At 45.1% G+C, this 137714-nt stretch overlaps 8 protein-coding genes across 43 annotated transcripts in view; 4 read left to right on the top strand and 4 right to left on the bottom strand.

The window, feature by feature from the left end:
• Positions 1–12264, top strand: part of cdk5rap2 (CDK5 regulatory subunit associated protein 2) — a 41678-nt gene extending 29414 nt beyond the window's left edge. For 5 of the 12 annotated variants that reach the window (XM_061699307.1, XM_061699310.1, XM_061699314.1 and 2 more), the window contains 16 exons: positions 1–351; positions 874–1106; positions 1212–1263; positions 3036–3190; positions 4125–4388; positions 4672–4797; positions 4962–5075; positions 5141–5330; positions 5699–5817; positions 6811–7020; positions 7849–8150; positions 9079–9225; positions 9297–9432; positions 9535–9581; positions 9688–9736; positions 11119–12264. The exon at positions 1–351 is cut by the window's left edge and continues 11 nt beyond it. In XM_061699307.1, the coding sequence (XP_061555291.1) occupies positions 1–351; positions 874–1106; positions 1212–1263; positions 3036–3190; positions 4125–4388; positions 4672–4797; positions 4962–5075; positions 5141–5330; positions 5699–5817; positions 6811–7020; positions 7849–8150; positions 9079–9225; positions 9297–9432; positions 9535–9581; positions 9688–9736; positions 11119–11177 (2554 nt within the window). In that variant the 3' untranslated portion in view covers positions 11178–12264. The remainder of the gene's footprint in view (positions 352–873; positions 1107–1211; positions 1264–3035; positions 3191–4124; positions 4389–4671; positions 4798–4961; positions 5076–5140; positions 5331–5698; positions 5818–6810; positions 7021–7848; positions 8151–9078; positions 9226–9296; positions 9433–9534; positions 9582–9687; positions 9737–11118) is intronic. The other 7 variants (XM_061699318.1, XM_061699317.1, XM_061699309.1 and 4 more) reach the window with 5 other exon arrangements.
• Positions 11425–29942, bottom strand: nup188 (nucleoporin 188). The gene is made up of 43 exons (XM_061699320.1): positions 29898–29942; positions 29121–29175; positions 28621–28694; positions 28457–28541; positions 28298–28378; positions 28173–28217; positions 28014–28106; positions 27803–27922; positions 27498–27709; positions 26318–26432; positions 26048–26248; positions 25883–25963; positions 24275–24367; positions 24074–24193; positions 23340–23466; positions 23105–23263; positions 22908–23034; positions 21873–21960; positions 21723–21799; positions 21483–21597; positions 21288–21408; positions 21144–21210; positions 20492–20617; positions 20168–20408; positions 19826–20032; positions 19153–19322; positions 18992–19061; positions 18849–18916; positions 18376–18574; positions 17884–17961; positions 17719–17804; positions 17259–17404; positions 16883–17061; positions 16616–16816; positions 15773–15865; positions 15546–15698; positions 15332–15469; positions 14667–14741; positions 13778–13996; positions 13479–13610; positions 13274–13347; positions 12408–12537; positions 11425–11831 (listed from the first exon to the last, which is right to left on the bottom strand). Exons 1-43 carry the CDS (start codon positions 29921–29923, stop codon positions 11640–11642), a joined length of 5259 nt encoding a protein of 1752 aa, XP_061555304.1. The 5' UTR covers positions 29924–29942; the 3' UTR covers positions 11425–11639.
• A 657-nt stretch (positions 29943–30599) lies between these two features.
• dolk (dolichol kinase) lies at positions 30600–33002 on the top strand. Of its 2 annotated transcripts, none has more exons than XM_061698368.1 (2): positions 30600–30691; positions 31257–33002. In XM_061698368.1, exon 2 carries the CDS (start codon positions 31325–31327, stop codon positions 32903–32905), a length of 1581 nt encoding a protein of 526 aa, XP_061554352.1. In that variant the 5' UTR covers positions 30600–30691; positions 31257–31324; the 3' UTR covers positions 32906–33002. The 2 variants fall into 2 exon arrangements, with proteins under 2 accessions (XP_061554352.1, XP_061554353.1); XM_061698369.1 differs by lacking the exon at positions 30600–30691 and adding an exon at positions 30701–30990.
• Positions 33003–34279: 1277 nt separating this feature from the next.
• phyhd1 (phytanoyl-CoA dioxygenase domain containing 1) lies at positions 34280–40108 on the bottom strand. 8 transcript variants are annotated; one of them, XM_061698374.1, is made up of 10 exons: positions 40042–40108; positions 39024–39182; positions 37886–37961; positions 37704–37807; positions 37276–37384; positions 36649–36670; positions 36401–36529; positions 36224–36324; positions 35408–35583; positions 34280–34458 (listed from the first exon to the last, which is right to left on the bottom strand). In XM_061698374.1, the coding sequence occupies exons 1-10, from the start codon at positions 40072–40074 to the stop codon at positions 34342–34344; spliced, it is 1026 nt and encodes a 341-aa protein (XP_061554358.1). In that variant the 5' UTR covers positions 40075–40108; the 3' UTR covers positions 34280–34341. The 8 variants fall into 8 exon arrangements, with proteins under 8 accessions (XP_061554358.1, XP_061554360.1, XP_061554359.1 ...); XM_061698376.1 differs by having other exon boundaries at positions 34322–34458; positions 35457–35583; positions 36208–36324; positions 37322–37384; XM_061698375.1 differs by having other exon boundaries at positions 34322–34458; positions 35457–35583.
• Positions 40109–41424: 1316 nt separating this feature from the next.
• lrrc8aa (leucine rich repeat containing 8 VRAC subunit Aa) lies at positions 41425–50151 on the bottom strand. The gene is made up of 3 exons (XM_061698367.1): positions 49952–50151; positions 46018–48154; positions 41425–44835 (listed from the first exon to the last, which is right to left on the bottom strand). Exons 2-3 carry the CDS (start codon positions 48142–48144, stop codon positions 44560–44562), a joined length of 2403 nt encoding a protein of 800 aa, XP_061554351.1. The 5' UTR covers positions 48145–48154; positions 49952–50151; the 3' UTR covers positions 41425–44559.
• A 137-nt stretch (positions 50152–50288) lies between these two features.
• Positions 50289–52853, top strand: dnlz (DNL-type zinc finger). Its single transcript, XM_061698381.1, has 3 exons — positions 50289–50858; positions 51591–51730; positions 52284–52853. Exons 1-3 carry the CDS (start codon positions 50541–50543, stop codon positions 52441–52443), a joined length of 618 nt encoding a protein of 205 aa, XP_061554365.1. The 5' UTR covers positions 50289–50540; the 3' UTR covers positions 52444–52853.
• Positions 52854–52986: 133 nt separating this feature from the next.
• uck1 (uridine-cytidine kinase 1) lies at positions 52987–56971 on the top strand. 2 transcript variants are annotated; one of them, XM_061698379.1, is made up of 7 exons: positions 52987–53133; positions 54272–54431; positions 54816–54912; positions 55306–55448; positions 55514–55608; positions 55676–55724; positions 56051–56971. In XM_061698379.1, the coding sequence occupies exons 1-7, from the start codon at positions 53041–53043 to the stop codon at positions 56239–56241; spliced, it is 828 nt and encodes a 275-aa protein (XP_061554363.1). In that variant the 5' UTR covers positions 52987–53040; the 3' UTR covers positions 56242–56971. The 2 variants fall into 2 exon arrangements, with proteins under 2 accessions (XP_061554363.1, XP_061554364.1); XM_061698380.1 differs by lacking the exon at positions 52987–53133 and adding an exon at positions 53140–53389.
• Positions 56972–57253: 282 nt separating this feature from the next.
• Positions 57254–110248, bottom strand: rapgef1b (Rap guanine nucleotide exchange factor (GEF) 1b). Of its 16 annotated transcripts, XM_061698365.1 has the most exons (27): positions 109893–110248; positions 86434–86579; positions 85490–85668; positions 83575–83731; positions 83419–83507; positions 82461–82619; positions 81646–81696; positions 80563–80677; positions 79553–79739; positions 78723–79229; positions 76939–77141; positions 74902–75063; positions 69079–69231; positions 67732–67824; positions 65388–65470; positions 64674–64779; positions 64106–64181; positions 63950–64037; positions 63512–63601; positions 61988–62173; positions 61827–61911; positions 61634–61728; positions 61461–61539; positions 61290–61391; positions 60096–60193; positions 59892–60020; positions 57254–59272 (listed from the first exon to the last, which is right to left on the bottom strand). In XM_061698365.1, exons 1-27 carry the CDS (start codon positions 109918–109920, stop codon positions 59122–59124), a joined length of 3597 nt encoding a protein of 1198 aa, XP_061554349.1. In that variant the 5' UTR covers positions 109921–110248; the 3' UTR covers positions 57254–59121. The 16 variants fall into 16 exon arrangements, with proteins under 16 accessions (XP_061554349.1, XP_061554335.1, XP_061554336.1 ...); XM_061698351.1 differs by lacking the exon at positions 74902–75063 and having other exon boundaries at positions 109893–110246; XM_061698352.1 differs by lacking the exon at positions 74902–75063 and having other exon boundaries at positions 79553–79736; positions 82461–82622; positions 109893–110246.
• Positions 110249–137714: the final 27466 nt, after the last annotated feature.

Consider the following 137714-nt stretch of genomic DNA (forward strand, 5'->3'; position numbering starts at 1 on the left):
AAGCCTGCAGACCTACGAGGAATACGGTCTCTCCGAGGACCCGCTGCAGCTTCAGGCGCAGGTACGAGAGTTGAAGATTCAGTTGGAAAGCCAGACCAAACTCGTCAGCCAGATGCAAAGTCTTGTGCGGAGAAACTCCATCAACCTAGTGGCAGGCCACCGCTCTGACCAATCCACTAATCGGGATGGAACACAGGGCCGTCACCCGAGGCCCAGTAGGGAGCAGATGCGGGAGAACGAGGGTGATGGAAAGGACCAGTCCATTAGGAGTGAAGCCAGCGAGGCGGCAGGAAAGAAGGGCATGAAGGAGCAGCTGCAGCACTCTCGCAGCCGTTCTACATCCCCTGCCAGGTTGGAATACAATGCAAGCACCTATTGATTCATTATCAAAAATGCTGAAGTAATGCTAAATTGTTTTTTTGTCTATAGTGTGACAGTTAAAACCATATAGCAATTAACCCCCGTTTATCACGTTGGATACGTTACAGATCCACTCGCAATAGGTGGAAAGCTGCAATAAATAGAGAGACCATATGGAAAGAATAATTTCATAGTATTTTTCCTCCTACGTGCTTTAAAGACCGTAGACGGTCTAACGGAAATTAGCATAGATGTTACCATAATTAGAAGCATTCAAACAACTGCTGTTTTAGCACACACGGAGCAGCAACACATTCAAAGAGAGCCTACAGCAGTCCTCACAGGCGTACTCTATAACCTCTGGTTTGTGGGAAGGAACGACAACTATTATCTGACTATCATCTCCTCCAGTAGAGCTCAGTGCTGCGAACAACAATTGTGTAACAATCTGCGGTATAGCGTGGGTACAAAAGATAGTCACCGTAGCCTAATGTCAATCTGTCCCTTCCACAGCTTGGACTCTCTGGTGCAGTCGCAGGCCAGGGAGCTGTCGCAGCTCAGGCAGCAGATCAAGGAGAGCCGGCGGCTGGGCAGCCTACAGCGTCGTCAGATGGGGGAACTGAGCAGGGCCTTTCAGGAGCTGCTCCAGTCCAGCCAGGTGGACTGCTACATGGGCGAGGTGGTCAAGGGGCAGCTGGACAAGACCCTGAGCATTCTTGATCGGCTGGAGGGACGCCTGGACAAAGGCAGCTGCGGTCTTTCTAAACACATCAATAATACAGTGGCGGTTGACTTAAAATTTCAACGAGAGTTAAGTTTATATTTACTTTTTTTTTTGCCGTGTCCATCAGGAGAGACTCATCAGGATAATGAAGACGTGGCGTCTCTGGACCGTTCTCGCAGGTACATCTCCACCTTCCGCACCGCTGCTCGACATTTAGCACCCCTGTCTGCTGAAGGAGCTCTATTTGTCGGAGGCTGACACCAGCTCACGACCTACAATTAACACAAAGGAGGAGCTTTCATGCATCGTTACATATTAACGATGAGAAACATCTATCAGCCATGATCGAAATTTGGTCAGCTGTCAGTAATTTTGTATTTATAGTCAGTCATCTGCCACGTTGAACACCACCAGAATTCACTCAGTGAGCAATTTTTACAGTCCGTGTGTGGCGAGCACATTTTCAGGACAAACAGCACCCGCGACTGATGGGAGATTTTTAGGGTTAGCGACAGTTTCTATTATGTGATGTTTGACCCCTTTAAAAGCAAACCTCCCCCCTCTAATTTCCTTGTGACCCCGTCTGGTCTGCCCGGCCGCTGACCTATTTTCATCTGTGTCAGCAAAACAATTGATGATACAACTGGGTCAGCGGTATGATACGCATCAGAACATCAGCGGACATACAGCAGAACACTCACTGAGGCTTTAAAAGTGACATATTGTGCATTTTTTCCACAATTTAAATGAGTACCCAGGTGTCTTTATAAATGGTCTCTATCATTTTTGTATTTCGACAACAGAATGTCAAGGAATTACTGTACACACTGGTTGAATCATACCATTTTTGTGGGGCGCTTTTGTTACCATGACAAGCAGGGGCATGTAACAAAGCGAGCCTACGCAGTGCAGCACAACTTAGGACGTATATTTAGCGACTTTACCGACTTCTTTTTTTAGATGAAAGCCCGGAAAACGAAATGAAGAAGACTCTCTTGCTCACATATTTCTCCAAATAAGAGGCAATGTGTTTGTCACTTCCAGTTGAACTTGACTGTGAAACTGACACATAAATCATAAGAGAATTAGACTTTTGTATATTTAAACACTGAACTGTTCAACCAAAACAGATAATCTAGCACGCACGTGGCGCATTTTTTGTGTCACTAAACCCTAAACCACAGGATTTATTTGTAGTGAATGCGTGCAAATGGACAATCCCACCGCCCCAATCCAGCAGGAGCTAGAAAAGCTGCGTCTGGAGCTAGAGGGCGACAGAGAGCAGCTGCGGCATCATTTTGGTTGCCTGGTCCGGGAAAATATTGCTGTGGCCGACCGCGCCAACAAGCGCTTGGATGCGTAAGTGAGGTCCCGAAGGCATGCTGTTTGCTGTGAGGACTTCAGTTTGTTTTGTTTTTTTTCCTTGTGTGCCTAAAACCGCGTGGTTAGAAATATTTGTGGTTTTGCTCTCCACCCGGTCGAGCATGCTATGACAAGTAGGGTGGAAATATTTCTGGCGTTTTCAAAGCTGGAAACCTTCCACGGGAATTCATGGGAATAAGCCAGGAACTTAAAAAATCGGAGGTTAGCTCTTAATAGGAAACTTAAAATATAGTTGGGGGAAATATATTTTCGTATAATCCTGATTTAAACAACCAGACGTCATAAGTCACAAGTACAGTGGTACCTTGACGTATGACTTTCGCTTCGTCAATAATTTTTTTAATGTTTTTTGCTTTGTGTTGTGAGCCAAAATTTGCCGTTGGAGTGAAGTGAGAAGAAAATGGATTTCCAATTCCCATAAATTCCGATGCAATGTTGGAATATTTCCCCAGTTTTGTAACTTCCCATGGAAATTTGCCACACACTTTACGAACCTTTTCCACGACTTTACAACGTGAGTGCCGGGCGCTTGTGCTAACACGCCTGGTCATCTTCGTCCTCCCCTCAGGTTGGCCAAAGAACTTCAGGAGAAGAACCGCCTCATCCAGAGCCTGCAGAGTCAGGTCCGAGGTCAGAGTCCCAGCAGCCCCCACAGCTCCCACTCAGATGGACACCCCTCGGACGGGGCCGCATCCTCCTGCTACGGTAGCCCGCCCGTGCAAGGTATTCCACATTAGCGAGCTTGTTACTGAAAATGCTGTGATATCTGTTGTTTTTTTTCATGACAAAAGTGCTCCGTCTGACCAAGTCACAGATGTAGTGTTTGCGCTTATAACACCCGTACATACACGTGTCTATATTACACTATGGAAAGCCGTCTCAGCATTTATTCGATATCCTTGAGATCCGTATCCTTGATATGTCACTCAGCGGGCCTGGCGCCACCTTTTAAAGCCGCACACAGTCGGCCGAGATTCACTCCGTCATCTTTATCTTTTACTCAAAAGCTGTGCCGATCTCAAATCCAAAGCGATGCAATGCTGCCATCTGCAGAGATTTTTTCATCATTACAGTGCTTTACGAACCTGAGTTTCACAGACAAGCTGGGCGAGATCCTCTCCCACGCCTACCCCTTGAAAACCTCCTCGACGAATATAAATGTCCATGGCAGTAAACAGTTGGATTCCAGTTGCCGAACATACATGTGCATGGCGGTGAATGAGTTAATGATGCAAAATCAACTTTGATCCGATTACTTAAATAATGGATGGGATAATCGGTAGAGTAATTGATTCTCAAAAGTGGTACATTTTTCAGTACTTTTTACACAGGAGCTGAATGACAGTCGTCAGTCAGTCATGTGCCTTGCCTTAGTAAAGTTGGTAAACACTGCACGACATGATTGTAGTGTAGAAGTCTCCTCACGTTCCATCCTGTGTCGGTGGTGGTATGTCTCACACACACACACCTGTCACAGCACTTCTTTTCCACTCACGCTCATTGTGGTGCACCGAGGCGGCCCATGAGTACTGAGGATACCGCAGGTGTCGGCTTTCCACCTCCCCCAGACCACTTTAAAGTTGCATTATTCAGTTGCACCTATCCGGTTCTGGTTGGAAAAAAACGGAACAGCAATTGTCGCTGTGTTCGTGTACAGGGGGAGGAACGGAGGCGGCGGGCGTGTCCGGCGACCAGGAAGCGGGCGGCCGACTGCTGGGCTTGCAGAGGGAGAACGGACTCCTTCACGAGCGGCTGAGGAGCAGCGAGCACCTCAACGGCAGCTTGCGTAGCGAGCTGGAGCTGCACCTGTCCGTCATGGCGCATCAGCAGGACCGCGATTCTCTGACGCAAGCGACAAAGCGCGCTGAGGGGGGGGGCTCGGCGGCAATCGCCTCTGCGGAAGCGCGGGCCGTCGATTCAGGTAGCAAGCTGATTACACTGTAAACCCAAACGGTGCAGCGACACGTACACAGGCAATATAACAATACTCAGACGTATGTTCTTTATCCTCTGCAAAAAACGACTATTACTACTACAGCTTACTGAGCAGTTGTGACCGTCTTCTTTGCGTAAACGCGCACACTATGTATGTTATACCGTGAAATCATGATGCATTTAATTCCTCGTATTCTGTTGCCGTTTTCTGACTGTATGTTGTTAACATGACCTCGACCTCGTGTGGTTCTCGTCCGTTGCCCGTTCAGACCTGCTGGCCGAGCACCTCGAGGAGATCCGAGCTCTGAGGCGGCGCCTGGAAGAGAGCATCTCCACCAACGACCGCCTCAGGGAGCAGCTGGAGAGGAGGCTCGCCGAGGTGGAGAAAGACACAGGTGATCGCTCTCTCTATTGCTCTATCTATCTATCCATCCATCCATCTATCTATCTATCTATCTATCTATCTGTGTTCTGTGTATATGTATTTTTTTCGTGTCTGGGGTTTTCTGTGTGCATTTGTGTGCGTGCGTCCCTGCCTGCCCGCACGTTGTCCCAGCAGCCACCAACATCTTCATCCACGGCAACGAGGATCAAGCGCAGCTGGTCAACGAGGTCCGCTTCCTGTGGGGTCAGAACCAAGACCTGAAGGAGCAGCTCCAACAGGAGTCCAAAGGTACAAACAAAGCACACGCTTTGCGATCCGAACCTCACGTCACGCCACGCCGTTCCCTCCTCCAGACAAACAGCGGGAGCGCGAGCGGCTGCGGGACAACCTGGCGAGGCGCACGGCCAAGCTGGAGCAGAGCAGGCAGGAGAGCGACGTCCTGAGGCAGGAGAACGCCAGGCTGCGGGACAAGCTGGATCTCGGCGGCCGAGAGAACGCCAGGCTGCTCCGATCGCTGCGCGCCAGCGAGGACCGGCTGCGCAGGTACGTACGCGTTCAGATTTCAGGAAAGTCCGGTCGACGTCGTGCCGAGACGCCGTTGTGTCGCCGTGACGCCACGCTCTCAGTGCAGCTGGTTTAAACGGTCATCCGCACACAGCGTGACGGCGCTGTTGCCTACTGACACTGAAAGCCGAAACCCGGATCCAGTTTAGCGTTTCGCTGCTCTCCCTTTCCCTTGCTCATTGTTCTCCAGCCATTGTGCTGAAAATTCAACTGTCGAGTCTGCTTGTATATATTATACAATATATTTCCCCCAACTAAGAGCTTGTTTGTTTTCAACGAGAAATGAGATCTACGTCCCCTTGTCTTCTTAACTCGTTTGTGTGGTTCTTTTTCTTTTTTGCGTTCAGTTTGCAGTGCGAGGCGAAGCTCCTGCGGCAGCAGGTGACCGACTCGCAGCGCCTCCTGCAGTCGCTGCGCGTGGAGCTGCAAGTTCACGAGAAGATGGAGACGGCGACGCAGGGTCAAAGTTGGTTTCTTATCTGTACTTCACGTCGGAGAATATTGAGTTACTGAGTGACGCTAACTTTGGCTGATTGACTTGATGTGCAAATCACATTCATACAGTCAAGCTCCAAAATTGCACACATGATGTTGTTAACTATTATTATTATTTATATATAGTAAAGAACACTCTGTAAATCGTCATATTATTAGTTTGCTAGTTTGTTTACGTTACACGATGTAACAAGGACAAGTAGAAGCAGGGAAAAGCCATCAATTAGATTTTCTTAAGGTAGTTATTGTCCCAAAGAAAATATATTATTTGTCCTGAAAATATATACATAATGTTTAAATATGTTTAGTCAGTATTCCATTTGGGAGGGCTATACATGAGGCTAATTTAGGTAGTTTGCATTCATAAATATTAAGAAAAATAAAAATGTAAATCTTATATAATTATATTCATATATATTTATATAAAAATATTTGCATTTACTAGTACTATTTGATATGTATATATATTAAATTCATGTTTTATACATGTAATTATCATTAATTATTATATTTTTAATTTAAAAAATAAATTTCAATAACTACAGTGTGGAGGCCTGAAAAGGGATCTTTAAAAAGTCTAAAAGTCTTGCATTTAATTTGTATTCTTTAAAAAAAAAAAATTAACTATTATGATTTCTTTGTTTACTGTGTGTGTGTGTGTGTGTGTGTATGTGTATATATATATATATATATATATATATACTCATATATACATACATATACACATACATACATATACATACATATATATATATATAAATATATGTGTGTGTGTGTATATATTTTCCTGAAAACTCCCCAATCTTACAGTTTTTGTTTTTAGATTCTAAAAAAAAAAAAATAATAATTTTCATATGATAATAATAATTTTCATATATACAAAAGTGACCTTTTCCCCCAAATTGAAACTTTTTCTTGTACTTTTTTTAAGTATACAAACGTAACGGTGCCTCTGTCTTGTAAGAAGCCGGCAGCACGACGCAGGATCCGGCCCGCCCTCCCTCCGGCACGCCGGACCTGTCCGAGCTGCTGTCGGAGATCCGCCGCCTGCGGCTGCAGCTGGAGAGGAGCATCCGCGCCAACACCACGCTGCGCCAGAGGCTGGAGGAGCAGCTGTGGCGAGGAGCCGGCCACTCCGAAACCATCAACGTCAACTACCTGCTCTCCTCTGCAGGTGACCGGGGTCTTCCGTGGCTCAAATTGAGACAGAGAGGCGACCGCTACATTTATTGTTTTTCTACATTTTCTTTTTCTGAAATCATGCACCCCTGTTTATCGCAGGGGTTACAGTAGATGCCAGACCCACCCGCTCTTGTTATATACATGTGTATATATAGTTTGACCCCTCCTCATGCTTTAAATACATTCAAACTTATGGAACCACAATTAAACAAATCAAACACACTTTTTAAACTGTCGAGAAGTGGGAGACTTTTGTACAACTTAACTTTGAGGAAACAAAACTGAAGACTCGCTCGCACAGTTCCCCAAATAAGAAGCCAAGTGTGCTTGCTTCAAGCTGTTTGTCACTCCTGGTTGAGGTTTACAGTAAAACTGACACATAACAAAAATATGTTTAAACATTGTATATTTAAACACCAAATTGTTCAACCAAACCATATCATTTCGTCTTAACTAAGACTGCTAGCTTAATGCTAACATGTAGTGTGAAACACCATAGATGAGCTAACGGAAATTAGCATAGATCTTACGGTAGTTATGAACCTTCAAACAACGGCTACTGGACCACATAAAACAATACTGAAAGGCATATCTTATCTCTGCTCTGTGGGAGCAACAACTACTACTGGCGCTTAGGAGAAAGAGGACTTTCTCCGCCGCTTCTTGCTTCTTGCTCTTGATTACGCTGCGTTTCTCAGCTCAGTGCTTCCCGGCATGTTGTGGCACCACGTGGTATTACACCGAGGATGGATGATGAACCGTGATAGAGCTCGTGAATATAGCTGTGACTGATGTTTCCTCCTCCTCCGCCTACGTGTAGATGAAGGAAGCGGGCCGCCCGGTCGTGAAGGCGCCGACGTTCTCGTCCACGGTGACGGCGCAAATGGTAATCGGGCGCGCTGCGAGGTGGGCGGCGACGGCGGCGGTAGCAGCAGTTCCGGCGAGAGCGTGACCGCCGCCCCCTACCGCCTGGTGCCGGGCCACCGCCTGTGGGCCAACCGCAACGGGCGCCACATCCTGGCGCTGGTGGAGGACTACAGCGCCCTCCGCAGGCACATCTCGGAAGGATGCAAGCTCTCGCGCGGCATGGATGTGCGACTCCATCAGTGTTTCAACAGCAAGGTTTTTTTTTCTTCGTTTCATTTTGGATTTAATTTTCTGGTAAAAAAAAAAAAATAAAAAAAATCTTAAAATGACAACTTTTTTTTTCCTGAAAAAGAGATTTGACTTAATTATGTACACCGGTTCCGTGTGTACCCCGCCTCCCGCCCGAAGATAGCTGGGATAGGCTCCAGCATGCCCGCGACCCACATGAGGATAAGCGATAAAGAAAATGGATGAGATTATTTGCCGTTCTCACAACATGACTCTTTTTGCCAAAAACTTTACAACTTTTTTCCTTGAAAAAAGATGACTTTTTTGTGATAAATACGTTTTTAAATTACAAAAAAATAATTAATTACACATTCAAGCATAAGATTACAACTTTTTGGGCGGAAAATAGAAATTGCTCTCGTAATTACAACTTTTCTTTTTCCCCATGCGAAAACGAAACTTTTTCTCCTAAAAATTTTGTTTTTTCTGCAAAGAAATTCTCACACACTGCTTTGGGCGGAAAATATAAATTTTTCTTGAAAATTGCACACTATTTCCTCATAACAACACTTTTTTGAAAAATTCACTTTTTTTTCCTGAAATCCATGTGCTTTTTTTCCCCATGGCATTATTACTTTTTTCATGAAAAAAGATTAGAATCTCATAAGATTAAAATTTGTATTAGTGGAAAAATACAAACCTTTCATATAAAATGTTAACTTTTTCCTCTAAGATTATGCCTTTTAATTAAAAAAAAAAAAAGAATTTACGTTATTCTCATGAAATGTAGATAGAAAAAAAGAGGAAAGTATTTTTTTTTTTAATGAACAAATGACTTTTTTTCTCATGGGAAAAAAAATCTTGACATTCTTATAAAAAATGTAATTCTCGTGTATTTTTTAAATGATAAAAATATTTTTTTTTTTATTTGAGGTTGATATGTTTTTGTGTTGAGGTGATGGACGAGGAGAGCGTGAAGCTGTTATCCGGCGACGTGAGCACCGTCCAGCAGGTTCTGGACGAGGCCGCCCGCCTGCTCAAGCTGGTGTGGAGGGTCTCTCTGCCAGCAGGGGGCGCCGGGGCTGGGGGCAACAACCAGCAGGTGCACAACACGCACTTTTCATGCAATAAAATACAAGTTTGCTGACGTCGTTCAACGCCCTTCGCCGGCAGGACGATCTGAAGAAGGAGATCTCCCGTTTGAAGAGCAGACTGTCTCAGCAGGAGAGAATGCTGAGCGGAGCCGTCAAACGCCTGCGAACCACCAACCAGCTCAAGGAGGGCATGGAGCGGGTCATCGTCGACCAGCGTACGCTCACGCACGACACTCGCAAAATGCCCATGACGCTGCAAGCTTGGTGTCTGGTGTTGACGTGTTGTTGTTTTTTTTTTTCTTTGCGTGCCCCTGCAGTGTCTCTCACCCACGGCGTGTTAAAGAAAGCCCGCGGCAATTTAGAGGTGAGTTACCGAAACACGAAGCAGACACGCACAACTGTAGACACTTATTCAGTCACCTGTATTTTGTTGTTTTTGTTTTTTTCATCACGCTCTCCTGTAATGTTAGAAAAATCACTGTTACCTCTTTGGCCCACAAGGCCCGACTGGAGGACAAGGTAAAACGTGTGCGTGGCGCATGAAGCTTTATTTTGCATGAATCCGATGTATGACATCATGCATCGTTATGGCAACAGCACGTGTGTGAATAATATGTTGCATTATTCACCTGCGCTTGATTAGCTGGCTTGAAGTTAAATGGGGGGCGGGTGTATGCCAAGATTACGAAGACAAAAAAAAGAATATTTCTGCTTTATTCTTGTCTGTTGCCTTTTTTTTTTTCTTAAAAAAAAAAGGTAACCATTGTATGGAAAAATATTCATGTTTTGAAGACTGTTACGACAGCTGTTTTCTAAAAACCAAAAATGTTGAACATCTAAAAAATGTGCAGATGGATCCTTGTTTTTTAAGGCACTTGGAAGCGCAACTCAAATGTTTGTGTGGTATTGTTTGTTGTGTTATACCATGGTCTTCATGGTCTTGGTGAATACTTGATTCCAACCAAGACCGGCGCAGTACAGAGTTGGCAGGCTGACAGTTTGGATCAACTGTCACACAGAAATAATGTACACAATATATGTGGAACTTACAAGGGTTGGGTTTCAAAACGGGAATAGGGTTTGAAAGTAAGGTTTTAAAATGGTTAGGGTTTGAAAGTAGGGTTTCAAAACATGGTTAGGGTTTGAAAGTAGGGTTTCAAAACAGGATTTTGGTTTTAAAACAGGGTTAGAGTTTGAAAGTAGAGTTTCTAACCAGGTCTATGGTTTCAAAGTAGACATCCATCCATCCACTTTCTGCACCACTTCTCCTCACTAGGGTCGTGGGCGTGCCGCAGCCTATCCCAGCTATGTTCGGGTGAGAGGCGGGGTACACCCTGAACCGGTCGCCAGCCAATCACAGGGCACATATAAACAAACCCATTGGCACTCACATTCACACCTATGGGCAATTTAGAGTCTTCAAGCAACCTACCATGCCTGTTTTTGGGATGTGGGGGGAAACCGGAGTGCCCAGAGAAAACCCACGCGGGCACGGGGAGAACATGCCAACTCCACACAGGTGAGGCCGGATTTGAACCCCGGTCCTCGGAACTGTGAGGCGGAAGTGCTGTGCCGCCCTCAAAGCATTGACACTTAACTAACTGCGGACTTAGAGTGAACTTGTCTGACGTGTCCAACATGTTGAATGTCCCAAATTATTTGATGTATTTACCGAACGTATGGAAATTAGGGTCTGGAAACAGTGTGGAGTTTTGAAATCTCAAATGGTTAGGAACAGTCTTCTCAAAAAAAAAAAAAAATGCAGCTGCTGACATTTAAAGGCATGTTTTATTTCTCAACATTTGTACCCATCTTCTAAATGTGTGTAGTCGCACTGCATGTTTATTCTTTTCATTTGTATTTTGTTTACTTGTTGGTAAGTTTCCTTTTCCTTCTTTCAGGAGGTGCCTGTAAATGGCCAATAGGGGGCGTCGACGTGTACACCTCAGACGAGCAGTGACCACACTTCCCGTTTCTGTTCCTGCTGCGTCATGTTTTTCTTGTTCATTTAACTGTTCAGCCTTTTTTTTCCCCTACTTCATTTGCACAGAAGTGGCTTTTAAGAGTTTTAGGTACTGGTGCTGTATGTTTTATTTCAAATGTGTACATAGTCAATTGATCTGCTTTATATGATGCTTATATAAGAAGATGGACATGTATATTTTGTTGAATGCAGTAAAAAAAAAAAAAAAAGTTTGAACTATGCATCCAGACAATCTTTTATTAGCATTTGAGTACAAAAACAATGTAATTTTTATTTGGAGTAACAATAACTGAAAGCAGTAAAACATCCTAAGTGGCACTTGGAGGTTGTCAAATGTAGCGACCTATAAAACTAGGCCTTCCAGAAACAAAAAGTCGCCCTTTTGGCACCTTTTAAAGTTAACATTTTTTTGAGGTGGCGGGATTTTCGTGTTTTCTTTCATCTCTGCACCAATCGTACAAAGGCTTGCACCAGCTGGATGATTGGCTCCTGGCCCTCGTGGGCGCCCTTGGAGCCCGGCGTGGGCGGCTTGGCCTGGGGCGGGCACGGGAGGACCACCATGCCGCCGCTCGCCGGGGACGATGGCGACCCGCGGCGGAAGTGGCGTGACAGGCTGGACAGGAGAGTGCTCTTTGGACAAAAAAACCCCAAAACAAAACCATTTAAAATCCTTATACAGTGGACCCTCGCATACCAGCGGTTCACCAGTATTTGAGAATGTGGTCCTTAGGGAGTATTTCATTAATCGTTTCAGCTGTAGTCGGCTATATAGTCCACTAAATAAAAACCTCTGTACAATGATTATGGCGTATTCGATTGTGTCAGCCCTAGAATTACCTACACAGTCCACTAAATAAAAAATATCGATATAGTACTGAGGGAATATTCGATTAGTTTAAGCCCCAGGGTCACCTATAATATAGTCCACTAAATAAAAAAAATACCCAAGTAATTAGGGAGTATTCAATTAATCTTTTAAGCCCCAGAGCTAACTAGAAATCCAGTAAATAAAAATCCTTGTATAGTAATTAGGGAGTATTCGATTAATCGTTTAGTCAACTATTTAGCCCACTATATAAAAATCCTGACCGATACAGTGATTCGGGATTAGGGAATGATCTGAATGATTCCAAAGGTTGAGAATCATTCAGGGAATGAGCTGGGGAAAAAAAAAAAATATATATATATATATATATATGGCCTCACCAGCTCCGAGCAGAGTTCCTGCTTGAGCCGCTGCTTGTCTCGCGGCAAGATGGCGGCGTCTTTGAGGCAGCGCAACGCCTGAGAGACCAACACATAGAAGCAGTTCTCCATGATGAACATCAGCAAGGACCTGAAAACAAAAAAACAAACAAGACAACACGTTTGGTTGCCACTTATCCAACCATTCGGGGTCGCAGTTACTGATCCCCCAGAGAACTGTGGAAACAAGATAGAGAACCTGGAGAAAACCTTAAACATGTATTCATTGTTCTAGTGAAAGGAGCTACAAGATGGTGACTGAGAATACACCATGGATTGACTACAGTAGAAGAACATGCAAGAAAAAAAGAAACTCATAAGATTATGCCATTCCTTGCTTGACGAAATTTTCTTTTTTTTTTTTTTTACTTTATTCTGGTATGATTACAACTTCTTTGAAAAACATTTGAGGGTACTTTCCATCCATATTTCGTACCGCTTATCCTCACGCGGGTCACAGGCGTGCTGGCGCCAGCCAATCGTAGGGCACAGAAAAACTAACAACCATTCGCACTCACATTCTTTTAAAAGGCTACATCAGTTTTAAAACTACAAGTATAACTTTAAAAAATACACTTTTTGGCTTTTGTCTTGGGGACATTTTTCGTGGTTACAACCATTTTTTATTCTTGGAAAAAAATGACTTTCCTTTTGCGAGGTTGACCATTTTTCTTGAAATAAGTGACTTTTTAATTTAACATTTTCTCCAAAAATGCTTTGGTCAGACCTCTTGACTCTGAGGCTGGCATTCTAACCACAAAAACACCAGACTGCACTACTTGATCCATTCATCCAATTTGTATGTTACGTGTGTGAAAAGTTCTCACTTGAGAGCTTGGATCTCCTCCGAGGAGGCGAGAGAGACGATGCTAAGCGAGGCCGCCTCCTTCTTCTTTTCCATCTAACAAACAAAATGACAAGAAAGGCATGCGCGGGCTTATTTTGACACTTGTAACACCTGTCCAGTAAACAGAAGGTCCTTTCCGGTGGGGACGGCTCATTTCCGGACGTGTTCGCGTGCCGCGGCGTTACCTCAGCGAGCATGCTCAGCGCCACGTTGACGGCGGCCAGGAGGGTCCCGAAGGACGGAGACACGTCGGGGTCGAAGGCCGGCGCCGTGAAACTCAGAGCGAACAACGTCCGGTACGACGACAGGTCCATGCACTACGTGTGCAGACAACACAAAAAAAAAGAAAGACACATCGGTTGAGACAACAATAACAAACATACAGGCACGTACAAAAACATATGCACATACACACGTGAACATACATAAGACACACCGGTAAACACACGCACACACAAGAGGTCTGCGTGCGTGTCCGGCATACCTGGTCCAGTAAGATCTGGCAGCAGTCGGGCGTGAAATGTTGCAGGCTGGCGAGCGTCTTGCTGAGGATCTTGAGCAGAGCGCACTGCACGGCCAGCACGGCCTTCCGCTCCGCGTCGTCGCGCTCGCCTCCGCCCGCCGGCACGTCCTTGGAGGGAGTCTGCGGGGGGCGCTGCGCCCTCGGGAGGGGACCGGGTGGCAGCGGCTCGCCATTTTTAACCTGGAGGAGGAAAAGCGATTAGCACAGTTCCATATTAGCCTGCGAATATTGTCGTATGTTCTGTTTGTGTGTTGCTGCACCATGTGTGTAAAGCAGAAGTTGTTTCAAGGATTGTCATTACTAAAACGTCAACAATTATTTTTGTAAGCCTGTCTATGGCATTTTGCATTATATGGCAGCATTACAGGGGCTCTAATCAGACATCCACGTTTTGCTTCAAAATACATTAAATATGTTTGAAGTGCTGAAAAACATAGGAGTTATAATATATATTTTTAAATATCGCTTAAGCATCATTTTTACCCTTTGAAGTTTCCTGATTTTGTGGGCGGGGCTAAAACACAGCCCCGTGATGCGTATACTTTCTAGCGCGAGTTCCCTCCCCCACTATACAAGTACAGTGACGTCATTTCGTTTGGCTAATCAGTTGTGAGTTAGCTGTGCTTAGCGTCCATTTACCACTCCAGTGTGCAGTTAGCAAGCTAACGACGGCTCCGTCATGGCCGGCTGCCTCAATTTACAGAACAGCTCGGTGACGTTTTTTTGAAGCTCCCAAAGAAAATAAAAAGATGGATCGACTTTTTAAAGACGCGAGCTGAACATCGACACCACGAGTCGACTCTGCAGTGCGCATTTTACGACGGCTAGTTTTGTGGTGCGGCGCGCTCACCTGTAGGTAGTGGTGCAGCATCTTCTTGCTGTGCAGCAGGTACGTGCACGTCTGGCACAGGTAGCACAGATTCACCTGAAAGCACGTTCACTTGCTTTAGTAATGTCGAGGGACGATGCGGACTGCTGCGCTGGCGTCTCGCGCTCGCTGCCGCATGCTTGTCACTCGTTAGCAAAAGGTCGGCTTGGCTTATGTAGGCCTGACGCTTGTAGCCCATAGACTCAATTATTCGAATAACCAGGTAAAAATGCATTTTGCATTGAAAATGATTGCAATGCCATTTTTGAAATAAGAGTAAAATGTTTGTTCAACTAAAAAAAAAAAAAAAATATTCAGTTTATCTTGGAAAAGGGGATTGAAAACAAGAAATGCTCGCAATATCTCAGCGCTATTAAAAGTGAAGACAATTAGCAATTTTGGTATTTTAGCAAGAAAGACGAAGCAGGCCAGTGCCGGCCCCTGGCATCAGTGCTCCAAACAATTTATCGATTATTAACTCAGTAGCCAATTATGTTGATGGTGGATTAGTTGTCGATGAGTCGACAGATCGCGTTTCACGCGTGTGCCTTCTTTTTACGAGACTGGTTGATTTCACGTCGAAAATCTTTCGACGATACTTTCCCGATTTCCAGTCGAGCGTCTGAATGAAATTCTGCCGGACTCGCCTGCACGTCGTGGAGCAGCTTGGGCAGGTGAAACTGCCACTCGGCGGAGAAGCTGGAGAGCTGCAGCAGGAAGCCGACGGTGTGGTCGGCCTCGTCCAGACACGCCAGACTCTGCACGCTGCGAACGGCGTTCAGGCACTGAGCGAGACCAGGTGGTGGCAGGTTAGGGCGGTCGTTATGTTTAAAAAATATAAATAGATCGACGCCGACCAACCTGCAGGATGCGCTCCTGGTGCACGCCCACAAAGTCGAGCGCCTCGTTGATGAAGTTGTAGCGCAGCGTCTTGAGCAGACTCTCCATCAGGGACATGCACAGGCGGTACACGCCGGGCCAGCACGCGCAGTCCTGAGACTTGCGGCTGAAGCTCTGGCCAGGAGAGGGCGCCGTTTCACGTCACGGGCCAAACTGAGATCGGTTACGAAGAAAATGCAAACTCCTACCTGTGACGCTCCGTTGCCGGAGACTTCGTAGACGCTGAGGAGGGGAAGACATATCGTTTGGATGACTCCTGCGCCAGCCACAGCCGCCGCCCCCTGGAGGAGGAGCAAAGAAGCGCTCGTCGTTACGTGCCGACACGTTTCCCCGATTTGCAACAGCAAGTTTGACGCCGGAGTAGATTGCATTTTCCTGTCATTTCAATTTAAAAAGATCACTTCAAATATGAGTGCTTTAAGTAACGCGCATGGCCACGGAACAAATTAAACTTGTATCTCAAGGTGCCACTGTATAGTCACGCCAGCTTCCTCCTGCACGCCCAAAAAACATGTATTTGAAGGTTTGTTGAAATTAAATTAATTTCTCCTTTTCTAAAAAAATTATATATACTTTTTTTTCCCCAAGACAAAAGTTTGGAATACAACGAATTTGTTGTATTTTTTGTGAGTCGCATTTTGCAAGAAAAACAAAACCCGTCAAAAGTCAGTCTTCGGAGAAAAAAAATATAAATGAAAAGAATTCTGCAAAAATATGGCTGTTATTTTTGTGGAGAGCAAAACTCCTAATCTCTTACAAGAATAATAATAAAAAAAAAAAAAAAAAAAAGAATGTATTAAAATAAAATGTTTCCCCCTAAAAAAATTGTTTTAGTGTAGTTTATTTTTTTTGTGCCCTACGATTGGGCACGATCACTGACAACCAGGGTGTACCTCAAAAAATTTAAAAAAAAATAAAAAATTAAAATCAGACTGCGGGTGACTCGCGACCACAACGAGGCAACAGAAAACGGACGGCAGGACAGCGTACGACACGTGAGGCGCTTCCAATTTTGCCGCGTGCGCGCCGACCTGCGGCGTGCGCGCCAACGTGAGCAGCAGGTGGAGCGCCGCCTCGGCGAAGTAGAGGTTCTGCTTGGAGCGCAGGCTGAGCTCCGCGGCGCCGAGCACGGACGGCAGCACCGGGACCTTCCTCATCACGGCCACCCAGTGCTCGCCGCCCTCGTCGCTGCGACACAGCTCCTTGGCCAGGTGCAGCGCCAGCACGCACACCTGAGGGGAGAACACGTTTAAAAAAGCGGGAAGGGGAGGAAAATGCGGCGTCTGAAGTGGACTCACGCCGTCCCTCTGGTCCTTCTGGGGTCCGCGGGGGAAGTCGGTCTCCATGCTGTCGTCGTCCTCGGGAGGCTCGGCGGCGCGGCGCGCGTGACGAGCGGCGTCCATCAGCAGCAACGCTTCGTCTTTGACCGTCTCGCACACGGACGACAGCAGCTGGGGCAGCTGGGAAACCTCGCCGCCTGTGCCGCGCACAAGTGGAGCGTGTTTCCACATTCGTAAAAAGTGTCTTTTACTCTTAAATGTCTTTCACACTCTGTTGACACATTTTACACCCTCTCAAAACACAAATGTAAAAATCCTCAACATATTTTTTTTCTTTGCAAATCACTTCCCTTCACTTCGGGGGCGGACAAGCGAGCGTTTGCGCCTCTCCTACCGTCGAGTCCTTGGATCTGCAGCACGGAGATGAGCGCCGACAAGATTTTGGCTTTGGTCCTCTCCATCATCTGCTGGTCGGCTTGCAGGACGCACTCCAGCATGAGCGACAGCGGCGACAAGATGTCGGGAGCCGTCGCCACCAAGCTGCACGGGGGGAACGACACAAGCGAGCACGTGAGCGCCGCGACGGGCAGAAGCTTCAAAAATGCCGAAGGCGGGTTACGGGAAATGCGCTTTCGAACGGCTGGCGCGTCTCTCGCTTGCCTGCCAACCGTCGAGTGTGGACTTAAGCAACCGAGGAAATGTTTAGTGATCTGCCACTCAAGTAGAATGTTACAAGACATCGCTTTTTTTTTTGTCACCGACGCCATCGAGCTGAACTTGAGACCGTTAAGATTTGCGTTATTTGCGGCAGGTTTTGGATCCTAACCCCCGTGAGTATCCCCCCCCTTTGGTACCTCCTCCACTGCTTGAGGAGGACGAGGAGCAGCGTGGCCGTCATGGAGCCGAGGCGGAGACACGGCACGGAAGTGGGTCTGGTCAGCTGAGGGACAAAAGAAGGCGGGGCTTTAGCCCGCGAGGGCAGACGGACGACGAGGAGGGCCGCGGCGCTCGGGACTCACGGCGGCTTTGGTGGCGTCCAGCGCGTCCATGAAAAGCTTCAACTTGGTCTGGTTGTCCGTCAGCTGCATCACGTCCGACTGGAGCGCAACAAGAGGACAAAAGACGACTTTTGGTGAAACACGTCGCCGTGGCTTACAAAGAAGGTTCCCGGGTGAATTCGTACCTTCAATAAACTTTCCCCCTTTAAATAAATGGAAATTAATTCACTTGTTCCAGCCTCCCAAAAAAAAAAAAAAAAAAAAATGCGATCCGTCTTTTTTGATTAATGGATGAACCAGAATAAAAAACATTTCTTAATTTAAATATTTTCATTCAAAAACAGGACATTATTTCAAATTGAAAGTACACAAAAAAAAATGCATAAACATATTGATTATAATTCTATTACTGCTTTGGCCCGTAAAATGTCGGCAAAAATGGGCATCGTTGTTTTCCAAGGTAAAAGCGTTCATTCCCGTTGAAAGTTTCCCGGAACCGTCGGGCGTACGCACGTGGCTGGTGGCGAGGATGAGCAGCATCCGCCAGGCCAGGATCAGCACGTGCGTCTGCTCGGGGAAGTAGCACACGCCCTCGTCCTCCATGGCGGCCACGTGGGCCACCAGCGACTTGACGTACTGGGACCAGTACTCGTAACGCCGCGCATTGGCAAACTTCTGCAGGCCGTCTTTCAGGGACTGCTCCAGGGAGCCGCTGTGGCGCACGTTCGCACAAGCTCAAGTTTATTTACTACACATGACGTATCTTTGCACAGCTGTCTATGCCAGTGACATATAGCGACAATTAGATGGCAGAAGGTCCAATTAAGCTGTGTATCCACACAATACACACGCACCACACTAAAAAACTGATAACGACATTATTCTACAAACGCACTCAATTATGTTTTCTGATAAGACGACGACAACAAAACCATTTCCAAAGCAGTCTCTTTCGCTGTGAAGAAATGTTTGTTGGTTGGACTTACCTGTGGACATAGAAGATCTCCAGGCCGACGATTTTCATGACAAAGGCGCACGTTTCCAGAACGCAAGGCTGCAGGGAATAACTGCTTTAGCTTCTAAATTTACATCCATGTTTATTGATTGATTGAAAGTACAATGGCCATACCTCAGTGGTGTCTGAAGGGGGCGCCAGCATTCCAAAGAGGGGCGTGGTTAAATTCTCCCAAAACCTCTCTCTGTTTTTGTTTTTTAAAAAAGCAATGAAATAGTCAAGTGACTCTACAATTCATCACCAACACGGAGCTGCGTGAGGAGGCGTGCTTTTACTTGGCGCGCAGAACGGAGATGGCGCTGTCCCGGCGGTCCTGCCACAGCGCCAGCAGGAAGGCCAGGGCGGCGCGGTGCAGCAGCGGAGGGCACCAGTACTTGCCCTGCTGCTTGGAGTCGATCAGCTCCAGCACCACGTGCAAGCAGCTCCACTCGCCCAGTAGGAACTCCTACACGTACACGAAAATAGCCAAATATTCAGCTTTGGGTACCAACGTAGAAGGTTTCGGGCTAAAAATGAACTCATTTTCACCTCGAAAGAGACAATATTCCTGTGAGTATTATTCTATGCTTTGTTTGTATGTGTTGTAGATCCGTGTGTGTTAAAGTAGCAGTTATTTGAAGGTTTAGAATTACCGTAACATCTACGCTAATTTCAGTTCGCCCATCTATGGCATTTTGCACCATATGTGAGCATTAAGGGCCTGGGTGAACATCTTGGTGTTGGGCCCCAACCCTGCCTGCGGATGATGCCTAAATCTGCTTGTAATTGCCCCCCTCCCCCTCACCCAAAAAAGGATATAGCTGCTTAAAAATGCCCCACTAATGAAGCTTAATTAAGCCACCGCACAAGATCCACGTTTGACCAAAACACGTTAAGAATGACGGAGATCCGAACATCTGAAGCGATCGCTGCAGAAACGTAAGAATGCGATGCGACCGCGACGCTAACCTTGGAGCCCTCGTTGCCGTCCTTCACCTCCAGGTTGAGGAAGAGCTCGATGAGGCCCGGCTGCGTTTCCACGGCGACCGTCAGGAACTCCAGGATCATCACCTTGATTCTCATGTCCTCAGTCTTGCTCTGCAGACGCGTGAGGAAGGCGTCGCGGATGGCGGCCGCGTCGCTGCCCAGGCAGGCGTAGACGGACATGGGCGCGACCTGGCGGGCCGAGGCGCGTCCCCCGGGTAGATTAGATTACGTTCGACTTTACTGTCATTACAACGGATCGCAAAAAATATCGTACAAACATGAACGACCGTGATAACACTCGAAAGTTAAAAGGGGACGGCTGACCGTGGCGAGGCGCTTGAGGAGCTGGATGGCGAGCCTGGGCAGCGCCGGGTCGTGCTTGTGGTAGATGTACTTGGCGAGCACCACCACCAGGTTGTTGCCGTGGCCGCCGTGCTGCGTCAGGGCCTGCTCCAAAGGAGAGGCCGCGTCGGAGGGCGGCTTGAGGCGGATGGCGTTGTTGGTGACCGAGAAGGCCAGCTTGACCGTCTGGATCAGGACCTGACCCGGACCCTCGGAGCCGCAGCTGAGCGCCGGCGACAACGGACTCGGTGAGTTGTTGATTATTGTTTGAGCGGACAAAAACAACGCGGAGGAGTTGTTGAGGACCTGCTGGGCTGTGCTGCCAGAACCACGTCGATCTTGTCAACGCCCACTCCCATGATGTTGACCACGGCCTGCCCGGCCTCCGTGTTGGTCAGGCTGTAGATGCACAGCGACTGCAGGGTGGGCATGCTGTCAAAAATCATCAGCGTCTATTAGGGCTGGACCATTACATCACTGTGACTTTATAAGGATGATTTTTTTATTATTTTCAATTTCATATCGCAATGGCTGCAAACAGAAACTCAGAATTTTTTTATGCTTTCATTGATAAATGTTAAATTCGGCACCCAAGCATTACAGAGATCCAATTCTTACCAAAACAGCCTTACCCAAATGTGTCTAACCTACCGGTAACTATTTTCACTCTTTACTGTCTACAAAACAACAAAATTATGCCTCACGACTCTCGAGGCGAGAGTTGGAATTTTACAACACGGTTCAGACAGTTGAACGTTCAAAAGAGTTAACAGATTTGTCTTCAAGACATTTCCGACACTTAATATTTGTTAATAATGCATGAATATTACAGACAGACCAATAGTATCAATTTGTGAAAAAAATATGAGCTTGACCATATTAGGACGTTTACGCCCGACAGCGACAATTTCCTTTTTCTATATACAAAGGGGGAAATAATATTGACTTGGTGTCCCACCTGCCCTGGTCCTCGCCGTCCGGACTCAAGTTGAGGATGGCGTGGATGAGCTCCAAAATGAGACAGCCTGAAGCAGCACAGAGAGGAGTGAACTTCCCGCGAAAAGGGAAGACGCACGCCAGGCGCTCAAAGACGGCAGCTCACCGATCCTCTCGCGCACGCCGTACGCGTTGTAGCGCCACTTGTGGTAGGTGGGCAGCATCTCCTTCAGCACCAGCAGCACGCAGGGGATCAGACCTCTGTTCTGAGTGCTGCCCAGCTGACCCTGAAGGCAACACGACTCTTACGAGTCGCCACGCTGCATTGCGCCCGAATGTCACGGCAGCGAGCGAGACTCACCTTGACCAGAGTGGTGACCAGCTTGAGGAAGGCCATGGTGACGGCGTACTCGCCTCTGGGCTGCTCAATCTGGACCAGCAGGTTGCCGTAGTTACCCGCTTTCATGCCTTCCGCACTGCAGAGAAACACGACAAATATTTAGCAAATCGTGGATTTTTCCGTCGTGTCGAGACCCCACAAAAGGCAAATCTTTGGGCACAGGAAATATAATCAGCGCCACGATATGTGACAGGGCGGCACCTGACACACTGGGCCATGCTGGTGACGGGGTTGGAGGCGAAGGGGAGGAAACCCGTGCGCTGCAGGCTGGACCACACCTGAAAAGAGCAGCAACAAGTGAGGAGCGTGCGGGGACGCGCGACGCTTGCAGTCGGGGCGAGGCGTCGCCACCTTGCCGGGCATCCTGGCGGCCAACACCGACAGGCAGTTGACGCACGAGGCGATCACGTCCACCGGAGGGTTGATGACCGAGGTCAACCTGACAGGTGAGAGGACACACATTGTTTTGTTTACTTTGTTTACAGATTCCTTAAAAAAAAAAAAAAAAAAAAAAAAAAAAGAAGAAGAAGAATAGCGGATTTCCACAAACCATGGCCAGGGAGAGACCGTTGTATGGACTAACACATCTTCTGTAATAATATTACCCTATATAAATACATTTCCAAAACTAAATAAAAATATTTAAAAATAGATATTCATACTTCTATTTGCAATGACGATTCTTGTAGAATATTTTTTTATTTGAATAATATGACTTCATTCTTAAAATTATGACTTTTGTGGTAATATTGTAGCACACATTTCTTACCCCCCCCCCCCCCAAATGTACATTTCCAATAATATGACTAGTGTGAAAAATTTATACGTTTTTCGCAATAAAAATTACAACTTTTTTCCTCATAGTGCCACCAAAAGTTATAACTCTTTTTCAATCAATAAAACATTTTCTCACAATAATATATTCTTGTAAAATATCTTTTTCTCAATGACAATTCTTTCATAAAAAATTAAATTTCTTTCAGTAAAATTTTAATGTGGTATGCCTATTCTCGTAAAATTACAACTTCAAATTCAATTACATTAATGTCATAAAAATTATACCATCCATATGATTACAACCTTTTCTTTGTCATATGATCCTTGGAAAATTTGTTTTTATTACGTTTTGTATGAACTAATTTCATAGAATGATGACTTCTCTCGATAAAGAGCAACTTTTTCTTAAAATATACTAACTCTCTAAATACCCTTTTCACATTTTTGGATTCTTATCCAACAGCATTACCTCCACATTACACTGTAAGTCGCATGAAATTGGAGTATAAAACAAAATTTAAAAAAAGAAAAGGGAGTCCTACTTATCGCACCCAGAGAAGGCGCTGACCACTATTTGAGGGACTCCGGCAATTCGCGTGTGCGCATTACCTCTGCAGCAGCATGTAGATGCGCGAGGTGAGGGGCAGCAGACAGTCCGACACGGTCCAGTCGGTGCTGATGATCTTGTGCACCAGGTCCAGGACGGGCTTGACACGCGCGCAGTGCGCTATGACGTCTAACGCATCACCGGTGGAAAGAGTGAGCGGGGGACGAAAATGCTGGAACGTCGAAGCGTTGCGGCGTACCTGCTGTGGAGACAACATGGAGCAGCATCTCCACCTCGCACGTGAACAGCGTCCAGGAGCTGTACGAGTAGTCCCAGCGCACCACGTAGCCCTGCTCGCCGCCGATCATCACCTGGCCCAGAATCCCTTGCGGCATCCAGAGGTTGGTCTGGCCCGTTCCTGAATGCGGACGGCAAATCTTGTAGCGCTCTATTCCTCGGAAATAAATATAAAGATCAAATTCAAATGAACGAACCGAGCGGGTAGAGAAGTTTGGGAGTCTGTCTCCTCCACAGTGTCTCGTCCTCCTTGGCGATGATGTCATTGGGCTTATGTTTGTACGCTTGCGTGTAGAAGGACATCTTATCCAAGAAGTTGTACACCTGTCACACAGGAGTGAAGTTCATATTTTGGGGGAGGCGGCTTGTTGCACAACCGTTCACCTCCTCCCCTTTGCTTTGACCGCTTTATGTTAGTCATATTCCAAAACGGGTTCAATGTTTTGCCCCCATAACATTTTACACTTCAGTCCCAATATTGACACTGAAGTTTGTTTTTGCAAATTAAGTGTTTCAAAAAAAAAGACAAAAATGCAAATACGCGCTCAAGCAATCACACCCCTCAACTTTATCCATGTTTTGTTACTTTACAGCCGTATCCAAGATGCTTTACATTATTTAAATGTCTATAAAATTCCACACTTAATATCGAATAACTGAAAATTGAAAATATATTTTGGAAAGTTTTACCAGTTTATTAAAAATGACAAAAATGCAAATATCACATGCACAAGTAGTCACCCCCTTTACTTTTTCCACTTTTACGTTCCAGGTATATTCAAAACAAATAGGTTTTTTTTATTTCACACAACCCCAGTATTCACTTGCTACACATTACAGCAGTATTCCAAAATAGATTCAATGATTTGTTTTACTGTAAAATTACACAAAAGACGCCCAATATTGGTAAAATCTGGTGGGGACAATTTACCTTCTTCACAGTAGACTTGTTAGACAGGAGCGCAGTGAGGAGCTGCAAAAGCGGTGCGATCTTATGAGGGAACATCCCGGCGGCGCTGTCGAGGATCATTCCCAAACCCATGTTGGGCTTCTGTGACAAGATTCCCACAAAAATGAGGCCATGTGACCATTATTCCCACAAGACCCTTAAGTGGCGCAAATCGGCGCTCACCATTTCCCAGAAGACTTCAGCCAGACTGGGCGCGGAGAGGACCTCGCATGCGGCGTCGATCAGGTGGGGGCTCTGCGACCCGGCGCTGCCAGTCTGCAGGGTTTCAAAATATGCAAGTCTATTTGACTTAAACAGACTTTTAAGAGAGGAATTACAGAGTGCTGCACATAGTTCGAGGCTAAACAGGTGCCAACTTTAGGAGCCAAAATGTCAGGGGCAATTTCTCTGCATTCAACTGAAGCAATTTGTAAGCCAACCATCCATTAATTGCAGACAAGCAATGAGCAAGTGCATTTATCACATCTGTACTGTCTGGATTATTTAATCTGGAGCTCATCTGCATACAAATCATATGACAGAACTTTCAATTTGAAGTGGGCCATCAACATCAACTCCGTCCTGAAAAAAGGGCCCAGCAGAGGATGTACTTCCTGCGGCTTCTGAGGAAGCACGGCCTGCCACCGGAGCTGTTGAGGCAGTTCTACACAGCGGTCATCGAATCAGTCCTGTGTTCTTCCATCACAGTCTGGTTTGGTGCTGTTACAAAAACGGACAAACTCCGACCGCAACGGACAATCAAAACTGCTGAAAGGATTGTCGGTACCCCCCTACGCACCCTTGAGGACTTGCACGCTGCCAGAACTAAGACAAGAGCGTGCAAAATCCTCTCGGACCCCCCGCATCCCGGTCACCGGCTCCTTCCCTCAGGTAGGCGCTACCGACAAATGCAAACTAAAACTAGCAGACATTCCAACAGCTTCTTCCATCTTACAATCTACTTCTTAAACAGCTAACCTACAATTCCATTGCAACATGCTGCCGATTTTTTTTTTTTTGGCTTGAGTTTGTTGTCACATTTCTGTGGGGCCAATTATATATTACTCGTGCACTCACTGTAGTAGTCTCGCCACAGTGCACTATTTGCATACCTGTTGTTGACCAATACTGGCCACTCATGCCAGAGTAGCATCTGCACCTCTTGCACACTGACTGAGGAGTATCTGCAACATTTGCACAATCAACATTGTTCCAGATTATCACGCTACTCGTCACTTTAAACTGCATACACTCCTTGAAGTCTCGGCGCCCTTTGCACAATGGTCATTGCCCCGGACAGTTGCTATATTAGTCATTCAAACTGCTCTAAGTGCTAGAGGACTCTGCATCTTTTTGCACAATTGTCAAAAAAATATTGTACTGGCATTACCAGATAACTAGCAACCCTTTATTGGTCAGTGACTGTTTTTCTCAATGACTGTATGTCTCAAAAGTGTTCTCTGTCAATTGACTGTTGTCATACTAGAGCGGCTCCAACTACCGGAGACAAATTCCCTGTGTGTTTTTTGGACATCCTTGGCAAGTAAAGATGATTCTGATTCTGATGTACATTCCAAAAAGAACGGGAACAGAGATTGACCTTCGAGGAACACCGCAGGAAAGGTGAACAGACCGATTTATGGGGGCCAACAACCACAGAAAAAGACCAATTTGACATACATATTATATGAACCAATCCCTCAGCCTTTCTATGAGGATATGATAATCGATAGAATCAAAAGTGTGAGAAGGAACATGGGCGGGAATGCCAAGTGAGGCCCGCCGAAGTACCTGCAGGCTTTCCTCTTCGAACGACGTGATGACAAATGATAGGAGGCCGTAGATGCACATCTTGGCTGTGCTTGCTGTGCACTGGAGCGGAGAAAAGAAAAATTGAAATTTTGTCCAAAGAGCACACAAATAACACCCAAGATGACTGCATTGGCGCTGCTTTACGTTGTTCCCAGATACTCCCAGGCCTTTCAGCATGATAGCGAGGTACTTGAAGACTTCCAGCTGCAAGGCAGTGTTGCCGATCCTCCGGACCACTGGGTTGGACTCCTCAGGTCTGAGTGTGTGCCGCAGCAGGACCCAGGCCAGCAGCACCGGCCCGTGATGGGGGATGTCCCCGAAGGTCAACAGAAGCTGGTCCATCTCCTGAGAGTGAAGAATTTCATGAAATCCAAAACTAGAGCTGTACCGCCATTTTTGTGGCAGGAGGCAAACCTTGACGACATCGGGGACACTGGAGAACTGGTGCTGTTCCGTGCAGTCCTCAAGTGCACACTTGTGAAGGAAGTCTACATCCATGCCTTCCACCAGGATGAGAGAGCTCAAGTAGCTGCATGAACCACAGAAGAAAACAGGACGTCAACATCACCCGCTTTCTCCACAGGAACTAGATCATTAATGCAGTGTAATACAATAAATTACCAAGAGTATATTACGAATTACAATGTATTTCCATAAGTGGGTCAGAATGGCACAGTCATCCGTACAAGCCTTTTTTTTGACGGCATAGATAGCAGGCTGGTAAACTTCTCAAGATGACGAAAAGAAAGGTTTAGATCGCTATTGCAATGGTGAAAGTTAACCGCTGATCAGCAAGTACCCAACTAAAGATTCATTTGCAATACACATTTAAAATGAAACTATATGTATGACCAAGTCAAAAAAGGTGATAAAACAGTTAAAGTCGTAACTGGTATTTTTGGGGGTTCGGAAGCGGCGACGTCCACGTCAGTGTGCTCGGAACTTGCATTTTTCAAAATTAAATCAATAAGCCATTTATATTGAAAGGGGAAAGTAAGATGAATTTGAAATGACAGTAAAATGTTTTCTGATCATAATGTGGAGTATATTTTGGGATTAAACTAGTGGTGTCTAAACTATGGCCTGGGGTCATTTGCGGCCGACTGCATATTTTTTTTATTGGCCCACGGCCTAGTCCAGAAAAATAAACCCGCGCCAAAAAGGTCATGAGAACTACCATTTTTAATTAAAAATGAAAAATGTTTGTTACAAGACATTACTCTTTACGTAAAAGTTCAGTTACACAGTATTGTATTTTATTTAACATTGTAAATACATTGAAATGTTACACATTGCACACTATTTCATTGACTTTTAAGTAGAATCTTACAAGATATCACATTAATAGCATTTTAGTTTGTCACTAATAACAGCAAGGTGAGATTTAGACTATTTAATTTCAATATTATGACTTTTATATCAAACATTTTTGGCGGGAGTCGTCCATTAATCATGATTTTTCACAATTCGCGTGGGTTGATAGTATTACCTCGTGGCACCAAATGAAGGGGTCAAAATAAATAAATCTATCAATAAAATGAAGCAGATGCTTCCATTGGAGGCAACGCGGACTTAACAAACAAAGTGTTCGAACCCGATGCGATCGACCAGCGCGTCCATGCTCTTGTCCACCAGGTGCCTGTTGGTCTGCCGCAGACCGAAGCCCTGCTCCTTGAACATCTTGGTGAAGGCCAACAAGTCGGCCGGGCTCATCTCGAAGTAGGCGTAGTACAGGAAGATGATCTCAAGCAGCAGCGACTGCTCGCGCAGGCATTGCAGGAACCAACGCGACACCTGCCGCTCCGTCTGAAGGGGTGGGGGGGGGGAAGAAAATGTTTGTGGGTTGTTTTCCTCAACACACTGTCTCCGTCTCCCAAGGGACGCGCGGCGGAGCATCACCATGAGGTTGCCGTGAGTCTCCCATGTGGGCGCCTCGGCTTTGAAGAGCCTTTGGAACTGAGCCTGGTAGCTGCTCACCAGGTCCTTCTCCAGCTTGTTGACGCAGTTGGAATACTCGGCCTTGCCAAGGAAAAGAAAAGCTGCGCTACAAAAGCCAAAACGGACGAGAGCGTCACACACTTTTATTCGGGAGCGGGGGGTGGCGTCTAACCCTGTAGGGGTGTCGTTCATCTTGGAAGTACGTCAACAAGAGGAGGACGCAGCGGAGAAGACACATGCGCTCCTCGTAGTAATAGTCAGCTACCTGCGAACACACACACAAGGTTTATTTTATTTCGTTTTCAGAAAGGAGCAGCGGATGTCTACCGACCTTGAGCAGCAATGTTTGACTTTGCCGCTCATCCTGTAGAACAACCTGCACACACAAGAAAATGGAAACATCACTCCTACTGTGTCTCCACTTAAAAATGGCCGCTACTTGCAGTGCCAGGTTACCTTTAGAGAATCCCGAGTTCCTCTGTAGTCCTCCTGCAGGTAGCACTGCAGCAGCCGCACACTCTGCAGCTCATCCAGTCCCTGACATCACAACAGGTTGGTGGTGTCCAACCGAAACCCACAAATAGAAGTGTAAGTCGAGCGTTTTTAACATCTTACCAGGAGTTTACTGAGCCTCAGACCAAAATCCTTCAGTGGCTGCACGACATCTTTCTTCTCCTTCACTTTTCCTGCGGAGGAGGAGCTACACGGGAACAATCGCACAGTTATTTATTTCCTGAAAGGGCTGCTGAGGATCTTAAAAACACATTTATGAACCATACCTGGGTGGCTTGTAGTAGCTGAGACCTTGATGCAGTCGGTCCCAGTGTGTTTCCAGCTCCGATTCGATCTGAGCCTTTACAGAAAAGCAGGTTCGCCATCATATTAAAAACATAGCTACATCTACAATGCATGGTTCAGTTTTTTGCTAACATCTAATATTTTGAATTGGATATCTTCATCTAAGTTCATTTCCATTAGCCCGTCAATAGCGTTCCACATTATATGTTATCATTAAGCTATCGGACTTCGCTTCGACACAATTTGATTTGGTTGAACATTTCGGTTTAAATATACAATGCTTAATTCATCCATGTTGTTTCACATGTACATGAATCAGAATCAGAATCATCTTTATTTGCCAAGTATGTCCAAAACACACAAGGAATTTGATAGAATAGCAAAATTGCAGATATAGGGATTAAATAGGTATTGGCTACTTTGACATGCAGTGTAAACCCAGCCTAAAAGTGCATTTAGAAATAAAAACAAAAACACATACAGGCTCTCGCAGCGCAGAACGTCCCAGCAGAATGGTCCATAACTCTCGACAACTCCTATGGGAAGAACGGAGACATTAGGATCATGAGGCCATCCCTGCCCCAACACGATGAATACATGCAACACAAACTGTCTCATCTTTTGTGTAAAGAGCAATTCTGTCAAATACATTCAACTTTAAACACCATGTTATTTGTGTAACCTATTCCACGGGTTGACTTGGATTAGGTACGTAGTAATTATGCGACAGCAAAAACATTTAAAAAAAAAAAAAAAAAAAATTTTTTTTTTTTTTAATATATGCGGGAGGAGGGACTGAGTGAATGATTCCCAACACCGCCCTTGATTTGAACACTTACACCTTAAGAGTTGATATTAACTGGCTTTGACGTGCACTTTATTTTAACACGTGAATCAATATCAAAGGCTTGCGGGTTTATTTCAGTGAACCCAAATGAACCCGCACCGAGCCCCACGGCCTCAACTTGAGCAATCTGTGGCGACCGAGAGTCTTAAAAACAACGAAACGTGGGTTCTCCCTTGTGCTTGAAACCCCAAAATAAACTCCACGCCGCCGAGACATTCAAATGGTTCAACTGTTAGCACTGTTGCTAAGCTAAGTTAGCGTGGCGGTGAGACAAGCAAGCACGCAGCCAAGCGGGGGGGGGGGGGAATACTATCAAAAGGCAGACTGGTGAGCTGAGGAAAATGACTCTTTTGAGTTTTACAATTTTAAACGAATGAGAAAGTTCGCTTAAATTTGCGGCTAAAAGCGTACCTGAAACTCATCGCCGATTCCGCCATCTTCGACGCTGCGCTGTGATTGGCTGGCACGCTATGAGGTCATGATGACGCTTGACTTCTGCGTCGTCTTTTTCTTTTTTATTAACTATCTTTATTGGAAAACTTAATTTACAAGAAAATAAAACAGACAAACAAGCAATATCGTAATTCATGTACTTACTTACTTACTTACTTACTTACTTACTTACTTACTTACTTACTTTAACAACATTGGAAAAGGACATGAACAGAGAAAGAAAAAAGCAACATGCCAGCTAAGGGCAAGAGTAAAAATTAAATAGGATTCAATAAACTGAAATAGGTTTTCTTTTTTTAGCAGCAAATATTGACATTAAATACAGTTCCAGATCTTCAATAAAGGCACAGATTTTTTTTTTTTTAACTCAGCAAATTTACATTTGTGACTATAAAACTTGATTTAGTTGATTTTTTTTCATGTCCATGTCGTCCAGTCCAGGAGTTGTACTGCCGCCATCTTGTGGACGTCAATACAATATAGTCGTATCGGTATTTATTGTTAAATTTCAATATTCGTATATTTATCAAATTACTTATAATATTTACTCAAATATAAATCACATAGAGTCGTGAGAATTTAATTTAAAAATAAAATCTCATAAAACGTATCAATGGCAATCCTGGCTGTCACGTGACCCGGCTGTCAAAACATGGCGGCCGCCTACTGGCTGCGTGACGAACGTTATCTGACAAAGGGAACACACTGACGCCCCTTCGCTTGGTCCGTCCACGTGACAACATAATAACGCGGTGCGTATATTTGTGCCTGTACATCCTCGGTGCTTATGGCGTTTATTGACATTTTTTTCCACACATTATTATTCGCCGTGTAGCATTGAGGTTGCCTGCAGCATCTCTGAAAAGCTGGTCGATTCTGAATAAATATCCCGATAAAAGTGCTTTTTTTTGCCACAATTGTCTAAAACGGAACATTAATGACGCCGCTTCAGCTTCGAGGGGTAAAAGTTCATCTTGCAACCCCCACAGGAACAGAAGGTTATTGTGCAAAGAGCACGTGAGTGTGTGAAGGTTCAACCCAGGAAGCAGTGGTGAGTGCTCAGGGACAGCAGGGCATTGTCTGCCGACCTACATTTAGAAAACCGTAATAAGTTATTTATTAACCGTCTATTCTCTTCATTTGGTGGCGTTTCTCTTTGCTGCACTGCTTCCAGTCCGTTTTTTTGTTTTTTTGTTTTTTTACCAATCAGTTTTCAGCCTCTGTGCGTTGCCATGTCAATGTAATCTGCCCAGAGACTTAAGAATCAGTAGTGCTGGATGATGATGTCGATTTTTTTTTTCCCCCCCGCGTGTCCAGAGTGAGAGGCGGTCCAGATGAAGAAGTGAGAGACGCCGGCGGCCTACGTCGATCGCGACCAATTGACGATGAACGCGCACGTGGACCCGGTCGCGGTGGAGTCGGCCGTGGTGTCGGCCGTGGTTCTGTGCGTCCACGCGGCGGTGTGGAACCAGCACTCGTGGTGCGCCGTGGCGCTGGTCATCCAGGCCTTCTGCGTGCAGCGCAAGTGGGACCGGCTGCTCAAGTCGGGCGCCGCCGTGTTCCAGTTCCGCCCCGCCGCCAACAGCGGCATCGTCCCGGCCTCGGCGGTGATGCCGCTTCTGGGTCTGGTCCTGCGGGCCAAGTGCGCCTCCGCGGGCAGCGTCCACCTGGAGCGCTTCTCCATGGTGGTGACGGTGAGCGGCATGGTCCTGGCGCTCTTCCTGTCCCTGATCGCGCTGGGCATCACGCGGCCCGTGCCCACCAACACGTGCGCGGTGGCCGGCCTCTCGGCCGCCGCCATCTTGTACACCGCCAAGCAGACTCTGACGGTGTCGGAGGTGATCGAGGTTCTGGAGGTGCTCCTGATCTTCGTGTACCTCAGCCTGATCGTGCTGTACCTGCTGCCGCGCTGCTTCACGCCCGGCGAGGCGCTCCTGGTGGTGGGCGCCGTCAGCTTGGTGGTCAACCAGCTCATCAAGCGCTCGCTGAACTGGGCCGAGGCCAAGGGGGGCGACCCGGTCAACTACCTGCTGCCCGTGCTGGCGGCGGGCTCGCTCCTGCTGGGCGTGGTCTTCGCCCTGCTCTTCTGCTTCATGGAGTCGGAGACGTGGGTGTCGTCGCTCTTCTTCCACACCATGACGGCCGTGCTGGGCCTGGGCGTCCTGGTGCCGTGGCTCTCGCTCTTCGTGGGGCGCCATCCCGTCACGTGGTTGTGGGACTTCGTCACCTTCAACCGCCGCCGCCTGGGACTCGTGGCGTACTGGGCCGCGCTGTGCTTGGCCGCCACCTGCGTGGTGCTGCAGCAGAACTACCGGCGCCGCGCGGGCTCCAAGAAGCACCGGGCCTCCACGGTGGTGCGCAAGTACTTCCACGTCCTGGCGGTGGCCACCTTCGTCCCGGGGCTCCTGTACGACCGCCGGCTGCTGCACGTTGCGTCGGTGGGCTGCCTGGCCGTCTTCCTCTTCCTGGAGTACGTGCGCTACTTCCGGATCAAGCCGCTCGGCCGACCTCTGCGCCGGCTCCTCACCTTGTTCCTGGACGAACGCGACTCGGGCCCGCTCATCCTCACCCACATCTACCTTCTGCTGGGCATGGCGCTGCCCGTCTGGCTCTTCCCGGGGGCGTGCGCGCCCAAGGGGACGCTCCCCGGGGCGGGCGGCCTGGTGCCGTACGCCGGCGTGCTGGCGGTGGGCGTGGGCGACACGGTGGCGTCGGTGTTCGGAAGCACGCTGGGCGAGATCCGGTGGCCGGGCACCGACAAGACCGTGGAGGGCACGGCCACGTCGGTGTTGGCCCAGATCGTCGGCGTGGCCGTGTTGCTGATTATCGACACGAGCGTGGACCTCGACGGCGCCTACTCGTGGATCTTGGGCTCGGTGGCGCTGGTGGCCATGCTGGAAGCGTACACGTCGCAGATCGACAACCTGCTGCTGCCGCTCTACCTGCTCATCCTGCTCATGCTCTGACGCGGGAAACGCGGCGGCTGGGAACGAAAGACGCAGAATTGGCAAGGCTGCAATATGTCGGACGTATGGAAACCGCAGACGCCGTCGTGCCGACGAATCGCCTTTCGACAACATTATTTGACTTCAACTATTCACAAAAAAAAGTGGGGGATATTGGCCTTTGGGGTGAAATTTCAGAATGAACCTAAAATGCACTTCAGCAGTGGTTCTTAAGTTCCACCTAAAAAAAGACTTTTTAGTAGCACCGTCGTGACCAACATTAGGTACAGTTTCAACAATAACACTGCTCAAATATAGGAACATGAAAAAACTACTTAAAATAATAATTCACTGAAAACTTATTACACATAAAAGTTGAATATTGTACCAAAATAAAGTTTGTAAACAATTCTTCAAGATTAAGTGCAAATGCATTGAGCTTAAAAGTTAAATACAACTGAACTGTACCTTGGCAGCGATTATTTCGCTTGCCACTAGAGGGAGCCTGCGTACGATGACCACGATTTGACCGTGTTGCTCGTACAGTCGCAATTCTGTGACCGAGCTCGGAACGCAATTTACTCGTACGACAAATCAAATTTCTCCATTGACATGAACTGAAACGCCATGAATCTCGTTCCAGCTTCCAAAACACTTTTTTTGTTGTATGTTATGTTTTTGATAGAAGTAAAATAGCACAGTATTGTAAAGTAAATAGTCAAACATAATGTAATAATACATTTAAGGTTCATCTTGACATTTCACCCAATATCCCAAACTTTCTGTAAGCAGTGTAGGATTCTGTTTATTGTTATTTATTCCCATGCTGTCGTCCCAATCCTAAGAAAAGCCTTTAAATTGTGTCGACGCCATGACGGCATGGAAGTGTTTCGTGGTAGTTGTAGAAAGACGGCGCGGGCCAAAAAGGAGTACACGTTATTTCCGTGGGACCTCAACAATCGAAAACATTTCAGACCCATTTTATTTTCCTAATCCTGCATTGTAACATAAGCATGTCCCTGCATTTTTGATGGTGTCACAAGCCATCGTGAAAGAAAAAGCAGATGTTGTTGTTGTTGTTTTTGCATGTTTTGTGGTTCCTCCTCAATTATTTCCTGAAACCCTTTTGAAAGATTTTTTTCATGACCGGGATTTGATGTTTCCTTCTGCTTTCTGTATTTCTCATATTGCTTGTGAAAGGAAAGTCGATATTTCTTTTGACAGGTTTGATGGGCGTTCCGATGAGTCATTCCGAACCTCTTTTTTTCCTCAGCGAATTGAGTTTCCTTCTCCATATTTAGCACGTGGCTGCATTTTTGTAATCATGTCATGTTGCATGTGGAGCGTGTCACAAATGTGAGACTTTATTGATCGATGATCATGTCTACAAGCGTACTGTTTTGACAAGAACCATGAGAATGAAAGTACGTACACGCACAAATATATATGTATATATTTTAAATATTGTAATCACCCAAATTTATTTTGAACCTTTCGTACAAGCTCGGAACAAAAGTCCGCTCCGTCATTTGGTGTAAAGAGACGGGAAAGGAAGTTCTTCCGTGGGCTGCAACCTTCAAGAGAAACAAAACAACAACAAGTCCAAATTTACAGTAAAAGTACTTTTTTCATTTGTCTTTCTTTGAACCCTTCCTGCTATGTATTGGTTTGAATTCCTTCAGCATTCAGATATTCTACAAATATTGCACGGATATATATATTCTCATTTCGATATTGCATGTAGAACTCTTCAAAAAGCTTAAAATGTGCACTATTGGAAGAAAATGCATATTACATACTGTATGAATAAATAGCATTATATTTAAACACAGTGGTGCCTTGAGATACAAGTGACACGACTTACATGTTCTTTTAGATGCAAGCCGTCGTTCGGCCGAATTTCTAAAAAATGTAAAAACTTTTTTTTTTTTTTTTTTAATGCCACTCCCAGTTGAAGTTTACTTTAAAACGTTCCAATAAACAAAGAGAATTATGTGTTGTGCGTTTAACAAAACCACAACTTCACCAAATGCAAAAGTCTGCTAGCTTAATGCTAGCACACGATGCAAAACGCCATAGAAGGGCTAATAAAACTAGTATGGATGTCGCGCTAGTTATAACCCTTTACGGAACGGACGTTTGATCGCAAACGGCGCAGCAACACACAGATTACACTGCCCCCCGGTGGCCGTGACGTGCACACCAAAAGGCGGCCGTTTAAATGAAACCATGAAATCGTGATGCACAAACTTTTCATTTCTTGACTTTCTATTCGTTATGACTGTGTTTTATACAAATACAACACCCGCAGAGTGCTATTTTTCTCATTTTCAAAAACAAAAACCAAATTTGTCGGTGTTTTTTAGGGGGCTGGAAAAGATGAATGGCGAAATCCATTGGCGGGAGCGGGAAAAGGTGACGCGAGATTGAGAGCGTTTTGAGTTCCGACTGTGGTGACGGAACGAACGGCACTCGCAAATCAAGGCAGCAGTGGAAGCTGATGGTTTTCTGTATCAAACGAACGTGCGTTGCCAGTTGCAGGTGCGGTGCGACGGCGGCGTTTGTGTCTGACCAGTTGTCCGGACTCCAGCGGGTGTCCTGCGCCTCCATCAGGTGGAAGGTGTACACGTGGCGCGAGTCCTCCGACGCGTTCTCAGCGCTGCGGTGCACCACTTGGCCGTGGATCAGCACCGCGCCGCCTGCATGTCATTCACGTTACATTCGAATAGCGAAGAGAACAAGTCTACACACCCCTGTTCAATTGCCAGATCAAATCATTTCAAACCTTTTTCCACCATTAATGTGACCACAGTACAACTTGTAATTTCTTTCGAGATGGGACGTAAAGGCAAAAAACTGAAATAATATGGTTGCACAAGTGTGCACACCCGCTGATGTAGCAACTGGGATGTGGCTGTGCTCAGAATTACCGGTAACCACATTCAAACTCATGTTAAAATGGTGTCAGCACACACCTGCCACCATTTCAAGTACCTCTGATTAACCCTTAATAAAGTTCAGATGTTCTAGTTGGCTTTTCCTGACTTTTTTTTTTTTTTTTTGCATTCTACCACAAGCAAGAAAATCTAGATTTTGTGCCAACAGTGACTGCTATTCGTAATTGTTTATAATTCCCTCCACCTCATCCAAGACCCCATGTCTAGCTGAAGAAAAAACCGCCCCAAATCAAGTTCAGATGTTCCAGTAGGCTTTTCCTGACAGTTTTTTTTTTTTTTTTTTTTTTTTGCTTTCTAACAGAAGCCCGGTTAAGAAGGTTAAGACATTCAGCATAATTGATCCCCTTAAAATGAGTTTCAATGGACCTTTTTTAACTTCTACCGGGACAAACTTGTCGCCGTCGTATTCCTGCTCCGTGCCGACGAAGTCCGTCAGAGGGAAGGTGCCCGGCGGCGTCCTCACCATCCGTCGCGTCACGCCACCTGCGACGGGGTGGCGGCGGGTGGTTGTATAAGATTGCGTGAGTGTGGCAAATCACGGGTCGACGTGTGCGCTTACAGTTGTGCGAGCCCGGGATGAACCACAGGCAGCCGTTGTTGACGGTGGCGTCCTCCAGGGCCACCCACAGGCCCATCACCCTCCCCAGGGGCTCCGTGTACAAGAAGGTGGCGTCCTGGTGCGGCGTCACTAGGGGGCGCAACACCACGCACCGCAAATATCGTAAACAATTCAGTATGCCGCCACAGATTCCTGCAAATCTCGCATTGTACATTCATCAAAACCATGCAGATGAACTTTGTTCCTACCTTCTCCGCCAATCCCAGGTTGCTGGAGGGGGGGGACGACAATATAAATAATATATTTAGGACATTTCAAATATTCGATAATATGATTTATTATTATTTATAATCTTTTATAAAAAGTCTATCATTTAATATCATATAAGATAAATGAAATGTATTGCAATACATGGATTCATGAATATTGTAATGGTTAAATATTGCAACAGAGTATATCTACAAATATTGTATAAGTAATTGTAGGATGTTCCGAACTAATAATATTGCATAAATTCATATTGTAGTAATACATTTTTTACAATATTGGAAACAAATTTATAAATGCATACATGTGATATTCTAAAATATATTTGAAGTATAATGTATAAATATTGGTTTTTAAAAAATTTAATGTTTCAAATCTAAATCATATAAATAAATCAATAAGATAAATACTGTATTAGTTAAATAATGTACAAATATTGCATACATGACTACGTTAATATTAACATATTATTGCCTTTAAAAAATCATATAATGAAGCACATAAAAAAAAAATAATACTGCATGAATACATCCAAGCTGCTGCGTCGGCCGCTCCCACAATATCATTGTCTTTTGTAATATATCAATAAATATTCTTTCTATTAACACCTGGTGTGGTATTTGAAATACAATGTGCACGTGATTGCGCGTTGACCTTGAAGATGTACATGCTCTGCAGGACGACGGGACGAACCAGGCCGAGCTTCCTGGCGATGCCCTGAGACGACAGCGGCGACGCCGTGAGTTCGGCTCGCGGGATGACGGACGCAACTCGGGATGACCTCTCGCGCCAAAAAGGCTCTCATACACACGCGGGACATTTGTTTCTCTCGTCAAACACTTTTAACATACGATCATGAAACGCTCTCACGGTCATTCATGAAACACAAATTTACTTGGGTGTATGAGAGCGTTTCACTTGTGCATGTAAAAGCATTTCATTTGTGTATATAAGTGGGGGGAAAAATGTGTGTAATAATAGGTCATCCTGAATTGTGTCCCTGAAGGCCTCTCATACACGTCGGTTACTCTCTCACCTGAACTTTGTGCGAATGTGTAACTTTAGTGTACAAAGGCTCGTATGCGTGGAGCGCGTGTCCCACTTTATTGAGCGATCGATGCTTCGGTACGGCAAATTCTCCTGCGGGCGCAAAACAGAAACACACACAAATCACTTGACTCAAGTTGTTGAGCGGCCAACAAAAATCCGCCCGCTGACCTTTTTCGTCAAACGCGCCCTTCTCGAAGAAAAAGCGGATCTTATCGCCGCTGGTGATGAAATAGTCGGCGTTTCCCTGCGGGTCAAAAGGGCAACAGATGACTGGAATGTTGACAACTCACTTTTTGTGAAAAAGTTGGGCGGAAAAAAAACTGTGCTTATTGGTTTTATGGGGCACAAATGATTGTGAGCAACCAATTCTACCTAGCAACAAGTGATGGTGAAAAATAAGAAGACTGGACAGTACTAAAACACCTCCAACAGGTGGCAAAATAATGAAAACAAATCACATTCTTTTCTAATTAATAGTGGGTGTTTATTACCTTATGGGCCACAAATTATTGTGACTCAAGAATTCTGCCTATCAAGAGATGGGGGGGGGAATACTCTCGCTATGATAGTGCAGAAACATTCAGCAGCCGGCAAACAAATGAAAAAAAAAAAGTCAAACAGTGAGGGTTTTTTTTGTTTTTTTACTAAAACCTTATTATTTATTATTTGGGGCACAAATGATTGTGACCTACCAATTCTGCCTGGCAACAACTCATGGGAAAAAAATAAGATGGAGAGAGGGGCATACTCCAAAACTAAATCAACGGCATAGTCATAAAAAATGCTTTTCGTACAGCATTATGATTCAATTACAAAATTGATGCATATTAAAATTATATTTTTTTTATTTGTAGAATGCGTTATTGCCAGTTGGCCCTGTCCTTATGAATTCTGCCTAGCAACAAGTGACGTGACAGAAAATAAGCAGAGCGCATATACTCTACCTGCATCTGCAAGGTGTGACATCAAAGGAAGCATGAAAAAGAAATCCGATGCGAAAGAGCAAAAATTAAAAAAAAAATTAAATCAATAAAAATTAATGGAAACAAAAAAGCAAATAGCAGCAGTGGTACTAAAAAGTATGCATTTAGTACTTCAGTAGAATACAGATATTTGTGTAAAAAAAAAAAAAACATTAAATAAATAAAAAAAAACTGCTCAAAGTAGAAGTACTGAGTGGTTGTCCAACTTTTTACACGTCAAATGTGGTCAGAATAATAAACTCAAGTACAATACAGATACTTGATCTAGTACAGCACGTGTTTGGAGTTACTCGGCCCCCCAGTGTGGCTGCGGCCTGACTGACCTGCGTGTTGAGCTGCTCGTGGTGGTAGGTGGAGAAGGTGGTGCGGCAGTGCGCCGGCACGTCCATCACGTCCACCATCTCCCACATCCGCTGACGCAGCTCGTCGCAGTCCTGCGCCGTCAGGAACTCGTCCAGGACCACCAAGCCGTCCTCCGTGTACTAGCAAAGACAAGATTCCGTTTTTTTTAAATTGTATTTTTTTCATTTACATTTTATGGTTTTCGGTTATTAATAGTCAATCCTTTGCATTGATCCAGTGTCCTGTTCTATGCTTAAACTTCACCGATACAAAAAGTCAAAGAAAATACTTTTTTTGTTCTCTAGGAATAATATTTTTTCATTATTAGTTCATTTCCTATTCCAATTTTGTATATTTATATCATCAATTGTAGTTCATTGTCCTTTTCATTTTTTTGTTTATGCTTCATCACTGTTTTAAAATTGACATAGTTTGTCCTTTTTGGTGTTAATTTGACAAATTGCATTACAATATATTTATCAGTGTATTTTTTGTGTGTATTTTATGTTAACATGATACTTTTTAAAAATATATTTTAATTAATAAACAATGTATTAAAATACATTTTGTGCCTGTATTTTAACAGTTTAATATAAATCTATTTATTTGTGTTTGAATAATTTAATATAGACCTATTTATGAATTGTTTTTCCTTTTCCTTTTTTGTGTATTAAAATTGTAAACAATTTATTATCCATTTACTTTACATGATTTCTTTTTGAAAAGTTAGTTAGAGTCCATCCTTTTGTTCTATTTTTCCATTTTTTTTGTGTGCGCGCTTCAGTCTGCTTATTGGAAGTAGCTCAATTTACATGCGTTTTGCTACAGTACATAAAAGTACACCATCCAGAAGAAAGTCTTTCCAGTATTGAAATCGCCTGTTACGCTCGCGTCGCTCTGATTGGCTGAGCCTGCAAACTGCTTGCGTGACCACCTCAACAAGAGCAATACGGAAGAAAGCTTCTCCTATTCATTGCGAAGATGATTGCATTTGCTCACCTTTTGCACATCTCGGTCGCTGATGAAGTCCATGTTGTCTTCACGGGTTAGGGTAAAAAAAAAGAAGACAAAAAAAAAGAAAAGAAATGCGCAACCTTGGAGGAGGAGGAGGAGCCCCAGGCTGCATCCGTGATTGGCTGGTTGAGTGAATGAGTGGCTGACTTCCGGGCATGTGACACACTGCATACGTCATCGTGTCCCGTTGAACTCGAACAATCTAATCGGATTAAAATCAAAAAACGAAACAAAAAATCCTAATCGTATTTTCTCTTCACGCGCATGCTCACACAGCCAAATTGGAAGCGACTGAGTCTTATAGCGCCCCTGGTGGCCATTTCGTTTATTATTATTTTGTTTGTTCCCATTTACTAACACACCTGTACATTATTATGCATAAAGTATTCTCAAACTTTTGACACCAAGTACCACCATCAGAAGCGTACTAAAAGTATATTTTATATTATTGTAAACCATGGTAACATTATGTAGTTTGAACATTAACGCTGTTTAAAAAAAAACGCGTTGGGTTAAATAAAATTGTACCGCAATAAATATTTTTAAAAACAAACCAATTGTTAAAGAATCAATTCAAATGAATTGAAGTGAAAAGTTCAATACAACTGAAATGCACTCAGTGATTCTTTCACGGCCATTACAAGTCGCTGTTGCGCTGTTGTCGCGTTCCAAATTGCAGACGCGTTCCCTGCCATAAGACACTAGTTCCACATCACGGGAGCCACTAGTTCCAGCAGGCACACGACAACTCACGTTACCTGAACGTTCCCTATCAGTTTGCACTACTTTTATTTCCGCAGCTTTCCGTTCGTGTAAATATGAATGTTGACGCTGCGTAGGTTAAACTTTCTGTCCCGTTTGGCAATATCTTGGTAACTCTGGATTCCTTTGTTCTCTTGCACCCTCTGAAAATTAAAGTTACGGAACATTTTTAAATTGGCCCTGATTTGCCACCACGCGATTGGCTCGGCACAACCCTAATTTTTACAGAATACGGACATCTGAATTTTAAGTTGCCTGGCTTCAGTGTAGTACCACGTTGTGCCACAGCGTGCAAGGCAGCACTGAGCTTTACTGGAAGAGAAACCTCGTAAAATAAGTAGCATTTTGTCATTTTAAAATTTCTTGTTTCCACACAGCAGAAAAAAAAAAAGCCTGCGAGTATAATTGTACACTGTTTGTATGCGTTACCGCTCCGTGTATTACGCAGCATTTGTTTATGAGATATCGATGCTAATTTGCCATTAGCCCATCTATGGTGTTTCGCTTCACGTTAGAATTTGACTAAAGAAATCGTACTTTGGTTAAATAATTTGGTGCACATATACACAATGGATACATGTACAGGAGTTCAGAACATTCATAAAAAGTAGCTCTTCAAAACATCTCAGTGTCAAAACAGTTTATTGTGTCACAAGTGTACAAAAAGTGCAACGAATAAAGGCATTTAAATTTACATTCCAAAAACATTTACTACACATTAGTAGTATGGCTTCCTTTCACTGACAAAAAGGAAACATAACATTGTTGTTTTTTCACAAGTAAAAACAGATCCAAGGTGTTTTAATAATGCTTTCATCCAAAAAGAATTATACCACACTTCACACAATTTCTTGTCCTGCTGAAATCAGCCTGTTCAAGGAGTGAGCATGCCCCACCCAAATACTGCAGAGGCAATTACCATGGCAACAACTTCTACTTGTTGAAGGGGAGCTCAACAGCAGCAATTACGTAAAAAAAAAAATATATATTTAAACAAATAAAATTAAATTAATTTGTGGCAGCAGCACTTCACACACTATGCTGTGTATATGTGGCGCATTTGACAAATCCCAAAGCACAAATACTGCCTTGGCCAACGCAGCTCTGCTTACCTAGTAGCTTGCGAAGCTTTTGGGGATTTCTTTAAGATAGTGCCTACGCATGCAAAGTGTTTCATACAGAGCCTAGTTTGGGAGTTTGGTTTCGAAAGTGGCTCTGGATCTTCCCTGAGCCTAGCTGATCGTGTCACGTGTGGAGAAAGTCGCTGTGGGTCATTTATTTTGTTCTTCTCAGGTTACGGTTTATTGTCACACTTGCTGGGTGGGCAGGCAACTTTTTGTATGCAAGCAATTCAAACCTTTTAAATAGTGCGTCCCCTTTAAGACCTTCCGCACGGGCGTAGGCGATTTACAAGAATCATTAACTTCCTGTGTACCGCAGAGTGACCTTCAAGGTAGCAGGAAGTGAAGAGCGTTTTTTTTTTGTTTTTGTTTTGTAAAGAGCACAGCTGCCGCCCTACGGCGGACCGTCCAAGTTCATGACGGGCGCACGCACCCGTCGTGAAGTTGCCTTAGTTTTGCAGTTTCTGTACACTTTTCTTATAAAGTCATTCAATCCTGTGCAAGCTCGTCCGGCTTGATTCCATCTTTGCACTGTTTTTACATTGTGCTAAATAAACAATCAAATAAATTATTTTACGCTTTCATACCAGATAATGTTAAAAAACAGACTTTGAACACTGACTCTGAAAACGATCCAATTTTTCTTAAAGACCCTCTTTAGAGGCCCAAAAAATCTCAATTAAAAAAAAAAAAAAAAGACATCTGAGAAAAGTCTTGTTAACAAGCTGGACAGTGAATGAATGAATACAAAAATAAAAGTACGCGAAATCAGGCACTGAGACATTCTTTCATCTTGCCGATGCTGTGGGCGGGTCATTGAATGCTCTGAAAACCCCGCCTCCCCGCAACTTTCAGCTGTCAATCAAACACGTGCCTTGTCTCACGTTCACGGGCTGCAGAGAGGCAGCCTCTGAGCCCCGGCGTAATGTGGACAGGGGCTTGGCATTAGCGCGCCTCGTTGTCGCAGCATGGAAAAGTACCGCTACGACCGGCCACCCTAGGCTTCATATTTTTGCGGCTTCAACGTAGGCGTAAGGTTGCGTAGGGAGAAGAAATATGCTCTAATTTGGATTAACAGCTGACAGCTGAGCGGGAAGTTGTTTCAGCGCATTCAGCAGAAATTGGCAGGGTTGTTAGCAACACTCGTCTCGAGCTTTTCAAATTTATTTTCACTTTACAGAGGTTTTCATTTATTCACTAGAATTTATGTATGTTCATCTATCCATGCCAGCGATGTATCGTGACAGCCAGGACAATTAAAAGCTCTTCCACTAGATGGCAGAAGGTCCATTTAAGATATGTATCCACCTGTTGCCATTCATACAACAGAATAACTTTATTTTCAACTAACCAGGCCCACATTTAACGCCAAGTGTGTAAATTTATGAGCAAATTGAAATGAGATCACCGTTATTTCATTACATTTGTGATAATTTGGTTTGCCATGAGATTTTTCGGATTGAAAACATGTTTTGCCTCAATTAAGGTTGGCAAACACTGACTTACTCAAACATGGCAAAAGTTTAATAGTAGAATAAATACACAAAAATCAGGCAACTGTAGGAGCGCATTCCTTTCGTGAGTAAACGTTTAGTACTGCAAACTAGTAAAGCTTGTATTTAAAAAAAACAACAACTGAATTTAAGGCTGTGTTAGCAGCATGCTAAGTCACGTGGAATAATTCAATCGAGGCTGCAGTGGACCTGATGAATCAATAACACACATTCTCTCTGCATTATAAAACATTCCTTTCACTACGCAATTGCCTCTAAAGGAGCAAAAAATGTCAAGTTAGCTTGCAAAAGCAAAAAAACGAGAAGGCTGGAATAACGTAAACGTGAACGTGGCTGTGTTGGGAATCACTCCCTATCCACGATATAGCGCCCTACATAGTGAGTTGGCTACGTTGTAGGGCTGTTGGAATGTGTAGTGAGTATAGGTTATCCCCTCGATTGTGCCCACAAAACGTAATTGCATTGCGCCGATACCAAAGAAGCAACAGATCGCAACACAGATGGACATAAAATGCTTCGTATTCATTTTGCTGGGTGAGACCCTCTTCGACGCGTACTTGAAAAACATACTTGACAGAGAAACGCTGGTGGAAGTATATGGTCGGACGCCAGTTGACAAATACAAACGGCCACGACAATGAATCAGTTAAGGGCGCATCCGAGTAGCATTCCAAAACTATTTTTCATTTGACTGACGAGTGAATTCTATAGTCCAGTACATACAAAGGGAGTAGGGAATGAGTGAAAGGTTCCGAACACAGCCCTTGTCTTATTCCATTTCAACAGTTTGGATCATAAAGACTCCGTAATGTGGTCCATTGACACATAAGCAGTGCAATAGCCCATGCAAAAAGACTCCAACATGCTGATTAAAAATACAAAAAAGGGGGCTTTTCACAGAGCCTGGGTGGCACACCACACACTAAGCGACACAGTTCTTATTGACTTTTAAGGCCAAAAGTGTTAAGATCACACAATCGGTGAATTGGAGCATGCGTGAGGGACATTTAAGGTTTCTCAAGGTCCATTTGTGACTCTCACGTCACAAAAAAAGGTGCACGGCCTCGACTTACCTTCGCAAAGCAACAAAAAAACTAAAAAAGCTGTCACAATTTCTCCTTGTCTGCGCCTAGCAGTTGCTCCTTGACCTCAAGCGGCAGCGTGTTGAACAGCTTCTCCTCCACCACCAGGCCGCTGCGCTCCAGCAGCCGACACTCGCCCAGCTCGGGCGGCAGGCCCTCCAGGTTGTTGCCGCGCAGCTCGAGCTGGGTCAAGCCGGCCAGCCCGCCCACGCACGCCGGCAGCGTCTCCAGGCAGTTGTTGCCCAGCTGCAGCACACGCAGCTTTTTGCACTGGAACAACTCCGTCGGCAGCGTCTCGATCTGGGTGGAGGAAGGCGTACCACTTCAGAGATAACGCAGGTCTGGTAGACATTTCATACAGCTCAGGAATCACATAGTGAGCCACAATTCATCTCTGGGGTTACATTATGTGACTATTGAGACCGTAAATAGTTCTTTTCTAAACAAAATGGGTTTACCAGGCATAGAATATAGATAAACATACTGTAGAGTATTGAAAAGTGCTGTGTGCTGTGAATTGGAATAGGAAACTAAAAATGGTTCTCAGAACGGGTGAGGCAGCTTGAAGCACCTCATTCTCAGTCGTGATCGGGCTCATGTCCTGGCAAGAATGACGGAAGAGTGACATGGATAATTCTGTTTTTGAGAACTGGTCGTAATGGAGCTTGGGGGGGGGGGGGGGGGGGGGGCTCGTCGCTGGCAAGGCCGCTATGACGCTAACATCTAGGATGTGTCTCTGACGAGGCCCCCCCATCAACTATCTCTGGAGGCGGCAGTCTCTAAAAAGGAGGTTTCCATAATCGCGCTGAAATTATTTTGAAAAATAAGGTCAATATTTTCTTTACAGAAAACGTCTTTGTTTTATATCTGATTTAGTTTTCGATCAAGTTGAATGCAAAAGATCACTGTAAATACGCCACAGTATGAGTAGTCAAAACTGCTACCAGTATCTATTGGAAAACTTATCCAATGAAAAAAAATCTGTACCTGATGGATTAAAAGAGCTGATATCCTGGCAGGAATGATGAAATCCTGTCATAAATAATCTCGTAATGATGAAAAATGAAGGTGACCTTGCACCGAGTAGAAAACGAATCCAGTGAACCCCTGGATTTGGCGCATCTTGGTCCTTAAGGTTGCATCGAGACAACTGGACTCTTCTTGTTTGTTGAAGACGTTTCAGCTTCTTCAGTTATAAATTTTACGTGGAATGTCTATTATACGTCTCTGGCGGGTATGTCCCATCGGGGTGGTCACAAGGACGTGGTGGTTGTTGTTGCCAGGCGTGGATTGTGAATGACCGTTTAGCATACCAAGCCGTCAAAACATACTTTCATGACATGGGAAGAGGGGTTCACTAAGGAATTTACGGTGAAATGTCTTCAACAAACATGAAGAGTCCAGTTGCCTCCATTCAACTTTTGTGGATTACCATGACCCGGATGACCGAGAGTCTACACGGGCCTACAGAGTGCTCCTTACTCGGTTTTCCGTGACGGCAAAGTGCTGCAGGTTCTGGAGCAAGCCCACGTCGGCCGGGATGCTGGTCAAGTTGTTGTGACTCAAGTCCAAGAGGCGCAGCTTGTGACAGAAGAAGAGCTGGCTGGGCACCTTCTCGATCTTGTTCTTGTTGAGATACAGCCTCTCCAGGTTGTTGAGGGTACCGATCTGAATGGGGATGTAGGCGATCTGGTTGTACCACAGCTTCAGGCACACCAGGCGTCGCAGATGCTGGAAGCTGATGATCTCCTCGATTGTCTTCAGGTTGTTGTCCTTCAGGTTGATCTCCTGCAGGTTGTGCAGGCTGAAGATGGAGTGCGGAATGCGCTCCAGGTCGCAGTGCACCAACTCCAGTTCGTTTAGGTTGACCATCTTGTTCAGGCTGTTGAGCACCATGAGCTTGGTGCCCTCGTTGTTGATGGACAGCTTCTGGAGGTGCGCGCTCAGGTCGGTCACCACCTGTGGCAGCTTGTACAGGTTGCTCTTCAGACGGAGCACCTTGAGCCTCTTCAGCTCGCGCAGCCCGTCTAGGACGATGTAGCGGTTGTTGTCTGCACTCAGGTTACCGGTCAGGTGCAGCTCGCTGAGGTTCTTGAGGCTGTAGATCCACAGCGGGATCTCCTTGATGTCGGTGAACTTGATGTGCAGGGACTTGAGCTTCTCCCTGAGGAACGTCAGGGCGGCCGACTCGATTTTAGCCGGCGTGTGGTAGAGCCGCAACTCGCGCAGGTTGGGGAGCTTGGCCACGATGGGCGGGATGGTGATGTCGGGGATGAACTCCAGCTTGAGGCCCTCCAGCTCCACCAGGTCGAACACGGTCTCGGGGATGCCGCTCAGCATGCACAGGTGCAGCTCCACCTTCTCCTGGGAGTTCTTGGAGATGTGCTGCCGCAGCTTCTCCAGCGTCCACTCGTTGTTGAGGTTGAGCTGCCGCAGCTTGTTCTCGCTCACCTCCGACAAGAAGACGGCGAAGCGCTTGGAGTAGAGCGGGTCGTACTGGTCGAGCATGTGCAGCATGAATGCGAAGTCGTTCTTCAGGTCGGGGATGTCGCTGTAGCTGCCCTCCTCGCGGATGGCCTCAAAGGAGTAGCGCTTGAGCGTGCGCTGCAGCATCCAGCACAGCGTGTACATGGCGATCAGGCCGTACACCAGCACCAGACTGATGTAGAACGACGCCAGGATTTTGAAGAGCGTCGCCAGCGGGTGGGCACAGTAGAAGGTGCTGTAGCCCGTCAGCTTTTCTGTATCCACCATGCACACGACGCTGAAGCGGATGTAGCCCACGTGGTAGCTCGCGTAGCTGATGATCACCAAAAACATGATGACTTTGATGATGGTCTGACGCACGTAGAGACGGTGGATGACATCTCCTTCTTCTACGTGCATCCGGAACTTCTTCACCTTTTCAAAAAGAGCCTTGGCCTGCTCCCCTTCCTTTTTGTCCAGAACCCCCGTTTCCGATCGATCCACAATCCTTTGCTCGATTTTGGTCTTCGTTCTCTGGAGCATGGGCGCGCTGGCCTCCACGTCCTCGCTGGCGGGCAACTGGCGGTGCGGGGTCTTCTTGTCCGCCGAGCCGTTCATCTTCCCTGGAGCCTTGGAGTCCCTCTCCTCCACCACCGTCTCCGACAGCGCCCTGGTGGTCCACGGGGAATCGAAGCACTTTCGCAGGATGGAGACAAAATGCTCGAGTTTGGAGCTGGTGCGCGGGAACTTGAACCAGAAGTTGCTGCAGGCCAGGAAGATGAGCGTGTGGAGCAACACCAAGTAGGGGAAGTACTTGGCGAACCAGTGCAGCTTGCTCTCGTAACACACGGCGTCAATATAGCTGTACTGGTGGCGGTCCAGCTCGTTCTGAATGCCCCGGGGCTCCCCCTGTGGCGGGGCCGAGGCGCCGCGGGGGGGCGCCGCATCGCACGAGTCGTTGGTGACCCACTTGCACGGCAGGCAGATCATCTTGTCATGCGTGATCTGCAACGTGCCGCCAAACACGGCGATCATCAGCATGACCACCGAAATGTAGTCGTTGAAGACGTCCCACCACGGCTTCAGGATACGGTACGCCGGCTGGATGTCGGCAAAGTACCGGAGCTCCGTGATGGGAATCATGATGGCTTGCCTGCAGGGGCGCACACAAGCGGCTGATTAGCCTCAGAAGACCCAGCCGGCATTTATTGTCTTTGCCTTTTACGTGCAAGACAACCCAGCCATCAAAAGTGTCGCATTTGTGATGTGTAGGTAGCTAGCTAGCTAGACTTAAACCCTATAGCTACAGCTTGCCTTCGGATAGTTTGCTGGCGTGGCCGCTTTCGAGCGCCTTGTTATTGGCCGTGAGCGCCCGCACGTCACATAGAGAAAGACAGAAGAGCGATGAGGGTAGAAGTTTTTTGTTTTTTTTTAACTTCACCTTGACAACCAGTTTGTGGACCAGGGCTTCAGGCTTCCATGGCTGCTTTAGAGTGCCTCATTGTCAATCATGAGTGCTTTTTTTTTTTTTTACCTTAAAGTATCTCCACACGGCTGACATGGCTCCCAATCCCCCTGCTCGGAATTTGTATGTCAGAGTGGCAAAGTGGTATCGGTGCAGTAGTATTGGATCACTTATACCGTTATCAGCATATCCCTAATAAGAGGGATTGTAATAAAATTAAAATGATTATAATAACAGATTACCCGGCATTTGGCTGCTCTGCACCAAGCCACCTAGCCAAAATAGCAGTTATCGTTAGCGTCTTTCAGAGATCCTACAAAATCACCGTTATCAGAAGACCCAGCTTTTAGCCACCTTTGCCTTTCACACAACCCAGCCTACCACCCAAACTTGTGGCTAACCCGTCTCTCTTTTACACAGAGATAGACAAAGATGCCGCTAAATTGCCGCATTAGAGCTGGAACATATGACCCAGCATTTATCCGCCTTTGCCTTTTACACAAAAAACAACCACTCACGTTCCGAGCAAACTTTAGCCTCTTTCTTACAGAGATAATACATCAGAAGAGCTAGCATTTATCAGGCGTTGCCTTTTACACAGAAATTGTTTGTCCTCCCTCTGTTACTACCTCCCAGGGCTCAACTTTGTCCCATTGTTCCGTGACAATGAAATAAGGTGGGGAAAAAAACGGCAGTTAAAATTTCTGTCTAGGTCATTGGTATCAAACTGCACTGCTTCCGCTTTAGGTCATTCCTACATTCTTCATAGCGCAAATACATAATGCAATGTTCAACTGTTTATTCAGCAGGTCAGACTTTTTTTTTTTTTTTTTTTTAACTAGGTCAAACTGGCTCATGACACGCTGGTGACATCACAAGCTCATGTGACGCCTTTCAAGCAAAGGCTGCTTACTTCTGTGGAAATACTATTTATATTACATAATTGCAAAATTATATTATTTATAAAACTGGTGGCGTTGTTGGCAATGAATTGACTTTTTTTTTTTTTTTTTTTTTAGTAGTGGCGGTAGTTGACATCTTTGAAAGCCACCTTAGCAGAACCTTGATATGCATCTTTAGGTCCAATAGTACGCTTTTTGTCCTCACTAGTAAGACAATACTGCGAACTAGTAGAACTGCATCTTACTAGTAACTTTTTTCCACCACTGCCTTCTGCTGCTTTATTACATTTCTGCACACTAGGACAATTTTGGCATTCTGGTATAAAAACTGCATGTTACTAGTGAGGCAAAAGTGAGCACTAGTTAACATCTGCACTATGTGTATGCAAATAGTAGCAGACAGTTGTTAATATCCAGCTTAAGTTCGTAGTAATAGCCCAGTGGCACTTGTATAGGAACCAACATTACCCGTTGTACTCTTTCAAGCAAGCGAACAAATGCTCACACGGCTTCCCGTAAGCTAGCAGTGATTCACTATCCGCGCTTCCTGCTCTCTTCACTTCCGGGGGGTATAAAAACTCACCTCTTTTATGGACGCCGCTGTCTCTCACCTCTCCCACGCGTCGGGGACACATTTCTCAGCCCTGAGACCGCCCCAACGACACCGCTTCGGCGGGTGGCGGGTGGCGAGTGGCGACTCAGATAGGCAGCAGCAGCAGCAGCTCCACAAGGCGGAAGGCAACTGGCTCCTGAAGCGTCCTCTCCGTGATCGGCGCTGATTGGTCCGCCAAGGCCCCTGCCGGAAGTAGTACATTTCTTCGTAGCTGCGTTTATTTTGTTTTCCAAAACAAAAGCATATTGTTGTGGTTGTGCGGGTCGATTCCAACGTGGCTTCACTTTTACACGACTACTCACCGGAAGTGGACAGTAAAGACACACTGTGACGTTACGAAGACGCAACGACACGCACGAGTTGTAAGCAAGTTTAACATTCTTAAATTGACAATAACAACGTCGCTCCCTTTGGTTCAAACGCATTTACGTTCGTTAAAAATGTCGAGATCGATGTCGAACTATGTAACATATTTATTTGTAGTTTTAAAAAAAGCAACAACAAAACTATATAAATGGTAGTTCCTCCTTACTGGAAATATACATGAATTCAGCCTGTGATGTCATCGAAACGCGACGTAAACAACGTCACTGGCATGGCGCTCCACGGCTGTCTCTGTCGATTACAGTCGCTACAAATGTCGAAAACGATTGTGACTTTCTCGCAAGTTTCGCGATGTCGTTCGTCGGTTTCCGGACTTTATCCCCGCCGCCGTCCTGCGGCGCCGCCGACAAAGAGCCGCTCTAGTTTGGGCCTGAGTAGTAATGGTCGTCTTCAGGAACACTCGGAAAGAGTGCAGTCCACTTGGAGATGCTTTTCGAGTGAGGCGGTTGGGAAAATCCAGTCAACACATTACCACCTGGTGTACACCTGCAAGGTACTTTTGGTTTGTTTTTGGTCAATTAAGGGGCACATGGCCCTCCGTATCCTTGTTCTGCAAAGATTTTGATTCATATATATTTTTTTAACATCAACAAAAAACTGAATTTGAGAAAATTCCTCATTTCCTGAACTACATTAAGTCCTTAAAATCCTTATTGATGGTTATATAACAAGCACATGACCTCAGCACTCTTATTGTTATTAAGAAGAAGCAACATTTACATCTAGTTTCGAATTTCAAACACTTTAATATTCATATCCTTGTGATGAAAAAGCATCACCCCATTTCATCGCTAATGCATCCTACTTGGCTGATACTGACAGCAGTACTGCCACTGGCACCAGTGTCTTGCTCTCGCTGTTGTCACTTACGCACATTCGACATCTCTGCGAAAAGGTTGAAACCTCTGATAGTTTTGATCAAAACCTTTTTTCCTTCTCACTTTTCCACTGGAATAACTCGGCTTCATTATCCTCACAATTATGCGGACAAGTGTGTTTTGTTAGCCTAAATCAAGTCTGCACATGCGCGCTAAGAAGATGGAATAGTCCATTGTACGAGAAGAGAGGGGGGAGCACTCAACAATCGTGATAGATGAAGCATTTTAATGTTTTCAAGCATGTAAATTAACACTAAAACAATCATAATTGCTTTACAAAAACAATAAGAAAACTTTATGAAAACAGTTTTGATGAGACGTTTTGGGCCGCCCCTGTGACCACATAGGTGTGCAGCAGCAGATCCACGCGGGAGATCTCCAAGCAGGCCTATCACAACGGGGTCGTGATCGTGACGTGCCCGGGATGCAAGAATCACCACATCATCGCTGACAATCTGGGCTGGTTCTCCGATCTGGAAGGGAAGAGGTTGGTTGGGACTGTGATTCAAATAAAATAGGACTTATGAAATGATACTATAGTGAACTAGTTGTGAAATTATAGCAAAGCGAACCCTCGCTATATCGTGTTTCATCGTTCGCGACCCTCGCTATGTATTGCGTTTGACTTTTAAGCGACCGTTTATGGAATCTTCTTTTTTGTTTCTTCAAAGTGATGTTATTTGATTGTCTCCCATTTCTTTACAGTGAGAGAGTGACAACAGGTGCTCAGGAATACTTTAAAAAGTGTTTTTTTGTTGTTTTTTAAAGAAGCTGAAATGTTTGTAAAGCATTTAAGAGAGCTAGAACTATTTTACAAAACTTTTAATATTGTCTCCATAATGCAGACTTTCACCTACTGTGGGTGAGTCCGGAATGTAACACCACAATAAACAGGGGTTTAGTGTAGTTATAGTAATGTTATGAAGTCCAACATTCCATCCTAAAAGCAGAACTTAAAATGTCTCTCCAGTCGTTTCGTTGTACGTCGTGCATTGATGTGTTTGAGTTTTACTCGATATGCTGTGCGTGAACCTTGTCAGGAACATCGAGGAGATCCTGGCCGCCAAAGGAGAGACGGTGAAGAGGCTGGGAGGAGGCGACGCTCTCCAAGTGGTCCTGACCCAGCCCGGCCAGGAGAAACGACAGCGTAGTCCTCCTCACCAGGAAACAGCAAACGAGGACTCGGATAAGGATACATGAATACATGCATGATCGAGTCAGCTGGTAATTTTCTATACCGGCCATTTCTCCTCGTTAGGGTTGCGGGGGAGCAGGAGCTGATCCCAACAGACTTTGGCTGAGAGGCGGACACGTCTGGACGAGCGTTCGCAATCATATTCATATTTTTGGGGAATGTGGGAGGAAGCCACAGTACCCGGAGAAAACTCTCATAAGCACTGGAAGAACATGACGACTCCAAATTCAATCGCAGCACCTCAGAACTGTGAGGTCTTGGTCTAAAGTTTGGTTATCGCCACGCTAGTTTAGGACTACCAGCAAAACCCTAAGAGAGGTCTCCTTTAAAATGTCATGTCCCGCTCTAAATTTGCACGATTGTAATTCCCGTGAAATGTACTGTCAACTGTGCAATTTTAATAAAGGTATAAACCATCCCGCCCACGTGACATAATTGAAATGATCCCGTCACGTCTCGCGAGAATGCGACCTACTTTTTTTTGTTTTTTTAAACGATCTTTATTGTAAATCTTCAATTGACGTTGTAGTTTGGTTGGCACGTCCCGTCTTTCGTTGCCGCCCCCCCACCCCCCCAAAACAACCCCTCTTGTTCGGACTGCGATGGCGGCTCTCGCAGCCGCAGAGGAGGCCGGGGACAGGCCGCACCACCGGCCGTTCCTCATCGGCGTCAGCGGGGGGACCGCCAGCGGGAAGGTTTGTTCCGAGACAGCTCCGGCGGCGCTAGGCGTTAGCATTAGCCTGGCTAGCATCGCCCAAACTGTCAAGTCAGTTGCTCCGCCCACTTGGTTATAACACTAACATTATTGCATTTGTGATATTTATCTCACACAATCTCTTTTGTCGTCATCGCTGTTTTGTAATGTTTCCTGTTTTCAATCTAAAGACATAAGCTAGCTTTCTTCTTGAATTGAATTTAAAGCGATACATGAGCCGCCGGACAGAACATTAGGTACATCTGCACCGACTCAATTCTATACAATACCAAGTTTGATCATTTCATCAATATTAGCAAACATGGTGGTTTTAGTTATATTTGTAATTAATTCTCAAAAATACAAATGTTTTCAAAACTCGTCTTCAAACGCCATTTTTATTTTTTGACTTTCAACTCTGCATAAGAATGCATCTACTTGTGTTTTCAACGCGTTTTACCTAAAATATATATATTTTTTTTTTCTTTTTTTAAATATCTGTACAAAGCACTTTGCTTCCATCCGTGGGTGGTTGTTTTTAAAGTGCTTTACAAACAGTTGAATTGAAAAGAAATCATATATATAGATACAATATATTCAGATGATTAACTATTACAATTGTGGAATTGGAGAGTGCAGACCTTGGTCAAGGGTCAACAACTAAATTGTTCTCTGAAAATAAATAACTAAATATAACTCTTAGGTTTCAAATCATAATGTATTTATTAATGGTACAGTATTGGTAACATTGTATTCAACATGTTGCTTATGTATTATACTCCACATCTAAATAATAAACTACTGCACTGTGTACATTGCTAATTCATTCTCTCTAGTTTTAAATATTCTCCGTTTTTAATTAGTGTTAATTATTGCTGTAGAAAGAGAAACCACATTTTTGGAGTCTTGTGTGTGTCCTGGATATAAAGGTTGACCAAAAAAAAATAAGAATAATTTTAGGGCAGCATGCCGTCCCAGTGGTTAGGATGTACGCCTCACGGGTTGGATGTTCGAATTCCACCGCTGGCCTTCCTGTGTAGATGTTTGCATGTTCTCCTCGTGCTTGCGCTGTTTTTTTTTTTTTTTTTTATAACTGCCTCTTGTCATTGTTTAATGCTTTTGTTTGTGGGGTATCCCAGTCGACCGTGTGCGCCAAGATCATGGAGCTGCTGGGCCAGAACAAGGTGGACCACCACCAGAGGAAGGTGGCCATCATCAGCCAGGACTGCTTCTACCGCGTGCTCACCGCTGAGCAGAAGGCCAAAGCGCTCAAGGGCCAGTACAACTTCGATCACCCGGGTAAACAAAACCCACACGGAACTTCATTGAGGCGTGGCATGCATTAGAGAGGAGGCCACTATTTGAGGGAATACGAAACGTTGCGATTTCCACGCCGAAAGCTTTTCTTTGGTCGGAAGGTGGCTTCTATTTAAGTAGACAACACCAAGGTATTATTGATTGAGTTATGGCATCTTACTTCAGTGGAGGCCTTTATTTGAGTAATGCAGCACTTTACAACTTCTACGCCGAACGACTTTCTTTAGTCATCTGGCGGTAATATGCTTAAGCGGAGGACACCTGGATATTAATGGAGGTGCAACATCTACTAGAGCGGAGGTCGTTATTTGAGGGAATACGGCACTTTTGTAATGGTCAAATGCTGCTGTTGTTTATATCTTGCAGAAGCCTTCGACAACGAGCTGATGTACAAAACGCTGAAGGACATCGTGGAGGCCAGGGTGGTTCAAGTCCCCACGTACGATTTTGTCACCCATTCCAGGTGAGACCTCGCGCGTAAGCCTTCTATCACATGGCGAGAGTCAGCCAAAACACAAACAACAACTTCAACATCGTCACAAAAACAAGAAGTTGAAACCTACCAATAATGTTCCAAGACTTGCAGATCATCTCGTCTCACGTTCTTCTACTAAGGCTGAAAAGAAGTCGTCTAAGGAGGAGGAAATACAGGAACATTTCGAGAAATTGTTTGAGGAAATGCAGCACATTGTGATTTCTACGTCAAATTTGGTCACGAGGTGCTTAACGGTTAAAGCGGACAATCTATTCGAGTGGAGGCCAGTATTTGAGGAAATGCGTGAATGGCCCTAACACGGAAACATTTTGGCAATTATTATTATTTTTTTTTTATGAGGCTGTCCATCTTTGCGTTCAGGTTGGACGAAAGGATCACGGTTTACCCAGCCGACGTGGTCCTCTTGGAGGGCATCCTGGTCTTCTACCCGCAGAAAGTGCGAGACATGTTCCACATGAAGCTCTTCGTGGACACCGACTCGGACGTGCGGCTGTCTCGCAGAGGTACGGGGTGGGGTTCTTATTTCTTTTCTGGATTGTTGTCGAGCTCATCCTTTTGCTTTGTCAAGTGCGACGCGACATGACGCGAGGCCGGGACCTGGAGCAGATCCTGTCGCAGTACACCACCTTTGTCAAGCCCGCCTTCGAGGAGTTCTGTTTGCCCGTAAGCGTGAGCTCCAGTGCGCCGCTTTTTTCATCCTAACAGCTGCCCCCCCCCCTCTTCCTTTTAGACCAAGAAGTATGTGGACGTCATCATTCCCAGGGGAGTTGACAACATGGGTGAGACTCATTTCTTATGGCAGGACAAAATAACTTGATTTTAGTTATAGAAAAAGACATCTAGGACTTTCTCCTCATTTTGTTCTGTAAATCCAAAAGCCGTAAATATCAGCTTTATGGAGACCACTTCCGCTGTAAAAACATACATCTGTGTCAGTCACAATAACGATAATTACAGCTCGCTAGTGGCACGCGTACCTATGGTGAGGCATTTATTTTAGTGGATCGCATACCCGATGATTAATTGCAGGACGGCATCTATCTGAGCAGAGGCCAATATTTGAGGAACTATAGCACTTTTGGCTAACGCGTTCACTTGCCTCCAGTGGCCATCAACCTGATCGTGCAGCACATCCAGGACATCCTCAACGGCGACATCTGCAAGTGGCAGCGGGCGTCCGTCAACGGCCAGGGGCGCAGCTTGAAGGGGGCCTTGACGGACGAGTGCGTCCTGCAGACCGGCGCCAACCCGGGGGGCAAGCGGGTGCTACCGGAGCCCAGCACGCGGCCCCACTAGCCGCCGTCACGGTTCAGGAGCTTCTGCCGCTATTTCCCAAGACCTTACCTTGTTTGATTTTATTTGGGAATTTGCTTTTACACACATATAATGTTGCAAACAGGTGGGAAATGTCCGGTAAGTTTCAGGTGAATTAGAGGTAAACTGGGTCATGTTAGGAATGTTCCAAATTGGAAACTTTCCATGGGAATTTATGGCAAACATTTGAGCTGACAACACACATCGGTAATAATTACGGGACGGCATCTATTCATTATTTGAGGAAATTAAAAACACCTTGCGAGGTGTTTCTAGCCCTCCCAGTTAGAATGGATAATTCGAAAGACGTCAATGGCAGTGAATGAGTTCCGTGGACGACACACCTCTGTATTATTTGACGCATGGCATCTTTTCAAGTGGAGGTCATTATTTGAGGAAATACTGTCATTTCCACTTCAAATGACTTTGTTTGAATTGTGTAAATGCTTGCATCGAAAGTTTCCAAATTCCTGGAATTTTGCAACCTTACGCACATGTTCCTGTTGTCAATTTCTCATTAGTTACAATAATAAGGTGAAGTAGACGGGTTTTTTTTTTCCACTGTTGAGTTTGACGCATATTGTTGATATATTTCAAGTTATAACCCACAGTGAGAGAGTGCTTTTTAAAAAATGATTAATGGATTAATCACTTCCCATGTTTGTTTTTTTGTGAGTGTGTGTCAATAACACAGTATTGATAAATAATAATAAAGTATGTTGTTTTCATGTATAGAAACAGCTGTTTTGTTTTTATTGAGGGCACAGTGTGACGCGTTTCTTCTGACTGGTCTCCCAAAGACAAAAGGAAATGATTTACACTTTGGAATGACAAACGACTTCACTCAGCCCCCCCCCCCCCCCCCCCTCCATCCATCCCCCGAACATGACATGATTGTGTTTTTGTTTGTAAATTTTTTTTTATACACATGACCACAGCACACCATGACATAACAGATCACAGCATCTTTAGTCATTTCTCTTACCGTTTCCCCCCCCCCCCCCCCCTCTCGTTTTTTGAGTGCGCACACCTATGGCACTTGCGGGAGAGACGGCCGAGTTCTTCTCCTAAGCACAAACGTCCTTTTCGAGAACAAAAGGAGCGGCGTGTGTATATAATACATTTCATAACCACACATGATTCTTACACAAGCAAACAAACAAACCTCCCCCCTTCAACACAGGACTTCACAGTAGGTGGCGCTGCTGTCCTGAGGGGGATGGCGTGCTTGAGTTCAGGTGACCAATTCAATGGCACCTGAGATATAAATTTACACTACTCATGAAAAGTAAGAGATAGGGAGCTTCAGGGCGAAATTTCCGGATTTTGTTTAATAACCAAAATGCACTATAAAACCTTCACAGGTGAACTAACTTTTGAATGTTTCAGTACCTTTTGTACTTTTTCTTGTAATGGTGACCCCAAGTGGACCTGCACCTCACATGTGCTTTATTTTTGTTTAATAATGCACAATATACTTTTATCTGATTAATCGACTTGTTTCTGAAAATATTCCATATCTGCAGCCCTAGTTTGAATCCTCGCCAATGCGAAGTGGTCGCTAAGCTGATAGCGTCATCAACAGGTTGCAACAGAGATACAGAGAGACTGGAAGAGTCACAGAAAGGTGTAGAAGTAGACCTCCTCGTAAATGCATTGGTCCATTCATGGATCAAAATGCTTCAAAGGTTTACAAAAGGTCCAATTAAGCTCACCTGTAAAAGGTCATAGTGCATTTTAGGTTCATCCTGAAATTTCACCCAAAAACCCAATATCCAGAAAACGTTTTGCGAGTAGTATATTTTTATCGTCGCTGTCTGGTGGAAACTCTGCATGTCCAAATATGGTCAATTTCATGTTTTTCCACAAATCGATACCATCGGTTTTTCCCCACGTCAACTGTTGTTTTGCGCATTATTACCCAATTACATTTTACCCCCCAAAAAACTATTAACTCTCTTGGACACTTACACTGTCGTAAAACTGCTCACGCTGCGGGAGTTGTGCAGAATTCTGTCGCCTCAAGCTTGAAAGTCCGGATATTTTTTTAGACACTAAAACGAATTAAACTAGTGAGGTTCGATACATTTGAGTAAGCCGGTTTTGTGAAAAATGGATCGCTGGAATGCTTCGGTGCAGAAGGAAGCGAGTCAGCCAAGAAGGTAAATTTGAGAGCAGAATCATTTCCGCCTGCCGTACTGCTTAGTCAGCTCATCGGGTTATTTATTGCATCACTCATGCATCTAACGACCTTTGAGAAAGACTTCGGAAAGATCACGGTCGTTTGCCCGGGGGTTGGCGTGAGCGCAAACTTATACGTAATAAATTAGCTTCTTTTAGTGAATCCAATTAGCGACTGAACATGATTTTGGGGTGTTGATGTTGAAGCGCAACGGTTTCCGGTAGCAGTATAAGTACAACTTGAACGATGCGCTGTCTGGTAACTTTTGATTTCCTGAAAAGTTGTGATTTTGGAGAAGCTAGGATTCCACCCGACAGCGACAATACACAGTATAATAATAAAAAAGTAAAAAAAAAAAAAAAAAAAACGCGAAGGAGTAATGGACCTTCTCACCTTAGTGTCACACCCTCGGCCGACCGTTTCCACTTTAAAAGAGAGAGCAGACTTTGGTTATTTCCGCCTTTGTGTGTCCGCTCCCTTCCAGTAAGAATAAGTCTCCCAGCCGGCTCTTTGTAAACCTCGCTCACGCTCATCGTTCTCCTGCAACCGATCTCCTGTTAGCTCCCGCCGAAGTAAAAAGCGCCGATTCGGCGGATCTGTTGAAGTGGAGTTAGTGTCATTGAAGCACAGTTGGAGGTCATGTCTTTAGTTTTTTTGCGGTGCTTGGGTGACGGCGCCGCTTAAGTCTTCTCGTCCCGCTCCGTCTTGCGTCGGGCGATGTTCCGCGGCTTGATCTTCAGCGAGAGCTCCCACAGCGCCTCCTCGGCCAGGTGGTCGCTGAAGTCGTTGAAGAAGGAGACGATGTCGTCGTTGCGTTTCAGCTCGTAGTGACTGGAAATGAAAAAAATCCGCAAAGAGACATGAAATTCACAGGTCAGTGAATCCCACCGTAACAGATTTTTAAGCCATCGTTGGTTTTAATGTTTCGTTTTTTTTACAGTATACAGGCAAGCAAAATTTTGTTGTGTGCCTTCAATGTAGTACCAAGTTGTGCCACAACATTCCAGGCAGCACTGAGCTATATTGAAGAAATGCAGCGTAATTAACAGCAAGAAGAAGGAAGCGGCCGAGCCACAGGCTTCCCTGCTGAGGCTGCTGCCCCCGCGACCTGACCTCGGATAAGCGGAGGAAAATGGATGGATGGATGGAGTAAAACCAAGTGCTGAGAAATTTGTGAAAAAAGTGGATGAATAAATTTGAGGGAGGGATAAAATAATATTTTATATATATATATATATATATATATATATATATATATATATATATATGGCAGATTTTCACTATACATTTTCACTTCACAGGTTCAGTATAAGTGTGTCTGGGCAGCCTGGGCGAAACAAATAACACTAACACTGAGTAACTCATCTGAGTGGCTGTTTACATGCTTGGCTACATGCTACTGTTTTGGTTAGCAAATGAGTGTAAACGGATGTGCTGAGTGGTCCCGTACACTTGCTGGAAGCGGCGCATGCTGTCCAAGATATTGAACTGCTGCCATCGCTTGGAGAAGTTGACTTTGCCGTCGATGAAGTCGGGGTTGCCCAGGTGGACAAAGGTCAGGTCCTGCAAGATGAGACCCCTGGGGGGTAGAAGCGGAGCGTGGCGGTTAAAAAAGAAAAAAGAAACAAATACATTCAAGGTGAACGGCACTTACAAGTACGGGATGCAGGGAGGCTCCACTTCGGCCAGAGCGGCCCGGTACGCCCGGAAGGACGACGAGCTGTCAATCAACGTGCAATATTCCTCCAATCCCTGACGGAAGGACAAAAAAAGTGATAAAACATTCTAACAGGATTTTGCTGTACAATAAAATTTGGAGGTGGCTTTCCGCCATCTAATTTCGGGCTAAAAGCTGTATCACTGCTCACTGTCACGTCGCAGATATTTGAAGCCATCGTTTACTCCAGTCGTCTTACAGTCGTGCCTTGAGATATGAGTGACCAGATTTTTCAAGATACGAGCAGTCGGTTGGACGATTTGTTTTTTGCTTGAACTTGCGAGCAACAATTTGAGACAGGAGCTCTGTATGTTGGCAGTGAAATCAATTCGACTCACTTCACAGCAAGCATCAGTTTGGCTCAAACATACTAAGAAACGCCATAGACGGGCTAACAAATACTATCTCTGTTATGATACTTTAAGTATCAGATGTTTGAACACAAATGGTGGAGCAACACGTACAGATAATATAACAATACTCACAGGCAGATAGTCTTGATCCTCTGAAAAGAACGACAAATATTACCGCTGCTGACTGAGGAGTCACTGTCTCTGTGTACTGTATATCCATCCATGTCTGTAATATACAGCCCTCAGGTGGCCAACGTGTGCACAGCAGAAGGAGCTACCCATTCCACAAACTTGAAGCAAAAACTGTTCAATTCTTTACAGTGTATTTTGTTATGTCATTACTGTATGTTTTTATAAAACAAAATACTATAAAGTGCTGTTTTCCTTTTTAAAACCCCCATTACAAAAAAATATTGTTTTGGGGGGTGGAGGGTGAAACACATTAATGGCAGTTTATTCATTTCAAATGATTTGAGAGTGTTTTGAGTTACAAATGTGGTTACAGAATGAATTAAACTCAGATCTTAACGACAACGATTAATGACTAATTGCTTATCAAATTACTCAATAAAAACGTTACGGGAAAAAGCAGTAACTGTGACAATCAATTTATGTTTACTTTTTAATTTGAAATGTCCTGTTTTTTTAATAAAGGGACGGAAATTTGAAATGTTTAAATCCAAAATGACTCGATTATTAAAATAATCGTTAGTTGCAGCCCGACTGGTAGCTCAAGTCCCCACTGTATCATAAAGTATTCAAAGTTACGCGTGCTCACCTCCGACGTCTGCTTCTGCCACTCCAACCTCCGGATGGGTGCCGAGTCCAGGGCGGACAGGATGGCCAGGTACGAGTTGAAGTTGTTCAGCTTTCTTAAGTGCTGTCCAAAGAAGAGAAGAAAGGAGTTTAAAAAAAAAACGACATGCACAGAGTCATCTGGACATCCCACCTTCATGATCTTGATGAACTTGAGGAGCAGCTTCTCTCGGTCTTGGGCTTTCTCTTGCTGAATGATTAGAGAGCGCACCCTGGAGGACAGCGAGAGCAGTGCGTTAAAACACACAGGAAGTGAAAGGAAGTGACAGGAAGCGGCTGCCCACTGCTCCTTTTCTTGCGCCTCACCAGTAGCTCATGTTGTTAAAGTGCTCTGTGAACTGCGTCAGGTTGGGACTCTTCTCTTCGTTTTGCTCTTTGGCCCAAAGCAACACCTCCGGAATCTGAGACAAAAACAAACAAACAAAAAAATCAGCATCTATTTCGTCAACTGCATTCCACTCAACTGCCACGAGCGCCAGGCATTTATCCGCTGCCGTACCTCAATCTTGTAGAAGAGCTCGGCGTCGAGAAGCGTGAGCTGGTCCGCGATCTCGTGACTGCGGAAATCGTGCAGCGTTCCGGGCCTGGCGGGACGACACGAACGCACCGGTTTACATCGTCCCAACGAAGGACGCGGCGGGGTCGCGCGGGGTCACGTACCTTGCCGAGACGCCCCGGGCGGCGAGCGGCTTGAGCGAGTTGGTGTAGCGCAGCAGCTTCTTCTGCTCCACCTTGTCCAGGATGTTCTTGCGCAAGACCCGGGCCAAGCTCAGCTCCCCGTTGCAGACCAGCGTGAAGACCAGGTCCATCAGCTGCTTCAGGATGTCCTCCGTCAGCTCCACCAGGCTGGCAGCACACACCGATCGTCAGGGAAACTACCACCTCACTAGACCTCGCGTCAGCGAACGTCAAAGGCTTAACTTTGAAGACATCTACTTGGATGTCTTTCTGTGACTCCTCCCGTCTCTCTGTTGCAAGACGCGAGTGACGCGCTATAAGTAGCAACGTGACAAGTGGCCGCCATCTCTGTGGCATTTTCTAAAAAAAACATGGAGTGAATTCTTCAAACACCTCTAAAACCCTCCATAAATACATTTACGAAAAAACAATTGATGAGTGAAGTACATAACCGATTCGACTGCTCTTCTAATCAACAATGTTTTATTTACACTGTTTAGGTGGAGTTTTTAGGGCGAGTGAGGCTGTTTGAGACGTCACGGCAACTCTGACGCGTAGACTTGCAGAAGCCCTCGGACCTTCGGCCCGTACCATCTTATCGGTGGAGATTTTGAACTGAAACTTGTCAGCCAATCAGAGAAGGGCTTCCTCGATTAGCAGACTGAACCAAAAGGTCGAGGAAACATCTTGAGAAATAATCAAGTTATACTGTTTTAATCGAAACATTTTTTAAAACCAGATTCTGCAGATCTATTTCTCCAGAACCCATCATCCAATTTTCAAAATTCTTGGTGCGTTGCACTCAGGTCGAAGTGTCCATTCCAACCAGACTCGTTCAGCATGTTGCCAGACTCTCATTTTGGGGAACTCTTGTCACATTTCTACTATAAGCTCAGCTCAGAAGTCACGAGGCTTCAAACAGGATGTTCTCAGAGGGAAGTGGCCACTGAGCTTTGAGGGTCATCAGCAAGTAGAGATAGAGGGCAGACTTGAAGAGTCACAGAAAGACATAGAAGTTCACATCCTTGGACATTTTCATATAAAACTCCCCGAAGTTCCCCGAGGCAGGGATGAAAGGAAGAAAAGTCCGAGCTGAACTGATCACAAAGGATTCATTCCACAAGGCAGCAGAACTATTCCCGAGCATTTCCTTGGAGACACTACTTGACAATGAGCAAAGTACACAGTAATTTGGGATCATTTACTCTCTCTGATTGCTCAATCTTGGATGGGTTGCTCTCTAATAGTGTCATGGTTTGGTTAACCTTACTTCCTTACTAATTGTGTCATGAGTACGATCTAATTGAGCGTCTATGTGGGAGTTGTTTTTACCGGTGTCCTGTTCGAGGCTTTCTCTGATGTTAGTGAGGAACAAAAAGACACCGGAAGGTCAAATTGGATTCCCCTGTAAAGATTATAGTGAAAGTTCGCCCCAAAAGTCCAATACCCCGAACGTTTTGAGTTGTGTATAATAGGATCATTTTTGCATTGAATGCGATGACTCACCAGAGCTCGTCCACCACACGCACCAAGACAAAGAAGGTATTCTTGCTGACTCGCTTCTTGAACGTGTCTGGACTATGGCAAAAGCTTGTGTATGTGCTTTGTGGTCAAGGAAGGTCAAAATTATATTGAATGTTTTTTGGAGGGTTATTAAAACCACACGAAACCTACAAATAAGTACAGGGAAGCCCCGCTATGTCACATTTTTTTTTTAAGCAGAATTTTTGCACGCCTTCAGTTGTAGTACAACGTTGTGCCAAATTTAAAAAAAAAAGAAAAGAAATAAAAATGTGCTGTTTCTCTATATTGCGGATTTCCACCAATCGCACGTGTCTCTACAAGGTAAAAAGGGGCTTCACTGTAACGGCAGAAGACGTAAACCTTTATTGCCACGGTAAAATGGAGGCCAAAAATATCAAAAGGCGGCAAACAGTGAGAGGATATCTGTAGTGTAGCTTCTTAATGAGGTCCTCGGGGGTTATAAACGTCCTATATGTCGTCAAAAAGGCTTCACAGTACAAAACGAGATCTGTGGGGAAGAGATCGCTTGTTAGTTTAGTGAGTGACAGACAACAACACGCCATAATTCATCTTCACCTTTGCGGTCCGTCTCTGTGGCGTGGACTAACAAAATGTCGCCCGATCCAGCACGCACATCCGGCCCGTCATCATTCTGGGGGGGGAATAAAAACATCCAGTGCCAAAGGTTATAAGACAGTGAGCCCCCACATATTCTCCTTTTGGCATTCAGGAATTCACATTTATACTGTACTATTTAACTATTTTTTTATCTACTGTATGTACTATACGGGCATCTATAGGCAAATATAACCTGTAAATAACTATAGTTAGTTTATTTTGCTTTTGCAAACAGACAATGCAGTTTCAGTTATCGCTTTTTCAACTGTCGTTTTGATTTCTATTTCAGTTACGGAAAATGTTTTTTTTTCCCCCACTTATAGTTTTTAATTTGTCTGTTTTCATTCACTGTAATAACCTTGCCAGTGACCTTTGGCCCGTGCTGAGCTAAGGGGATAAAATAAAGCTGATGTCTGGGCGCGACGCGCTTCCGTCGCAGATGCGTGGCTAAAAACAGAAAGGGGGGGGGGGGGGGGGGGGGGGGAGAAAAAAAAAAGAAAAAAAAAACTGGTTTCGGTTGTCTTACTTCCTGTTTTAGTGTTATCCTGCTCATGATCTCCTTGTGATCGATGAGGGAAAGCTCGTCCACGTTCTCCTCGCTGTCCTCTGCCGACTCCGCTGACTTTTGCCTTCTACAAAACACCCCCCAGAAAAAAAACACTCTAAATCAATTTCAATAAACTATAACAATAACGTTGCTATGTTGAGAAATGGCTTATTGTTAAGAGAAAAGTATTTTTTTTGAAAATAATTAAAGTATTCTGAGAATAAAGTACAATTTTATTATCTATATGATATATTATGATTTCGTCTTGACATAAAATCCCAGCTTTTTACTCGTTAAATTACGTGTTTACTGTCACAAAACCGCTTAGGTTTTCTCTTGTAATATTATTCCCACATTTCGAGTATTTCTTTCTCAGGAAATTATGACTTGATTTTCTAACTTTATTCTCATAACCTTCAAACTTGACATTCCCTTTGTACAATTACGATTTTCTTTTCTTAAAATGTAATTGCTGCCATATTTTCACTTAATTCTCGGTACAGTATTTGTCATGAATTTATTCCTGTAATATTTTCAGTAATATAATACTTTGCATTATATTATTATATTTTTGGAACAGTACAAAAATTGTAATAATGACTTGCTAATGACTTACTAATAGTACAATTTAAATTAGAAACGTTGTTGTTGTAACTTAAACTACATTTCCCAGGCTGAAACAATGCTTTTTACCTTTCCACTTCCGTAGCCTCTTTGCTATTGGTGGATGGCAACGGAGGGGCGGGGTCTTGTAGCATGTCATCGGCGATGGTTTCCTGATAGAAAGGCAAAGAAATGTTCAAACGCGTGTCACGGACCCGTGAAAAACTGTTTTTTTTTTTTTTTTTTTTTTTTGGGGGGGGGAAATTGCGTACAACACAATTTGGTTTTGACTGAGTTGATGCGCCCATGACAAACAAACAACAACATTAGATGACACCCAAAAGCGGGAGGACGCCACTACAGGACACCCGACGTACGACTACAAACGCCCGCGTGTCTCGTTTACACAAAACGCAACACTACATGCGACAGTACACACCCTGCCAACGCCAAAGGCGACTCACAAGCCGCGGATCGTTTCTTCTTTCAATTGGCGACCGGAAAAAAAATACAACTAAAACCTAAAAAGTCACTCATTATTTTATTTAATCTAACAACAACAAACATATGAAACATTTTTATAATTGGAAATGGAAAAACAGGCCACAGGACTGAGTTTGATTTGAACATTTAATCGACTTAGCAAAGATAAATTAGCTTGTTTTGCTAAATTTCAGGGTGAAAGAATTGTAATTTCTGTCAAACATCAAAAATCAGACTCAATTTTCTCAATTTTGTATTTTTGATCTAAGCCTAATATTTGCATGTTTTGTGTCAGATTTAGACACAAATAATAAAATAATGAGTCACTTTTCTCATGCATATTGCATATAAAGTGGAAAGAACGAATGATGCACAGTTCAGCCCAAACACCAAGGAGAAAAACGATAACCACAAACACCAAGTGTCCCACATGCACGAGTATTTCACAAGGATTGGGGGGAGGGCCTGAAAAACTGCAAAATACAATGAAATGTCTTTTTTCCTCTCTTTTTTTTAGCAGCAACATGTGAGGTGTTAGCTCGGAGGTTAGCATCGTTAGCGGCAGAGGCGGCCGTGAAGGAGCAAAGCGTACAAGCCAGTCCCGATGTCAAGAAGCCATGCTGGCGACAGTCTCGTCGCAATGCCACCGCTTCAGGAGTTCGATCCAAAGCCCACAACCACAATGCCTGGAAAAGCGGCCGTTTTCCTCAGCCTTGCTGGGGGGGGGAAGAATCGTAAATCAACCTGGAAAAGTTCCGCTTTCTGCCGTAAGGAAGTGGGATGACGGCAGTGTTTTCGTGGGAAAAATATTGGGAAATATACTGCTACATTGTGGAAATCTGCAGTTTATTGCGATAATTTTTTTTTTTTTTTACATGTTTTTTTTTTTAATTTATGGCATACTTACTGTAATGCCCTCGCATGTGGGGAAAGGAGAGCCGCAGTGGTCGATTATTGCGGTAATATTGTGTCTTTAGTACCACTGTAATATTTGGTCTTTATAGTTGTAATAGTTTGTATTTATAGGGGTAATATTTTGTCTTAATTTGGGTAATGTTTTGTCATAATAAAGGTAATATTTTGTGTTTATTGTCGTAATACTTTATTTCGATTGGGGTAAAGCTTTGTCTTTATAGGGGTAATATTTAGTTTAGTGTAATATTTTGTCTCTTCGGGTAATATTGTCTTTATATTGGTAATAGTTTATATGGGTAACATTTTATCTTGTAATATTTGGTCTTTATTGGGATAATATTTTTATTTATTGGGGTAATATTTTATTTATTGGGGTAATATTTTGTCTTTATTGATGAAATATTTTGTCTTTATTGGGGTTGGCTGGCGACTTGTTCAGGTTGTCACCTCTCACCCGAAGATAGCTGGGATGGCCTCCAGCATGCCCGCAACCCGCGTGAGGAGAAGCGGTACAGAAAATGGATGGATGGATGGATGGATGGGGTAACATTTTGTCTTTATTGTGGTACCATTTTGTCTATTGGGTTAAAAAAATATATATATTTGGGTAATATGTTGTAAAAATTTTGGTAATTTGTATTTATTGGGGTAACATTTCGTCTTTATTGGGATGTTATTTTTGTTTTTTTTGGTTATAATATTTGTCTTTTTGGGGGGTAATATTAAAATTGCTTTCAGCAGGTCAGGTGTTAAATTTCGCAGGGCTACATGATTCCTTCCCACGACGACGTGATCCCACTTCTATTGCGGCTCTGATACTACCTGCTACAACACAAAAATGCCACCCTTCATCCCCCATTCCGTTTTCACGCAGTGCATAAGAAACAGCAAAACGGAAAGAAGCCTGAGCCAAAAGAAAACCCGGCTTCTCCAGGCATCGCGTAACGAACACGCTTCTCTAACCCGTTCTGATCGACTTTGCACCCTGAAGTGACGGCACAGGAAAACACCTTCTTCAGACCTTACTGCTACTTACTCTGAGGGAGAGAGGCAGCTCGCCATTGGCCTGGCTGGACGAGTACAAGTTGACGTACTCGCCCTCCCCACCCTCGTCATTCGCGCTCTCGCTCTACGGGAGGGGGGAAAAACCGAGACGTGAGGCAGCGTGAAAGGGGTTGGGGGTGATTTTGGTCCAGGCTCAGCATCATCACGACCACCAGGTGTCACTAGAGTGCATGCAGATTAGGAAGACATGCGCCACTGGGATTCTTGGTGGAGAATAAATGAGAGGCTGTGTTCCCACTCAGTCCCAATCCACGACATAGCGCCCCTGAATGTTTCCCACAATACACCTTTAAAAGTAGTGAACGACGACGTCACCAGAAAAGCAATACAACTCATGTTGTATTGCGTCAATATGGAAAAATGATTTTCCATTTCCAGGGACGTGGTTTGATTTTCAGCACGAGACACATTCAGTGGGCTGCGGTGCAAAAAATATCTTTAGCATAAGTAGAGAAACACATCACAACATGGATGGCCATAAAGTGACCAGTTCGTATTCATTTTTTTTTTTTTAAACACACTGATCTTAAAACAATACAGTGGATACCCGCATATTCACAGTTCACCATTTGTAAATTCACCTATTGAAGGATTTTTATATTTTTTTTATTTTGGGGGGGACCTATCCCCCGTTATTCACAAAATCCCCCGCTTATTCGTGTTTTTGGAAGCACCCAAAAGTGTTTTTTTTTTTTCTTTCTTTACACTATACGGCCAAGTCCGACTTTCGAGTTGCGTGCCTTCAGTGTAGTACGACGACGTACAACATGCTGGGTAGCACTGAGGTCTACTGGAAGAGATGCAGCATCATTAACAGCAATTGAATTAATTTGACTGAAATTGTGTTGCGTACATTTGCCAGCGAATTTCAACTGGGGCCCATTTTGCTTCTTCTTTGCAAAAGTGTCAAGCGAGTTTTTTGTTTCCTCAAAGTGATATTATATGACGGTTTCGCATTTCTTGACAGCGAGAGTGAGGTCAAGTGTTAAGGAATACTTCTAAGTGTGTTTAAAGTGTGTGTGTGTGTGAGGAGGACACCATTTTTTACAAGGATAAGCGGTACGGAAAATAAATGAATGAGTTTTTATATGACCTTTATATCGCAAATGTTCACATAGTGCGGATCCCTTTGTCGTGATTAGGGAGTTGGGAATTAGTGAATGATTCAGAACACAGCCAGAGTGATCATGAGCAAGATTTCAGCGGGTGAACAGGTCACTGCCGACTGATTTTTTTTCTTCTTGTTCTTATACGTAAGAATCTAACAAGCCCCTCCCACTCCATCAATGTCCACAACGCGTTCGACATCCGTCCTCACCACGTGAAGCGAGTCGCCGAGAGACGACCCGGAGGGAGGACAGGCCGCCACAGAGGTCGCCGAGCGGGACGGCGAGCCCCCGGGCCCAGGCCCGGGTCCTCCCCCGCCGCCGTCGGGAACGGCGGCGTTGGTCAAGGCGGCCTGGTCCACGCTCTGCGGGGAGGCGGGGGTGGGGGAGAGGGGCGGTGGGGGGGTCGCCGGGAAGAGCGGAAGCAAGAAAAGAGGAGGAGGAGGAGGGAGGAAGAAGAAAACAAAGAGCCAAGAGATCAGATCGCTTGAAAAACAGACGGTGGAAATAGAAGTGAGAGGCGGAAGCTTTGAATGGCGTTTACTGCGACGAGGATGAGGACGAGGAGTGGGTGTCAACACGAGAACGCATCACACAGCGATGAGGAAGTACAAAATAAACATCGTGGCGGCTGTTCCATCACGGGTGTCAAAAGTCATTTTCATCGTGGGCCACATCAAACTTAAGGTTTCCTCAAGAGGGCTCATAGAAATGGATAATCACCTCATCATATTATTATGGACACTATACACAACTGCTCCTGCAATGTTATATATACATATCGTTTACAACATATTAACATATTGAATTTAAAATCGGAAGTCATGGAAAAGAGTGACAACCAAATATAAATATGATTGTTCAATTTATATTAAGGAGAGATTTGGTGGAAAAAATGTAACTTTAAAAAGTAGGGATGTCCTGATTACAGTTTTTGGGCCCAATCCGGTTTCTCGGCAATGCAGAACATTTACTTTAAAAAAAAAAAAAAAAAAAAAAAAAAAAAAGAACTAGACTACATCCTGGAAAAAAATGGATGCTTCTTTGGTTGCCATCTTTCTTGTTACATAACTACGAGCAAAAAGATATCCACCTAAAGCCTCCAGTGGACGGAATATACACCACTGGGTCGGGGCTTTTTTTGTTTTTTGTTTTGTTTTTATTCTTTATACTTGTAACGGTGTTACCAGGCAACAGTTTCACTTCTCACATTTTATTTCCCGTGAGGGAAAAATGTTTTGAATTCCGAACAAAGTGTGCGTTCAACTTTAGCTCTTCCACTGTACCTCCTTTCCCTAAAAAAATATAACTTTATTAAAACACGGCTCTTCTTCGTCCACGGAAATCAAAACTTGCAATTTGTCCCTTTCATCAACAGGGGATGCTGCGGGATTGCCAAAGTGACAGTGTGGCTTTAAAAGGCCCGCGTGCTGGAAATGAGAAAACTGAATTTTGGCGATCAGAACGATCACGGAGGGTGATGCTTTTTGTGCTTTCACCAAGGTGTGCCTTATTAATTTGATGCTGTACCTTTTAAAATGTGTGTGTCCGTGTGTGCGCTGCCAACCGAAATGATGTCTGTCAACTCGCAGGGAACTAAGTGCTAACCTGTGTGAACACGTTGCACATACCAGCTGCGTTTCAGCACATACCAGCACACACACATCATTGACAAATGCATGCACACACACACACACACACACACACACACACACACACACACACACACACAGACAGACAGATGTGTAGGATTTGTTGAAAGGGAAGGCTCCACTGTTCTTTGGAATATTATTAAGACGTACCATGAACCCCCCCCGTGTATTGCGTTGATTACATTCAAGATCGACCCGCGATGTGAAAATATACAATATTGAGAGCATTTAGTTAAAACACATTTAAATGTGTCAAAAGACACTTTTTGAAGAATTCCTTAGCACCTGTTCGCACTCTCTCGCTGTCAAGAACTATCATATGTCACGTTTGCACAGTTATCCAAGTAAGAGGTGAAAAAAAGTTGACTTAGTTTACTTTAAAACTGACACGTAAAACAAAAGAGAATTAAACTTTGTAGCTTTAAACAGGCGCCACGGTGGACGACTGGTTAGAGTGTCAGCCTCACAGTTCTGAGGACCCGCGTTCAATCCCCGGCCCCGCCTATGTGGAGTTTGCATGTTCTCCCCGTGCCTGCGTGGGTTTTCTCCGGGCACTCCGGTTTCCTCCCACATCCCAAAAACATGCATTAATTGGTGACTCTAAATTGCCCGTAGGCGTGAATGTGAGTGCGACTGGTTGTTTGTTTCTATGTGCCCTGCGATTGGCTGGCAACCAGTTCAGAATGTACCCCGCCTCCTGCCCGATGACAGCTGGGATAGTCTCCAGCACGCCCGCGACGCTACTGAGGAAAAGCGGCTCAGAAAATTGATGGATGGATAGATTGATTTGAACAGCAACAACCAAAAACTAAGGACTTAGTTTTCCCTTGCCCGGACGCGGGTCACCGGGGCCCCCCTCTGGAGCCAAGCCTGGAGGTGGGGCTCGAAGGAGAGCGCCCGGTGGCCCGGCCGGGCGCAGCCCGAACGGATAGCGTGGGTCCCCCTTCCCGTGGGCTCAACACCTGTGGGAGGGGCCATAGGGGTCGGGTGCAGTGCGAGCTGTGCTGTGGCCGAAGGCGGTGACCTTGGCGATCTGATCCCCGGCTCCAGAAGCTGGCTCATGGAACGTCACCTCTCTGGCAGGGAAGGAGCCCGAGCTGGTGTGTGAGGTCGTCCACACACAGCTTGGGCTCTGGTACCAGTCCTCTCGAGAGGGGTTGGACTCTCTTCCACTCTGGTTGCCCAAGGTGAGAGGCACCGAGCAGGTGTGGGTATACTTATTGCCCCCCACCCGGCTCGGCACCTGTACGTTGGACGAGAGCGGAGCCTCCCTCCGCCTTCGGGTGGGGGGGACGGGTCCTGACTGTTGTTTGTGCCTATGCACCAAACAGCAGTTCAGAGTACCCACCCTTTTTGGAGTCCTTGCAGGGGGTGCTGGAGAGCGCTTCCCCTGGGGACTCCATCGTTCTGCTGGGGGACTTCAATGCTCACGTGGGCAATGACAGTGAGACCTGGAAGGGCGTGATTGGGAGCAATGGTCCCGCCGATCAGAACCCGAGCGGTGTTCTGTTATTGGACTTCTGTGCTCATCACGGATTATCCATAACGAACATCATGTTCAAGCATAAGGGTGTCCACACGTGCACTTGGCACAAGGAACACCCTAGGTCGCAGTTCAATGATCGACTTTGTGGTCGTGTCATCGGACTTGCGGCCGCATGTCTTGGACTCTCGGGTGTAGAGAGGGCCGGAGCGGTCAACCGATCACCAACTGGTGGTGTGTTGGCTCCGATGGTGGGGGAAGATGCCGGTCCGACGTGGCGGGCCCAAACGTATTGTGAGGATCTGCTGGGAACGTCTGGCAGAATCCTCTGTCAGAAGGAGTTTCAACTCCCACCTCCGACAGAACTTTGCTCATGTTCCAGGGGAGGCGGGGGACATCGAATCCGAGTGGACCGAGGTGATTAAAAAGCTCCTCGGTGGCAAGGCTCCGGGGGTGGATGAGATTCGCCTGGATTTCCTCAAGGTTCTGGATGTTGTGGGGCTGTCCTGGTTGACACGCCTCTGCAACATCGCGTGGACATCGGGGACAGTGCCTCTGGTTTGGCAGACTGGGGTGGTGGTCCCCATTTTTAAGAAGGGGAACAGGAGGGTGTGTTCCAACAACAGGGGGATCACACTCCTTTTCGTCCTGGCCGTGGAACAGTGGACCAGCCCTACACCCTCGGCAGAGTCCTCGAGGGTGCATGGGAGTGTTTTGTGAACTTGGAGAAGGCGTTCGACCGTGTCCTTCAGGGAGTCCTGTGGGGGTGCTTTGGGAGTATGGGGTACAGAACCCCCAGATACGGGCTGTTCGGTACCTGTACGACCAGAGTCAGAGCTTGGTCCGCAGTAAGTCGGACTCTTTTCCGGTGACGGTTGGACTCCGCCAAGGCTGCCCTTTTTCACCGATTCTGTTCATAACTTTTATTGACAGAATTTCAAGGCGCAGCCGAGGCGTAGAGGGGGTCCGGTTTTGTGGCCTCAGTATTACATCTGTTTCCTCCGCAAGGTGTCCGGGCACTCCCTTAGAGATAGGGTGAGAAGCTGGGTCATCCGGGAGGATCTCAGAGTAGAGCCGCTGCTCCTCCACATCGAGAGGAGCCAGATGAGGTGGCTGGGCATCTGATTCGCATGCCTCCCGGAGGCCTCCCCGGTGAGGTGTTCTGGGCATGTCCCACCAGGAGGAGACCCCGGGGATGACTACGTCCTTCGGCTGGCCTGGGAACGCCTCGGGATCCCCCCGGAAGAGCTGGAGGAAGTGGCTGGGGAAGTCTGGGCGTCCCTGCTAAAGCTACTGCCCCCGTGACCAGACCTTGGATAAGCGGTAGAAAATGGATGGATGGATGTTGCATCAAACCATATCATTCCCTCGAACTACTGAAAATAGGTTCGCTAGCTTTATGCTAACATATAATCTGAAACATCAGAAACAGGCTAATGGATATTAGCATTGATGTTACGAAGTTATAAACCTTCAAACAACTGCTACTTTAACACACAGGCAGCAGCATCACATACAAACAGAACATACAAAAATACACAAAGGCATATATTCTCTTAAAAAAAACCGACCGCTTAAAACAACGGGGGTTCACTGTAAATGATGTAATGAGACACACCCACGTGGGAATAACCCACTGACCTGACTCATGCACAGCACCTTTGCTTGGCATGTCCCCGCTGCACCCCATCATGCCCCCAGGGCGTGAGGAATGCAAACATTCCTCATAAACGCACGAAAAAAGGGGGGAGACGCCACAAGAGGGGGGCGAGACAGGGAGCGAGAGACAGAAGCAGCAGGAGGAAGGAGAAGAAAAGGCGACATGGAAAGATGAGCAGACGCGAGAGGAATGTGTTTTCCGTTGGGTCCATCTGGTGCGGCATTCCGCGGGAGAGACGCACACCCACCGGCCGACCCGATGGAGAACCTCGGACATCGCGGGGTCAACAAAGAAGCAGATAGGGTGGGCTGCGAAGGAACCAAGTACAAATACTTTGTCACTGTACTTGAGTAGATGGTTAAGGTATCTATACGACAGTGCCTTGAGACACTAAATGTGTTCCCTGACCATGTTCGTAACTAAAATCATCTCACACCATCGAAATGATTGGAAATGCCATCAATCTGTTGCAGCCCTAGCAAAAAAATTATTTAACAAGAAATAAATAGCACTCTTAGTCTCTCTCTCTCAGTATAATGCTGTATTTCATAAAAACATACACCAATGACATTAAATAGAACAAAGAAATTAAACTGTTTTTTCCACATTTTTTTGCTTCAATTCAATGGACATTGCGCTGCTCCTTCTGCTGTGCATGTATTCACCACCTTGGGGCAATATAATACCGATGTACTGATATACGGAGCTGCACCAATATTAGTTGTTGTGCATAAAGGTAACACACGTCTGTGAGTATTGTTATACTGTCTGTCCATACGTATTGCTGCAGAGTTTGTGTTCAAATATCCATTGCCGAAAGGGTTAAACACCGCAGCACCGATGCTTGATTTCGGCTCTAGAGAGGAGCTTCAATTACTCAAGCCATAGCCTAATCCAATACAAAAGTGATTTGCCGCCATTGGGGGAGGGCCTAAATTGCTCACAGATTTTCACCATGCATGGCGGTGATCGTCCAACCTCCCACTTTATGAAATGTCTGGACTTAAGGAGTTGGATCAGTACTATTTTGTTTTTCCCCCCACACATCTGCGCTTCGACTTGAAGTACAGAATGTGAGGGCTTTTGCCACCTGCTATTCCAAATGACAGGAGGAATGCTTGGATGCGCCACAACAAAGCGTGATGATTGACAATCGAGTACGACAATGAACGGCGGAGGAGCACATGCAAAAAAAAAAAGCTCGAAGTGCACACACACCGTGTCACGTCTGGACACTCACCGTGGGCGTGGTCAAGGCAGCTTGGCCAATCAGGTAGGAGTTAGAGACGGACATGCTGAGGCCCAGCCCAGAGCCCGCCTCCTCCATGGCCGCCACAGACGGCTGGAGGTGGCAGGAGAGAGAGGAAGAGGAGGAGGAAGAGGGGGAGGAGGAGTGGGAGGCCTAAGAGAAAGAAAAGTCAAGAAAAGTCAAGGAAGGGGGGGAACACAAGGGAGTGAGAGAGGAGGGAAAAAGGAACAGTTGATTAAACGAGTGGAGCCAGACTTAATCAGAGTTTAGTAGTAGAAATTAAAGTGAGAGGGGGAAGCAAAGTGAGTGAGTGAAGAGTGTCACTCCCTAGCCACGATAAAGGGCCCGCCCGATATAGTGACTTTGCTATTTTGTAGTGCAGTTCCAATGTATAGTGAGCGTAGGTTATCCCCTAAATCGTGGCAGGGCTTGGAAAATTCCAGCAAGTTGCAAACTTTCCACGGGACTTTATTACCTTGAAATGGAAATAAAGTAGAAATTAGAATAATTGAAGTTTGAGACATAAGGCGGAGTTTGCTGTACAAAAATACATGTAAAAAAAATCACTGACCATATTTGTTAAAACCTGACAGTGATTGCCCGACGACAGCTGGGATAGGGTCCAGCACGCCCGCGACCCGCGTGAGGAGAAGCGGCTCAGAAAATGGATGGATGGATGGATGGATGGAAGGAATGAGCGATTGATTCCGAACACAGCCCGAGTGTCATGCGGTTCATCTTCCCTTGAAAGCGCCAAAGGCTGGCAGTCACGTGACTAAAATGCGGGTCACTCATTTTTCCCGTCTATGGTGACAGTCCACTGAAGCGTCCTTTAATGCTCGCGGCCTTAAGAGCCTTACGGAATTGAGGCCAACTAAAGCACTTTCCAAATAGGGCCAATACGATTGGATCTGATTTTTCTCCCCCTCCTTTTCTCTCCATAATTTCAACACACACACACACACGGCAGCGAAAATGACTTTTTCCCGTTTTTTTTTTCTTTTCCCTCGCCAAAGCTGTGCAAAGTCGCTAAAGCATGTAAGTTTGGAGCACAGGCTTACGGCAGAGGCATAGAGGATTATTACAATGGGCCTCGCCGCATCGAGTCCAGAACACGAGGCCGGATTAGACTTGATGGCGGGAGTACAAAGATGGACATCTACTTTTATGCCTTTCTGTGCCTCTTCCAGTCTCTCTGTATCTGTTGCAACCTGCTGATGACACTAGAAGGTCACTGGCCACTTCGCAAGGATGAGGCTTCACACAAGGACTTCAGCTATCGAACATTTTTAGAATCCAGTATTCGAGCGATTACCCGATCGATTAATCGAGTGGTTCGATAAAATTGATTTTGCATTACTAAACTCCACTTTGACTTGACATGTCACGTCTGAGGAACCTGCTTAAAAACAGTCTTTTAAGCTGTAGGTAACAGCTTAAAATAGAAATGCACCGATGCTGGGTGTTGAATTACCGGATCAGGCAGAGTGGGGATAGAAAAGAAAAAGAAAAAAAGTGCCTTTTTTTTCTCTCAATTCTAACTCCGCTAAAGATAGATGGGAATGGAGTGGATGATAAAGTCTTATCTCCAAATGACACCATCCACGTGCAGTTGTCTGCTGCAGCTGCAGGAATGGCGATGCACAGATAAGGAAGCAAATCGTCGGGGGAGATAACGAGACAGGAGAGCGGCTCCTGAGAAAAGCGGATGATGATTTTCACCGGAAAGCTACTTTAGTCTCACATTTCTTGACAGCAATAGCGCTAAGGAATATTTTAAAAAGTGTGTTTAAGTGTGCTTTAATCAGTTTGGGTTTTAATAGGCTAATAAATGTGTTTGTGGGAAGGGTACAACTATAATTACTTTTTTTTTTAATATCGTCTCTCTATATGATGGATTTTCACCTATTGCAAGTGGGTGGGGAACATATCACCTGCGATAGACGCGCGCGCACACACACACACACACACACACACACACGCTTCCTGTTCTGAAAAAGCCCGTGGACGGGCGTCGGGCCCTCTTACCAGTTGGCGTTGCTTGGGCGGCAGCGCGGGCGGCAGGAGCGGCTCGTGGACCGAGTCGGTGCTGCTGAACGAGTCGTTGAAGCCGTAGACTTCCTGGAAGCGCTTGTTGCGCTGCTCGTAGATGCTCTCGCTCTGCGGCATCTGGTAGAAGACGGACGGCTGCGGCTCCGAGTAGTCCTCCACAAACTGCATGTACTGCAGGACTGGACAAAGGGGACACTGCCGTTAACTTACCAACCACCTTCATGGAGTCTATTTCACACATAGATGCGGATCAAATGGCAGCAAAATTCCCAAATGAAATGGAGACATTTAACAACGTCCAACGTTCCTCGCAAAATACTACTTTTTGTAGAATTCCCCCTATTTCAATGAGAAATTCCTGCATTGAAATGTCCTAAATTTACCTCAAATATGACATTTCTTAATTGATTCCCATCACTTAACTTAAAAATGTCCAACATTCCAAAAATTCGTGCATTTCTTTGAATAATTCCACGTTTTTGATGACAAAATTCCCAAATTAATGGAGAAATTTAACAAATTTCTATCATTTCTCTTTGCGCCCTTTCACTTATTGTCCATGTTAGCATTTTATTCCCAAGAAAATCATGGAAGTACCTCTGAGAGCAAACTTGCTATCTAACAATGAATGGACATAATCCCCCTCCTACTGTAAAGTTCAGCCGTACAATGAGAACTATGCATGGAATGACATCAATGTGCAGGAAGTGATGTAGAAGGCGTGTCCGGAAATGACCAAACCTTGCCCTCTGTTGCCCGCGCAGCTGCAGCCATTGTAGCACATCCTGGTATTCTCTTCCTGCTGAATATTTCCTTGACATAATCTACGCCTCAGTGACGCGGCGACGAAACTGCCCCCGGTTGCCCCTCCCAAATCCACCTCTACGACCCATGTGCTGCTCCCAATCCGGGTCTAATCTCTTCTTTGCATTCTCAATTGGCAATGGGGGGGTGGGGGGGGAAAGTGATTTGATTTGATTTTGACGACGTCATTGAGATTTTTTTTCAGCACAGTCCAGCGACAATTTTTGAGCCAAACACCGGTTTGACGTAATGACATATTTTGACGAACAGACATATAAAAACCAACAATTAAAAATCTAAATCACAATTACGCTGCATGTCGTTGTCGTAATTAGTGGGAGCCCTGAGCATGTTTTTCGCTTCAAACGCTGGGATGAATATTTTCATCTCAGGTTATCGCAGGGGTTACGTTCCAGAACCGCTTGGCGAGAGACAAAAATCAGCTAAGTAGCAACCATATACTGTATTTATTTTATAATTTATATATATTGTAAAACTGTATGCATAATACTAATACAAAATATGCATCTGAGACGCTGGTATTAGATTAGGGAGGCAGCAAATCGGAGTATAGAGTCGGCTGTTGTTTTCTCAGGATAACGGCTGACTGCTGACTGGCTAACAGTTAGCCAGTCTGCGTGTTGAGTGCCTCTGCTTTCAGTTGTGGCCGTGCAGTTAGTGTATGAATGTGCTTGTTATGTGTTTATTTGGTTAGCGTTTCTTTAATAAAGCAATTGAAAGTGCACCAGGGGCTGTGTCTATCCTTCACCATCCGTGGAGGGATTACAATTTGTTCAAGCGAGCGGTGCTAGGCTGTATTAAATTAGCTAACAATGTTAATTTTGCCGTAGATGTGCAGTTGTGTCAGCCAATTCTGCTTTTGCACTAGACGCCCTCTGTTTGCCGATTTTCACCTATTGCGAGAGGATCTGGAACGCACTGTCCTTCATACTCACTGTGTCTGCTTTTCTTTTCTGGCAGCGGTGGCGGGCTGGCGGCCACGTCTGCGTTCTCTCCGCAAATGTACTGCGTGACGAACGCGCCGCCGTTCGTCTGCGGCATGGGCGAGATGGGCGTGAAAAGCGGGAAGGGAGGCGGCTCCTCCTCGGACAAGTTGTCGTACTGGGAGGGGTAGCGCTCGTACACCTTGGAGCCGCCGTCGGGGAAGGGCGGCGTCTGCGTGCTGCGCCGCTTCTTCTGGGGCAGCGCGGGCGGCGCGCTGATGCGTGACAAGGGGTTGGGGCGGCCGGGCTGCGGCGTCCAGTACTCGGGCGGTTGCTGGGGGGGAGGCGCGCTGAAGCGGGGGTGCGACGGATGCTGCCCGCGGACCGGCGAGGACGACTCGCTGTGAGACTCGGGCAGCGGGCTGAGGCAACCGCCCACCGGGATTGGGGGCAGGTTGTCCCCAACAGACAGGTCCTGGTGGAGGAAGTCGTAGTCGGGGTCGTAGTTTTCGGTGTTGTCTGAAAAGACATATATTTAAATAAACAGAGTAATGACACAATTAAATAGAAAGTAAAGATGTTTTTGTCAGACTTTTTGTTTCAATTCAATGGACTTTGTGCTGCTCATTGTGGTGTGCTGTACATGCGTACATGTACAGTACAGTGGTGTACTGTACATGTGTGCTGTCACACAGCACACATGTACAGTAACTCCAAATATTGGCTCAAAACCAAGCAAGCTTTTGTTTTAGGTATGTTTCAATAAATTGAAGTGTGTTTTAATACGATCATGCTTGCTTAAAGTGTGTACTGAAAAGGAAAAAAGTGTCTCGGACTCTTACCGAGCGTCTCGCAGCTGGTGTTCCGGGAACACTGACCGCTGTCCTGTTCCATGGAGGAAAGCTGCTCGTCCGACTTGCTGAGTTTGCCCATGCTACTGCTGGGGGACAGACGTGGGGAGTCACCCCCGTACGACTGGCTGCCCCCTGAGAAGCGCCGCTGGAGGAACTGCTGCTCGTAGTCATGCTGCTGCAACAGAAGACGGCTTGTTTATCACAAACCTGCGCTTCCATAGTGGCTTATTTTCTTGATTTTACCGGTCACTTTCTCGACAGATTCAAACCGTCAAAATGTTCAGCTCGTTCAGAACATCCTATTTTTCACATTCCACAAAGGACCACTTTTCCCGCAATGCCACCATGTTTAACATTCCAAAAATACTACTTTTAGAAGAATTCTACATCCATGAGAAAGCTGCCAAGTTAAAAGTGATTTATATTCACTTCAAACTCATCATTTCTCAACCAGTTAAACTCTTTTTTATTTCAAAGCATACGGTGAAAAGAATTCGGGAAGAATTCTCCAATTTCCATGAGAAAATTCCCCAATTAAATGGAGAACTTGAACAAATTCAATATTTCTAAAACTAGTCAAAGCTTTTTCACTTGAAAATTTCCAACATTTAAAAAAGAATCTGACTTTTAAAGAATTCCAGAATGTCCAAAAGAAAAAAAAGGGGGAAATTCAACAAATTCAATATTTCCCAACTAAGTCAAATCATTATTACTTCAAAATGTCCAACATTCTCCCAAAATCAAAATTTTGAAGAATGCCACATTTTCAAGTGATACCATTTCCAAATTATGGAAAACATTAAAAAAAATAAAAATAAAAAAATTAACCCCAAACTCACCATTACACAATCCAATAACATAATGCTTACTTGGGAAGAATTCCACAATATCCATGACGAAATTCCCAAATTAATGGGGAAATTAACAACCTTGAGCTCAAATTCACATGCACTTTTGAGTTTTGGGAAAATATATATATATTTCTGTCTCACACTGACCTGTCTGTGGACAGTGCAGGGCAAGCTGGATCCCCGGCTCATGGGGGCGACCACCGCCACGCGTGTCGGCGATGGGGCAGACTGCCGCTTCTTCGGCGGGAGGGCTGGCGGAGGGCTGTTGTCGATAAACAGAGGCAGCGGGGCAGAATAAATAAGGAGGACACTAAAACAACACCAAAACTCATCTATCAAAAATGCACAAACACAATACAGTGGAACCTCAATTTACCAACGCACCACACTGCTTTGCAAACCAAACTGCTCATTTCAGAAAAAAAATGTAAATACATATTGTTTCTGTTGTTGTACATTGTTTGCATGTGTTGCTGCTCCGTGTGTGTTAAGTAGCAGTTGTAATTTAGTAGTTGCCATAACACCCATGCTAATGCAAGAGAGTGAGAGAAGGTGCTTTAAAACCAATACTATAAAAAGTGTCTTTCAGTAAGTTTAAATGTGGTTTAAGCGTGTGGGAGGGGTTGAACTACAATAACAAATATTTGCTATATTGTCTCTATATAGCAGATTGTCCTCTATTGAGGAAACATACGCCAGGCGATAAACCACAAAATAAAAACAAGGTAAACACAACATAACATTCTGGGGCTAGCTAGATTTCCATTCATTTCAATGGGAAACATTGATTTGGTGAGCAAACATTTTGCTTGGTGAAATGAATGAAATCATTCACTGCCAATGACGTCTTTAGAAGTCAAATATCCATGTTAACTGGGAGGGCTGCCAGTGAATAAACGAGAACTGAGGTTCCACTGTACATCATCCCCATATGAGAGGACGCTCCCAGTTAGCGGCTAGCAGGTTCTCCTCTTCACAATGACATTCTTGCATGGGTTAGGTCAACATGGGGCAACGGAGGCCAATGAGGACATTGCATTGGGTCAATCTCATACAGACATGCATCTTTTGATTGGAAGACTTTCCAACACAAAAAAACAAGCAATGGGCGCATGAAACCATGCAGGACCATCCAGTCCGGAAGCTTTATGAGGGCTCGATGGGGTCGGGGTGGAGGGGTCTCGGGTAAGATGTTATCATGGTCACATGTGATCCATTGGGCTAACATACTTCTCCTTGTGTGTGGGCTTCCTTTGGCCAGCGTCACAACGCAACTGTGCTCTGTGCCCAGAACCCAAAGGGGAGACAAAGGATGAAGCAGTTTGAGACAGCACAGAGAGCAAGACAGCAAAGCAAAAGTGAGTGACAACACCCTGCCTTGAAAACCTCCATCCTCCTTTAAGTCAGTGATTGCCAACCACTGTGCCATGACAGATCATCAGTCCAGTTTCACTTAAATGGGCCAAAGATTCTCATTTATTTACTACAAATAATGTATCTTGTGTATCAAAAAACAATCATATAACTTTGCCTCACAACAGTCCCTTTGGCTTAATGCTAACAAAAAATAGAACACGCCATTGACAGGCTAGCAAAACTAGCATCGATGTTGCAGTCGTATAACACTAAGCAATGGATTTTGAACACAAACTGGGCAGCAACACATGAAGACAGACAATATAACAATACTCATAGGCATAGATTATTTATCCTCTGTAAAAAACGATTATATTACCGCAGCTTTGTGTACCAGTGTAGTATGTATGTCTTTAAGATACTGCCCCTTGGTACACTAGGCGCACACACCAAAAGTAGCACAATTTACATATATTTTAATAGGGAAAGATGTTTTGAAATCCGAGTATGGTCGCTTAACGAATTAAACGCGGAAGTCAAGGCACCACCGTCTCAGCTTTTTGCAATATTTTTTTTTTGCAGTGTGCCGTGAGACTTTTCTCATGTAAAATTAACTATTTGCAAAAAAAAAAAAAAAAAAAAAAAAAAAAAGATCCGAGAGACGGGAGTACCACCCACAAAAGGAATACCTGAGCTCTGCCATCTTGGCTTCGGGAAGCGGGGGTTTCGGGGGGGCTACGTCCTCGTCGGTTACACCCGAGGGGGCCTCGGAGGGAGCCGCTGCCGGAGCAGTCGTCTTCAGCACCTCCGACTCCCGCTCTATCGAGGCCACCTCTGAAGGAACGCTGCTGCTATACAGACCAGAAAAAGAAAAAAAAAAACAACGAAAACAGGTGTGTTAGATAACGGCTACATATTCAGAAACGGATCCAGAACTCAGCAAACATTCTTTAGATGAATACAGTAGACACTTCATTCATCCAGAAGGGAAAATTCACATATTTATATTATTGTTGACTTGCCGTATTGTACTGAGCAGCTTGGACAGACGGCTATAAAATTTGAAACAGGCCACGACAAAGCACACGAGACTATCGCTGGGCGGTCAAACAATTTTTCGATTTTGGGTCACACCCTTTTGCAACGCAGGCAATGTGAGGTCCTTGGATACCTGTTGCAGAGTGGCCATCAAAGGGACAGACCAGGAGCTACTGTACATTAAGGATTTTTTAAAATTTGTCCACCTACAGTTTAACCGGGCTACGTGTAACAATGCACTTTTGTTACTGTTTATTTAATATCAAATAGTAACACGTCAATGGGCATTGACGCAAGAAATCATGATTAAAAAAAGCATTTAATTCTTTACATTCTATTCAATTATGTTGCTACTGTATGTTTGTTTAAACTAAAATACTACAGCGTGCTATTTTTCTTTTTTTTTTTTAAAAACAAAACAAAAAAAAAACATTACAGTGGATCGCTGCTGTTCGCGGGGAATAGGGACCAGGCTGGACCGCGAAGAGCAAAAATCCGGATAAGTGATTTTTATTTTTTTATTTAAATAAATGAATAGCTCAATAGATAAATATTAGCTTTTTTTAAAATTTTAAACCCCTCAAAAAGGTTCCACCATAACATGCTCACCTCTCCGCCGTAGTTACGGGCGGCGTCGGTTTGTTGGGGCTGGTGGGCGACGGCTGCTCTTGTTTCTCAATGGTCAGCTTCACCAGCTCCTGTTGACCCAACGGCATCCATTTTTAAACACACTCTCTTCAACACACCCGGCGTGACGCGTCTTACCTTCACGCCGTCCAGCACCGCTTTGATGACGTTGGTGACCGACGTCACGTTCTCCTTGTCGTCCAGGTCGATGCCGTCCAGCATCACCTGGTCGGCCCAGCGGATGAGGTTGGCGAGACTCTGGTACACGCGGTTGTGGCAGGAAGACAACGCTGAACTGTGGAGAGAGGGGGGGAGAACGAGGTTGCACGTGTGGAGAGAGAGAAAGAGAGAGGAAAAAAAGGGATTCAAAACAACACAACTGGCATCAACAAACACTCGATTTACTGTGTAGCCAACGACTTAAGGGCATTAAGGGCTCATTGTTCATGCCCAAGCTGTATTGCAGATTGTTAAGCAATCATTTATTTTTTATGGGTTCCTACAGAATACTGCACAGACAAGTCTGAATTTAAAAGTGCATTGCACACTACACCGGTGTGTTTTGATAGGTTTAAGGGTGTTTTAATTGGTTTATATGTGTTAAAAGCATGGGGGAGGGGTACAACTCTATATACTAAGTTTTGAAATGGTCTCTATATAGCAGAGATTTTCACCTATTGCGGGTGGGTCCGGAAAATATCCCCCACTATGTTAAACATTTTCTGGACATTTTAGGCTTGCAAATTTTGGTGATACAAATACATCGACAATATGTTTAAAAGGTATGTTCTAATAAATTTAAACACCTGTGGGAATGATATTTTGAGGCTTAAACTATTTAAAATCTTTTTTTTTTTTTTTTTTTTTAATATGGTCTCTAAAATCGCAGAATTTTACATATTGCAGATGGGTCTGAAATGTAACTCCCGCGATGACAAGGGATCACTGCTGCTTTTAGCAGGAGCAACAATGAGGTGTGGCAAAGGCCTGTTGCGACACGACGACGCTAGTTCACAGCCACTTGGTGTCATGACACAAGTCAGCCTAAAGACGGGTGCGAAAAGACCACAAAAATATGGATATGCATCAGACTGGTGTAGAGACAGGCAGAAATGAGTCACACGGATAAATATTTAATATATGGAGTTATTTTGGCTTATTTGGTTTGTGAATGAGCAGCAGCCATGACGTTATTGGCTCGCTGAGTGCAGAGGGAGCTCGTCAAAAGGTGTTGGACAACGCAAGCGCATTTCATCGACAAGTCGTTCTGGCTCCTCACAAAAGGTTAGGGTTATTAAAATGGACTGTAACTTTTACAGCTAAACTTAATTTGACCTTTTCTATGGCATGCAGAGAGACTGGAAGAGTCACAGAAAGGCATAAGAGTAGTCCTTCCTTGGATTTTTTTTTTATGGCTCAAACAGCTGTTGTGAATTTTGCCATTGAGCTCCTTGTTAGAGAACAGTTAATTGTGCTCGAAGTACCGAAACATTCAAGTTGGGCGTGCATTCAAACGTTTAGAGAAGGTCAAATTAAGTTAACATGTAAAGGTTATAGTGCATTTTCAGATCATCCTGAAATTTCCCCCAAAATCCCAATATCACAAACAACTGCAGTTCAAACAAAAGTGCTGTACATAAATACGATCTAACATACAACACTAATAATAATAATCCTTTTTAAATAAAAATATCATCTTTAAAAACACCAAACAAGTTGGCGACATCGAGACCAAACTGTCACAGTAGTTTTATGACGAAGGGCCCAGAGACAAAAGAATCACTTCCGAACATCTTGTGACAGCAGTCCAAACTAAATTGAGGTATTAAATGTTTTGTTAGAATCTTCCTGGAAAACAGGAACTATTTTCTAAAGCAATAACACGTTCCAAAGTGACTACGACATCTCGGTACACAAACTTCCAAGAGATTCAAATCACCATCATCAGTCTATCCGACATCTGACGAGTCCTAACGTGTCTGCTGTGCATTCTTGCCATCCAGCAAGGAACGAGCGGAGAGTAAAAAAAAAAAAAAAAACTAAAAGGACTCGCCTGTGCTGTATGCGGGCCTCCCCCTGAACCAGAGGCAGGATGGCCTCCAGCACCTTGCTGGCCGAGCCGGGGAGCATCTCCAGCACCTTCTTCTCCACCACCATCTTGTCCACGATGGTCTTGAAGTAGCGAAGGGCGCTGACCACCTCCTTCTCGTGCTCCTCCAGCCGGCTCACCTTCTGGACGAGGGCAAAACAAACGCGCACACAGTGAGAATTTGCGTATTTATGTTACGGCAGACAGTCATCCCCCGGCTATACGGCGGTTCTTCATTCGCACTCCCTCCTATAATCGCAGATCTTCAAGAGAGTGTTTATTTTATTACAGTTTAGCATAGAGAAAATATTCCTGTGAGTATTGCCATATGCTCTGTAAGTGTTGCTATTCCATGTGTGTTCAAGTAGAAGTTGTTTGAATGTTCAGGATTACCTTAAACTATTTTTTTTAACTTGTTTTTGTTTGTTTTTATTAATAGCGTGATTGCAATTTTTTTAATGATTGCTCTGTTTTTCATCATTTTTCTTTCAAATACGTACTGCCACCCCCATCACCCATCTACATCAGCACGCACCCACCGGCAACGTTCGAAGTTGGAAATTTTCCGAGGGGATTACGGTAAATGTATGGGAGTTAACCGGAATTTATGGGAGTAATAATGATAATCTGCGATACAGCTGAAGCGCGATATAGCAAGGAAACGTCATACTCCAATACAATAAAAAGAGGCTTAAGAATGAGCGGATAAGTCCATTTTAAGAAACAAAACCGCTTCCATTTGTTTCTTTACACCTGGGACGGGGAAGCTGTGGGAAGTAACAACACGCACAATGGAATATAGAAAGACAAAACATAGGACAGGAAAACAGGAAGAAAAAAAATTCACAAACAAGCATGTTGAGTAGGCAAAACCAATGCAATTCCCCATACAATACACGCACACTTGCCTTGTTAGCAGGCTTTTCAGTGCTCTTGGCCGCAGGCTCGGGCTGCAGTTGCTTGCCTTTCTTGGATGGCGTCCTCTTGATCTTGGGAGAATGGAACTTGTCCATCAGCTTCATGGTAAATGAGGACAGATGGGACCGCTGAGAGTCTACGGACAGAGGGTGAAAGTGGGGTAAGAGTGGGGGTGGGGGGGAAATACTGCGGTCAGTCATGCTCAAGAGATTGAGGAAGAAACCAGATGGTGTCGTCTTTAAATCACCGCGAAATGAAAGGCCCGACACCCGTGCAGTTTTTAAATGCAAAAAAAAAAAAAAAACAGCGTTTATGGCACACAAACTTTGTCTTGGCGGAAAAATCTGCTGGTTTCACGCGGTCTTCATGTGCCATAACGCCACTGTCTAAGAACACACAAGAAAACGGCATCCTTTGAAAGAAAATGAGTCGCTCTTCTCCGCTCTGTGAAGTAACATCAGGACGGAAACAAAGTGATGCTAGCCATGCTAATTAGTCATTAGCTAGTTATCTGCCTCAGGAGCAAATCTACAATATTTAGATTTCATTTTACCAAAGACAGCATTGTGCCATGTATGTGCCATGATTAAAGGAGCAAGTCTATTCTACCAAACCAACGAATACGAGAAGTTACGTCTTCCATCCCACAAGAGTTCCTTGCGAAATCAGATCCCGCGGTTCGCAGGCGGCTCGAGAAACTGGCGGCTAATGCTGGCGCCCATATCCGATTTGAAATAAAACTCCATGCACTTTCTTCTCATGTTCATTTCTTGTAAGAATTATAGTTCAGGAATAAATGACAAGTACTTCAAAATAGGGAGTTACTTTTCAATCACCCGGTATATTAATATATTGACGTCACCTTGAATTTGGCGACGAGTGATGAGTGGGGCTCTCGTAAATGTGATATCGTATTGCAAGTATTGCCTCCGCTAGCAGCCACTTTTCCGAAGCACGTTTTGCATATGCGTTCTCTACCAAGCCGCGATGCCCAAAAGAAATCCATGCTAATTTCCGTTAGCGCATGTATTATCTTTTACACTATAAGTTAGCATTAAGCTAGCAGACTCTCTTATTTGGAGAAGAGTGCGAGTGAGTGTTCTTCTTTTCGTTTTCTCAAAGTGACGTTGTACGATAAGTGCTGCGAAGGAAAACTCTAAGAAGTGCATTGTACTGCATTTAAATGGGTTTCAAGCGTGTCAGAGGGTTAAAAAAATTGGAAAAATGTTTTTTTGTATGGTCTCGCTGTACAGTATGACAGATTTTCATGGATCGCGGGTGGGTCTGAACGTATCTTCCATTCCACTGTAATCCCACAACAAGGGGAACGTTATGTCGCAAAAGAAAACGCATCGAGTCGTGTTTTCACCTCTCCGGTTCAAGAGAGCAACGAGACAAAAAGTGCTTGTCAGGGGGGGCGGGAGTGAGTGCAAGAACCTCAGAGTCACAACGAAACAACGACCTGTTGCAGGCACAGGGGACGCGCGATGGTATTTAAAGAGAGACTAGCATTGGTTTGGCCCGGATCGTGAGAGGATTTCGTCGAGCGCAAGTCTGCTCAAAGCTGCAGGGCGTGCTAGCCTCTACGCCTTGGCAGCATCTAGCGTGGACCAGATGCTTTGGATTGCAAATGAAATCTGTGAAAGCCACGTTTCCACCGAGCGCTACACTTCAGATACAGTTTGGAACGGTAAATCTCGATCTGGCAATAGCAGTGCGGCATCATGGCGGCTTGACTCGCAAAGATCAGATCCGTTGTTGGTTGCGATATTATGATCATTACCACACCGGACAAGTTTAGGCACCTCACACTTGAACAGAGTATACAGACGATGTGTCACGATGGTAAGAAAAGATGACACAGTTCATGGAATTAATGACAAACGGCATGTCAATAAGCCAGTGACGTTCAATTCGAGCCCTACGGTGAATCAACACCATAGTTTCATAGTTGTATATCTGTAAACAAATCACAAGTTTAACATCAAAAGCCCCTTCTCAAGCCTTGTTTTATAGTTTGAGGTGTCATAAATGCCCAAAAAATATTAGCATCAAAGTCACTGTTCTGCAAAAAGCTTGTTCTTGCAGCTTAAACTCAGAAACTGTTGCAGTTTAAAATCAGAAACTGTTGTTTTTTTGTGAAATCAACCCATGTTCTACTGCTGATTACTAAAAAAAAAAAAAAAAAAAAAACGGGAAAAGCTAGAAAAACGTTTTTCAGGTGAAAGAAAAAAAGTCTACACTTTCTTTTAACAATCTTCTTTGGGTTTTGAAAGTTAAATCAAAACGCTCAAACACGGCTGCCAATACGGGGAGAAAACTCCTGGCAGCGAATGAGTTAAAAAGTCCATATTTTTTCATAACACTTGCAAACTGTACTGATTTGTATTGCTTGGCGGAAAGCTTTTGACATTAGTGGTATCGAGATCCTTCGCCAAGATCCCTTCATACTGGACCCTTTTGTTCACTCAAAGTTTAAAGAGGCCCTGAAGGATCACGTTTTGCAGCTGGAAGGCAGCCCAGGCATGAGGTGCACTGAGTGACATCAGCGCACTGAGTCACCGCCACGATCAATACAGCTGGCTGTCGTGCGTCGACACTATTTCCACGTTTCTTCTGCTGCACCACTCGCGTAGGCTTCACGATGTCGACAAAGTTGCAGTCGAGTTGCCACCTCGTTCTTTTGCTGCAAGAGCAGACCGCCCCCGTGCTCGCTCTGGAGTTTACAGGAAATCTATGACATCATCAAGCTAAGTACAGTGAACCTGTTTAACATATACAGTGGACCCCCGCGAGGCTGACCATGAATAGTAAAAATCCACAAAAAACTCAAGCTTCTTTATAATTGCCATGATAATAATTGCCCATCCTGGGGAAGAAATGTGAATATGCGAACGTTTCTGAAAATAAACCCCCAAAAAAGGCTTGAACGCTAAATCACGATATAGCGGTGGTGACGGTAACAAAACGATGGTGGATGGAGAGTACGTGCTCTGTGGAAGTCATGTTAGCGCCTTTAGCGTCGACACGTCAAGCGCCCTTCCTGGCTTGCTGCTGCCGTAGCGAGGCGGTGAGGTCATCGACTATAATTTGTCTCGCGCTGAATTTAAAGCGTCGTGCACCGAGCGCAGCAAGCGAAAGAAACCACAGTGTCAAAACACGTTTTTTTTTCTCTCCTGAAATTTTATTTATATTCCGCTGAGCTGTCTCGGGTTCACAGCCCTGCTGAAATCTTTGTAGTCGCTGTTGTCATAGTGATATTTGAAAGGGTTTTTTTCCACCACTTTGACAGAACACACAACAATTGGAAACCGGAATAAACCAGATCTCTTATGAAGAACTGAGCCGGGTTCCTGATTCTCACTGCGCAAGTTATCACTTCTGCAATTACACTTTCTGTGAATAACACATGCAAGCATTTGTGAATTCAGTCCTGAGACTGTTATTTTTAGCAACTTAAAATGAATCAATCCGCCTGCATAATTTCTGACAACTTCAGATCCTCTGCTTTTACTCCTTTTTCACATGGTTAGATAATCCCAGTGACCCAAAATGCGTCACAAGCCACCACAAGATTGCCCTGCTCTCTTATTGGCCACATGAACAGGAAGAAGAGGTCTTGAGGTCTACTGAGAAACGGCGCTAATAAACACAACATGAAGGAAAACTGCCCTTTGTTGTTAACTTCACAAGGTTATGGACTATATAGGGCAGTGTTTCCCAACTTTTATTGAGCCAAGGCACGCATATTTTCCAGTACAAAAACCACCACCACCAAACAAAAATGTCCCAAAAAGTCATTATACTGAAATAATGATTATCTTGTCTCAATTTATTGACAAATGGACTTAGCCAGTGGGAAATTTGGGCCTTTTTAGTTGAACACAAAGCTATTATTGTGTTGTATGAATGGCAACTGGAGGATTGACAGGTTAATTCTACCTTCTGCCGTCAAGAGGAAGAGCATATAATTGTTCTTCCTGTCAGTACACGTAACTGGCAGAGATAGGGGAACAATGATATATTATTTGTAGTGCTGTATAGTGAACCCCCATTTGTTGTGGCAGGGGGAGGGGGGTGGGTGTACATTGCATACTGTCAGTTCAGCCGTCAGACCTACGTTGGGGAGCTTCTCTGCCTCTTCTTCTGACTCTTAATTATGCTGCATATTTCCCAGCAGACCTTAGTGCTGTGGCACAACATGGTACTGCACGGAACGCATACAAGTCTAAATTCTGACTTTGAAAAAAAAAAAAAAAAAAAAAAAAGTTTTATCTAACACGGAAATGTTCATATGTCCAAAGTTTTCGTAAGGTTTGCAAGTAGTATTAAAAAGAAGCAATATAGTGGGAGAGGGGGGAGGGGGGGGGGGGCACGAAGGATGACGCGATCACCACCACTGTGCTTGGGAATCGCTGATTTATAGGCCTACTAGACAACCAGATACGACAAACGGCAGGTGACATCTGAGCTTGTGACAGGATGAGTTGCTCCAGTCCAGGTGTGTCATCCACACAGGACAGCTGGCCGCCACTTCGCCGCCACCCCCGCGGTGTCGCCGGGCTAGTTGGATGCAGGGGATGCGCTCAAGGTTACACTCACACAGCTGTCACCTAGTGCTACCTACCCCTCCCCTTCCACTTCCTGTGCATGCAGTGATAGAGGGCAGAAGCCAAGGCAGGGAGGGGGGAGTATTTGAACTGCACCAGAAAAAAAACTTGCCATAATTGCATCTATGTGACGCTGTTGTAACACTTGAAGCAACTGCTATTTGAACAGAAATGGTTGAGTAATACATGGAAACAAAGACGATAACAATATATTCTTTATACGCTGCAAAAAACTACTAATATTACTGCAGTTGGTGTGAAGACACTGATGTTTCGACATTGTCACAAAAGTTCAATCTGGTCGGAAAAAAATAAATAACATGCAACACAAATTCAAATCAAAAGGAATGAGACAACAGTGGGCACAACAACACCTGTATCAACAACAGTAACAGTTCCATTTCTATAAATCTCTGCAGCCGTTTACATTTTCTAATGATCTTCTACAAAATTCCTAGAGAGTCACAATGTCCCATCATTGGAGATTTCATTTTAGAACAGGACTGCGGACTACTCATATAGCCTTTGGGGGCTACACGGTGCCCTCGGGTCCATGTTGGTGACCCCTGCCCGGGGGCCATCTGCGGCCCCCGGGCCGTAGTTGGGACGCACCTGGCATCGCCTATTTAATGAGGTCTAAATATGATACACAAGACCAATACATTAGGCAAATGGTGGCTAGTGGGGTAATGCTGAGGTTATCCCCATATGAGTCACTTAAAAACAAAAATAAAAAAAACTGGTAGAGGCACTAAATCAGATTTTGGGCACTTGGAACTGTAGCGTAAATCCAGCCAAAAAGTAAAATTGTGCTTTAAGGTACAAGATAATCCAAACATATGAATAACCTACAGAGGTTAATGGGCACAAGTGAATTAGTTAGATACAGGAGTTTCTTAATTTCTTTCCAAATATATCAATAACCCTCGCCAAATATCGTACTCAAGTACGAGTACTGCTACTTAAAAATAAAATGACAATAAATATTGGTCTTCCAAAAAAATTTATTGCGTGAGAGTAAGAAACAACTACAACTACTTAGTAAAGGGTGAGTAATTTCTGATTTATTTTTTAAATCAGATCATGAAAGTCTAATAAAATAAAAACACATAAAAAGTGCATTGGCAAATTTGGATATTTCTCTGCATGTGTGTGCATGCGTGCGTGAGTACGTTTGCGAGACTAGCACGTAGACCAAAAGATGCATGATCCATAAAATAGGGCTCATGTATTTTCTCAAGTTAGAAGTGATCGGGAATATCCAGGTTAGGGCAGACAGTGCCAGACAAATACAACAATACATGAAGGCCGTTGTTTTTCGTAAACACAATGGTGCGCCGTTGCCGTCAATGGGAACGATGACCTTCCCAACATGGCCGCCACGTAGGCACGTCGATTCGATTCGCCCAATAGAAGACTACGTGTGCGGTGATGTGACTGTCTTGTGTCGTTTGATGAACTAGAGTCAAACGTCAACAGCGCCCAATGCGGAAGTGGTAGATGGCAGATGAAAAAAAATTATAAGCAAATCAATAAAAGCAACAAGCAGAACGTGGATCATTGTAACGGAGTAAAAGTACCGTTTCTTCTTAACATGAATACTAGAGTAAAAGTCAAAAGTATGCAGCATTAAAATTACTCTGACAAGTACAATTCATCCAAAATGCTAAATGTCGTGCGTTCCTACCCAACTCAGTATACAGTTTAATCTCCAGATAGACTATTTGTTTACAAGCAGACGTCTGTTACTACGGAAAACCTCGCTTCATAGGAGTGTCTATCTCGTGTAAACTTAGCAACAACCACGTGTTTAAACAATGCGTGATTTAGCCATTAAAGTTGACAACATCGGGTTGGAGGCCTGCTTCATGTCAGAACTAATTGCAGGGACGCGGTTCCAGGATGGGATTGGGAGCAAGACCGGAATGTGAGAGGCAAATTTTTAGAGAAGATGAACAGAAGGGGGGAGAAAATGCAAAGAGAGGGGAAAAAAATTCAACGGGAAACAGTTAAGTGCAAAGTGAATTATTTATTCAGTCGATTGTAGTAGCGGCGGCGAACTTCCTGCCTCAATTACGTCCTCGGTTTATCTTAAAAGGGCCACCGCGGCGCGAGTTGCGAGCAAGCCCCGGTTTGGAATGTCGTCTTGGTTAATGGTTGTTTGAGATGCAATACTAAGGAGTAAGTCAGTGAGACGCAGAGAGAAAGTAACAAAAAAGAAAAAAAAAAAAAAAAAAAGAGAGAGAGAAACGCATGCTTGACATTTTACATAGTGGACTTGTACGTTGGAGGACGTACAAGTTTAGCTACCTCACACTCGAACAGAGCATGAATGGTATAAACAGAGTACATGTCGCCATCACGAGAAAAGACGGCAGTACATGGAGCGAATGAGGGACAGCATGTAAAAATGCTGCCGACGTCCAAGTCGAGCCATGGGGGGAGTCACAGTCACTCAATCGGCGTTTCAGAGTTGTATATCAAAAAGCCCTTTCGCCGTCTTGTTTTTGTTGTTTTATAGTTTGAGGTGTGACAAAAGCAATAAATATTAGCATCCAAGTCGCTGTTCTGATTGTTTCTTTTTTGGTCACGAACCAGTGCTTTTGGTGAAACCAACCTATGTTCTACTGCTGATTACGAAAGCACGGAAAAAGCTTGCAGCAAACTCGTTTTTCTTGCGATATCACAGAACACAATATTCTGTGGGTCTTGAAAGATCAGTCAAAATGCTGTAAAATGGCTGGCAATATGGGTAACTCAGTGAATGAGTTCAAATACAACTCCCCGCTACGCTCAACGTAGTTGTTGAAGTGAGCAGTGGGAGCCCTGCGCTAGTTTTTCTGCAACAAGCCGGTCCCATTTTGGGGTAACGGGAGACACTGACCCAAGAAGGGTGTGAATTAAACACAGTCTAGTCTGTAATTTTGTTTTGCTCGCTGTCATTACAGAAAGACCCGCTACACGAAGATGTTGGAGATGGAAGCAAGGTATTCAGTGTTTTTTTTAAGCAATGTTGAAGGCTTCGATGCCTAATTTGCGAGCCTATCGGAACATATTACACAAAAAAAGGGTGCTGTGCGCGAGGATCACCCGTAGCGCTAAACCCATATTTTAAGTAGGACTGCTCACATCATCTTTTTCTTGGAAGTTGTCGACTCTTCTTGTTCTGTCTCATCATTTGGCTTTGTTTGCTTTCCTAAGAAGCTCTCCAAAGATGTTTAGCCAACAACACAGTAGTTGAAGACAGCTGTTATAGAAGCTAATGCCAGAGGTGACCAGTGACTGAAACCCCGAAACAAACACCAGTCATAAGATTGTGCTACGGCATAAAAGGAGAAAGCAAAGCGCCGTCATCCCATTTTTGTTGTGTTGCTGTTTACAAAGCGTTGTTACGGCTGGGGGTGTAACGATTACGCCTTTCCACCATCTGATGCTCCTCGAGAGCATCTTCTCAACCGGCACCTAGTTGTTCCTCTCTCTCTGGCGTCTAGTCCCGCACAGCCGCTACACATGAACTCTGACAACCGCTCGGAGGCGCGCCCGATCACGCCGCTGCGAATGCGCTGGGGCTCCAATCAGCGGTCTTGGCGTCATCACCTAGCGGACCTCGAAGCAGCTGTGCCGCCTGGCGTGGACTTGGCTCATGGCGGCTGCGTTTTTTGCGCTCTCACACCACAAGATGGTGCCAAAGCCCTGTCTAATAGGAAAGTAGTAATAGGAAACAAAATCTGTACAATAATCCCCTGCTATTCACGTCTCATCACAAAAGAGTTTTTTTTTTTTTCATATTCGTGTGTTAACGATAAGAGTCTATAAACTGAGATAACTACTAGCATTTTTTTCAGGCAGGGATCTATTTGAAGGAGTTTGGATTTTTATTTCAGGACATTCTTATTTTTTTGGGTTGTTTTGTTGTTGGCCTTTGAAAAAAGATGTACATCAAAAAGAAAGGTAGTTGGAGATAGATAAATAGAAGATGGAGAGACAGAAGAGTTCATGTTATCTATTTAAATACAAAACAACAAATAAATACCACTGACGTCTTTTATCGCAAATTAGATTTCTCGTGTTCATAAAAAGTTTGTTTATTCCAGATTCCGTGTTTAAGCAAAATTTGAGTTTGTTGTCATATGATAAACTTTCATGCAACATTTCTGCAGAGAATGGAAACCTGCACATCCCAGTGATTTTTCATTAAAATATTGAGTTTGGCCCCGCGACGTTGTCCCAGTTTTAAAATTTGGCCTAGTGTGAATTTGAGTTTGACACCCGTGCCTTACATGAAACCAGCCCATGGCATAAAAGTTGAGAACTGCTGTACTGCGCTGACAAATATCAATAACATCGATTACGGTAATCGACTTAACTTTCATCACATTATTGTATTTTCGACTACAAAATTAAAAATCTAAAATAAATTTGGGGGAGTCATTTTGAGGTTCAGGTCTCTCCCCGTGGCCGTAACTAAGTTATTCAACAGCAGAACACACGGGGGAGCCTGACACAGTGCTGCAGCTGCATTCTTAAGTCATACAAAGTGTCTTTTCAGTGGCTGATGTGAAATCATATCACATCACGGACCACAGGAGATTCATTCAATAAGCGCCTTTGAGGAAGGACGACTTCATTCCTGATTCGATCGCTGCAAAGACTCTGACAAAACGGTCCATTCACAAGGTCAGATGTAGGCTGGCGGTGTTGTGTGAGGAGGGTCCCGAGTACCTGTGTGTGTCGTAATATACTGCGTGGCGACATAAACCTTTTACAGGCCCCTGGGTTCAATGGTCTCTCTGTTGCAGGTCAAGGGCCGACAAAGCTCCTTCCAAAGCGCTCTCTGTGTACCATACGACAAACTTTCTTCCATCTGTGCAGTCATTCATGCCTCATTAGCGCACACGTTTCCTTCCTTCTTGTTGAAGAGTGGAAGACGACACAGACTATTTTGTAAAGTGCACACAAGTTTATCTTTATTGAATATATGGAGGACTGAGCCCCGAGATGTAGGTCAATCAATTGTCCTATATGCTACACACAGAAACAGACACAACTACTGAGTGACTCTTTTACACGTTACACACAAAAAGGGGATGCCACAGGGCGCGGTTCTAAGCAGAGGACACCTGGAGTGGTAATAGAGCAACATCAGTATAAGTTGGATTGGAAGAAAGTGGTGGTAAGAGTGCGAACAAAATTGCCACCACACGGCTAAAATGAGTCATGGTGTGAGATTATCCCAAAATGGGCAAAATATCAATCGCTGGGTTTAGCATGGATTACACACATGCTTCCGTGTTGCTGGGATGACAGCAAATTTGTTTTCAAATTAATCTAGTGAAATGTTTCCCGATGTTTGCTGAGCCAAGGCGCATAATCATGAGAAAAATCTCACAGCACACCACCAAACAAAAATGGCACAAAAGGTATATGAACTGAAATAATGATGTCCTCGTCTCAATTTACTCATAAATGTACATAGTGTGAAATCTGGGCCTGTTTAGTTAAACACCAAGCTGTTATGTATAAATGGCAACAAGTTAATTGTACCTTGTGCCATTTGGTGGGACTGCATTTAATTGTTCACCTGTCACTATATGTTGCTGGCAAAGAAAAGAAAAAAAGAGACCGGAGTTTCAAACTTCCAGAAATTTTCAAACTTAAAAACTTTCCATGATTTAATGGTATTTTTTGGGAATAAACAGGAACAAAGCTGGAAATTGAGGGTTGTTAAGGTACTGTAATGCCTTTGCATGTGGGCAAGGATGAAATGATCAATAAATGATCATTTTCGGACCATTTACCTGAAATTGGGTAATCTTCCGCTACACATCTGACAATCTGTTTGGGAGTCACTACAACCAACACAATTCATTCTAAAGTCTTGCAAAAAACCCAAAGAAAAAGGAAAAAAATGCAGTAAATTGAAACTTTTTTTATTTCTGGAAAATTAAAGAACCTCCCCTCCATGCTAACATTAACACGTTGTGGTGCCAAACTTCACCCGGCAACACCAAAGCTCCAAATTGTCCTGTGCATGCGAAGGCAAAACGGGGCTCCTGACACGCTCGCACATGATGCCGAGCATTCAACGTGGGAAATAACATACCCCCGTTTTTTTTTTTTTTTTTTTTTTTGCCCGCCTACCCTCCTGTTCCTTCCCCCCGGTGACGCCGAGCCTGCTGGCTGCGTTTCCCGTCCCTCGGCGAGCGCCGCTCCCTCTTTTGTGGACATGACGACACGGTCTGTTCACAGCAGGCTGGACTGTATGAGAACCTGACTCATTGAAACGGGCCGGGCTAAAAAAAAAGCGCTCAACAAAAACGAGCCCCTTTAACACCCAAAAATTTGAAAAAACTTTCCACGGGAATTAAGGAATTTAAGTAGTTCTGAAATGCCCACTTCTTAACATCCCTACGAAATTTACTGCAAACTAAAAGAAAAATTTCCACCCGTTTGCAAACTTGGATAGAGCATTTATTCGCCTGTTTTTTTTTTTTTTTTCTTTTACACACATGAACCCAGCAAAAATTTCACACACAACACAGCATCCGGGTCAGGTTACAACAGACGTCCGCTCCTACGGTGGCAACGTAAACCGAAATTGTACACAAACCAGAATGCAACGTAATCAATCACTTAACTGACAGAGTAATTAATAAGGTCATCAATCCATTCAATTTTATTTACCGCTTATCCTCACTAGGGTCGCAGGCGTGCTGGAGCCTATCCCACCTATCTTCGGGCGGGAGGCGGGGTACACCCTGGACCGGTCGCCAGCCAATCGCGTGGCACAAAGACCACTATATCGCGGTGCATTGTTCATATATCATACTTCATTCGTTTTTTATAGGTTTTAACAGTATAAAGGCAGTATAATTGCAGTTGTGTGCATTCATTGTAATACCACGTTGTGCCACAACATACCGGGCAGCACTGTCATCTACTAGAAGAAAGGCAGCGTAATTAATAACAAAAAAAGGCAAAGAAGGTCCCCGACTAAGTTTCAGTAATAGTCTTTGTTCCCACAAAGTAGAGAAAATATATGCCTGCGAGTATAGGCGTACGCTCTGTTTGAATGTGTTGTTGCTCTGTGAATGTTCAAGTAGCAGTTGATAATTACTGTAACGATGCTAACTTCCGTTAACCCACCTATGGCGTTTCAAATTATACGCGAGCATTCGCATCTTATTTGGAGAACTGTGCGAGAGAGACAGGGAGGAAAGGTACTCAGGATTACTTGAAAAAGTGTGTTTTAATAAGGTTAAATGTGTTTAAAGTAGGTGCAACGGGTAAATCCATATAAAAATATACAAACAGCATATGGTGTCTACAGTATATCGCAGGCTTTCACCTATTGTGGCTGGGTCTCGAACATAGCCCCCGCGGAAAATATGGGTTCACTGCAGCGGAGTGTCGGGGATGTGAAGTTTAACACCCGACGCTCCTGTTGTGTTGAAAGCGATGATCACTGCCCGACAAGTATTGTATATGTCACACCGGACGCTGGCGTGGACGTCGCTACACATCTCAGCGAATCAATTCGCTCTCTGATGCGGCTATTTTGCGGTGTGTGCGTGTGCATGTAAAGGGGTAAATACTTTGCTCAAAGCAGTCTGATCATTCCAATGACGTTGTGGCTACTTCAGATATTTTCCGGCGCGTTCCATTTTAAGATCTGAAACGAGCGTCTCAAGAAACCGACAGGCAGACAGTGCGCGTTTACCTTGGGTGAAAACCAGCAGACAAAAGAGAACCGTCAGGTGCTATAAATACCCAGCTTGTCAAGCCGCGCGAACGTCGAGTCTGCAAACAAAGCGATCTGCTGAGATGAGTTCATAGCCCTCCACAGACCGCAGCTGCTCGCGCTCGTCGTGAGACGCCCAATAAAACGCCGGATTCTGCGTCGGCGCGCAAGAGGAGCGAGAAGCATAAAACAGATAGAGATGGCAAAAGTACTCACACACAATACCTAAGAAGAAGTACTAATACTTGTGTCGGGGTGAAAAAATATATATATATTGATTCAACTCCTTCACTTTTTGTTTTAGTACAGAATATGAAAGTATAAATGACTTTTTATTTTCAATTTTATACAATATTAATATGAATACAAGTGCAACTCAAATGTTGGGGCATTTGATGCAGCCAAGTCCAGATGCTTATGTGTCAGCGGTGAAAAGGAACTCTTGGAGATGCGGGTCGGGTGCAGCACAACACTGCACTATTGTGGGAGGCAGTGACGCATGTGTTTACCCTGCAAGTCGCAGACGCCAATTAGCATTTATGACCAGCAGTGACACAACATGACTTCTCTTTCAGAGCAGGAGACACTGTAATAGGTATGCCAGGCCAATAGTCGGCAATGTGACTTTGTTAAGAAACAAAGCACATGCGTGCAATATGTGAATAATATTTGCGACTGCAGTGAACCAATGGAGAAGTTAGAGACAGAGAACCACAGCGAAAATCTGCCAATAACTGAAGTGTCACCCCAAAAGGGGCCTGACATTGCCTATAGATGCCACAAGATGCCGACAAAGCACTTAAAATGGGGAGGATCATCAAGCACCAACCCCATGCATCTAGCATGTACGCGATCATGTGGCATAAAACATTGTATTTCATTCTTGAAATGATTCAACACAAATACGCCATCTTCCCAAGGCTCATCCGCAGTCTTAGCTAGCCTACTAGCCTAAATAACACGCTAGCACAAACTGATGTGACATCATGGACAAACAAATAAGCACACTGGCACATTACACACACCCTATTAAGTCATTGAACTCATCTTTTGGCATTTACACACAATAATAAATGTTTCGGAACCGTATTTTCACGACCATATGGTGCACCGTATTAAAAGGCACAGTCTCAGTTACGGGTTCTATTTCTGTATTCAACACATACATAAGGCGCACCGTATTATTGGGCGCAGGCATGGTAAAACATACGCTAGCTTAGAACATACAGTAGCATGCATGCACGCTAAAACAATGTTTTTAAAAAGGCAGCGGGAGCAAAACTGAGTTTGGTTGTACTTTACTGAAGTGTTTAACAATGTACTCACATCATTTTTTGATCAATCCTCATCCACAAATCCATCAAAGTCCTCATGTTCTGTATCCAAAATGAACAGCTGGGCAAGTTCTCCAACAAGCACGCCGGGTTCCGTCTCGTCAGTGTCTGAGTCAGTCTCGTTGCCGGTGGGCTGTTCAGCAATGATGCCGGCTTTCGCAAAAGCTCGGACAACAGTCAAAGCGGATACCTTAGCCCAAGCGTCCACAATCCATTCACATATGGTGGCGTAACTCGCTCGGCGTTGCCTCCCAATCTTAGTTGCACTTGGTTTTTCACAGCAGCTATGAGACGGGCGGGCATGGAGTCACAGATCAACAGGGACGGTGACGCGGGGAAAAAAAACATCCGGTCTCTTTACGTAAACCTCACTCAGTCACTCTCTCATTTTCTCCTCGTCCATCCAGCCCTTTTGATTGGCCTTAACGATGACTTCGGCTGGAAACTTTTCTTTAGGCAGCGTCTTCCTCTTAACAATCACCATAGGTGGCAGTTACCATGGCAACCAAGCACAACAATAAAACCCGACTTCTCGTGCCCCGATGCGCGTATCGCTAGCGTTGGTGGTCCCCTTCTTCTGTCCGGGATGTCGAAAGTGAGTGGCACCTCGCCCATGTTAGTGATATGGTTGGGCTGGATGTATTTGTCGGCAATCTTTTTACTGCAGTAGGAGCGGAAGATGGCCACCTTTTCCTTGTAATCCGCCGGAGGTTGCCGCGCCACGGTAGTCCTTGCCCGGATGGATAGATGCCACCGTTTCATAAAACGAAAGCACCAAGACGGACCTCCTTGAAAATGTTCGATTTTCATTTCTCTGCAAGCGTTATTGCCCTCAGTCGAATGGTGACTGTAGAGACGCTTCTCCCGGCTGTTCTTTGCTCATTAATCCATTGCTCGAGTTGGTCTTCCAACTCGGGCCCACCTCGCCTTGTTTCCGCGGAAACTCAGCAAAGCTCGTTTTCCTGCTTCCTCCACTTGCGAACCGTGAATTCTCTCTGCGATGCTCGATTCCCATGTTCCTCCTCGTGACTGATAGCTTGCAGTTTAAACTGTGGTTCGTAAGCGTGTCTCTTCGTAGGTGACATTTTTGGGGGTCCTGAGCCAAACCGATGTTGTTTTGCACAAAGCACACCCCGGCGCTATATACCTACTGGGGGGGTGCCTTTAGCATCCTCCTTCACGCGCACCCTTCCCCCTTTATGTCCGCATGCAGCATGTCGGCAAGAAATGCTCTCTGTCAGTCAAGCGGAGCGCTCATCACACAACAACATTTATAGATTTGGGAACTCAGTGCACACATAAGGCGCGCCGCATTATAAGGCACCCCGTCCATTTTGGAGAAAATTTAAGACTTTTAAGTGTGCCTTAGGGTCGTGAAAATACGGTACATGCAAATTGTAAGGGCAAAGTAGACTACATGCCCCGGGCCATTTGGACCAGGCGAGAAGCATCAGGAGAGAAGCAGAAACCAACTTTCACTTTTGACGCCTGTACCAAAAAAACAGCACATTTCAAACACAGATGACCAAAAAAAACTATAAATGAATTTCACCGAACAACACCAAGATTCCACTGGATCGCAGTAAAGTAATACATTTGCTTTGGATTGAGTAAAAAATAGCGGATAGCAATTTAAAAATATATATATATATATATATATATATATATATATATATATATATATATATATATATATATATATATATATATATATATATATTTTTTTTTTTTTTTTTTAATATAAATGGAGGCTATGTTCCAAAAACAATATGCGGCATTCATGGTATTTTGCATACTTATGAGGTCCACTGCTATCCAGGTTGCATAAGGATCATTCGTGAGTGCATCACAGGATACCAGTCTGACATTCATTGGATGAGACCCCCCCACCCCCTTCCCATGGTGCCAGTGAGTCGACAGTGAGTGGCATAAAATAAAAAAAATACACAACTCGAAAGCATGGATGCACTCATTCATACACAAGAAGGATGACTTGTTTTCGAAAGAGTCGCCCCTCCCACTTCTTCCTGATATAGACCAAGCCATCGGAAACTGGCACCGATTATGGGGCGTCCCCCTTCCTAGTATGCCAACTCCAGCGGGCAGCTGCCTCAATGGTTTGACACACTCGTGCACAAGCACAGCCTGACAACTTGCTACTCAAGTGACTTGGCAAAAGTGGATGCAAAATGGAGGATCAAGGCAAAAACTGCTACCGCTGCTTTAAGCAAAGTATTGGCATACTTTGATATACTCTACTCTGCAGGTTTTAAACTCAAAGCATTTTCTTATTTTGCATTGTTTTACTCTGCTGTCTTATGTCAGGTCGATATTGGAAATGAGAATCTGTTCTCAATTGCCTTAGCTGGATAAATAAAGGTTAAAGAGACTAGAACAAAAATAACAATGTAATAAATTAATGTTCTTGACTAGGAAATTTACCAAACCATTTCTGATTAATAAAATACCGAATGGCTCCCATACTGCTGACCTAAATGAGCATGGAGGCTCCACAATTTCAGGGTTCTTAGTAGTACAAGCCATGTTTCCTGCTTTTGAGACGTAGTTGTACGTTGTACTAGCATTAGCCGCAGCCACAGTCTTTCTCACTCCGGTCACGTGACGGAAAAAGTTGTCACATGTCACGCAGTTGGAGGAGGCTTGCTGAAGAAATGTATCTTCAGTATAGGCTTATATTCTTTTTCAATTATATTTAAACAATAATCATTTTAACTATGGTATATTACGTTAGTAGGACTGTGAGCTCAAACGGCTATATCTGGATTGGAGTTAAAAGGGGCAGTTTGACATCGCTCCTCTTCTCCGTACACTACCACGGTACCATATTCGTTCCAGTAAAATGTTGCATCCATGCTGCACACGTCTGCGGCTCATTCTAAGCGGCAAGGTCAGGGCTAACTGACAACATCCCCGCTGGGGCTAAACGCACCGATTTAGAGCGCGCCAACGTCGTGTTTTCCAAACAAGGCATTACGGCACCGCAGAATGCTGTGATTACAAAACGATATGCTCAACTAGCCTAATTACGACGTGTTGCAGGCAGGCTCGCCGGGATGGATGCGTTCCCCCCGGAACAGATCTTCGCATGCGAATCAAGAACATCGTCGGCATGAGCAAGCCAGGATCGCTTGGCATCAGAACGGGGAGATTACAGCCCAAACGGCGCAGCAAATACTGCGACACTTCAGTACTGCTGACCCGGATTAAGACCACGGCGCAAACACAATCTTGCCCTGTGAGGTGGGATTGTTTATGTTTACTTGTTTTTCTGTGTCAGGGACCATGTACAGAAAACAAACTTGAGATTGTAGTTTTGTAGCTAATTTCCATGGGCAGGCGATGTGGCAGTTAAGAGAGAAAAACAAAGTTTAGCTAAGTGATTAGGAGTGGAAAACTACATAGGCATATGATGAAGACGTCAAACGCAAAAAGCAGAGATCTCAATTTTTTGTGCATCGAGTAAAAATGGATTTTTTTAAAAATTATTATTATTATTTCTGGTTCCAGGTTTAAGATAGTTGAAATAATTTGTTTGTTTCTATGGAAACGGTTCTATCATTTGTGACTGTCTTTTAATTCAACTGCAAGATTGTTTCATTCTTTTCCGGATTTATATGAGAATATACTGCAATCTCGAGGCCGCCCTTGTTGGTCTGTTCATCTGTTCTGAAGTCAGGTGCACAAAGGGCTGAAGAGGCGGAAGTGTGGTATCATGGGTAATGAGCAAACGTACGTGTGTGAACGCATTCTTCATATTGGAGCGACAATGCCCCCCGTGACCCCGAGCCCCCACCCCTCTCGTAAGGCCTGCGACGGAAGGATGTGGCCCGGCGGGGCGGCCTCTCCGCGCTGGGTCCGCCCAGGGTTTCGGCCGAGCAAATGAGCACCTTGCGTAAAGCCACACGACACAAAAAGCCCAGAGAGGAATGGCCCCTGCCGCATTTCATTGTGCCAAAGAGGCCATTTTGCATTTAAAGCTTTGAAACTGGCAAGCATCAACAAAAAATAAATAATACTCCAGATGAAACTGTAGATGTATAGACCATTCCATAATATTATGAAAACAACGAGCACCAGGATACTTCTATGTGGCACAAACGTCGCTGACCTGAACTGCAACGTCCACAAAATATTGTTGTCTTTTTTTATTTCCCTAAAACAAAATCTAGATTAAGCCATCGAAACCTATGGGTGAGGAGGATAAATTGAGTGGATGTCGTAAATAGTTCCTGTTGGCATAGTAACCACTTCTCAACGGGCAAACTGGGAACCGAACATCCATCATCGGGTTTGTGGAAGGCAATTTCTCTCAGCTATGGATAAAGTATACAGCTGGGTTGCCTTTGGGTCATTTCGCAAAACATAATGGCTAGCCTGCTAGCAGACGACAGTGCCCCATCCAGTTCAGGGTCGAAGGCGCGCACCTGTGCGCCATTAATCCGAGTAACAGAAAAGTCAGTTAATTAGCCTTCCCCTTAATGATCATGTTAACCGTGTGAATTTCCACCGTGTCTATTCTTGAATAAACTGCACGGTCGGCGTTCCGTCTCCCTTCCCAGCAATTTACCTTTCGTAACATCTTTTCGACTGACACTTCACACATTCAAATTACGGTCAGGTCAAGAAGAAGACTCAACTCATCATTCAACACCGTTTTCTCAATCATAATCATAAGTGTATCTTACAGATTGTGCAATAACTATTATAGTACAGTTCATCAGGCCTGCTAGTTTGCCTTTTACCTGAGTAGTCATCTTCAAGGTCCCCTGGTAGTGAGGAGTCCGTGTCCTCGGAGGAGGCTTGGCTCCTCCAGCTGGCGTTGCCCATCCAAGAGGCCCCGTGGAAGAACCCGACTGAGCGGTCGACAGAGTTTTTGTCTACTAACTAACTGCCGTCTGCTGTTCGGACTGGCATTTTTTCACAACCCTGCTGAGGATTAGTCACAAACAAGCTCATGATGATCACGCTCACTTGACCCACACTCTTCCTGGGAAGATCCACAAATAGCGAGCGGTGGTGGTGGCGGTGGAGGGGTGTGGGGAGTCATGAAGCGCTTAAAAGTAGTCGTTTAACAGGGCAGGAGGACGGCGGTGCCACCACAGGTGCCACCCAGTTAGTTGGCGTGAGGACACACTGAAGTGTGGCAGGGATGGGAAAAGGCCATCCGCCCGCGGACGGCCTGCTGTGTGGCACACAGCGAGAGCAACAAATAACTCATCTTAATAGACAAACAGTAAAAAGTAGCACTGTTGCATTATATCCAGAGTCTTCCAAAGCAACCTTGGCATCCATGGTCCCTCGGAAGAAGAGGCGTGGAAATGTTTGGCGCAGAAGCTTCGCCGTTAGCCTTCCGTTGCTAATGGATAGCGGTGTCCAGGCAGACGCAAGACACGCGATCCGCCCGTTGCGCTGAACGATTCTCCTTCTGGAGTGGAGCGAGATTCCCACCGCTTCCCGATGGATCTCCACCCTCCCTGCCTCCCTCTCCTTGCTTTCCCATACAAATCACAATAATTACAGCGTGGCTAAATCTACGGGGGTGAACAAGTCTCTCGTTGAGCAGGCGAAGCGCTTTGCAGCCGTCAAACCTCGAAATTGCAGCGTATGACGCTGAGCGGCCCAGTGAGCTCGTTGTTTGCACACTCCCACTGTTTACTATTTCGGTACAGCGTTCCCCCGCTATACTGCAGTTTATCACTCCCTGATAATTTGGAATATTTTTATATCGCTGACGAACATTCACCTTATGAACATTTCGGCCATATCAACGACTTCTAAATACTTTGGCAAGTCTGAATTTATGCTACCACGGCAGCATACTACCGGAAGGGAATATGCATTTTCGGGTTGTAGTCTTTGTTAACTAGCTGACTGCACGTCACAATTGCGCCCCATAACTGCCTCTGCGAATGAAGGCGCTCAAGTTCTTATACAGCGGCTGAGGGGTGACTCATGCCGCACTCCAAAGAGTGTCACTGATTAGAACACCTGAAATGGTAAAAAAACTATTTAACCTGAAAAATCCAAAATTGAGTACTCCATCGTTGTCAGTCTTAGCACATTTTATGCAATTATCTTCAACAAGGTATAATGTACTTAGAAACAAATCTCATTCCCTTTACAGGGTCAATAAATGTATGTTTTAATGCTCTTGTTTTGCGTGTCATTTTTACAGTAAACAAACTGTGAGTGACAAATTAAAGCACTTGAAGCAAGCACACATTGCCTCTTATTTCGAGAACTATTGGTATGCACTCAACAGCCATACTGCATTCAGTGTTATTGTAGAATCACTGCAACGTGTAACTTGCGAGAGTGGGAGAACAGGCGTTCAGGAATACTGCAAAAAGTGTGCTTTCATGAGTTAAAGCGTGTTTAAAGCATGTGGGAGGAGTGAATCTTTATAGCTACTAATTACTTGGCCTCTCGACATCACGGATTTTCACCTAACGCAGGTTGGTCTGGAACGTATCCCCCGCAATAAACAGGGGTCCACTGTACTGTAACATCAGGCGAGAAGCAAAGCGCTGGGAAATAACTGACACGTTTGTGCTAACTCCAAGCAAACTCAAGAGCTTTAAACAGCAAACACGTGCCACATAGGTGAGGAGGCTGGGGGAGGACAAAAATAGGCCGTGGCCATCAACTACCATTGACTGCTCACAAAGACAGACGTGGTGACGGGGCTAATTATAAAACACAACTACTCGCAACGCTCACATGCCAAAGCTGTTGTGTCACACTGCTCAACTCTGTGGGCGGGGCATCAGTTTTCCCAACACTATGACAGCAAATAACATTTCGTCAGTGATGCAAAAAAAACAAACAAAAACAAAAAACGCAAATGATTCATTCGAGTGTGTTGATTCCAAGAGACAAGCAGTCAATTCTCGGGGATCCCCTCTGAGATCGCACTGTAACCCACTAACGCCGATTGAGAATAATAGTAGCGCATTTAAAAATGAAGTTTCTAATAGCTTTTACTGTGCGATGTAGTCCAAACGTGGCGAACTCAAATAGTAGTTCACAAGTTGACTCCATGCAACACAGACGGCAAGCAGTTGTCAGAAAAGTGCTTCCACAACTAAATATTAATTGAGTGATTCTCAGGAGAATAACCCTTTCAGCAAGAAAGCGAGAATCTTCTTTTCCTAAATTCAAAGTGGTGTTGTATGACAATTATTGACAGCGAGTGTGACAAAAAATCTTACACTTCCTCCCTTTTCATGCACAACATGTTACAATGGTCCACAGCAGGACGAACGAGTGTCGTTGGGACACCGTAACCATGGTAACGGGGAAGTATCTTGGGCTGTATGTCTCCCTTCAAGTTTCGTTAGTTCGTGCGCACGTTGACTCGCCCTCTCGGTCTGCGTGCTACGGCAACCATTTTGGGCAGCGTTTCACTACAACGGAACCCCTAAAAACACAGTTAGTGACCCTTATGTGCAATTAAATCAACCTTTAAAGTCACGTAAAATGTTAAAACGACCTGCATGTAAAAGTAAAACCTTTTCATCACACAAGTGACAAGCAGTTAACTGGTTGCCAGCGAGCATGCAACGCTAATATAGCAGTGTACAGCTTCACTATTCTTTTTATTTCTGAGTTGTTGTTTTGTTACCCTGTCCTGTTCAGCCAAATTCAACTTTGCAATTCTTGTGAAACAGCACAAACAAATGGTCTCAAATGTACAACACCAGTAACAGAAATCCAAATAGAAACATTGGTTTGCAAAAGGTTGATCTCATTTCAAGCCAACAAACTTGAAACAATAAAAAAAAATGACATCAACTGCTGTCATATGAAACACTAAAACATAACACAACGGATGCACCGCTAACATTTTCACAAGTACGAGTACTTAGTGAACTCAACTTTACTTAAAGAACAGTTTGAAAAACAACCGCAGCTGTAACAGCACGAGCAACTAAAACTCAGTTTTATGTAATAATAGTCTGACAAAAACACAATATATTTAGATAAAATACATTATACTCACGAAAGATGCTGATTATTAAATGTATTCATGAATGCAGATTGCTGCAGAGATTTTTTTGCTGGGTGAACTTGGCTGCGGACGGCAGATTGAGACCCTACTGCATGTGGCGAATCTGAAATCTGCTTAAAGAAATAGTTTAAATCGACCTGCACCGGCGATTGTGAAGGCCCTGGGCAGATTCGATTGACGTGGCAACACAATGATGCTGAAATCGGATTGGACAAAAACAAAACTCAGCATTCACATACACAAACTGGAAGCTGTGCAGCCAAGATTAATGCTACAAAATGAAGAGAATACAGTATAGGAAATAAATGAATAATAAATACGTTGGAGTTGCTGATGGGGCAACAGTAGGATGCCTGGATGAGCAGATAAGTCCTGATGACTTGACTCTTGAGGCTTTTTTGTTTTCTTTTGTTTTGTGATATGCAAGGCATCTGTCGGAAATGTTGAGGCCCTGTGGTTGGTATGTGACACTCTCCTCCCACGTGTGCGTTCACCTTGCATCACACGGTCGTGTTTGTGCACCTGTGTGTGTCAGACGACAGCTGGTTGCAGCGGGGACGCAAAAGTAGCCGAATGGGGTAGTTTCGTCAGTTCGTTCCCTGTTGTTGTTCTTTTAACGCCTTGGTCCTTTGCATTAACACGCTTTATATTAGCACAGTGACCAGAGACGTGGACTCGAGTCGCTACAACTTGGACTCGAGTCACTGGAGTGGAGTCAGTGCGACTCGGACTTGCATGCAGATTCCTCTCCGCCTATATGCAGGAGTTTTGTCGGCTTATCGTTTCATTTACTCGATCAGTCACGGCTCTTACACCTTTCACAGAGACTTCGGGACGACGATGTCACACAGGTGTTTGCTTTTGTTTGGTATTCCAGGCTTTTTGTACAGTCGCTGGCATCGTGTGACCGCGGCGAACTTTGATTGGCACTGTGTTCATACCATTTTAAATCAATGACACCTATTTTTGTTTTTTTTTGGTGCATATCAAATTTGCAATTATACATCATTTTGGGGTGCTGTTGTATTGATATGAGTGCTCAACGATATTGTTGGAAATGACTGTCAGTTTCATGTTCTTGAGCAAATAATAATAATAATAATAATAATACACCAAGAGAACTTGTTGGTGACATATAAGCCACCAATTCCTTGAAATAAGATGACTTGACCTATTACTTGAGATAACCTGTGACTTGGCTTGGATGTTGTTTGAGACCTGAAGGTTAAGAATGGAGACTTTTTTTGGCACGCGTGATTTGATGAATGAACAATAGTAGCCTATAATAGTGCGGTAGTCAGTTTACAGGTAGAAGGATCCAAAACCGGCTAGCCGAGCGCGAGGCTAGCCGTTAGCCTCGCGCTCGGCTAGCCCCCCCCCCCGTTCCAGACGCCGCCTGATGCCCCCCGTTCCCGGGGTAAGCTGGCCGGGTGAGAGCGGCCCCGGCGGCTGGCTCCGTCTTACGGCAAAAGCGAAAGTGTGTTTTACGGCAAAACGCTGTGAAAACGCGACTCAAATTTCGTTTGTTTACTAGCGAGGAAGGATGCCGGTCAAGTCGCCCCCTCAAAAAAAAAAAAGAAAAGAAAAGAAAAGAAAAAGAAGAGCTAAAGCGCTAAGCTACAACCGAACGTACGAGGCCCAATTGGGCAAGCGCACACAATGAACGTTCCCCCGCTCGGCTGGCGGACGTGCCCAGCCTCGGGGCACCGTTACACGGCGGCGGTAGTCTTACCTTGCTTGCTCTCGATTTTGCCCGACATTTTCTTGCGCTCGGCGGTTCCGACAAAAACGCTGGAGCCTCGCCGCGGGTTCGTCGTCACCGACGACGACTATTCCGACCTCCTTTTCCGCACTCCGTAGTGTCCGCGAGACGGTTCGGGTGGGCTCAAAATAATATATCCGTCTTCCACACACATGGTGCGGGGAGGCCGCTCGTCGGTCAAGTCAGTCCGTGGCTGGGTGATCTTTGGCTGGGGCCACACTGCACACACGCGCGTTGACGCCTGGTGGAGCCCGTGAACTCGCGAGTGGGTACCACAGCCAGCCGGCCGACGTGCCAGCGACCCGCCGCGGTAGGAATGAGCAACGGCAATCTGTCACAAGGGCACGGGCGTGTGTGGAGCTCCGAGACGCTCTGCCTCCAGGCCCACGGAAGGAGAGGGAGACGGGATACATCGTGCGGGGGGTGGGGCACTGGGGGACATGTCGAAGGCGGCGGGTACCGCTGATTGCCCGCTGTGGAATAACAGACGCGAAATGTGGGTGTTGAAACCTTTCACTGGGTAAAATCTGAGTGTTGAAGCATTTCGCTGGAAAATATGCTGGTGTTAAAACCTGCCACTGGAAAATTTGTGGGTGTTGAAACCTTACACTGGAAAAAATCTGAGTGTTGAAGTATTTCGTTGGAAAATATGCGGGTGTTGAAACCTGCCGCTGGAAAATTTTGAGCGTTGAAACATTTGGCTGGAAAATATGCGGGTGTTGAAACCTGCCCCTGGAAAATTTGAGTGTTGAAACATTTGGCTGAAAAATATGCGGGTCTTGAAACCTGCCGCTGGAAAATTTTAGTGTTGAAACATTTGGCTCCAAAATATGCGGGTGTTGAAACCTGCTGCTGGAAAATTTGTGGGTGTTGAAACCATTCACTGGGAAAAAATCTGGGTGTAGAATCCTCTTAAACGAAAAAGTGAGGGTGTTGAAACCTTTCACCAGGATAAGTGTGGGTGTTGAATGTTGAAACATGACGAAAAGTCTGGGTGAATAAAAGTGTGGGTGTTGACATATTTTACGGGGAAAACTAAAAAGTGGGTGTTTAAACACCGACATCAGACCGCGGGTGTGTTGAAATGTGGGGGTGTGAAAAGATTGAACTGGGAAAAGTGTGGGTGTTAAAACATTTCAATTTAAATGTGACTCTATAGACAATGCCAGGCACACTGGCTGCAGTCTATAGTATGCACCGGTGTCAAACTCAAGGCCCGGGGGCCAGATCTGGCCCACCACGTCATTGTAACTGGCCCGCGAAAGCAACACATGAGCGTCAACTTCCATGATTCTTGCACAAATCTGTGCCAAAATGTTCAATTGTCATATGTAATAAATAATGAGTCGAGATATTGCAACCATTTGTTGTTACCAAACCCCTTTTTACAGTAACGAACAATAGTTGAACAAACTATTATCGTTGACTTCGGATTTCTAAACGAGTGATCCATTCCATTTGTTGTGTCTATGTAATACGATGATGAGGTGATTAAACGATTGTTAAACAAGTCAATACCGGCCCTATGAGGGCAACCGTAACTATAATGTACGACAAAAATGAGTGTGACACCCCTGATTTCAAGTCATCCATCCCACTTGTACCCGCAATTGTCGCGCCGCACAGGACAACACAGAGCACAAGTAGCATAAGGTGAAAATATTCATGACAGTCGTGAAAAAGGCCGCTGGAGGTGTCCCGAGACTTCTGCACAGCCGTCTTGTCTGTCTGTGCGCCACATGAAAGGTGGAAGTAAACATTGCACTTTTTTTTCCCCTTCTTTTTTATGAATTATTGACCCGACTCACAGAAGGAACTTATTATTGCTTTGAGTGATCTAGGTCAGCTCGTGCAAGCAGCGAGCGTGCGTGAAAGTGCTGACACACACGCACATCATCCTCATGCTCATGCTCATCCTCATGCTCATCCTCATCCTCATGCTCATCCTCATCCTCATCCTCATCCTCATCCTCATCATCACGTGTTTAATTAGTGATCAGCCCTCCTTCCAATTGCTATTTGCCCCAGTTCTCAATGCCTCGCACACGGCAGGAGGCCGCGCCCGTGCTCGCTCGGAGAGGAAGGGCGTGCGCGGAATGCTTTCCCCGAGGCTACGAGAAAGTCGCACGCAGGCGAGACAATGGCTCCTGAGCCGCAGACTCGTCGGGGCAGGCAGGACCCAGATGCAGAACGCTCGCTGTCTTTCGCGGCTTTTCTTATTTTGGGACAAACAGTCGCAGCTAATTATTGCTGTTGTCATTGTTCACTCACTTCTGAGTATTGTTGTCTGAACGGGAGTAAAAAAAAAAAAAAAAAAATTGATAAAAAAATAATAATAATAATACAATTTTAAAACATGTATTTTTAAATGTCATTTTCTCTAGAAAAACTGGTGTGGGTGTTCAAATCTTTCACCAGGAGAAAGTATTGGTGCATCAAAAATAGAAAACTTTCACTGGGGGAATTGTGGGTGAAGCCCCCTGCAGGTGCAAACAAATGTGTATGTGTTTAAAACTTGTGTCGGGAAAAACGTGTGGGTGTTAAAACCCCGTTTTTCCTCTGCATGGGCAACAAAAAGTGTGGGTGTTGAAACCTTTCGTCAGGGGAAGGGTCAGCGCTTAATCACCAGCGTCGCCTGCGGGTGTGACAAAAAGTGTGGGTGTTGAACCTTTCACAGGAAAAGGTGTGGGTGTTGAAACACCCACATTCAACCGAGGTGCAATGAAAAGTGTAAGTGTTGAACCCTTTCACTGGGAAAATTGTGGATGCTGAAACACCCAAATCAGCACATGGGTGGGAGAAAAAGTGTGGGTAATGAAACACCCACACCCTCCCTCAGGTGGGACAAAAAGTGAGGATATTGAAACACCCACACCCCTGTTGGTTTCAGTTAAAGTTTAGGTGTCAAACCATTTCACAGGGAAAATTATGGGTGTGTGGAAACACCCGCATCTCCCACTAGCATGAAAAAAAAGTGGGTGTTGAAAATTTGATTCGGGAATTTGTGGGTGCTGAAACACCCATATTCCCGGTGGGTGCAATGAAAAGTGTGGGTGCTTGAACCCTTTCCCAGGAAATATTTGGGGTGTTAAAAAAAATCCAGATCCCGGATGTTATGGTGAAAACTGGGTGTTGAAAACTTTCATCAGGAAAGGAGTGCTCAAAGGCCTACATCTCGCCGTGAGTGTGTCAAACAGTGTAGGTGTTGAAAAGTTACACTGGGAAAATTGCGGGTGTTGAAGCCCGCTCCGGTTGCAATGAAGCGTGTGGGTGTTACAAATGGAAACCTTTTGTCGGTAAAAGCGTGGGTGTTTAAACGCACATATCCCCCCTGCACGTACAACGGAAAGTGTGGGTAATAAAGCCGTTCACTGGGGAAAGTGTGGGTGTTGAAACACCCGCATCCCCCACAGATGCGACGACCTTGTGTTTGGATGGCGGATGACTGACCCCCACCATTTTTACGACGTTTTTATCTTTGCCTCCTCATTTTAACCGCACAATCTGTTTTTTTCGTGGCAAAAAAACAAACAAAACGTGACTCTGCTGCCACCTGTTGGTCATATGCACTCATCGGCCACCGGTCTCACCTGTACATCTTGAAATGAGATCCAATAAAATATTGCATTACTTTAATATTGTTGTTAAATTAATACCCGTGTGAAAGTCTCCAAAGTGTGCCAAATGTTGTATGGAGCCAGTGGTCCATACTGTACTGTACATACACAATGCTGCCATTATACATTTGGCCACAAGATGGGGAACGAGTACTAATTATGAGCATGCGGGCGCTCTCTACTCTATTGTAGTTTGGCTCGAGCTTGCTAATGAGGCGTGATAGAGGGTGGGGGTCTCCTCGTGTAAAGGCGCTGGAAACGTTGGCCTCGCGCTTTGTTCTTCTGACGCTGATTCATTCAAACTTGTTTGGCCAGGGAGGGAGCACTGAATAGTAGTTGGCACTTTCCCAGTGGAGTTCACACATGCCCCGCCATTCTGCGTGGGGCACTTCAATTCAATTCCATTTCATACATTCATATATTTTATACGCCTGGTTCATCAAAGATGCAGTTTTCTGCTTTTTTTGGTTTGTTTTTTTACATGCCTTGCACCTTCACATGGGTAGTCCAATGGCCCCCCCCCCCCTTCAAAATGTTCATTGAAGACTAAATGATCTCTTTTGTTTTAAATAAAACAACATACATTAGGTGAAACGACAAAAACATTGTTCGCTGACGCAGACAAATTCACTCGTCCATGTTTGTTTCCAAAACATTTCTTGGTGAGACCCCATCCTATCCTTGCTCCCTGCTCACCGTGCATAGCACCACCCGCACGTTTTATTAACCTCTTCGTTTCCAAAGTCTCCACTCCTTTTGGTCGATCTTTTTCAAAATCTCTTGCCCCTGGAACACTCTGCAACAAATTAAAAAAATAAATAAAAACACCTCACCTCATTCATCGAAATATCATCATTTAAAAAGTTAGTGAGGGATACTTTACATGACGGCTGCAGCTGTTTTCAACCCTTTAGTCACCGTGTGGTATGATGTAAGGTAATATATTATGTAACTCTACCACACTGTACATTATTTTGTATTTTATGCCTTCGCTTTTATTTTACGTTGTTATTTTACGCCTTCGTTTTTATTTCACGCCGTTTCATTCCGCTGACAGGTCGGCCTCGCGAACGAGAATCTGTTCTCAATCGCACAACGGTCGCAAAAAAAAACAAAACAAAGGCTCGATGTTTGGGCCTACGATTACAAATCACCTTATAATCACTGAAGACTACATTATCTTGAAGGTTTACAAAAACATTTAGGGACGTTAGGGTCATTGAAGCCTGAATTGTTTTTGGTGTTTAACGGATAAACGGGTCGACTGGAGGCAAATTCGGGAATAGGCGGGGCTACAACGGGCAGCCGAACACAAGAGTCAGCAAGGACGGCGCTTGATCACGTTTTTTTTCCTTTTTCGACGGGCAAGCGGAAAACGCAGCCTAAAGCTCCGCTAACCTCGGCGGGTGGTCAGTCGGACTGAAACTGGATAACACACGGCGGCGGTCTATCTTTGGCCTCTTCGGTCCTTTTTCATAGTTGGAATTAAGATGAATGGCTGCAAGAGTGAAGACGGAGAGCTGCTGGACGAACGGGACAAGATGTCTGGGTCATAACCTGCTCAATACTGCATGACGATGGAACACTCTGTCACTGCCAAGAGCTCACGCGCCGAGTGTTGACAAGGTCGCGCGGAAGACAAGGAGGCGCGAGGAAGGGGTGGAGGAACAGACAAAGAAGAAAACCAAGCCAAACGGAATGTTTTCACAAGTCGGCCGGAGGAGGCTTCACAACCGACGTGAGCATACGCGCTCGACTTCACAGGAATTATTTATGTGCTGAGCCGGGCCTCGGTGGGCTGCTCTTTGGGAACGCCGCCTTTCAACATCTCGCCGTCTCCTTCCGTCCTCCGTCTCTGAAGCCAAGACGCGCTCCTGAGTGACGTTTAACTGACGCGGGCCAAAGGCCGCTTTCTTGCACCTCCGCCTCCATTAGCCGCTCCGATCTCGAAGGGGCCGCGGGGGGGTCTCTGCGGGGTCTCTGCGGCGGCCTTTAGCCCGCTCGCTGAGCGCTTCCTCGAGGTGTAAATGCAGAAAGGAGGACATTGGACCCCCCGTTTCGGATCCACCCGTGTAGCTCAAAATCTGCGATATAGAGACGACATAAAAAGATTGACTTAAACGTATTAAAACGATTATTACTATTAAAGTATTCAGTCGCACCTGTTCTCGCTCTCGCCGGTCTCCAAATAAGACGCAAGCTGGATTTGTCACACCCAGTTGAAGTGTGCTGTCAAACTGACACATCAAAACTAAAAAGAATGAAATATTGTGCAGTTGTGCTTGGAGACACGAATGCATTGACTTAAGACAGAGGTGTCCAAACTGCAGCCCGGGGGCCATCTGAGGTCCGCAGTCCGTTTTTATGCGGCCCACGGCATATACCGCACTTACTGTAGCCCGTGGCGTTTGCCTGCATTGTACGACTTACTTTCTAAACTGGGTGGCCGGACAGGAGAAGAAAAGAAGAATTTGTTCTCATTCTTCACATCCTTACGTTTTCCACAATTCACACGTCATTCGTAAAGCGTAACGACGCTTCGGAATTGAACCTTTTCGCGACACTTTCTGCAGCGTGTTAAGGTCAGACGGGTACAGATTGCTCTTGTTTTGGTCCTCCTAGCTTTCGCGGCCCTCCTGTGCACATAAACTCTCTCACATGCCGGAAATGGCCACCACGAGTGGGATTCAGGGCCGCTGGCCCCCCAAACATTCTGAAGAAGAATTCACAGTTCGCTTCGTGGCATAGCTGGAACGTCACGCGTCGGCGCCTCTTCACACCAGGAGCACGTTATTTTCGCGGCGGAGACAGTCTGCTCCGTGGGTGCGACTCGCTCGCCGGCGCCCCCTCGGGCGCCGCCCCGGCGAGGCTCTCCTGCCTGCTGTCCAGCCCACGCGGTTCGCCGAACAGGACGGCCGTGAGTCACGCAATTTGGGTTCATGCCCGAGACTGCGATAGAAGGCGGGAGGTTTGTGGGCGGGGTCAAGATGAGCTCACTTTTTTTTTTTTTTTTTTTTTTTTCAATCGATTAAATAAACGTCATCACTGTTAGTTGTAATAATTTTACCCATAGGAAATGATGGGTATAGAAATCATTTGCTCCAGGGTCACCGTGTCGCTGTCGTAAAAACCTTTATTAGTTACATGTGCAATGTTCCGGATTTTCAACTGCTGCACTCTTGTCAAAAGCGAAAATTGAAACGCTGTGGTGGAAAATGATAGAAACACAAGCATGTAGCAATTATTGGAACCAATCAATGAGATACAAAAATGCAATATAACAGCGTGCAAATGTGCCGTGTACAGAGTTCCCTCGCTACATCGCGGTTGACTTATTGTGGATTCTTTGCTTTGCAGATTTTTTTTCCATATTCATACTGTGCACGTTTTGCCATATCGTGAGATTTGGAGCGTATGACCAACGTGAGCTGACGGTGGGAAAGTCAGCATCTCTAATACGCCGGATCGTGTGCACTGAGAGGTCCGGAAAAGCTGCGGTAGGAGGAGGAGGAACCAGCCCAGCAACATCCATCGCCGGGAGGTGAGGTCACCCGGTCATGGGAGCTGACCTTTAACCTGCAGCCTCCACCAAAACCTTGTAAATCTACTTAATAATGACATTTTCTTTCGTCAAAACTTCAGATTTCGAAAACTTTATGTATACCCAACTAAGGGATAATAAGTCAAGTCCACTTGAAGACAATTTCGCTGAAAATGCCTTTAAACGTCCCGGTAAGTACAACGCGAGGCTAATTTCCCGCTTTGCGGCAGTTGCCGTCGACGGCACGCTTCCGGAGGAACGCCGCGCTGCCGGCGGCTCGCCGTAAGGGCCGAAATAAAATAGCGTCTCTGGCGCTAAAAAGATGTACAAGCAGCTCGCCTGTCAGTCCGGTCCGGCCCAGTTCGCAGGCCAAATGCCCGGCTCTTTGATCCGCAGCTTCCTAATGAGGTTTTCAGACGAGAACCCGAGATGAGAGGACGGACACTTTCAAAAGCAACCTTCATTCTAGGGCAAAAAAAAAAAAAAAAAAGAGCTTTTAAGCAGGCCTAAGATGTTGCCCGGACTAACATTAGTATTCCCTAAAGTCTTCCCATCTGCATTAGTAAAAGCTGCCCGGCCGGCCGCGTGTCGCTCCTAAGCAAGGTCACTTTCATCACGACGAGCCCGCCGAGACCTTCCGACGAAGGTTCCCAACCCCCGCCGCTGTAAACACATAGATTAATAATGTCAATAATCAATAATTCCCTTTGTAGCCCCGCCCGGCCTACGGGCGGATGCGTTGCTTGGGATTTGTCGGGAAGGATTGTAAGCGGCAAGAAAAGCACCGGTGGGGCCACCGCGGTTCCAGGGGAGGACTGTTTGTTAAACTGTGTGCTCGTGTACAGCACATTGGCTTAAAAGCAGAATTAAAAAAAAAAAAAAAAAGATCCCTGGGGCGAGAATCCGCAGCTGCAGTGCGCAATCAAAAAGAATATTTCATGTCTGGTTGGTATTCAGCGGCCTTCCTTTTGCTGCTCGATGCCAGCCGTACGTTAGCTGCATTACGTACGCTGGCCGCCTCGCACGCGCCATTGCCGTAGCGTACGTGCTTCACTTTTGCAGCAACATAACGCAAAACAATAAAAACGAAACAAATACACTGACTTTCATTTTTTCCGCCACCCAATTTATTCCCCGTTCAAATGAATTCAAATCAGCCACAAAGCCCCCCCCCCCAAAAAGTCCACTCAAACACTAGACAATCTTGTGTTTGATTAGATTCTCCTTAGATCTGAGCTGCGTTAAGAGTGGGTTTGTCCCGATTTTAGGGTCTGGAACAGGTCCGGGCCGACAATCTTAAATGAGGAATGTGTTCAATAACTACGACCAAAATCGGCATCCTGGTGCCAGGGAACTATGCTGAAGTCAGTTGAGGAGCTTCATTTAGACAAAAGTAGCGCTAGTGGGAACCGCATATATGCGGGGGATTCACTGGACCTTATTTTCGGGATTTTCTTTTTAGTTCACTCAAGCGACAGCGTACCCGAAAGCATCGCTCGCAACTCAAATTTTGACTCTGAGCAAAACATGGACCGAGTGGCGGCTTGTACCCGAAGAAATTTGAAAAAAAAAACAACGAAACAAAACAAAACAAAACAAAACCTGACAGTCCGAAGTCAAGGTAGCAGTGTACAGTACGTCAGACGGCGGCAGAACACTTGAATTGAAGGACGAGTGACGTTCCCCCCCCTCGCTTCTGTTGATGATGAAAAAAAAACATCGGCGTCGTCAGTCACGTTTGGACGCGCGAGGGCCTAATGAGCGGCGAGCGGCACATCAAAGTGCACGCGCTGACTTGCATCTTGAAAGCTCATTTCTGAACGAAAATGGAAAGAAAACTGAAGAACACCAACGTGATCATCATCAGCATCATCATCATCATCCACTGCATTGCAATCCTGAAGACATGTCCATCTTTTTTCCCTTTATTTTATCATTTTTTTTAAATTCTTCAAACGGTTCGTAGTCCGTCAGGCGGGGATTTATTTTCTTTTTTCTTTTAATCTTTAGAGCGGCACGCGTTACAACGACAGCTCGGGTTTCCCGGCTCAAATGCAGCCAAACGCATGCAGACGGCCGCGGGCAAAACTCCCGGTAAAGACAGAAAAATCCGCTCGAGTCATTGGAATAACCTGCTTTCACTTGTCAGTCGTGTATGGTGTTCGGGAAAAAAAAGATGATAAAAAGTGTGTAAGTCCATTCACTGACTAAAATCCACGTAGTGACAATTTTTATTCATAACCTTGTAAGTCGACTTTATGGCAGAATTGTTCCTATTTCCGATGAGGCAAATAGCGAAAATTCTTCCTTGTGCATATATATATATATATATATATATATATATATATATATATATATATATATATATATATATATATATATATCCCTGGGTGTGTGTTTACATGTATGCAAATGAAATCAAATCAAAAGAGCATTTCTCCCTTGAGGGTCAATTAAAGGATTCTTCTTCTTCGGCCTCATGGAGGGAACGTGAATGTGCATTCAGCGAGGATGAGGAGGAGGACGAAGAGGAGCGAGATGTCCACAAAGAGCTGCACTTTCTCATGAACTCGCTCGCTCCGAGCTGAATAGCTGATTAAGCACACATTGATTAGCGCGGGCTCATTAGCATCCTGTTTGCGTTGAACCCCACAAGTACACGCGCGCGCGCACGCACACACACTGCAGACAGTGGCGCGCCGATGGATTAACAAGCACAATATTTCGGCCCGGGACAGGAAATCACTGAACACTTGTCAGGAAACTGGAAATCAATGAGATCCACATCATTGACCAACACGCACTCCTCCCCTCCCGAAAGGCTCCTCGACGAATCACGAATCGAACCCGCCCCCCCCCACCCAAAAAGAAAAGTAACATGTTTGACAATAACTATTGAGGAAATATAAGTTTACTTACATTTGTTCCTGTCCATAATACGTCAGGCCAGCTCGGTCTTGTGAATTGATATCATTCCAGTCATTCAGTCACTCAGCAACTCGGTGACTTAGCAAATGTGGGAGTTGAAATTAGTAAGGTTTTGTTTTTCTGTCAACAGCATCAACATTTCTCCTGGCGTGAGCCATTGATGCAACTTTCGAGTCATGTAGCTAAAAATGCTAACTGTACCGGAGACGTTTGATGCAATGTTTGAGTCAAATAGCCATAAATGCTAACTGTACCGGAGACGTTTGATGCAACTTTCGAGTCATGTAGCCAAAAATGCTAACTGTACCGGAGACGTTTGATACAACTTTCGAGTCATGTAGCCAAAAATGCAAACTGTACCGGAGACGTTTGATGCAATGTTTGAGTCAAATAGCCAAAAATGCTAACTGTACCGGAGACGTTTGATGCAACTTTCGAGTCATGTAGCCAAAAATGCTAACTGTACCGGAGACGTTTGATGCAACTTTCGAGTCATGTAGCCAAAAATGATAACTGTACCGGAGACGTTTGATGCAATGTTTGAGTCAAATAGTCAAAAATGCTAACTGTACCGGGGACGTTTGATGCAACTTTCGAGTCATGTAGCCAAAAATGCTAACTGTACCGGAGACGTTTGATGCAACTTTCGAGTCATGTAGCCAAAAATGCTAACTGTACCAGAGACGTTTGATGCAATGTTTGAGTCAAATAGCCAAAAATGCTAACTGTACCGGGGACGTTTGATGCAACTTTCGAGTCATGTAGCCAAAAATGCTAACTGTACCGGAGACGTTTGATGCAACTTTCGAGTCATGTAGCCAAAAATGCTAACTGTACCAGAGACGTTTGATGCAATGTTTGAGTCAAATAGCCAAAAATGCTAACTGTACCGGAGACGTTTGATGCAACTTTCGAGTCATCTAGCCAAAAATGCTAACTGTACCAGAGACGTGCAGGTGAGTAACTGCACTACACCGATCAATAATAATAATAAAAAAATAAATCTGTGATGCACTGATTCTGCAATACAGTCAGGAATTACTGTAATTGTTTCTCCGAATACTTACTCTTACTGAAGTCAATATTGGGAAGGCATTTTTTGAATTTTACCTTTGTCAGATTATTCTAAACTAACCCTATTCTTGAGCACAATTTTTAACTCTCTCCACACCTCTGGTTATTTACGCAACATGTCTTCCAGTCCAGCTCAGTGCTGCCTGGCGTGCTGTGGCACAACATGGTACTACACTGAAGTACACGATAGCGTGTACTGTAAAATCACATTTAAGAAATTACGTTTCGAAATCTGTGATACAGCAAAGGTTCATTGAACTGTATGTTTTGGTGATTTAGACAAATGATGATGACTTCCCTGCTTGTGTACTCTATCTCATCCTCACGCGCACTAGCACACACACAGACACACACACACACACAACCTGAGTTGAAGCGTTCAATGAGCCTCACTGGACGTGACCTCAGGCGGAGGTTGCTTTGTGGCGCGCTCTTCAGTCCATGGGATGATGTAAAATCAAAATAACCCCAGCTGGAAGACACTCAAACGTGTGTGTTTGTGTGGATGTCCAATTGAGACCTTTTTTTTTTTTGGGTTGTTGTTGTTAAAATAAGCGGCAGAAAAAAAAAAAATATACGTGTTGCTGATTTCTCCACCGGCCATCTGTTGCTGGAAGATTCACACAGAGCGGGAGGGGGGTGGGGGGGGTGGGGTGGGGGGGGGGGGGTGAAGGAGAGCAACTAGGAAAACACATTTTGTAAGTGTTTTAAAAAAAAAAAAAAAATGTAAATTTTCTTTTTTTCCACACAAGTCTGCAGGGGCTGAAACTGAAGCCGCATTTCACCAGGGATTCGGTGGATTTAGTTCTTCCGGAAAAAAAGACGACAAATGTTTGAGGGGAAAAACAACAACAACAAAAAAAACACCCCAACACAACAAAGATAAAACACCCTGGTATTGATTCACTAGAGCACAATGACACCCACGCACTGATACACGCTGACACACAATAATAACATAAAAAATAACACAAACGCACTGACAAAATAATACACAATGGCACGCAGTCAAACGCAAACTGACAAGAACTGATACACACTGACATGCAATAACACACACACACCTGAAACACAACAACAAAATAGCACACGAGCACAATGCTACATATTGACACAATTACAAAGACACAAACAGTGACACACTAATACTCAATGACACACATTCAGACACGCACACTGACAAATGATACGTGTTGACATACACTGACAAGCATAACACAGTGACACACAATGCGACGCAACGACAGACACTGACACACAATAACACACACACACAATGATACACAATGACAATCACTGACACACAATAGCAGACACATACAATAACACGAAGACACGCATGGACATGATAATATACATTGACAGACAGTAACACACACACACAATGCTACACATTGGCATACACTGACCCAAAATAACACAATGACACCCACGCTAACACAATGATACACGGTGACACACAATAACACAAAATAACACGAACGGAAACACTGTAACACAATGACACATAAAAAAAAGCACAAGGAAACACACTCACGCACACACACGATTACACACGCTTTCAAACACGAATGATTCGAATTCCCAACCTCAGCAATGAGTCAGACGTGTCATCCACTAGGCCAACGTGCGGCCGTAATCAAACAAAAGCCACAAAACGATTCTAGTGTTCTGTTTCCTTTTTTTAACTTCACAAGCTTTCTGGAGTGTGACAAATAACCTGGCGAGCGTGCCAACTGCGCCATATTAAGGCATTAATATTTCAAGTCTAACGCGCCGCTAACAGCCAGCTCCTCCTATGTGCTTGATGTGTTTCTTTTCGGGGAAAACAGAACAATTCCAAACAATTGCAAACATTTAAAAAAAAAATTAAAAAATGATGCACCTCCCCCATGAGTTTGAAGCACATTAGAGCTTATTTAATTAAAATACACTTGTGAAGCATTCCTTAGCACCTCTCTCGCTGTCAAGAAATGGGAGACGGTGTATCCATCATATAACATCACTTTGGAGAAAGGAAGACTCTCGCTTGTACTTGCTTCACTTTGTTGATGTTTTTTTTGTCACTCCCAATTGAATTTTCCTGTAAAACTGACACACAAAACAAAAGACAATTAAATGTATATTTCAACACCAAAATGTACAACCAAATCACATCAAGTCCGCTAGTTTAAAGCTAACACACAGCACAGACCAAAGACCACAACCCCCCCCCCCCACCACCGACAGGGATCAGTACTTTATATGGGTAATATTCTATAAAACCTACACAGAACATATTATGCAAATATAAAAATCAGAGAAGCTAATAATTGTTGCAGTGGTCTCGCAGCTTTTTTTTTTTTTTTTTTTTTTTTCCAGAGCGGTATCACGCCATCGACAAGCTAACGGAAGTTAGCATCCACATCACGGTCATTCTAAACTTTCCAACTACTGCTACGTAACACACAAGGAGCATCGACAAATACAAACAGACTGTTCGTGCACCGTGCCGACCCATTAAAAAAAAAATCGCTTAAAAATCCGCCATATGGGGAAACCGACGGCAAACCACGATTATGTGGAGGTTCACAGTACTTCCATTCACGTTAGCAGTGCGCTAATTAGGAAAACACTGATTTTGGGCGGAATGGGGAGGGGGTGGCAATGCGGGAGATGCGGGTTAAAAACATGCATCACAGACCTTATGCCCGCATGCTGTCTACCTGCTCGCCCTCAACAGGTGGCGCCGTCAGATGCGGCGATGACTTGTATGTGGCGCCCATTAGCGGGTACGGCATGTGTGCGCGCGACATTGCGTGGAAACGAGACAAAATGTTGAGTAACCGAAAAAACGCGTCAGCTGGCGCCATCCGACCTGGCGGGCGTGCTAATTTTGTTCAGGAGGCGCCGGCGCAATTGCGAGCCAACCCGAAAGTGTATGTTACGTGACGTATACGTGTGTGTGCGTGGAAGAAACGAAGGGAACAGACGGGCGGGGGAAGTGGACTCCCGTGCCTGAGGAATACTGCGGCGTCGAGGATCCGAGCGCCGCCCACGTCCCACCCTGGGCCCCCGGTTACCCGCTACAGCACATGGAGCCCGTCCAGCCTCGCCAGCCCGCGGCGGATCGCCCCCCCCCCCCCCCCCCCCCGCGCCATCTGTCTCTGAGGAATGACAACAACTTCACCCGCCCTCGACAAAATATTTTGGCCCCGAAAGGGGCACCAAACTGTACATGAGGAGGAGGACGGCGGGAATATTGGCGGGATGACGCCGCCAAGATGGAGGCGATGTGAGCGAGAGTCATGGATTGGTGGGTTGTTGACTCTTTCGCAATCCTGCGCCGCTCGCAGGCGGAATTCGAGAAGCTGATAAAAAAATAAAAAATAAAAAAAACTTTTTCCTAGTTTTCTGTTTGCGGACCTTTTGGAGTGAATAGTCGATTTGAGCGCCTGCCGACCTTGATCGAGGTCAGGCAAATATTTGACATGAGCAAAATCTCACTATAATATTGGACTTTATACATACACATACATAAACTGACGGAAATGACATAAATAATAGAATGTAAAGAGTTAAACAGAGGATACAGAATATATAATCGTGACTATTGTTGCATTGTCTGTCTACATGCCTTGCTCCACTGTTTGTGTTCCAATATCCATTGCTTAAAGCAGGGGTGTCAAACTAATTTTTTGCTGCGGGCCACACCGTAGTTACGGTTTCCCTCGGAGGGCCGTCATGAGCGCGAACACACATACAGTAGATGTACACTTGGCTCGTGTTATTACATGTACACAAAAAAAAAAATCGATGAATCACTATATTTGAAACCAGAAGCCAGTAAAAAGTTGTTAATTCAGTTTATTTTGAAATGGGGATCGGTAATAAAAATGCTTGCAATCAACGTTATACAAAAGGGAAGACGATTTGCAGCGTTGTTATTTTAGCAAGAAACGTGAAGCCGACGCACTTGATTTGCTTTCGCGGGCCACATAAAGTGATGGGGCGGGCCTGATGCGGCCCCCGGGCCTTGCGTTTGACACCGGTGGCTTAAAGGGTTACAACACCGCAACACCTATGCTGTTCGTTAGCCCATCTAAGGCGTTTCGCATTGAAAAGCTCGAAGCACACTTCGCCTCAAATTCGGAGACGTGTGCGCTCGTCTTTTTTTTCCTTTCCTCAGAGTGATGTTATACGATAGTCTTCTATTTCTTTAAGGTGAGGGAGTGAGAACAGGCACTAAGGAAATGGCCTTTTCTAAGTTTTATTGTCTTTTAAGAAATTTAAATGTGTTTATACCATGTGGGCGGGGTAAAACTATTTTTAAAAAAATGATATGGTCTCCCTGTATGGCAGATTTTCACAAACGGAGTTTACTGTATTTGTCTTTTCCACACCTCACGCAACACAATAATTGCGATTTAGGCTGCGGCCAATTTAACTCTCACCCCCAGTCGCCTAACCGAGGGGAACGTCTGAAGTCCCACAATGCCCTGCGTCGTCTGCGGAGATAATGAGGCTGCCGCCATGACACCACGCTGGGTGGGAAGGTCGCTTTGGGTGTCGTAAGGACCGATAATGAGGGACAAACTGGCGCGGGGCATGTGGCGGGGGTGTGTGTGAGGGGGGGGGGGTAGCTAGTGTCGGCGGGCGTCGGTTTGGTAGGCGAGCGCAGCGGGGGTGGGGTGGGGGCGTCGACATGAAGCGGAGAAAGACGAGGGAACAAAGACCCGGACCCCAAATGAGAGCTGCAGTTTACTGGGAATGAAAGAAAACCGCTTGATGTGAGCGTTAACGAGTCGCTGGTGCCGTTGACTAGCGCGGTTTACTCGCCGCCCATTAAGTGGCAGGCAAACAATGGCATCAGCCCCGTTTGGGCTCCTCCAATGTCGCCCCTATTAGCATGCTGAATTAGCCGCCCCCTCCCTGCGTTATTATATTAATAAACTGGTCTCTCGGGCGTTGGTGCTCGCGTCCCACGCACATTTCGACGCTTTTTAGTCATATCTTGAAATTATTTTTTGTGGGGTTGTTTTCAGCCTACACAAATAAGAATTCAGCAGGAAAACATTCAAAAAAGTGACGCATTGGACTGATTTCCAGCGTCAAGCGTGTCACTCACTGAGAGTACAACGCAGTCCCTGGCGATGTCGTCTTGGCGCTTTCAAAGGCTTACGAGAAGAATTTGTCAGGTCCCCGTCGTTCCGATGACCCTCGGACGAATTCCGGCGAGGTGGCTGCAGCAGTCGTCTCAGTTCAGTTAGATTTTGAATGCCAAACCCTTTTTTAATTTTTTTTTGAACCCTCACCTCTTAACCCTGACCTTGATCTTAACCCTAACCCCTAACCCTACCCTAACCTGTTGTTAGTGTTGGTGGTAGCAAAATTCCCCAAGGATCAAGAATGACCGCACACTTGTTTGCTTTTGGAGCCTCTTGCCCTGGCTGACTCCCTGACATTTGGATTTAGGCCTGTTTTACTGCCACTTCTCCCACTCGACCCCTTTCATTTTACACAGAATTCCTGAAAACTCAAGAATTTCAGGGCACTTTTCACCTCACCAGCCTAACTGTACTGCATTCGACTTTTCAAGGGACTCTTTCCAATTGACGTTTTACAATTGAACGCAATATCCCTGCACTCCACAGTCACATCCTAGTGGTGGTAAGCTACTTGTGTAGCCACCATCGCTTCCCTGGGGCAGGAACATTTTACTTTGAAGATTTCATTCTTGTACCCGCAATAAACGAAGGTTCACTGTACAGAAAATAAGCACTAAATAGGAAGGGGAGCTAGGGTGTAAATCCCGATACTTGTGCTCGCCTCTTCAGTTGTCGTCGTCCTTCGCCCCGAGATCATCAATATTGATAAGTGGTCCTTTTTTTTTTTTTTTTTTTTTTAGATCAATGTCGACGCTATTTTGGTGATGCCTCTATGCCACGATGAATTGTGATTGATGATGACGAAGCTGCTTAAAAAAAATATATATATATTTTCACTTCAGGCAGCTTGATGGAAACGAGCGGCCCGACAGCGCATTCAAGGCTCCTCCGTCTGCGAACGTTCGACGATCGAGTTATCTGCCGGTAATTCTGCAGCACGTCACCGGCGAGGAGTATTACATCAGTGTCAGGTTAGCGCGTCTTCTTCTTTTTCTTCTTTGCCGTCCGTCTGTTTTTTTTCCTCAGGAAAGTTGTCCCCGCGGGAGGCCGCCAACTGGAGCGTGAAAGCAGGAGGTGGCGGCGGGCCGCGGCAGGTAGACGCCGCTTCAGCTCACCTGCTCCCAAATCCGATCCGACAGGCGGCGGTGCACGTACTTTGCCACTGTACTTTGTCAGGTATCCGTACTTTACCTGCGCGTTCGCTGCGAATAATGTATTCCTATTCAGCTATCTATGACAGCGACGAAGCGAGAGCTCAGAGCGAGCACTTGCACCTCGTTTGCCGACAGCTAGCCGAGGGGGCGTGGCTAGGGTGAGTTCAAAGGAGCGAGTCAAGCGCAAAATCTTTATACAATAGTCCCCTCCATATTCATCATTCACTATTCACCTGTTTCCATCTTTTCTGTGAAACTTCATTGGAAGTGGCCATTTTAGCCTCATTTTGGCCAATTCCGCACTCGTTCTACCAAATTTGAACCTCGTGCACCAGACAGAACGGCCGTAGCCCAATTTCGCCATAAAACACCAGACTTTCAAAACTCAAGTCCGCAAGGTCACTCGTGTGACCACAATTCCGCTCCTGACGTTCCGCTCCCCGTTCAAACTAAAACTAAAAACGTAACAACACAAGCCCAACAAATGTTAGCGGTGACCCTGCGCTCTATTTTTAGCGGCCCCGTCTTGCTTCCCCCGCGGGTCATGAAAGATTAAAGGCGCCGTCTGTACAAATTAAAGTGACAAAATCATGTTGGTGTGTGTGTGCCTGTTTTCTGCACGAGGTCAACAAATACGCTCGTGCTTCTGTAGAGTTGCGTTGCGAGTTATAGTCAAGTTGTACAGTGAACTCCCGTTTATTGTGGGGGATACCCACCTGCAACAGGTGGAATTCCGCGATATAGAGGGCCCCATATCGATCATTTCAAAAGTATATATCATTTTCATAGTTTTCCACCTCCCATATTGCTGTTTATTTGTAAGTCCCAGCTGAAGTTTGCTGTGAAACCCACACAAACAACAGCAGAATTAAACGCGTATGATATCATTTCACTTACGAAACTCTGCCAGTTTAATGCTAACGCATAATGCAAACTGCCATAGACGGGCTAAAAGAAACGAGTATAGATATTATGATAATTATAGACATACAAATGCCACGAGTCATACGTTTTTCATGATACAAGCCGTCAATTTCTTTGCTTTGTGTTGAGCTTCAGAAATGTGAGCTTCGGTTCAAAGCCGCCGACGTACTCCTGTACTTAAAACCTCACACACGCGCGTACAAATTTGCAGCCACCCGTCACAAACGTATCCGGGCTGCACCGATGCAAGTCAGCAAGAGTGGCGGTCGAGATTTCATTTTCTTGCCCGCCACCCCACCCGACAACCCCCTTAGTCCCACCGCCAACCGCTGTGCCTCCGCCCCCGCTCATGCATTTTTCATCACCGCCGCGGCTTTCCCGGCCGGGCCGCCATCGCGCGCCACGGCGAAGCGCTATTGATTGGCGATTAAGCCATCAGAGCGCCGTAAAAAGGTTAATATTTCAAAGTTGCTGCAGGTCATTAGAGTTTTTTTTGTTTTTTTTCCCCCCTCGCTGGGACTTATGCAAGTTCGATGTCACACTTTTGCTCCGTGTTGTGTTGCGTTCGCTGACTTCGCCAAAGGTCGAAAATGTCAGCATGGGAAAAGGCAGGAAGGTGGTGCGGAGGAGTTGTTGACCGGTGGTGTGCTTGTTGTAAATGATCTCTGGGGGCTTTAGTGAGTACTCAGCGTTAATTGTGGACAAACAATGTGCAGGCTCATCTCATTCTGGCCGACATTAAGGAGCTTGACTTTTGGTTCACAGTCACCACTTGACAGGGAAAACGTTTTCATTATTGTTGTCGTTATTCCCAAAATATATGCCGGTGACAGTTGCTGTGTGCTCTGTTTGTATGCATTTCCGTTCTGTGTGTGTTAAAAGAGCAGTTCTTTGGATGTTTCAAATTACTGACATCTTTTGCTCATTTCTGCTAGCCCGTCGATGGGGTTTCGTATTCTGGGTTAGCATTAAGCTCGCGGACTTTCGCGAGGACAAAATGAAATGGTTAGGTCGAACATTGTGGTGTTTCAATATACAATGTTTTATGTGTCCCTTTTAAAGTAAACTTCAACTAGAAGTGGGGAAAAAAAATAAAATAAACAGCTTGACCTGCCGTCACATTGGCGCACAAGAGTCCCGCGCAGTTTTCCAACATTGGAGTGAACCTGCAAGTCATTTGTGGCCATTTATTAATGATTTACGCAAGTGCTCGAAAACTCAACCACCTCTAGTTGTATCAGCTGTAACATTGCACAATGCGACACGGAAAACAATGGCAGCAGCGTGCGCGTTTCATATTTTCAATTGCACTCAGACATCAATCAGTCAAACACACACACACATACAAAGATCGCTACTTTGATGCTTATCTCCTATCCAGGTACAATATGTATGGATGAGGTAGATCCCTTCCGCTTAGTTGCAAAACGAAACGCACACAGCCGAAACGGCAAACTCAAATAAAGCAAACATGGGCGCCGCCGCCCGGGAACACAGCGCTCGCCAAAGATCAAAGATTAGATTTAGCAGCGTTACAATCAATTGATCATCCCGCCTTGCGCTCCAACGCCGCACCTGTTGAACGCGGTCGTAACGTTGCGCACTCACGTTGAAATTCCATTGTAACATTCTTACTTGTGTACCAGCTAACTGCTGTATAACGAAATAACAGTGAAACCTCGCTACATTGCAAATTTCCATTTTTTTTGGAACAGTTTACAGGGCAAGTCCAAATGTAGAATTGCCGTAATATTGTTGCAGTCTAAATGTGGTGTCGTGAAGTTGTCGGTGGTTACGGGCGGAACGTGATCGAAGTTTTAAACTCGCCATCACAGCGTGCGCGACGTCGCTCGCCTTATAAGTTAGCCTTAATTAAAAACGTAAAAAAATTGAAGGTGTTTTTTTTTTTTTTTTTTTTTTTGTACTGGAAATGATTAACGGCATTTCAATTCATGTTAATATAGGCACTATTGACTTCAAAAATGAGTCGACGAGTATGAGAGTTTCAATTTCGTAAACCTTCTGTCATCCCGTGACAAATTCAATGGCGGCTGGACAACGTCCCGCGTTGGCCGCTCGAGCGTACGACGGGCCAAAGAGCCAAAGGTTTTGCGAAGGGCGCGGCAAAGACACTCAAAGGCGATGACAAATCCAACTCTTCCCTGAATCTCATATCAAACGGGCCCGGTGTCAGCATTTATGACCGGAATCAGATTCCTAGCCTCTCCAACCGCCCCCACCCCCTTCCAACGCTACTCCCACTTGCAGTATCCCGACGCTTTGAAGTGGGAAGAATGCGGGATGGCAAATTACCCGCGAGACGAGGATGCTGGGCTTTGAAGCCCCCTTTGATAGCGCCGTTTGCAAGCGTGCCGAGCATCGCCATCTCTTCGTATCCGTTACTTGTTTTTCTTTTCCCTTGTAGCGCTTTACCTCCGCAACGCTGGGATTCCGTTTTTTAAGCGTGGGGAAGATAACTTGGTAAATGTAGTTGGTTACAAGTAATCCTGTTGAAAACGTAATATGAGTTTTAACTCGTGCAATTACTTTCCCAAAGTAATACAACTAATTACTTTTGATGACTTTTCCAATGCTTCATATGACAACCCTTATAAGTGAATGTTCCAGAAAAGAAAGTCCCAAATTATGAAGATGAAACTGTTCAAATGTTCTTACATGTGTTTGAAAGTGTAACTATGAGTCGAACCTTTTCAAAATCTCAGGAAAACTAAATGTTATGTTTGACCGCGAACGAAAATGCCAACGTAACGCACACATTACGCTAGAAGGGAGCAAATGAGCATGCTATGCTACCTGCTAATCTGCTGCCGACTTGCTATCCATAGCGCTGGCAAGGCCAGCCGGCCTTTATGCGACTAACGTGACGATCACATGCAAATTATGTTACTAACCTGATGTGGAGTTACCATCAGTGAGGCTTAAATTTACTGTCGTGCTCCTTATCTTAACCAACGAAGCTAATTAGTCTAGTTAATTAGCTCATGAACCAAAAAGGCTAATGGGATACTACCACTAGTAGCCAATGAGGCTAGCTACATGTATTGAAAAAAAACACACACACACAAGCTTGAATTTGAGTGTTTGGACTTTTTGGAAGGCGTCAAATTCTACTGGTTTTCTTCCTTCTCTCCCCCGTCCGTCACAGGCGAGATCTGAGGGTCGGCTAATGATCGTCAACGGACTCCTCCTGTCTAAACCGCCAGAGAGTTGGGATCATTTTCCTCTGAGATGATGCAAGCCAATTGAATTCGGGCGCAACGACACACGCGCACTTTGTGATCGTCAGTGGCTGCTTACGAGGCTTCCGCGCGTCTTAAAGAGCCTGCGCTTCATCAAAGACGGATTTCGATATTCATTGTAGCGCCGTTTCGACGGCTCGTCGTGAACGAGACACGCGGCGGCCATTTTTGGTTGAATTTAAAAAAGAAAACCATTTTTAAATGTATCGACCAATGACCTGGCCCGTCTACCGTTTAGAAAAATCCAAGTGTATCTGCCCCTGACTGAGACGGTTAACCGTGATCAAGGGTCCTCGCGCCTGTCAGGGCTGCCTGGTGCACTCGCCCGCTCAAAAGGAGTCAAAGTGACAGAATGGAAAGCTCATCGGCGGCTCGTCACCGCGTCCAATCAACTCGTCAGCCAACAATGTTGAATCCGACGTGTTTAAAATCTACAAGAGGAGACAGGCGGAGTACCTGCTTTCCCCGTCAATGGAGAACTTTCTAAGGTGTATTAAACATTAAAATTTCCCACTTGTACTGTAGTGTTTCCATGCTATATCGCAGTTCATCGTTTGGACCCCTGCTATATCGGAGATTTTTAAGCTCCAGGAATTGCCGTCATTCCCAAAGAGCAGTGCGAACATATGCTTTTGAAGACGTTCGTATGCTTCGTTTGTATGTTGCTGCTCTGTGTGTGTTAAAGCAGGTTTAAATGACTGTAATATCAATGCTAATTTCCATTATCCGGCCTATGGCATTTTACACTGCATGCTAGCGTCAAGCTAGTGGACTTTTGTTAGCCGAAATAATATGGTTTGTTTGAACCTTTTGGTATTTAAAGATACCATATTTAATTGTCTTTTGTGTTACGTGTAACTTTTAGGAAACTTTCTTGGAGTTTAAATGTGTTTTGTAAGTGACGTTTTATAATGTGTGGAAAGGGTAAAACTATGAAAACTTTTTATCTAGGGTCTCTCCTTGTTTTCACATTTTGTGGGTGGGTCTACAATATAGCCCCTACATTAAATGCGGTTTCGCTGTATAACTGTATAACTAGTTCAGTTAGCTAGCTTAGATTACTAGCATCAGAGATAACAAATAGGCCTCAGGTTAGTAGCATACTGTTACCATTTCTGGCCAAGCTTGCTTGAAATACAAATAAAAGTGTCAAATTGGTAGAGTAGGATTAGCAATTGATGTAACAAGACACGTAGCTAGCTTCGTTAGCTTAGCTGGCTACAGTCGCATCTGCCATGGGTAGTAACTTGGCCTCACGTTAGTCGAGTAGCATTTTGTTTTTTAAAGTGTGCTTAACATTTTTTTGCTAACAAGCTCAATGTTAAAGCTTTGTTATCCTATCTAGTTAAGATAGCACTAGGGATAGTAACTTGGCCTCACTTTAGTAGCATCATGTTAACGTTTTGGTTTACAAGCTAAGTAGCTCGACATTCACTTGGCTGGCTACGCTTGCTCCCGCCACAGATAGTAACTAGGCCTCATGTTCATAAAATAATGTTACCATTTCTGGCTTAGCGACTTGGCTTGTTAACCTAAATGCAAAACGTTATACACTACTCTGCCCAAACAGGACAGACATTTCTCCCTCCTTTTTAGACTGGTTTGGAAGCGCAGCCCCGTGGAAGCACACCGCGCTAGCTTTTAGCACTTCACCGAGTCTCCACGGAAAAGCAGGAGAAGGATGGAAAGTGCGGGAAAAGAAAGAGGGCGTCCCTTTACTCTGTGTCAGTGCATCATCTAATGGCTGCCATGTCGTAAAAGCTCGTCACATGAAAAAATAAAAATAAAAAATCCCCAAAACGTTTTGCGCAAATTTCTGGGGGCTCTGTGAGTGACCTTACGTGGCGAAAACTTTGTAGCTTTTTATTCATGAATGAATCTCTCTCAATGCTCTGATGCACAAATGCTCTCTCAAAGATCAGTTGTTGTTTTTTTTAAAATAGCAATTATCGGATTCTGTCAGGAACACCCAGAGCGTGGTGCGCGCTGTGCCCACGACCCAACCTTGTTCGGGTAGTACATGGATCGTTATGATTGGAAGTAACCGTGATGAGCATGCGCCAACTTTGCCGGGATATTGAAGAGAAGCGTGTGGCAGTCATTAGAAACGCAGATATTTTTAGAATCGATTATTCTACCGATTACCCCATCGACCATCCATCCATCCATCCATTGTCTGAGCCGCTTCTCCTCACTAGGGTCGCGGGCGTGCTGGAGCCTATCCCAGCTGTCGTCGGGCAGGAGGCGGGGTACACCCCGAACCGGTTGCCAGCCAATCGCAGGGAACATACAAGCAAACAACCATTCACACCTATGGGCAATTTAGAGTTGTCAATTAACCTAGCATGCATGTTTTTGGGATGTGGGAGGAAACCGGAGTGCCCGGAGAAAACCCACGCAGGCACGGGGAGAACATGCAAACTCCACACGGGCGGGGCCGGGGATTGAACCCGGGTCCTCAGAACTGTGAGGCAGACGCTCTAACCAGTCGTCCACCGTGCGAATCGACTAAAAAATTATTTTGCACGATTGAACCACACAATGTACATGGGAGGTGTAGGTATTATTATTGTCCACTTGGTGTCGCCATCCTCACAGTGTAGACTGTATTATCTGTGACTTTGCGTGTGTAAACGTGGGAGTCATCGAATGAAACTTGAATTTGCCGTTAGTGGCTAGCTGTTAACTGACTAAGGGTGTCAGTTGCGGCCTTTGTCTACGAATGTCTACTACATGTTAATTTTGTTACAGTTTGTTCAGTGAAGCAATTGAAAGGCAGCTGTGTCTATCCTTGACTACTTGCGGGGGCTTTACAATACGTTCTAACTGGCGATCGTCGACGTGCTGTTGCGTACGCTAGTTCTGAACCCATACACATGAATGGGAAAAGTGATCTCATTTGTCGTAAGATTTTCGTAGATATTTCATTTTGACGTGTCACAATTCTGTTACAGATATCGTGAATGAAAATTCCAACTATTCAAAATGTAATTCCGACGAGTCACGAAGACGTTGTTGATATCTACAATGTGAATTCCCGATAGTAAAAATGTGAAATCCGCTTACCATAGATACAGAAAGACTGGAAGAGTCACAGAGAGGCGCAGGTGTGGACGTCCTTGGAAAAGTTCATGGATTCATACACCTGTTGTGAATTCTTCAGTTCAGCTCGAGTTTGGGCAAAAGTACCTCAAACGTTGAGCGATCACGTTCACCTGTGTAGGAATTTAGTTTCGACCTGAAAATTCACCCCAAAGCTCAATATCCCGAAGTTTTTGTAAGTCGCGTACTGTATGGCGTAAAGTCACACTTTGACGTGAGAAACCGAGGCGTCGTCGCTACGGGGAAGGTTTTAACAATGGCCCAAGTACTTGGCAAAGCGCATGCACACACGAGGGCGTGTCTTTTTAATCTGCACATTAGCAGCGTGAGACTGCTAATGAGAGCCATCATGTTTAGTTTTTTTTCCTTTCACTTTAAGGCTATTGAGCATGCAGCCGGTAGCACACTGCGAGAGTGTGTGTCTGTGTCTGCGTCTGTGTGTGTGCATAATGAGAGGTGGGCGGGTTAAACCGTATACTGCGGCGAACGGCAACCCCCGGGGGGGTTAGAGGGCTAGTATGAGTAGGGGGCCGGGGGGGAATGATGTGCGGCGAGAGAAGCAGGATCCACTCTTGTGATACAACTTTCTTGAGTGTTTCATCACCCTTCAGTAAGGAAGGAGGGAGGGGAGGGGAGGGGAGGGGCGGGGGGGGGGGGGGGCGGGAGGACCTCTCTCCTGGGACCGCAAGGGCTCTCTCTCATCTTCAGGTTGAGAGGGCGGAATCGATGAATACGCGTTACAAGCGGCGGGATGAAGGCGGCGAAACAAAAGGCGAGTTAATGGTGCGCTGACCTTGTTTGCCTTTTTGCTCACCCCCGGTGGAGAAAAGTGCTTCACAAGGTGCGAGTTCGTCTTTGGTTTCGATCTGAGACGTGCGCCAATTGAACGGCATTCACAACGTTTGTTTGAAAACGTGTCAAATAAAAACAAGGCTTAGGTCAGGGATTTTCACTTTGTGGTGCGCACGGGTGATCCTCCCGCTGCAGTTTTCGACTTTAATAAGTCACGCTCTATCAAAGGCAAGTTTTCGATATCAAGGATTAGTTCCGATATTCCCGGAGTGTGGTGCGCGCTCCCTCGGCTGACCTCGATGGGACGCAAAATCGAAGAACAGTAAAGAACCGGAAACGTGTAATTAGGATGATCGGGAAGACTTAACTTCGTTTACCCCCTTGTCAGTCATCAATTCAGGATTAGTTCAGGGATTCCCAAACTTTGGTGCTGGCACCCCTGGGTGCGCATGGGTGCCCCTTCAGCCTCTATTCATGCCACGTTCTTTGAAAACCAATTTTTGTTATAGCGAGGACTCAGTCAGGGAGCGACAGTGTCCTCCAGGCGGTGAGAAATTAGGTAAACGGGAATTTCTTTTTAAAATGTGGGTGATTAGGATCGGTTAAAAGTGCCACGCGATTTATATTCATGTTACACCTTCGTCATTTGTCAACCAAACTGTGGCGGGCGTGCGCGCGTGTGTGTCAACGTTGTGCTCAAGACCACACTATCCGAGACTAAGACTTTCCCGAGACCAGAACTCACCGAGACGAGACAAAGACAAAGACTTTTCGGAGTCGAGACCGAGTCAAGACCAAGACCATCAAAATACATTTCAAAAACCATGACAAGATTGAAGAGTTACAGCGCATTTCTCTTTTAAATACACCGGATAGCCAAAAACACAGTGTCTGCAAATCTTTCAAAGCGCACCATATAAAAATGTCAAATCTTTTTTTTCAACTAAATTCATGCCCAAAAAAAAATTCAACATTTTTACATTTTGCACTTAAAAATGAAGAGGTTGGGTGCATCTAAGAAACATAAGAGACGGCAGCATTTTGTGACCTAAACGTGCACGGTGGGATCGAAAATAAAGTCAATTTAAAGTGGAATTAAAACATCTTTCCAGAAAAATTCGTCTCACAAATGTGGCGGCCGTGTCGCTCAGTCACAACACCACGAAGGTTGCAGACATTGTGCCGTCATGTCTGCAACCTTCCTAGGGGGTGCGAAATTCACAATTTCAAGCTTTTTCTTGTTTTACCAAGTGCTTCTCCTTATTATCAGATTAACGAAGTCGGAGAATAGCAAATCAGCGCTGGTCTCAACCGGTCTTGACGGAAAATCCCGAGTCAGGAGATAAGACCAAGGCTTCTGAAAGTCTTGGTCTCGAGTGTTACACCATTAGTGCTATGTATAGCTATCGTGAGTGTGCAGGAACAGCGCAGTCGGCATTTTTAATGAGTCAGCGTTACAGGGGGTGCGTCTGTGTTTTGCGTGTTGGGCTTATGAAATATGAATAACTTGTTGTGCATCTTCTTGATATCTGCACACGCACGCGCACGCGCGCACACACACACACACACACACACGCACGCACGCACGGTACACAGTCCCGCAATCTCGTCAAAGTGTCGTACTTTATCTCCGACGAGTGTGGAATATTCCCAGCCACACGCATCAAACGCCTTGTATAAAATAGATTTCATTAAATTAATTAATATTAAGTATGATTGTCATCATTTAATAATTAAAAATAAATGTGGTGTATCGAGTTTAATTCATTCTGAATTTCACCTATTGAAAGGAACAGGAAGGTGAACTTTGACTTGGTGCGGTGACGGAACAGGAACTTGGAATATTAGCGCAATATTGCAATATTAGTCATTCGAACTGCTCTAAGTGCGAGAGGACTCTGCATCGTTTTGCACAATTGTTTTGTGTCAACGTCTTTATGTCCCAAAAGTATTCTCTATTGACTGCCTGTTGTCGTACTAGAGCGGCTCCAACTACCGGAGACAAATTCCTTGTGTGTTTTGGACACACTTGGCAAATAAAGATGATTCTGATTCCGATTCCGATTCTGATTCTGGAACTGTTCCGGCACTGCGCCTGTTCCTGCACCGCTCACAGCTGCTCTTCCTGTCAAAGTTCCCATTTCCATTACTGATCCTGTTCTGACGCCACGGCAAGTCAGTGTTCCTGTTCTGACGCTGCGCCAAGTCAAGGTTCCCGACCCCGTTCCGGCACCACGCCAGGTCAAAGTTCCT

The sequence above is a fragment of the Phycodurus eques genome, chromosome 15 (genome assembly GCF_024500275.1).
Source record: "Phycodurus eques isolate BA_2022a chromosome 15, UOR_Pequ_1.1, whole genome shotgun sequence".
Taxonomy (NCBI): Eukaryota; Metazoa; Chordata; class Actinopteri; order Syngnathiformes; family Syngnathidae; genus Phycodurus; species Phycodurus eques.

What these genes read in the sequence shown, in the direction of transcription:
- lrrc8aa (XM_061698367.1), bottom strand. Translation starts at nt 48,144, where the DNA reads ATGATTCCCATCACGGAGCTCCGGTACTTTGCCGACATCCAGCCGGCG. An exon ending in TTGCCGTCACGGAAAACCGA is followed by an intron (nt 44,836 to 46,017) that starts GTAAGGAGCACT and finishes TCCTCCACCCAG; the next exon opens with ATCGAGACGCTGCCGACGGA.
- uck1 (XM_061698379.1), top strand. Translation starts at nt 53,041, where the DNA reads ATGGCGGCTCTCGCAGCCGCAGAGGAGGCCGGGGACAGGCCGCACCAC. An exon ending in GGGGGACCGCCAGCGGGAAG is followed by an intron (nt 53,134 to 54,271) that starts GTTTGTTCCGAG and finishes GGGGTATCCCAG; the next exon opens with TCGACCGTGTGCGCCAAGAT. An exon ending in GTACAACTTCGATCACCCGG is followed by an intron (nt 54,432 to 54,815) that starts GTAAACAAAACC and finishes TATATCTTGCAG; the next exon opens with AAGCCTTCGACAACGAGCTG.
- dnlz (XM_061698381.1), top strand. Translation starts at nt 50,541, where the DNA reads ATGTCATCGAAACGCGACGTAAACAACGTCACTGGCATGGCGCTCCAC. An exon ending in ACCTGGTGTACACCTGCAAG is followed by an intron (nt 50,859 to 51,590) that starts GTACTTTTGGTT and finishes GTGACCACATAG; the next exon opens with GTGTGCAGCAGCAGATCCAC. An exon ending in TCCGATCTGGAAGGGAAGAG is followed by an intron (nt 51,731 to 52,283) that starts GTTGGTTGGGAC and finishes GAACCTTGTCAG; the next exon opens with GAACATCGAGGAGATCCTGG.
- dolk (XM_061698368.1), top strand. Translation starts at nt 31,325, where the DNA reads ATGAACGCGCACGTGGACCCGGTCGCGGTGGAGTCGGCCGTGGTGTCG.
- nup188 (XM_061699320.1), bottom strand. Translation starts at nt 29,923, where the DNA reads ATGGCGGAATCGGCGATGAGTTTCAG. An exon ending in ATGAACGACACCCCTACAGG is followed by an intron (nt 27,923 to 28,013) that starts GTTAGACGCCAC and finishes TTCCTTGGCAAG; the next exon opens with GCCGAGTATTCCAACTGCGT. An exon ending in AGACTCACGGCAACCTCATG is followed by an intron (nt 27,710 to 27,802) that starts GTGATGCTCCGC and finishes CCACCCCTTCAG; the next exon opens with ACGGAGCGGCAGGTGTCGCG.
- rapgef1b (XM_061698365.1), bottom strand. Translation starts at nt 109,920, where the DNA reads ATGTCGGGCAAAATCGAGAGCAAGCAAG. An exon ending in AGCTGCCTCTCTCCCTCAGA is followed by an intron (nt 65,471 to 67,731) that starts GTAAGTAGCAGT and finishes CCTTTCTATCAG; the next exon opens with GAAACCATCGCCGATGACAT. An exon ending in AGCTCTTCTACAAGATTGAG is followed by an intron (nt 61,729 to 61,826) that starts GTACGGCAGCGG and finishes TTTTTGTCTCAG; the next exon opens with ATTCCGGAGGTGTTGCTTTG.
- phyhd1 (XM_061698370.1), bottom strand. Translation starts at nt 40,074, where the DNA reads ATGGACTTCATCAGCGACCGAGATGTGCAAAAG. An exon ending in GCGACCGAGATGTGCAAAAG is followed by an intron (nt 39,183 to 40,041) that starts GTGAGCAAATGC and finishes TGTCTTTGCTAG; the next exon opens with TACACGGAGGACGGCTTGGT. An exon ending in ACGAGCAGCTCAACACGCAG is followed by an intron (nt 37,962 to 39,023) that starts GTCAGTCAGGCC and finishes TTTGACCCGCAG; the next exon opens with GGAAACGCCGACTATTTCAT.